The sequence below is a fragment of the Pteronotus mesoamericanus genome, unplaced genomic scaffold (genome assembly GCF_021234165.1).
Source record: "Pteronotus mesoamericanus isolate MK-2021 breed Mesoamerican mustached bat unplaced genomic scaffold, CSHL_Meso_final contig_25, whole genome shotgun sequence".
Taxonomy (NCBI): Eukaryota; Metazoa; Chordata; class Mammalia; order Chiroptera; family Mormoopidae; genus Pteronotus; species Pteronotus mesoamericanus.
In genome coordinates this window covers 18,228,032-18,353,106 of record NW_026555105.1, presented here as the reverse complement: position 1 = coordinate 18,353,106, position 125,075 = coordinate 18,228,032, and the positions used below count along the sequence as shown (strand labels likewise).

Sequence of the window (125,075 nt, the reverse complement as noted above, 5' to 3'; positions counted from 1 at the left end):
AGGCTGGGGAGCTTTGAGGGGGTGCCACGTGGCCAGGTGTTAACTTGTTTGTTGTTGGAAAACAAATGTGTGATTCATCTGCCAAGGGTATGAGGGGGTTAATCCAGCCTTCCTGGCCCTTCCTAACCTTGGTCTTGTTCTCTCTGGCAGGCTGAGGTGGAGGAGACACTGAAGCGACTTCAGAGCCAGAAAGGAGTGCAGGGAATCATCGTGGTGAACACGGAAGGTACACCCTCCCTCTGACCATGGCTTGTACTCAGGCAGGCCCCAGGAAACAGCCCAAACACAGCATAACACTTGCTGTTTACTAAGCCCCTTCATGCACATGAATTTTCACTCTTTTTTAAACACCTGCATTGTACTAGCACTGTTATTAGAATTCTGATTTCAAAAAAAGGGAAAAAGTCACTCAATCCCACTGCCCTGACAGATCATACTTTTAAGTATGCCATGTTTTGTCAGCCCTTGTTCAGGTGCATTTTTCTCTGTGCCATAGTTATAGTTATTTCTCTCTCTTTTTTCTTTTTTAAGGGAGTTTGAGTTTTAATTTTTTTATATATTTTTTAAAAATTTTGTTTATTTTTAGTGAGAGGGAGAGAGACAACAGTGTGAGAGAGATACATCAACCGGTTGCCTCTTGCATACCCTCATCTGGGGCCGTGGCCTGCAACTCAGGCATGTGCCCTGACTGGGAATCGAACCAGCGACTTTTAGGTTCACAGATCAGCCCTCAGTCCACTGAGCCACAGCAGCCAAGGCTGTTAGTTGTTACTCTTTTGCATGTTTATTCATGAGGTTTGTTTGTTTCGCTTCATGGCTTACATAAGATTTTTTACATTGCCAGTACAATGTTTATTAACTATCCCTCGTTTCTGTTGTTTCTACTTTTTTGTACCTGTAGTTTCTCTCTTCAATACCTAGAAGAGTACAGATAGTGATTTTCCCAAACTGCTATAGACATGGTGAGGAGGGAGACTAATATCTCTCACCTACCTGTTCTCTGCCAGGCCACAGACTGGTGCCTTACAAACATCCTGTTTCATTTATTCTTTAAAGCAGCCCTTTCTCCATTTTGCAGTGGAGAAAATGAGTCTAGAAGTTCCGCTGACTAGCCTGCCATTACAAAGCAAGATTTCTTTGCAAGTGCGCCTGAGGCACTTGTGCCCTTTCTCTCACACTGCTGTGGGGGACCGGGGAGGGGCTGCGGGCCTGGCCCAGAGTCACCCAGCCGGGTTGCCCCAGTTCTCTAGTTCAGTGTCTTCATTCATTTCCGATGTATTCGAGGCTCCTCGGGAGCCCCTGGATATGCATTGTCATTCTGGGCCTTGTTTTGGAAAAGCCGAATTCTCAACAGTGCGTACTTTAGTAAAGCCGAATGAACGTCACCAAAGGTGACAATGTGGAGGTGGCATGTCCTCAGTTAGAATGTTGGTTTCCAAGTCATTAGGCCCTGGCCAGCCTAGAGTTAGGCAGAAGATGCTCCCTGGCTTTGCCGAACTCTAATTAGACCATGTAGCCATTTCATTTAAAGGAGGCAACAGGTTGGGAGCATTCGGGACACTGAGAGACAGCAGCAGGCCCCAAGTTAGGTCTGCCACGGGGCAGCCGGCGGCCCCGGGCCTTCCCCTTCTCCTCCTCAGACTTCAGCTGCCCCAAGTGTGGTGGTTGGTCCAAGACCCAAAAGACTGTGTGTATGACTCAGAGAGACTGTCTTCTGGGACTGGTCCTTTTTGACCCCAGATGGGAACAAACAGCCTCAGGAGCTGACTCCCCAGCTGGTACCCCTAGACCTTCACTAGTATTTGCAAACCATAAGCCTTCATTCTTGCATTAAAACTGCCCAACAGTTTAGCATTTTTATTGGAAAAATATAGCCCCAGTTGCTTACCTTTTGGATACCAATGAGCATTTTTTTGTATACAAATACGGCAGTGTTGCACAGTGGCTGAGAGTATGGGCTGTGGAAGGAGATGGCCTGGGTATTTGTTTTTTTGTTTTCCCTCAGGAAACAAGTTATAGAGGCAAAAGGAGGGCCCTTGGAACTTAGGAGAAAGAGAGGCAAGGAAAATGCACCTGAAATCTTGGACAAGTCACTTAACCTCTGTTTCAGTGTCTCATCAGTAAAATATAATCATACTGTGCTCCTCTAAGGGAACCTCTTAGAATAGTGTCTTGATATATATAGTAAATGCCATTTAAATGTTAGAATTATTGTGTGTGTTTATTTTTGTGCCCCTTCATAGAATTTACTCTTCAATCTCATTTACATTTCACACAGTGATGCTGCAAGACAGAGTGTTTGCCCATTTTAAAAAGAATTTTTTAAATGTGTTTATTGCTTTTAGAGAGACAGGAAGGGAGAGCGAGAGAGAGACATCAGTGTGAGAAGGAAACATCAATTGGTTGCCTCCTGTATGTACCCTGACCAGGGCTTAAACCCGCAGCCTTTTGGTCTATGGGATGATGCGCCAACCAACTGAGCCACACCTGCTAGGGCTGTTTGCCCATCAGAACCCTGAGGCTAAGAGAGGCAAGGTGACCTTCCAGAGGTCACCCAGCTATGGCTGGGGTTGGCCAGAATGCAATGCTCAGGGGGCCTTTAAACCGTCTGGAAACTTCCAGTGAAGGATGATTCAACTCAGCTGCCTCGTCATGTGGTCTGCCTTCCCTGGCCACCCCAGCCCGGTGTGATTGCTCTTGCCCCTCAATTCACGACACACCTTGTCCTAAAACTTAACCAACAACCCGCCACTGCATTTTGACATCTCTGTTTTAGCCAAACGCAAATGACATTTCATAATAAAAGTGTGAGTTTAAGCCAACTTAGCAAGAATTTAAGGAACATTCTGGTCCATTTGTACTTCCCCAGCCCCTCTGCTATCCTCTGCTGCTACCCACACGGGGCAAAATAAAAAACTCAAATGTGTAAGTTCCACAGGGGCAGGTCCCCAGCACCTGGAACGGTGCTGATCCAGTTTGTGTTTAATAAATACCTGTTAAATTTTGTTAATTTTTTTATTATTGATTGATGGAGGTGGGTTTGGTAGAAGGACCTGGCTGTACAGCCTGAGAGATCCAAGTCCCAGGTTGGAAATTGTGCCTCCCCGCTGACCAGCCAATTCTGCAGGCTTCACAGTCCCCGTTTGTGAAGGCAGTGGCTTGTGGGTAGACGGCCTGGTCATTGGGACATCTCCGAAGTGTCCCAGCTTGGGCACCCAGGGATCTCTTATTTGAAATTCTCCCCAGTTATTAATGGTCCCTGCCCTACCGCCACCCTCATGTTTTTCTTTTTTTGTTTTTTGTTAAATTTTTATTTGTTGATTTCAGAGAGAGGAGGGAAGGAAGAGAGAAAAACATCGATTTGTTGTTCCACGTATTTGGCAGTCATTGATTGATTCTTGTATGTACCTTCGTGTATGGGGACAACGCTGAACCAATGGAGCTACCCAGCCAAGGCCTTCTTTTGTTTTTAAAGTGAGCCAACAAGTGGTTAGATTCTTGTCTCCTTTACGCACCCTTTCACTCGATAGGAATGTAATCAAACTCATGCCTAAACGACTGAAAGTAGCCCTTGTGACTTCTCATTTATCAGCAGCAATAAATGCTTAACGCAGTCTCTCTAAGGACACTGGTGAACAAATCGGACCTGGCCCTGGCTGGGGAACAAACATAATGATCACTTCCATAAAGGTGTGACGTCAAACTCAAGTAACTGCAAAGGAAAATTGCACGGTGCTGTGATGGCACAAGGGGGCGTTGACCGCATCTAGTGTTGGGGGGAGCCGCCAAAATGGAGACCCGAGGGACCAGTGGGAGAGCAGGAGAAGAAAGGGAAGTTCCAGGCAGAGGAACCTGAGAGTAGGTGCTTGTGTATAAAAGAGAAGGTCAAGAGGTTTGATCACCTGAACTTTGCCAGGCCTTGAGGCTGCCTCTCACGTTACCTGGGCCATGGGATTTACTGTGTGGGTGATGATGATAACCACCACCACCTCCTGCGTGCGTACTCTTGCTAAGTATTCTTTTTTTGTAAAATATGTTTATTGATTTTAGAGAGAGAGGGAGAGAGAGAGAAACATTGATTGGTTGCCTCGCATACATGCCCCAACAGTGATCAAACCCCAAACCTAAGTATGTGCCCTGACTGGAGAGCGAACCCTCAGCCTTTTCAGTCTGTGGGACAACGCTCCAGCCAACTGAGCCACACCAGCAAGGGCCTTGCAGAACATTCTTAAATCATACTTAATCCTCACAGCAGCACTTTGAAGCACAGGCACTTTACAGATGAGGAAATTTAGGCTTAGAGAAGTTTAATCATTTGTCTAAGGCCACATAGCCATGAAGGGGCAGAGCAGGAGTATAAGTTCAAGTCATCAGCTTTCAGAGTTCCTACTCAGTCACCACCCCAGCTGCTCATACTGCCATCCTCAGAAAGGTTCCACTGTTGAGCAAGGCCCTGCTGGGCACATTGTTGCCAGCTAGGACCCAACAGCACCCCCTGATGACCTAGTTGTCTTGTTTCTTAAAGGCAAGTGATCATTACAGCCTGTTCTCATGGCTTCAATTGGGTCAAAAGAGCCTCTGACTCAGCTGCTTCTCTTGCCACTGTGTCCTCTTCTGCCTACTCTCTTGTTCCTGTGCCCTCAAAAGACAAGATTGGGCTAGTTTCTTGCCACTCAAGGGTAGGCCTGAGGGTGACTGCTGTTGGCTGGTCCTTAGGCTGGTCAGTTGGAGACCAGATCAACAGGGCCTGGGTCCTGAATCCAGCCACTTACGTGTGAGGAACCACTTGCGCCTCATTCATCACAGTACCTGTCAGCTGTGGGCACCTGGGGCCCCATTCATGGAGCCTTCTGTTGGCATGTGACCGTGATGCACAGGCACCTGACGCGCCACTTGTGGCCTGAGGTTGCTCAGGCTGAACCCCTCCTTCACCTTCATGGCAGTAGGCACCGTCCAGTGAAGGAGATGTCCATCGCAAAAAACAGTCTTCGAAACAGAAAAGGCTTGATGCACAGTGGTGTTTATCACACAGTAATTAAGTAAACAAGGCAGCCTTAGCCCTGGCTGGCGTGGCTCATCTGGTCGGAGTGCTGTCCCGTACACCGAAGGGTTGCGGTGAATTCCCAGTCGGGGAGCGTACGGGAGGCCACAACAAATCGATGTTTCTCTCCTTCCCTTCCTCCCTCCCCCTCTGACTTCCGTCCTCTCTCAAAATCAATGGACATGCCCTCGGGTGAGGATTTTAAAAATAAATAAATACAAATTAAAGAATAAGTGTTGTTAATCCAACAGTGGAGGCACGATGAACTCAGCGGAATGGCCGCTCTGGGCTTTTTGGAAACAGCAGCAATGCCGTTCGCAAGGGTGTGTGCGGACGGAGAAATGGGCTTTAATTAAACGGTGTGTTCACTGCTGGGCCCTGAGGCGCCCTTGGTGGGAACAGGAGCAACACACCAGTGATGGTTATGTCTTGGCACAAGCTGAGCTTTTTTCTTCTTCCTGCTCTTCAGTGTTTACACATTTGTAAAAGTTGTCCTCCTTGTCCAGATTCTTAAGTGTTCTGAGTGATAGTCTCTCCTTTCATTGCCAGACATTAGTCAAGATGGCTCAGCCTTGTGAAGGGAGCCCAGCTGCGGGGCCAGCGGGCCTGCGCTGCATCCAGGCTCCGCTGCTCATCTGCTCTGTGACCCTGAGCAGGCCACCTTATTGCCTGGAGTTTCTGTTGCCTCATTGGCAAGTGAAGATGGTGACGCCACCCTCGGAGTAGTCCTGGGGCCTGGCAGTGACATACTTGAAGTGCTCAGCACTGTGCCTGCCAAGCTCTCAGGGAGCAGCGGCATTGATTGTTAACTGCCAGGCCGGTACTGCAGGGTCAGGGGGGTGGGGCTGGGAGCTGGACAGAAAGGGCCTCAGTGTCCTGCTCAGCCCTCCTGCTCTCCCTTCAGGGATCCCCATTAAGAGCACCATGGACAATCCCACCACCACACAGTACGCCAGCCTCATGCACAACTTCGTCCTGAAGGCCCGGAGCACCGTGCGTGAGATTGACCCCCAGAATGACCTCACCTTCCTTCGAATTCGCTCTAAGAAAAATGAAATTATGGTTGCACCAGGTAAGAGGTCTTCCACACCCTCCTAGGGTTAGACTGTCACAGCGCACGCTCTGTAGCATGTCGGAAAGGCGTAGCGCATTGGTGTCTCCTCGGGTTCCATAGGAAGGCCAGAAGCGTGGAAGGCACAGAGCTGATTGCCTCACTGCCTGCCCAGTCTGGCTGGCACCCCAATAAAGACTCACGAACAGTGACTGTGAGTCAGACCCTTTCCTGGGTTCTAGCCCATAGAGGGGAATCTTCATCTCATGGCGGGGGAGACAGACACGAAAGCATGACCTAGTGTAACCCTCGCCTTGATGTGGGGACATTCAAGGAGCACTTGGGAACATAGAGGAGGGTGCGGTTAGCCCTGCTTGGGGCGGTCGGCAGAGGCTTCCCAGAAGAGGGGGCGTTTCAGCTGAGGCACATCATCTTGAGGGCACAGGAGAGAGTGTAAGCACGGTGGAGGGGCAAGAAAGCTAAGTTTGAAGGAAAGAGATTCAGTGAATGTAAACCAAAGCAGGAGGCAAAAACACCATGTAGTTATTTTGTCTGAAAAAATGTTCAGTTACCCGCTTCTAAAGTACAGCGCTGTCTCTCTGGGTCCCAGAGCCGCCTTCTCCAGCACTGGAACTGACTGCTGCTTTTGTTCCACGTGAAGTGCTCGACTTGCACTTCGGGCCTGTGTGATACCACACCCCGTCTTTAGGGCTTAGGGTCATTCTCAGGGTGCTGAGAGGCTCGACCTGGGAGGAGCCCACAAGGACTGGGACCGCAGGAGGCAACAGCAGGACCCCCTGCCCCGCCTCACCGCACTCGGCGTTCACAGGCTGGGGCGGTGGGCAGCTTCTCCAGGGCGGCTCTCGCGTGGCCGCTTCTCGCCCTCCCTCTCTCCCTTTGGGCTGAGCCAGGTAGTTGAGGGCGCATGACGAGGCAGGTGGGCTGCATGCGGCTCCTCCAGGGCATCCGGATGTGTGCCCGAAGGAGTCGGGGGGCGAGGCCTTTGGTCCAGTTAAGAAAAGGCCTCAAACACCAAACTCGGCTGTGCGGACTTGACCCAGTGAGCAGAGGTTCTCCCGGAAGGAGGAGCGAGTAGGCTAGGGACCCTGAACGCCCCTGGGCTCGGCAACACAGATGGCAGGGGCGCTGGCTGCAGAATTCTAGGGTGATTTGGTGGGGAAGAAAGGCACCCATACCCCCAGCCGCAGAGCAGTATCAGTTCTCTTCCCAGGCCCGTTCCAGCCCAGTCTGGCAGCCTGGAAGGATGTGAAGGAGGGAACTGTAGAGCTGGTCACAGGCCCACAGTCTCCCTGGGAGACTCCTTAGAGGGGTGGGGACAGAGTAGGTCAGTCCCAGAAAAGAACATGGGGTTACTTCAGAGTCATTTATTCCAAAAGCATGCTGTACACTGCTTATCAATTTAATCACTGTCCGATGGTGTCTCCGATTCTGTCAGGGAAAACAGATTGTAGCAGGCAGAGTTCGTTCTCCCAGCTGTAGCTTTTAATGAATGTGACCTTAAGCAAGTAATGACACACCTCTGAGCCTCTATTTTCCCATCTGTAAAGTGTCACAGAGAGGCTGCCCCGCTCTGGTTCTCTGAGACACCCCGTCTGGTTGAGTGCATTGCCATGGGGTGGAGCAGAAACGCTCGGAAGCAGATTTGACCTCAAATCCCTCCCAAGACTTTATGCTGTGACTACAGACCCCTCCACTTCCCTGAAAGTTAGTCTGGGAACAGTCTCTCTATTGGCTGCACCTCAGCGCAGTCCACGTGGGCACCGTCAGTGAGGGGCAAGGACAGATGATGCAAGTCTACACATCAGACAGACTCTCCACAGCCAGTGTCTCTTGACCTAGCGGGGGTGTCCAACCTTTTGGCATCTCTGGGCCACACGTTAAATACATTGTGACACATAAAAAAAATCTCAGTGCTTTAAGTAAATTGACAGTTTTGTGTTGGGCTGTATTCACAGCCATCCTGGGCTGCATGCAGCCTATGGGCCACAGGTCGGACACCCCCGAAAGCTCCCAAGCATGTGACCCACAACTGCAGGTTGTCTGTGAAGTTGTCTGTGAGCTCCTGGCCGTGTGCGTCCAGCTCAGCAGCAAAGGCATCTCCAACTTGCCCTTGAGGACCCACAGGCTCAGAGCTCTTGGGTGTGGTTGGTGCTTGAGTCCAGTTAAAGGTTCTCCTTTGGGTGCAGAGCCTTGTCAGTGGAGGCGAGGATGAAGTGACCAGACCCTGGCTCTGGTGACAGCAGCCCGCAGGGAGGGTGTGTGTGCTCGCTCACGCTCTGTCTCACACTCACATCCTCATGGGGCCCACACCCCCGTCTTACTTAGCTCGCGGGGTGTGACTGCCAGGCTGCCTTAAATACGACGAGTGATCGCTCGAACGCCCTCACCCCTTCTCCAGCCACCCTGCCGCCTGCAGGGGGCTCTCCCTGGGCCCTCACGCAGGCCGCCCTGCTGGTGGCAGACTTGGCTCACCGGCCTGTTTATCTGCGTTTTTAAGTCTTGTCTCCCCCACTCGACAGTTCCAAGAAGACAAAAATTTGTAAACACATAGAAAGCATTTAACAAATATTTGTTGAGTAAATAAACGAAAGACTTCCTAACCCTCCCTCTGTTGCTGACTCCCCACTGCAGGAGTTGGAGGTGGGGTCAGCAGTGGAGATGGGGATCAGGGAGCCCCGTGGGACGTGTTTAAGACGAAACCCAGTGATTTGACATCTTGATACACCCACTCTGGTAATGGGAAGAAAAGTAACACTGTGTCAGGATCCACGGAGCAGGGCCCCCAAGGCCTCAGGGCTGGATTGCCTCACAGTTTCCATAGGGGACCCATCCCCCCGGGGGCAGGCCTCCCCCCAGCCTGCAGAACAGGCCTTGCTGCCTCTCCTGTGTCCGGGGGGCCCTCCTGGGGCTATGATTTGCCCCCCCAGGTTGGGGGAGCAGCCTGGGGCGGCCCTTCCCTGGAAGGAGGTCCATGTCCCTCTCTTCCCACCCAATCTTCCTCATTGATCAAACTGAAAAGACCGAAAATAGAAGCAGGCGGCTTCAGACAGTTTGGTTCTCCATATCGGAGTATGGGTGACATTTCACCCCGCCCTGGCCCTGGGTGGCCCTTATGAAAAGATGTTTTAAGACAGACTTTTTTTTGTTTTCTCTTATTGCTCTCACTATATAAAGCTAAGTTGCTGTCATAATCAAGCTTTAAAACTGTCCCCGCAGAGCACCTGGAGTGATATTGAATTTAAAACTTGGTTATTTGGAAGAAAAGACACTAGTATTGCTAATTATGTCTGCTTTTGTCGATGGTTTTAATTTTTATTTTTATTAGGAAGTGGTTTTTTTTTGTTGTTGTTGTTGTTGTTGTTGTTTTTACTTACTTACACAGATTGCTTAGCCATGAAACTCTTAGTCATATAGGAGCTGCTGCTTCCCAGTCCCATTGCAGCCATCATGGGGAAGGCAAGCCTTAGGTTTAAATCAGCATACACAAAGCAGGTGTGGCCGAGGTCCGACCGTTTCTCCCTTATTCAGCAGGCTGTCCGCTGCATTTTTGCCTTGGCTTGAGCAAGTCATTTAACTCTGGCCTCAGTGTCCTCATTTGTAGAATGAGAAAACACAGGTACCTGCCTCACACAGTAATTCGAGGATTCGTTGAGGTGCCGTGTGAGAAATGGTTGGCCTGGGGCGCGCCCCATGGAAGCCTTGATGCCTGCGATTTGGTGCTGAAGTGGGGCAAAGTTGAAACACTCTGCTTCTCCAGTTTCCTCCTCTACAAAAGGAGGGGTGGTCAGGCTCGGCCCTGAGGTCTTGGACCTGCGATATTTCGTGATGGGCATTCCTCCTCGCTGGCCTGGATCCCCAGAGCTGGAGTCCAGGTACCTCTGGCTTGCTTTGATCTGGTGCCTTTGAAATGTCCTCATCAAGCTCTGTGACAGAACTGACGTTAACCCAGGAGCAGGGGGGTTGAGATTGGAATTTCATCTTTGACACTAACTAGCTGAGTGACCTTAAACTATTGGTTCTCCCAGAACCTGCAGCATGAGCATCACCTAGGAACCTGTTAAAAATACAGATTCTCGGGCTCTGCCCCAAACCTGCAGACTCCGAAGAGCTGGGAGCGGGCCCAGCCCTCCAGGTTATTCCGTTTCCAGGGCCACTGCCACAGGCAGTTTATTTAAATTCTCTGAACCTGAGTTTCCCTACCCAGAAAACAGGGATGACGTTTTCTATCTCCATCTCAGTGCTGGGAAGATTAGAAAAGAGGTTTTGCTGCCCTGTGGCTCTTGAAAAGGCCACCATGGGAGACCTGCAGGTTGACCTTCTCTTTTCTCAGCCACTGGAAGGAGCCGGGCGCTGATACTTTGTATTCACCCCTCCTGTTTTATGGTTGGTGGTTCAATGATTTATTTTTTCCTAGTGTGTTTTTCTCCTGTTTTACATTTAATGATTTTTTTCCCCATTTTTCTCTTTTGCAGATAAAGACTATTTCCTGATTGTGATTCAGAATCCAACTGAATAAGCCACGCTCTTGTCTCCACACATCATTCCTTAACTTAACGCCGCTCCCCCCACCCCAAGAATAATAGTGTTAATCATGTCAACTGACTGGCAGGTAGAAATCACCGTAGAGCCCGTGCAGACCAGTCGAGTGCCCGAGGTGGGCTGCAGCCCCGCCCCGCCCCGCCAGCCACCCCCTGCTGGCCCGCCGCCCCTGCGCTTCCACGAGGGCCCTCTTTCCTCCAGTCCTGGTTTTGGAGCAAGAGCTTGTGAGAGGCCCACACCCTGCTTCCTTCTGACCTTCGGTTCACTTTCTTGCCCTTGGAAAAGGTGGTTTTTCTTTAACTAAAAATAACTGAAACGTGCCCTGCTGTGCATCTTTATAAAGTCAAGGTTGGAAAGGCCTCTCGCCCGAATCACCATGTGGTCTGAAGGCTGGGCCGGCGCCGCCTCCAGCCCCCACCGCAGGTCGTGTTAGTGGCGAGAGGCCTGCTCCTCAATGCGCCTGTGGCCATGCTTGCGCTGAGCCTGGTTCTTAGTTGGTATCCCTGTTTCTCGGTCTCTTATCCCCAGCCATCCGTTTTATCACCCCTCCTGCCAATGTTGTGAAAGATATTTTCTATTACACTGCCCGGGGAAAGGAAAGAAGTAACGCTGTTGAGTACCCAGAATGTACCTGCTGTGTTATGTACCGTGGCTCATACCATCCTCATGGTACCCTACAGACAAGGTGTCAAAGCCATCTTAAAAATGACGAAATTGGGGTCTAGAGAATGACTTGCGTGAGGTCATCTAACACCTGGGAGCACAGGTCTTCGACTTCAAAGCTTGTGCTCTTTCTATATTGCCTTCCCAGGAAATCCTGGATGGTCTCATTCACCTGAGGGAGCTCATCCTGGGTGAACATCCACCTTCCCTTAGAATCGTGCGTGGGGGTCCCAGGAGGCGCCTGCTACTCTGGGAGGCTAGAGGTCACCCATCACTTGGTAGCACTCTGGGATTTTCCTCCAGAAATCGTGCATTTATTTTTTTTATTAGGTTTTTCTTTCTGTCTTTTGTTTCTTGTTACAGAGGGAAAAGATACCTTGAAATCCCTCTTCACTGTCCTCGCCCCATAAGGAACCTCGTCTACAGTGTGAGTTCTGTCTAGCAAAATACTTTTCTAAATTTTCCAATGAAGTTTCCTGAAACAGCATCAGAGAAGAAAACATGTACCCTTAGGAGTCTAGGGGTGTATTGGGTTGGCCAAAAAATGTATGGTTTTTTCCATAAAATAAAAGACACATTTTCATTTTCACCAATAACTGGACTGATTTGGGATTTGAGTATGTCGGCTGTCTCCCGCTATTGGCGTCCAGTGGGCAGAGGCCAGCGGTGCTGCTAAACGTCTTCCAATGCATAGGACAGCCCCCCAGCAAAGAATTATCTGGCCGAAATATCAACAGTACCAAGAGTCGCACGCCACTTTTGACACATTCAGTCAGTCACAGCACCTTCTCCATACACTGCACAAATCTTGTTTTGCGTTTCAGTTGTGTTTTTACCTTTCTTGAAGTAATAAAACAATACACCAAAAATGTTGCATATTCTCTCTCATCTTCAATGTTAAAATGGCTGCATAAAAACTCATCAGTTTTGATGTCCTTTTTTTAAATGCACACTGATATGACAGCTGTCACAATACAATCTAACAAAGTCATTTTGAATGAAGTTAAAGACAGCACTACTAGAGCCATCGTACAGAAAAAACCTAAATGAACTTTTTGGCCAACCCAATAGTTTGTAAGGGCTTGGCTCATTTCTTCCAAATCTATTGTGAAAGGTCATAGGAGTGTTCCATTGCATAATCCGTGTTGGTCTTAATACATTTCAAATAATTTTCCCAAATCTTAAGCAGAACATTCCCCAGGAAGCCACTGCAGTCGTGCCTTGTCCCTGTGAGCTCAGGAAGCACACCCTGAAGAGGGTGATTGCGGGGCTGGAGCAAAATGACCCTCAATCCATCGGTATCTCAGATTCAGTTTTAAAAGTGAGGCACGGTGACCAGTATCTTGTTTGTTCTCAGAGGCTGTGGGTGTTTGGGATCCAAGTCTGAGGTTCCCCCGTAGTCCTGCCTTGAGTTTCTCCAAGAATAATAATGAGGGAAGAAGATCAGATTAACAGATTAGCCCTGCTGGGTGAGGAAGTTAAGTCTGGAGGAGGGAAGGGCCTCTGTCCCTCTGGGAAGAGGTCTGGCTGCTGAACTTGGGTCTGGGGACCCGGCCCTCCTCCTTCCCTTAGTCCCTCCCTCTTACTTGCCTTAAAGTCCCCATCCTAAAACTCCCCAGAGGTCCTGAGGAAAGTTTAGGCTCAGTCTAGCTTTAGGGGAAAACAACTCCTGAACATGAAGATGCCGTGTTGGGAATGGGATTTCCCATGTGGGAAGCCAGTGTGGATGCATTCCAGTTTGTCACGCAGCCTAAGAGTGGCATAGCACGTGTGGACGTCCCAGTGCTTCTGTACTGAAGGGCAGCAAGTATATGGGCCTGCAGTACCCACTAACGCACACTGGCGTCTGTCCTAGGCACGGAGCGACAGGCACGGCTTCTGCATTTCAGAGGTCTGTTTTCCTGTAACAAGGTGTCCCTGCTCAAGGCATTATGAAAAATTTCAGAGTTGAAATATATATTCCCCATTTTACTCTACAATTCACATACCACATAATTCCATCCCATTTTTTTGGTGTATTTCAAAGGACAGTTTCACACAGTACACCTAAACATTCACTGTCCATATTATTAATTGGTTTGCCCTTTTTGGTAGGTGGGCGAGATTTACATACAGTGAAATGTACACATTGGTATACCACTTAAGTGACAAATGTGTACACCTGCCAACCTAACCTCCCTCTTCAAGATTACATCACCCGGCCCATACCCACACCTGCTCGGATTCCCATCAGCTATGAACTTCTCACCCTCCAAGGTACAGCCCTCGGCTGGGGCCCCAGTACAGAGGCCGGCCGTTCAGAGCAGTCGGTGCCTGTCAGGGAAAATGCAGCAGCTGCCACCTGCTCATTCATCGTTCCCGCTACATCAGCACTCACCAGTGTTCCTTGGGATTCTGATGTTCCTCTGTGAGTTGGTATCACCTTTTCTCAAAAAAAAAACAAAAACAAAAACAAAAAAAACACAAGTTTTTAAACACTCCAGGATGCCCTGACCTGTGTGGCATAGCTGGTTGTGCATAGGCCTGCAAAGCAAAAAGGTCACCAGTTCGATCCTGGTCAGGGCGCATGCCTGGGTTTCGGGTTCGTCCCCTCTAGGGGTATGTGTGAGAGACAACTGATGGTAAGTTTGATTATTTGCAGCAAATAGAAAATAAGTTACCAAACATCAAATTCTCACACAATTCAATGTCAGTGAACTTCAGCTGATCTATCATACTCAATTAAGAAGGAAAATAACATTCAAAGCACTAGCCCTATTGTTATGTTAAACTCAGTTGGATCAAAGACTAATTTTATCTTGGTCTACACTGTCTACATTTATTCCCTGGACTCGTTCTTGCCCCGTCCCTGGATGGAATGTGGGGAAGGCCTCCCTCATCACTTTCAGGTACTGAAGGCCCTCCCTTGGGTAGATGATGTGTCCAGTCCTGTGTAACAATAAAACCTTTCAACTGCCTTTGGAGACAGAGGCCACCCCCTCCCCAGCTTGGGCCCGCTGCCAGCCTTGCCCCCTACAGGGGGTGGGGCGGGGCCGGGGTGTGAGGGGAGGAAGCAGCAAGTGCTTGGCCTTGTTTCTCCACCTTGTACTATCATCTCTTGTCTGCTGTAGCTAAGACAAGAGAGCGATGGGGAGAGGAAAGTTAGTACTTGAACAATATTGTTGTGAACTGGCTTCTGGCTCTCCGTGCCTGCTGTGTTTCAAGCCGAAATGTGCTTCTGGTACATCGCCCATGAGTTTGTGAAGATCTGCTCCTTGCCCCACACTCCATCCACTTCTCTTGGCCTCCTGCCTGCCATTCCCTCACTTTGGATGATACACGCTCTTTGGCTGGCTCCTTAGAACTTTTTTTTTGTCCCCTAGTTTTTGGGTTCTCCCTCTCTGACTCAAGGTGAAGCACCGGCCTCCACGGGTGGCGGGGGTTACAGGTACTTCACCTGCTTCTAAAAATTGTTCTCTAAGTTCCAGCTCTTCCACAGGCTAAGGGTCAGGCAGCTCCTGTAAGGTAGTTGGGCCACCCTGTTAGCCCTGCGTTCGCCCTGCTGCTTTCCTTGATGCACAGCAACTATTGTCTTGGGGGTCACAGCAGAAACTGAAATGAAAATAATTACACTTGAACTTCCTAGTTCACAAGAAATACGCTGTTAAAAACTGCCTAAACGGTGAGATGAAATAAGGAATTTCAAAACAAATTTTTAACTTTCTGAGTTTTAAATCTTTTTGACATGCAAGACTACTGTTTTACTGGTTTTCAGATATGTTTAGGGAAAACTTGAACAAAAGTAGATCGCCTGTCAGTTGTTCTTATTTTACAATCTTCCTTTACAAAGCAGTGTTTTATTTATTCCTTCAACAAGTATTTAGTGAACGCCTGCTTTGTACCAGGCCTCAGTCTAAACATAAAGGAGATGATGACAATCGCCTGTGTCTAGTGGAGATGGGACAGCCAATTAAAAAACAAACAAAACAAAACAATAACTATGCCTGGGACCCACCCTAGATCAATTAAATCATATTCCCTGAGAGTAATCCTTGGACATCATTAGTTTGTAAAAGCTACCCAGGTTTTTATGTCATGCACGCAGAGTTGAGAACCACTCTCATAGCACCTTATATGCCATGGTTAAATGTGCAAGAGCTATAACAAATATCCAGTGATAAGGAAGAACTCTTGAAAGATTAAAAATATGAAGGGTTCCCTGGCTAGTGTGGCTCAGTGGACTTGAGCACTGGCCTGTGGACCAAAAGGCACAAAAAAGTTGCTGATTCAGTCTCCAGTCAGGCCACATGCCTGGGTTGTGGGCCAGGTCCCTAGGTGGAGGCGAGTGAGAGGCAACCCATTGATGTATCTCTTGCACATCGCTCTTTCCCTCTTTTTTCCCCTCCCTTCCCCTCTCTCTAAAAGTAAAATAAATAGAATCTTTTTTAAAATATGAAGGGAATAAATTCAACAGAAGAGTTGCAAGTTGAAATTGAGAAAATCTCACAAAAAAAGTGGGAAAAAGAAAATGGAAGAAAACATGTAAGAAAATGAAAAGGATCAGTTAGAATATTCAGTATCTAACAGGAGTCCTAGGAAGAGAAAACAGGGTAGAACATTATCAGCAAGAGACTGTAGGAAAAAATATTCCCTGGACTGAAATGGGAAGATCTGAGTATCCAAAACAATTAATTTTAACCCATGCCGAGCCCCATCACCATGAAATTTCAGAACACTGGACAGACAATCCAGAGACAGAGAGAAGAAAAGTAGTACAAAGGATTAGACATTTCAAAAGCGATGAGCATCCCAAACAGCATCACTAGGTATGAAGTGAGTAAATCAATGCCCTCAAAACTCTGATTTTGAAAAATTTATTTATAACCTAGAATTTTATACCCAGCCAAACTATTAAGTGTAAGAGTAAGGTAAATATTTTCAGACATAAGGTCATCTGTATTTATCTGCGATGCACCATTTTTCAGAAAGGTACTAAACACTGTACATCAAAGTGCGGGAGCAAAGCAATGAAAGTAGGACCTGGGACCCAGACAATTTGAGATTCCCAACGAAAAAGACGAAAAGAGTAACGGTGGTGGTGAAGGGCACTGGGCAGTAACACGGGGAGAGTCCTGAATGGTTATGAGAAAACCATTCCTTGGTTTTCTTCCAAGGAGAAAACAAAACCAACAGATGATCTGTTATATTTGGATGGATTTAGAAGAGATTTTTAGTTCTGCAAGGGATTTACAGATAATTAATTCAGTATTGGGGCATGGAAAACAAAATAAGAAATGGCAAATTAAGCGAACACTCTAGGGGGAAAAAGTACAATAAAAAGCAAATCCTGGGCACATGTGGCTCAGCTGTGAATAGTAGTTGTGAAAATATTAACACTCCAAACCCATAACTGCTGGGGGAGGAGAAGGGTGAGGAGGTGCCACAGTTAAATCCCCTTCCATGGTAAGAGCTAAAGAAATAGGAGGAACACCATGGTGCTTAGAAACATGAACGTAAATATCAGAAGGAACAGCTGTATTTAAATTGCTATTTGACTTTTTCACACTAAGTATTATTTGGGTAAAAATTAAATTTTAAAAGTTTGAAATAACCCATGCTTATAAATCTAGGTGCTTCCAGCCTTGTTTCAATGAACTGAAGAATGAGAATTTTCTAAACTCCAGGGACTGTGGAGGGGTAGATCAGAGGGAACCCACTGCAGACATAAAATATCTTTGAAATCTCATCCAATATTTAAAATTGTACACATATTTTGCATTCTGGTGGCTCTGTGGAGAATGCAGGGCCCAAGCAGAATCAGAGCCCAGCCAGCCCGGTGAGCCCTGATGGTGGCCGGGGCCGCAGGGGTCACTTGGGGCTATTGTGAGGGCGATGGCAGGATCCCCAAGGAGAGCATCAAGACGTGCCAGTGCGCTTTGGACATGGGAGCGATGAAATGAGACCTCAAGGGGCTCCCAGGTGCTGGCTCGAGCAACCAGGCGCTACCACTTCCTGAGACGGAGCTGACAGGGGAGCAAGTGTAGAGGGGATCAACAATTTGGAAGTGACCTGCCTCATCTGACCCTATTAGACATCAACGTGTCTAATGAGATGTGAAAGACTTGAATATCAATTCTGCCAGTCTGTGCTGGACATACAGATTGGGAGCCAGAGCCTATGGTTAAAGCCAAGGGGGCTTAAATGAATTTACAAGAGTGAAAGAGGGAGCGAGGGGAGAGGAAAGGTATGGCGGCCTCACTGGGGACACGTGGACTGTGGAGGGGGGTCAATGGTCTGCTGGAGGAGCAGGAGCCAGCCAATGAGGACGGAGGCCAGGAGAGTCAACCGAAACAGAAGCTCCTGTTTTTCTGCCGTGTATAATGTGCACCCATGTCTTTGTGCACAGTATACATGGGATTATTATACCCATGGTCAGTAGTCATTGTACCCATGTACAATGCACATCCTTATTTTTCCCTCAGAAATTTGGGCAAAAAACTTGCATTATACACAGCAAAATATGGTATTTCAAGTAGGATTCAGTTGAGCTGCACAAAACCCAAAACAACTGTGGCTTAAACAAGATAAATTTATCTAGTCAGCAGTCCAGGGTCGGAATGGTGGCTCCACAAAGTCGTCAGAGACCCAGGCTCCTGCCATCTGTAGTTCCACCATCTCTCGTGTACAGCCCTTGTCATTGCCATTCAAGGTAGCCGCTGAGCCGCAGCTCTCGCACTCAAGTTCAGGTACCCTTTCCCTTTAAGGAAATTTCCCAGAAGCCTCATAGAGCACTTTACTTTTTTTTATTTTTAAAGAGAAGTCTCAGTCTTTCTTGGCTGAGCAGGCTACTTGAGGGGGTGCAGCAGGAGGAGCCAGTGGCCCAGAAGCCAGGCCACAGTGCTTCACAGGCTCGTAGGTGATGAAGAACTCGCCCAGGTAGCGACCGCGCATCTCGGCCTTGATTTCCTCTGGTTGAAGGTCTTGCTGTCATAAATGCCCAGGTTCCCCAACACAAGTTTTATTGACCAAAGTTTCATCATCTTGTCCCTCTTAACTGCCGTGGAAGCTGTGAGACCAAGCTGGGTGCACGGCCACCTGAAGAGATCCAGGTTCTGTTCCAAGGGGGACTGGGACAGTATTTGCTGGGGTACCAGGCAGTCTCTGCCATAGAAACCAAGAGCAGAAAGAACTTCAAGGGGAAAGCGGTGTTGGGAAGGGAGCAGAGAAGCGGGGCTGGGGCGGAGAGGGGTGCGAGTTCCCAGAACATGTTTGCTTGCTGCTGGGAGATGCTGAGGGGCCTCTTGGAGGGGCAGAGCCTTGAGACAGTGAGGAAGAGTGGCACCGGGCACAGGGAAAGGGCTGGCCTGAGGCTGCAACGGCTGAGCGAGGACAGGACGAGGGCACTGAGGACAGGCAAGGCCCCAGGTGCTGGGGCTCTGAGGGAGGACTCGAACTTCCTAGGGCGGGCGGTGGAGGGCTGGTCAGGGCCCAGCTGGGCCGTGTTTTAGTCAGCACGTTTGCATCATTGATTGCAGCCACAGGTGCCGCTGTGTAGCAAGCTCGCAGCTGGCTTTAACCCGGACTGGGATTTTGTCAGACTGATTCAGCTCTTAGAAGAATGAGGGCATTAAGCACTCTTGGAAGTAATTAAGGTGATGGGCTGTGGAATTTGTGCTGGGCCAGGCGGAAGTGGAGACAGGTAAGGGAGCGACTGACAGAGAGTGGGGGCAGAAGTCTTGTCTTGCTCGAAGGGTGGTGATCAGGGGACCACTGGCCTTGTGTTTGCAGAAGTGCATTTGTGAGGTGTGCTCACCCTAGGCTGGGACTAGGGAAGTGTGAAGACGAGGTCATGTGGAGCAGGGTCGGGGGAGAGCCTCCCCGGAGGCGGGGATCAGGGAATCGCTGTGCTGTTGGAGGCACTGATGGGTGTGAACGTGGACATGACCCAGGACAACAGGAGCGGGATGGGGACAGCGTAGGGCCACGCGAGGAGGAGGATGCTGAGCTGCAGCCGGAGGCTGGAAAGGCCAGGAGGAGGTGACTTCTCCAGGTGACTGGCCAGGTCTGAGGGTCGGTGTCTGGGGAGGGCATGGGCAAGGACATAGGAGGAAGGAAAGAGGGAGGTAACCCTGCCCATCACTCAGGGAGGTGGGTCGAGAAATGAGAACGCCCGTTGGCCAGAGAGAGAGGAGGGGGCTGAGGGAGTGAGACCCAAAGGAAGGACCGGCCAGGGCCCAGGCCACATGTGGGAGGTGGGGTTGATGGGCATGGCCTCCACCTCCCAGTGAAGCCAGAGAGCTTCAGGAGCCGGGGGGCACCCCATGCTAGTGGCTGGGCACCCCTGGGTGGGCTCCAGTCCCTCCCATCTCAGGAACGTTCCTCTTCGAGTTCACAAACAGGAACAACTAATCCTTACTCCAAGATGGTAACCCTGACTCAGACCTTGTTTCTCCTGGGCCCCCCTAATGTGTGGCTCACTGTACAAGTTCATTTCCGTAAATAAGGTACCACAGCACCGTGGGTCATCTGATTCCAGGCCCTCTTCCCCAGGACTCTGTGCCCTCCTGGTCACTCACTAATCCTCAACCTCAGAGGTAGGTTCTGTTACTGTCTCCATTTTACAGATGAAAACAAGGTTCCAGGGAGAAAGAATTTGTTCAAAATTACCCAGTAAGGGTGAAGCTACTTTAGACCCAGGTCTGCCTGCCATTGTGCAAAGGAGCAGAGGCCCAGGAAAGGAACTTGCCATGGTCACACAGTAACTGGTGGCCACTCAGGCCAGGGGTTGCTCCACCCTCTCGGGAGAGGCCAGCCGAGGCCAGCTGTCTTCCTTTTCTCAGGCCCATGGGTCCCGGTCAGAAGCCGCAGAACAGCAAGAGTGGGAGGACGGGGGGGGGGGGGGGGAGAGCTGGATGGTGGGAGAGACACTGCCCTGAACAGGCACTTAACCCCAACCATCCCGAACAGTCCGCCGCCAGTGCCTGGCCCACACTCAGTCCCTGCACATGAGCTAGAGAGGAGATAGGCCCTCAGATGCGCAGTGACCCAGAGAGATGGCATGTGGGGGCCAGAGGAGAGGGGCTCATCCAACAGGTAATTGCTGAGCACCTGCTGTGTCTATACTTAGTCTAGGTGCTGGGCTAAAGCAGGAACCAAACACAGAGAACCCTGCCCTTAAGGGGCTTGCATGTTAATGGGAGGGAGAAATAAAGTAAAGATTTTAAATTATATAGCTCATTAAATTTAAACGCACACTGAGAGGCCACTACACACCTACCAGAATAGCTAACATTAAAACAACTGGCCAAACCAAATGTTGGCAAGGATGCTAAGCAGCTCAATCTCCCATATATTGTTGGTAGAAATCTAAAATGGAGCCACCACTTTGAAAAACAGCTGCTAATTTCTTTTTTAAAAAATTTATTTTTAGATTGGGGGGAAGAGAGAGAGAGGGAGAGAAACCTCGATTTGTTGTTCCATTGACTTATGCATTCATTGGTTGACTCTTGTATGTGCCCTGACTGAGGACTGAACCTCTGCCTTGGCGTATAGGGACAATGCTCTAACCACATGAGCTACCTGGCCAGGGCAGAGCTGGTAATTTCTTATACAACTAAACACACACCTACTCCATGACCTAGCAATGCCACTCCTAAATATTTGTCCAAGGGAAACAAAATGAATATGTCCACACAAAGACTGTTACAGGGATGTTCACAGCAGCTTTATTCACAATCGTCAAAAACTGGAAACAGTCCAGATGTCCATCAATAGAAGAATGGATAACCAAACAATGGTATATCCATCAGTGGGACCTACACCCTGTAAAGGAATGGTCTACTAATGTCTGCAACGACATGGGTGAACCTCAAAAACTTTATGTTGAGATAAAGAAGCCAGACACAAAAGAATATGTGGGGTCTGGCATAAATAACACCTGTTTTTATTACAAAAACTTTTATTACAAAATCATCAGCATGTAATTCTGTACATAACAATATCACATAAGCACACCGTATGACATTTTAGGTGAAGTTTTCAAACTAAAACCATAAATTATTACACCCATATTATTACCCTACCAGCCACACTGAAGCAGGCATTGCTTCTGCTGAGCCCTGTATATTGTATAATTTCATTTTTACGAAGTTCTGGGCCTGGTTAGACTAATTTATAGTAAACTCAGGGTGGTTGTTGCCTGTAGCTGTGGGGGTTAGGTGGACTGAAGCAGGAGGGAACTTTCTGAAGAGGTGATGGTCATGTTCTGTATATGGTGGGAGTCTGGACTGCACAGATCAAAACTCAAATCAACCGCACACTTAACAGTCTGTGTGTGTAATTGTATGTAAATTTAATCTTTCCAAAGGGGAAAATAAAAAACAAATACTGATATGAATGTGAAGGATTTAGGGATAAAGCAAACTGATATCCACAACTTACTGTTTTTTTCCCTCTTAAAAAAATTAAGATATATAACATATAACATTGTATTAGTTTCAGGTGTACAATATAGTGGTTCACTGTATATACTGCAGTAAATCTAGTTAACATCCATCACCACACAGTTACAAAATTTTTTTCTTGTGATGAGAACTTTAAGATCTATTCTTTTAGTAACTTTCAAATATATACTATAATATTTAGTTTCTTTTTTTACTTTTTTACTCACTACAATATTTCTAACCATAGTCAGCATGCTGTCTGTACTTTTGTTTATCCCATGACTTTTTATTTTATAGCAGGAATTTTGTACCTTTTGACTCCCTTCACGCATCCACCCCCCACCCCCACCGATCTCCCACAACCTTTGGGGTCTATGAGGTTGGGTTTATTTATTTTAGATCCTACATAGAAGTAAAATTATAATCTATTCATGTTGTTGCAAATGGCAAGATTTCCTTCACTTTTATGGCTGAATTTATAGTTACATATAATTTTATATATATATATATATATTTTCACATTTCCGTATTCATTCATCTATCTATGGACACTAAGTTTGTTTCCATATCTTGCCTAAAGTGAATATGCAGTGAGCATGGGAGTGCACATATTTTTTTGAGACAGTGATTTCATTTCTTTTGGACAAATAGCCAGAAGTGGAATTGATGAATCATATGGTAGTGCTATTTTTAATTTCTGTTTTTAACTATTTTATATATTTTATTTAAATTTTATTGACTTGAGAGAGAGAGAAGCATTGATTTGTTCCACTTAATTATGCACTCATTGGTCGATTCTTGTATGTGCCCTGACCAAGGGTAGAACCCACAACCTTGGCGTACTAGGACAACACTCTAGCCAACTGGACTACCTGGTCAGGGCTATTTTTAATTTTTTTGAAGAACCTCCATACCGTTCTCCACAGTGGAAATTTATATTCCCACCCACAGTGCACAAGTGTTCCCTTTTCTCCATATCCCCCCATCAACACTTGTCATTTGACATCTTGTCAGTAAGTCCTTCTAATTGGATGTAAGGTGATATCTCATGGTTTTGATTTGCATTTCTCTGATGATTAGTGATGTTAAACACCTTCTCATGTCCCTGTTGGCCATCTGTATCTCTTTGGAAAAATGTTCAGGTCCTCTGCCCATTTTTAAAATTAGATTGTTTAGGTTTTTTGCTATTAAGTTGTATGAGTTCTTCATATATTTTTTATATTAACCCTTTATCAGATATATGACTTGCAAATATTTTCTATTCAGTATGTTGTCTTTTTATTTTGTTGGTTTCTTTTGCTGTGCAGAAGTGTTTTTAGTTTGATGTAGTCCCACTTGTTTTTTTTTCTTTTGTTGCCTTTGTTTTGTTGTCAAATCATACCCAAAAAATCATACTAAGACTGATGTCGAGGAGCTTAGCACCCATGTTTTCCTCTAAGAGCTTTATGGTTTCAGGTCTTACATATAAGTCTTTAATCTATTTTGAGTTGATTTTTGTGTATGGTGTAAAGTAGTGGTCCAGTTTCATTCTTTTGCATATGGCTGTCCAGTTTTCCCATCATTTACTGAAGAAACTGTCCTTTCCCCATTGTGTATTTTTGGCTCCTTTGCTGTAAATTAATTGAACATATAAGCATAGGTTTATTTCCAGGCTCTATCCTGTTGCATTGATCTATATGTGTGTTTTTTATGCCAATACCATACTCTTTTGATCATTATAACTTTGTAATATAGTTTGAAATCAAGGAGCCTGATGCCTCCAGCTTTGGCTATTTGGAGTCTTTTGTGGTTCCACACAAATGTTAGATGTGTTGGTTCTATTTATGCAAAAAACACCATTGGAATTTTAATAGGGGTTGCATTGAACCTGTTGATTGCTTTGGGTAGTTGTACATTATAGCAATATTCTTCCATGAGCACAAATATTCTTGCTATTTGTATCTTCTTTAATTTTTTTCATTAACATCTTACAGTTTTCAGTCTACAGATTTTCCCCTACTTTGTTAAGTTTATTTCTAGGTATTTTATCCTTTCAATGCAATTTTAAATAGAATTTTTTTAACTTCTTTCTGGTAGTTTGTTATTAGTATATAGAAAGGTAATCGATTTTTGTGTCCTGCAGCTTTACTGAATTTGTTTATTAGTTCTAACAGTTTTTTGGTGGAGTCTTTGTTTTCTACATATAGTAACATATTACCAGCAAATTGTGACAGTTTTACTTCTTCCTTTTTGATTTGGATGCCTTTTATTTCTTTTTTTTTGTTTGTTTAATTGCTCTGATTAGGACTTCCAATCCTATGTTGAATAAAAGTGGTGAGTGTGAGCATCCTTGTCTTTTTCCTGATCTGAGAGAAAAAGCTTTCAGTGTTTCACTGTTAATTATGACATTAGTTATGGGCTTATCATGTATGGTCTTTATTATATTGAGGTATGTTCCCTCTATATTCATTTTGTTGAGAGTTTTTATCATAATAGATGTTGGATGGCAACTTACTCTGAAATGCATCAAAAAAATATGTGGATGGATGGATGGACAGATAGATGAATGGACAGATAGTGATAGAGCAAATGGAGCAAGATTAAGTGTAGAATGTAACTGGTGAGTATATTGGTAGCTGAACAACTATTTCAATTGTTCTGTGTGCTTGAAAATTTTCAAAATAAAATGCTTAGAAAAAATATTTAGCCTATTAGTAGGTGATAACTGCTCTGGCAAAAAGTTAAGCAAGATATTGCGAGAAGAACCAGGAGTGACTGGGGTGAGGGCTGCAATATTAAATAAGATCATTCAGGAAGGCCTCCCTGAGGACACCCTGGAAATTAGAGTGTGAGCCACACAGAGATCTTGGGGAAGAATATTCCAGGCAATGGGAACGGTAAGTACAGGAAGGTCCTGAGAACAAGTAGGTTCCTGAAGTAGTGAGGAGGCCAGTGTAGCTGAAGTCAAAGGGTGAGGGTGAGTGTTGAGGTCCGAGGAGCAGCAGGGAGGCAGATCCCATAAGCTTCATGGGCCACTGTTTAGCTTTGACTTTTGCTCTGATGGGTGCGATGCAGGAACAGCATGATCCAACAGGATCGTTCTCGTCAGCATAGCGAAACCAGACTGAAGAAGGCAAGGCCAGACAAGGAGACCAGGAAGGAGGTGATGGTAGTAGTCTGGCAAGAGATGATGGTGGCTTTGGCCTGAGTGGCAATGGTGGAAGGAGGGAGACTTTGGAGATATCTTCAATGTAGAATCAATAGGATTTCGGCATGGATTGGGTGTGTATGTTGGGGGGAAGGCAGGGAAGTGAGGGAAAGAAAAGAGTCAAAGATGATGGATGGAACAGCGAAGATTATAAGTGGAGCACACGCTAGGGGAAGGTCATACATTCATTTGTGGGGGACAGGGCGGAGGGTAGGGCAGGGGGTAGGGCAGGGGGTGTCACATTTCTGATGTTTGCTAGACTTTCAACTAGAGACAAGTAGGCCAGGTCTTCAGACTCAGAGGAGATGGGCGAGAGGAGGAAGCAATGATGTGAGAAACCAGAGGACTGGAGGAGGGAGTGTTAGCCCTGCCCACTGGTCAGGTAAGAGGAAGTGAGCATAGACCTTGAGATTTGGGGGATAGGCCTCTCCCCCACTGTAGTCTCAATCCAGGGCTTAGTCTGACAAGAGAGGTGTAACTGCTTCCCGTAGGCAATGGCCAACCTAGTTCTTTCCTTCGTTCTTATTGGCTGTGATTACACTCAGTCTCCTACAAGTTCGGGTCTGTGAGATGTGTCCACTTTGACACACAGAGCTCTAAATCAAGAGTCAGCAAACTAAGGTCCACAGGCCAAATCTGTTTTAGCAAACAGTTTTGTTGGGCTACACCTATGCCCATTCTAGTTGTCTAAGGGTGCTTCCATGCTCCAACAGAACTGAATGGTTGCCAGAGACCACACAGCCTGCAAAGCCAGAAATATTTACTTCCTGGCCTTTTAAAGGGGAAGTGTGCTGACTCTCCTCCCTCTTTCACGATAACAGTATTCTGTTATAGGAATACTCGATATTAAATTGGGCATTTAGGTACCCCAATTTTTTGCTATTCTGAAAATGCTCCAATAAATATACTTAACTGTGTTTTCTTGGGTTCATGTGCACACCAAAGTGGAATTCCTGGTTGATAAGATACAGGCATCTTCAGTGTTAGATTTTGCCAGATTGCTCTCCAATGTGCCTGAAGTGATTTACACTCCCATTGGCAGTGTAAAAAGTTTCCATATTCCTCTAAAACTTGTTATTGTGTTGTCAGACTTTATTAGATATTTTTTATTGTTTGTAGATTCCTTTCTTTATTCCAGCTGTGAATGATAGTTTTCGCTTCTATCCTTTCCTTCTCTCAGGTGCTCTGGCTGGGACCTCCATACAATGTTGCATTTTTGTTCAGTGAAAGAATTTAAAATTCTGTTCCTGGCTTAACATTTTACCATATACTATGGTGTTTTACCATTAAGGATAATGTTTCCTGCAAGGTTTTTTTTCTTTTTGAGGTGGGGGGAGGTGGAGAACTCAGAAAACCATTTGGACTAGTTGGTTTTTTGAAGTATATGGCTACTCATTTTGTCTATTTCTCTCTCTCTCTCTCTCTCTCTTGCCTATTTCTTTTTAAATTAGCCTTGGCAAATTATCTTTTGCTAGTAAATTGTCCATTTCAACTAAATTTTAAATTTACTGGCATAGAATTTATAATTTTATTTTGCCATTTCTGATATATCTGTAGTTATATCCCTTTTACAACTAATGTTTATTTCATTGGTCTAGCTTTGTTTTGTGGTCAATATTAGTGTCTTTGTTTTTATATTTCATCAATTTCTGCTCTTCATTATTACCTTTCTTCACTTTTTTATTTGTTACACTGCTATTCCTTCTAAAAATTCTTTGACACTGCTCATATATTTTCCATATTTTTTCCTACCTAATAGGGCTAACAATTTTCTATGTGTAGCTTTAGTCGCCCCCTTCCCCACCCTGAGTTTTTATATGTATTATTTTTGGTTTGACCCACTGTTTTCATTTCTATATCATTTCATCTTTGAGCAATAAGATTTTTAGAAGAATATTTAAGTGTCCAAACATTTGGAGATTACTTGGCTTGTGTCTATAGTCAGGGGATATGGTATGAAACTGACTAATTGGTATCTGTTGAGATGTATCTTGTTGTATCTAGTTGTTAGGTTGTTTTTTGATAAATGTTTCTTGTGTGCTTGAAAGTAATATACTGGGTTCAGTGTTCTATCAGGGCCCATTGATTAGGATAATATTTTTTTAAATATTTTTTTAGATTTTATTTATTTTTAGGGAGAAGGGAAGGGAGGAAGAGAGGAAAAGAAACATCAATTAGTTTCTTCTCTCATGCCCCCAAACAGGGACCTGGCCCACAACCTAGGCATGTGCCATGACTGGGAATGGAACCAGCGACCTTCTGTTTGTAGGCGGGTACTCAGTCTGCTGAGCCACACTAACCAGGGCTGATTAGGATTATTAATAGTATTAAAATCTCCTATATATTTTTGGCTGTTTGCTCTATCAGTTACTACTGAAAGAGGTCTTAAATCTTCTACCATACTGGAGAATTTGTCAGTCTTTCCTTGTATTCTCACTTTTGCTTTATTTCCAACATTTTTTTTAACATCTAACATGCAAGTTGAAACTGTTACATCTTTCTTCAAAACTGTTCTCTTAATCATTTTGTGGTGATCCTCTATATCCCTAAAAATGACTTTTGCCTTCAAACCCATTTTGTCTGATTTTCCTAAAGATTTATATCTTTTGGTTAGTTTTGCTCAAGTATACCTTTTTTCCCCCATATTTTTACTTTTGGTGTCCTAAGATCTTAAATGTCCTCTTTTAAATAGCACAGAGCTGCATTATTTTTGGCCAATATGATCATCTCTTTTATTTTTAAGATGACTTATAGAAAGAGGGGAAAGGAAGGAGAAAGAAACATCAACGTGTGGTTGCCTCTTGCACACCCCCAACTGGGCACGTGGCCTACAACCCAGGCATGTGCCCTGACTGGTAATCGAACCCACAACATTTTGGTTTGCAGGCTGGCACTCAATCCACTGAGCCTTACCAGCCAGGGCTGATCATCTCTGTTTTAATAGACAAAAGTAAAACATTTCCTACCTCTGGTTTGGCACCATTTATATACCATTTGATTTACTTCATTTTTCTTCTTCTGCCTTCCATTTTAATATTTTTTACTTTTTCTCTTTTCTACATTAGAAGTCATACTTTCTATTTCTATTCCTTTAGTGGTTCCTCTTACTGTCTGAAAAACATACTTGACTGTACAAAGCTGGACAATTATCATTAGCTTTATCCTCCTCCTCCTGTCAAAAAAAATCAAGTTTCTCAGAACACCTGAACTGATTACCCTCTCCAGCCTTACCTGCTGGTGTGTCCCATGCTCCTTGTTTTGCACTCCACGAGTTAATCATCACTATTCCTATTCCAATTAAGTGCTTGTTTAGATGACTTACATGTTTGTCAGTTTAGTTGCTTACCATTTTCCCATCTAATTTCTTGTCTTTAGAGTTCTGCAAATTCACTACAAAGTGCCTAGATGCTGACTTTATTTTTATTTGTCCTGCTCTGGGTTTTATGTGAGGATCCTGGTCTTTAATCGATTTTGGAAACTCTTCTTAAGGAACTGACGCTACCATATTCTTTCCTCTCCTTCTGAAATTGATTAGGCATAGGAGTTTTTCTCACTATACCATTCCAGTCACTTCCTCTTTTACATTTCTTCACCTTGTTTCTCTAGTTAATTATTTCTGGTTATTCTCTAATTCAGAAATTCTCGTCTGCTGTACCCAATCTGCTTTCTTGCCTCAGTCTTTGAGAATTGATTATCAATAGCTCTATTTTTCAACTTTTGGAATTTCTTTAAAAACCTGTGTTCCTTTTTAGTGACTTGCTCTTTAATGTTTCAGTCTCACCCACCTCACCTTTCTCCATAAGCCGCGAGGGGGACTTTTTGGTTCACTGCTGTCATCCTCAGCGCCTCGTTCAGTCCCTGTAATGAACAGACTGTGCCGTGTCAGTGACAGCAGGGACAGAGGATGCTGAGCCATGTCCAGAGCTGCGAGTTCTCTTCCGCAACGGCCTCTGAGCTTTCCAGTCCCCTGCACTGCCTGTGCTCGGGGGAGAGGGGCCTTCATAGGCCATGACGTCACGCCACTGTGACGTGCCCTGGGAGCCACCGCCCCTTCCCGGAGCCGGTCGCGAATCCAGGCTGTGAGCCCTGACGTCACGGTCCAGGCGGGCGGGTTTTGCGTCGGCCCAATGGGAGCCGCGCGCTGGCCTCCCCTTTAAGGACTGTTGTGACCTGACGTCACCCGGGCGAGTTACCTCCCGGAGCCTCCGCCGCTGGGCTCAGCGTGAGCCCCAGAGCCCTTGAGCGCGCGGCGCGGACCGCTTGGCGTCCCTGTGCCGCAGCCACAACCCCGCCCCGGAGCTCCGGCCTGTGTGCCCCGCCGGGCCCGCGAGATGCCCTCCGACCGGCCTTTCAAGCAGCGGCGGAGCTTCGGTGAGGCCCAGCGGGCAGTCTGCGAGTGTGTGTCGGGGTTAGGGTTGGGGGCGGGGAGGGGGGGCGCAACCGACCTACTGCCGCAGGTGACGTCAGTCCTGTGACGTCAGGTTTCAGCTTGACCCTGGGCTGGGAGGCAGGTTCAGGCCTGGGGCCGGACCTCCCAACCCTGTCTTGTGTCCAGGCCTGCCTGACGGCCCCGGGGGCGGGGGCTTTGGGGAGGTGGGGCCATGCCGCCCGTCGGAGACAGGCGGGGCAAACCGCGAGGAGGACCCCGGCCTAGCCTCACCGCCGACCTCCCCCCGCAGCCGACCGCTGTAAGGAGGTGCAGCAGATCCGCGAACAGCACCCGAGCAAGATCCCGGTGAGTCCCACTGTCCCCCTGCTATACCCGCCCGGCCCAGGCTCCGCCCCAGCTCACATGTCCCCGCCCTACCCTGTTCCCAGGTGATCATCGAGCGCTACAAGGGGGAAAAGCAGTTGCCAGTCCTGGACAAGACCAAATTCCTGGTCCCGGACCATGTCAACATGAGCGAGCTGGTCAAGATAATCCGGTGCGTGGGCAGCCGCTTCCAGAGGGGAACTTGGGTCCTGCTGTGGTTGGGCAGCAGGCCAGGTCCTTTTGAGAATACGTGTCGGGTCGGGGGGGGGGGGGGGGGGCGTAGGATGGGGGCATAGGGTCCCTATTCTGGGGAAGGTCAAGGTCAGGGCTGTGGTCCGGTCAGAGATGAGCCTTTGGAAGGCTGGGGTGGATGTGAAGCAGGGGCAGGACATTTTTGGGAGTCTGAGCCACCCTGCCCGCCCAGCTGCGAGGCCCCTCACTGCGGGCCTGCCCTCCTGTCCACCTCAGGCGCCGTCTGCAGCTGAACCCCACGCAGGCCTTCTTCCTGCTGGTGAACCAGCACAGCATGGTGAGCGTGTCCACGCCCATCGCGGACATCTATGAGCAGGAGAAAGATGACGATGGCTTCCTCTACATGGTCTACGCCTCCCAGGAAACCTTCGGCTTCTGAGCCAGCAGTAGGGGGGCGGGGGTGGTGGTTGGCCTGGGAGTGGGGACCCTGTCAGGCTCTGCCCAGGGAGTTCTTGGCTCCTGAACTGCGTTGCCCCAGCTTCCGGGGGACTGGGCAGAGATGCTACCCCTTAGTCCTGGGGCACCAACCACTCTGACTCTGCCCTGGGTAGATCCTGGACCTGTCACGTTAGGGCTGCCCCGCTGGGTGCTGGCAGGCTGGGCGCAGGGGGGTGGGAACAGCCCCTAGCACCCCTGCTCTGTCTGGTTTATCTTTTTTATTTTAGGCCCCTGCCCGTCTGCCCCTCCCCCACCTGAGGCGCTGCTTCCTGCCTGGACCCACCCACCCCTGAAGGACTGGCCCCTGGCTCACCTGGTCTTGACATGGTGTATGGATCTGTGGTCATTGTCCCTCTGCAGAATAAAGATTGCTCAGGCCTGCCTGGCCCTTTGCCTCCAGCTGCTTGGGGAGTGGGGTGGGCTGCTGGTGGGGCTGTCAGACACCACGCCCTGCTCACCAGTACACATACTTCTGTTCTGTGGACTTAGGGTTCATGCTGGAAACCCACACCCATGTGTAGTGGATCATGTCAGTATTAGGGGCCCACACCTTCCAGGAATTTAATGTGAGCCCAGCATAGACTTCATACCAAAAAAATTTATTAAGTCACCACAATCTAACAAACCCTGCTCACCTGCTTATTCCCCCTTTCCTGCCTGGGAAAGGGCTCCTTTGTGTGCAGAGCCAAAAACTGGGGGTCCAAGTGGAGGTGCTCCTGGCAGTGGCCCACAGGCCTTTCTGCCAGCCTTGGCTCGCCTCTGGTGCCAAGATCGTGACCCGGGACTTGAACCTCATCTGCCGGAGGACTTGCCTGCTGGCAATTCTGGAGGGCTTGGCCTAGCCTCTGGCCTGTCCACCCCCTGAAGTCTGTGCAGCCCTGTGCCCGGCCAGGCCTACTTGAGCACGAGCATGGCCTCCGTGCCATCTTTGGCTGTCAAGTAGAGACCATGAGTGAGGTAGTACTCCCGCCGCAGGAAGGCGTAGAAGTAATCGGAGATCAACAGGATCTGGGGGGGGCAGAGGGAGAGAGTGTGAGAAGCTTTGAGGTACCTCCCCCTGAACCCTGGGTCCCTGGAGAGCTAGGCAGGTATGGGGGATACTCTACCCAGGGACCTACACTTGACCCTGCAAGGTCTCAGTGGCACCTTAGAAGTACCCATATGACCCTCCCTCCATCATGGTCTGCACCGCCTCCTCATGCCCTAGTCTCTGAACGCCAGACTGGTACTTCTGCAACAGAAGCCCCTCCACCTCATATCGTGGGTGCCCACAGGCCTCCTGGGTGCACCCCAGCCACACTCCCTGTCAAATTGGCTTCTCCCACTGGGAAGTCAGGCCCCGCTTCCCAGCCCAGGTTCTTCCAGGTTCTCAGTCCACAGAATCACCAGATACGTCTCCCATATACAGAGCCAGTAAGTCCCATCAGTTCTACATCGTAAACTCTCAAATCCACCCGTTTCTACCCATCTTAATAGCTAACACCCTGCACAAAGGCACTGTCATCTCAGCAGCAGTCTCCTCTCTGGGCTCCTTAAAGTCGAACATCCCCCTCCCCCAGTCCATTTTCCACAGCTGCCATAGTGCTTTTCAAAACAAACCCGGTCATGTTAAAATCCTCTAAAGGCTTCCTGTGGCTCACAGGGTGAAGACCAAGCTCCCTGGGGCTCCAAGACCTTGCACCTGTTCCCTGCTCATGGACCTGCGTCACCCTCTCCCCTGTTCCACCTCACTCTGCTCTGCCCACACTGGCATCTTCCCTCCCACTGTAGGATCTTTGCTGTTTCCTTGGCCTGGAATGTTCTCTCTCCTTTCACCTAGTCAACACCTGCTTGTCCTTTGGATCTCAGGAAGGACCTTCTTCAGGAAAGCCCTCCCACACCCCCCAGACTGGGTCTTGGCCCCATTCACTGCTACTCAGTAGCACAGACTCATCCAAGCTGCAGTTTTGCATCCATTTCCGTGACTGCCTGACAACAGTGCTCCTTCCTCCCCTGCACTGGGCAGGGTCCCTGAAGCGGTTCTGCCACCATGGTATTGTGTGCTGGCTCAGTCTGCCCCATATGGACCACAGACTCAAAAGAGCCCTAGAAGCGCAGCCCACTACCCGCTCAGAGGCCCAGAGCAGAATATGGATTTGCCAAGGTGCCCTACATGCGTCACCTACAGTCTTGCCATCCGTTTGTCCCAAGAGCTCCAATGCCTGGAGCAGGAGGGGCAGGGCCCAGCACCACGTGAGGATGAGGGGAGCGGGTCTCATCGCTGAGACACCACCAGCTCCGAGGCACTGAGAGGCCTCTCAGACGTCAGCACCAACCAGCTCTGGGCACACAGATAGAGGGGCAGGAACCTAGAGCAGGGGGAGTACCTGGCTACTTTCTTGGACCAGGTCAGAGACTGAGCTGAGCCAGTGATCTCAGCCTCCGACCCTGAGACCCCAGTCCTGGGCAGCCTCTTTCACACTGTGGGGCTGGAATGAGGACACAGAGTGGCCCGGAGGAGCAGCTCAGGTTCAACACCAATGATGGCTTCAGGACAAGGACACCACTAGAGCCCATCTGGAAGAATGATGGCAACTAAGGCACAAAGGGTTCAATGGCTGGTCTAAGGCTCTACAGGGAGAGCTGGACTCATGGTCATAACCGTGCAAGGCCATGCACTATGGCTCAGTCTGCCAGAGGGCAGAGAACTCATCTGTGGGTATCACAGAGCAGACAGAGCCCAGGGAGCCCCCAGCGCCTTGCCCCACAGCTGTCCGTTAGGGGCAGTTATCACAGCAAAAGATGACCTCACACCCAGCAGCCCCTTTCTTACTCAGGCCCCAGGTTCCCGGTCTGCAGAACTGGGGGAGCCTGGAGCTGTGGTTGAGCTGGCAGTGTCTGATCCCTAAGCCGGGTCAGGTGAGGGGCAAGTGCAAAATCGCAATTCACAAAAGAAAATGAGTCAACTCCAATGTCACATACTAGGCAGTTGAACCATATGAAATCGTCACTTTTTGTAGATCAGGAACAGTTGAATATTATCAGTTTCCTATAATTCAATCAAATGTAAAAGGGAAAAGAACCAAGAAACACAAAGAGAGTAAGCATGTTATTCAGAAGTACCAGAACAAATTAAGTAACTAAGACCTTAGGGAGTTATTCTTTTTCCTTATAAGCCTTAACTAAAACAAAAATCCAGTTAATAACATTCAGCCAATACAAGATTGAATAATACATAGATGGAGGAAATTCCTTTTGATATCCTTAAAGAATTTAAAATAGTGTATGTAGATACTCCCCCCTCCAGGAGGTAGAGCTTAATTCTTGCCCACTTCCCAACCCCTGCCCCCAAGGGTGGGTTATGCTTGGTGACTCACCACCAAAGAACGGAGCAGGGAAAGAGAAAATGGCAACCTCACCCTGGAGAAGCCTGGAAACAGTCATGGACTTACCGGCCGAGTGTGCCAGAAACTCCAACCTGGTCTCATGACAAGAAAAGCATCAGGCAAACCCTGAGGGGGGCACTCGGCAGGCTACCTGGCCAGCGCTCCTAAGACTGTGCAGGTCAGGAGAAATAAGGAAGGTGAGCAGAGGACATGGGGGTGACCTGAGAACTAAATGTAAAGTGTTGCCTTTGGACCCTGAAAAGACAGGACAGGAAAAACTGGTAAAACCCACATCAAGTCTAGAGATTACTTAATAAGAATGGCACAGGGTCAGTTTCTTGGTTTCAACAAATGTGTCATGGTGATATAAGATATTAACAATGTGGGGAACTCTGGTGGTGTGGAGCATATGAGAACCCTGTACAATCTAAGATTATCCCAAAATTTAAAGTTATTAAAAAAATGCACTATTGTTATGCGCAACAAGATAGATGAGCCACATTTTTGCTGAGTGAAAGGTGGCTTTGGAAAATGTACATATAAGATCTGTGTTTTTCACTGTATGTAAATTTCAGATAAGAAAAATGTGAACAGGTGCTGAGCTCTGGCTAATGATATACACGCTGAAACACTTAGCAGGAAATGTACTGATGCCTGCATTTCACTTTGAAATGCATTTTAAAGAGAGAGAGAGAGACTGAGGGCTAGATCATTACCAATCACACACGTAGAGGAAAGTGTTAATGATCAAGTCCAGCTGTAGGTATATGGGTGTTCAATATTCAGTCTTTCCACTTTGCTGCATATGAGCATCTTCATGACGAAGTGTCAGAGGAGAGTGGCATGGAGGGAAAGAGCCCTGTGTGCTGGCCTTGCCTGTCTGGAGCAGAAGTTCCCTAGTCCTGAATGGCTGTCCTGCTCCTGCCCCCGGGGGGATGGGGTGCTTCTCGTGGACACCAGGCTGGCACGGAGGCTTGGCTCTTTCAGAGGGAAGCCCCCAGCTGGTCACAGGCTGGCTGAGACAACTTCATCTGACCTTGAAGTTTTGCATTTGGGCTGAGTGAAGGGATTTCCCAGAGGCTCCAGGATTCAGCTGACACAGCAGCTGCAGGCGCAGGACCCTTTGCCCACAGGACCCTTTGCCCGGTCCGGGCAGGGGAAGTTGGGAAGTCAGTGGCTGTGTGACCATGTGCAGGTCACTCCCCCTTCCTTGAGCTGCCTTTTCCTCATCTGTTAAATAACTGAAAAACTCTGGTTATTACCCGCAGTGGTGGCTCCCCTCCTCCTTGCTCTGTCCCTCTGTGCTTTCAGAGACCTGCAGAGCAGCCGCTCTCTAAAGCTGCCCTCACGGACTATGGCTGAGCTCCCTCGTGCCTTCAACCACCAAGTCCTGCCAATTCCCTTCCTCAGACTGCCACTCAGCCCCTCCTCTCCCTTCCACCGCCTCCCTCATCCTCCCGGCCCCTGGGGGAATCTTTAATACACACGTGCACTCACGCATACACATGCGCATGTGCACACACACGGGTGGGCGCACACACCCTTCACTTGCCTGCTCAGAAGCCAAAGCTTCCTACGTATCCCTTGAGAGGCACCATCTCTATCTCATGCCCTCAGAGTCTTCTCTGACCCCACAATCAGTTCTGTGACCCCTGAACCGAACTCATTTCCTGTTGACCTCTCCACCAAATGGGATGCCATCTGCTCCAGCTCTGGGGGCCCACACCTGCCTCAGGGCTGGAGCCCCGGGAGTAGTGTGCTGATCCCCATCCCCTCGGCAGTGCCCAAGTGAGGGCTCAGTCAAACCGCATTCTCTTGATGGCAGCCACGAGGGCTCCAGGACTGTCCTTGGGGCTATAATCAAGATTTAATGGGGCAGCTGATAAATGGGTGGTCAGGGACGGAGAAGGGTAGATCAGAAGTGGAATGAAACAGTCAGAACATGGTCTGTTACAGGGTGGGAGAGAGGAGAGACCAGGGAACCAACTCATCCCGCGTATCTGCCATGGGTCAGGCCCTTTGTTGAGCAATGCATCACTGACTCTCCACGGCACTCTGGGCCAGGGCTTACGGGCCCCGCTTAGAGATGAGCAAACTTAGAGGTTAAGGCCCATGCCAGGGTCAATTGGGAATAAGTGAAGTGCTTAGGCTGCAGCGCCCATCCCGCCCGTCTGAGACTCAAACCCTGGTCCTTCCCATCAACCCACAGCCCCTCGGTCTGGGTTGCGGTGGCGGGGGGGGGGCGGGGGGGCCGAGCCCTGCGATGGGCCCATGCTGATGCTTCACATCCATGGACACCCTCGCGGAGGCCATGCTCCCATGCCCAGCTGTCACTTAGCCAAGGAGATAGAGTTTTTTTGAAAAGGGACAAGTGCCAGAGACATCTGAGCCAGTGGAGGCCTTTCACAGGACCTGCAGGGCTCAGGAGAGGAGCCTCAGCCAACACTGGCCCCTGGGAGGCAGGTGCTGTCACCCCAGACATGTCCCAGTTCCCCAGGTCTCTCGCTCCTGTGGGAGATGCTGACACTCGGGGGACTCACGTGGCCCACACCTGGGGGAACTCACATGGCTATCACTGTCGGCGATCAAAAGCCAGAACCCTCTGCCCACACCGCCTGGGGATCTAGGAGACTGGGACCAAGAGAGGCTGACCCAACTTGTGGGTGCGACCCGACAACGCACAGGCCTGACTGACACGGGTGGGAGGAGGTTGGGGAGAAACAGTTCCGCCTTCCAGCTCTAAAGATGCAAAATAAGAGAGAAATCATTAGACCTCAGTGCTGAGGTCTGGAAGGTCACAAAGCAAGATCAAAACCAGCTGTGATGCAATCTTTTTTATTTTTATTTTTAAATAAAAATGTATTTGAGTCAGAGAGGATACTCCTGTAAGCAAGATTTCAACAGACTGAGAAAACTGCTTCCTATGGCAATCATTTTCAATGTGGCACTTTTCAGTGGACAAAAGCTTTCCCCGCCCAGCTCTACACTGGCAGAGTCCTCACAACTACCTTTCTAGGCCAAGGAAACTGAGGCTACCTCCCCTTCCTGCCAGGTTTAAACAGCCTCCTCCCTGTGCTCAGATTCCAGCTCACACCCCTCACCTCTCTTCCCTTCCTGGTAAAGTGAGGTTTTCAGAGCGTGAATCTCACCACAGATGCCCTCAGCTGAAAACCAAAAGCTCAGCCTGAACCTCAGCATAATGGGGCTCATGCAGGTCCCGTGGCTCTGACCACTGCTGTCCTGAAATGGCCTCATTCCTATCAGGTCGCACTCGCCAGCCCTACGAAACTACCTTCTACCCTGCCTGGCTCGCTCCTTCACCCCAACTCCCACCCCGCACACCCTAGTGGGTCTCAGCACTAGAACCCGCAGGGCTCCATGTCGACGCAGCCTCCCCCCAGAAGCTTCCTTAACTGCCACAGCCCTGAGCTCCCAGGCTGTGTTTGTCCTGTTCATAGCACCACCCGCTGCCCTAGCCCTGCCTATTTCCTTTCCTTTCTCTCCCACGGACCGTGGGCTCCTAGACACAGGGCTCTGTCTTATTCACCCCTAGTAGAGTGCCTGGCACACAGCAGGCGCCTAATTAATATTTGCAAATAGATAAATTCAGTCCAAGGAGTTCTGTGACCTGTCTGAGGCCAGCAAGCCAGGCTGGCTGGGTCTGGGTGTCGCTGTGCATTTCGGGCCCCCTAAGCCCAGGCCTTCCTGCTGGCCACGCCCCCTGCATTGAACCCAGGCTTTTCCTGTCACTCTGGCTGGCTGCCGGGGGAGGATAGGAAGCCTGGGACAGACAGGCTCAGGATACTGAGCACTGAGCTAAAGGTCTGACCATGGGAGGGGAAAACAAATGAACCAGGGCCTTCACAAATGCCACCGAAAGAGGCAATCAAAGTAAACACGTATATCCAATGGACAAAGGCTCCAACCTGCGTCACAGGCCCTCACGTCAGGAGGAGCAAACCTTCCCGCACGCCCACCACCCACCAGGATCTTGCAGCCAAGGCCACACATAACCCATAGGAATAACCCTAGAATGGGCCCCCATCTGTCCACAAGTCGGGGCTACACACCACCCAGCTACTGCTGGTCTGCCCCATATGTCTCCTAACATTGCCTCCCTGGTGCCAGTCCCCAGAATGACACACCAGGCCAGCTAAGAGGCAATTCCAGGGTATAGCGCTGTGGTTTCACTTGTCCTGGAATAAATGAGCTCAGAACAGGGCCAACGTGCCAGAGGGTTGGTGCCTGGACCCCAGGGCTCTAGGCTTCCCAGGAGACAGAAAGTAGAATGACCAAAGCAGGGCCAGCCCAGGACCTAAAGGGTCTGGAGCAGAGTGGTGTCCAGGTGGCCTCCCATGGCGAGGAGGCAGTGGCTCATGGCTGCGGACCTTGCTGGGAAGGGGGCAGGCAGGGTGAGACAGAGCTGGAGTGGGGCTCCAGGACCAGCTGCAGAGGGAGGAGGGGAAGAGGGTGCTGGCTCTGACCCCATGGGAATCCGGCAGAACCAGCCACAGGCCCAGCCTGGACCAAAATGGAAACTGCAACTGGGAGGTTAGGGGGTATAAGATTGAGTGAGATCACCGGTCATAAAATATGGTTTGTGACACCAGAGGACTCCATTTATTCATCAATAAACAGTCACTGAATATTCTTTGGTGCTGGGGATACGGTGGTGAAGAAGAAAGACCACAGGGCTGCCCCAGTGGAACCCAGTCTACTGACAGGACATGATACACAACAGCGTGACTCAATGCACCCCTTTGGACTTCGTGACTGCCAAGCCTCGGCTTCCTCGTTTGTGTCATGAGGGGATAAAAATAGTGCCTCCCTCAAAGGTGAATTAAGTGAATTCTTTATCATAACAAAAATCAAGGAAAACAACTTAAAGCGCCGTCAGCAGGTGAATCAAGTGTGGTGAGTCCACATGTGTGAAACATAAAAAGGAACTTCTTCTCTTAAGTATGAATAAGGAAGATCATCAAGGTGTTTTAGGAAAAAAAGTCATACTTCCATTGTGATGCCAACATTAAAACACCCATACAAATAAAATTCCTTCTCCATGAGCACATGAGTAGACGTAAATGCACAGGGAAATGTCCAGAAGCCACACAAACCCATGATCCAGAAGATTAAAGAGATCATATGAGCCCCGCCCCTAACAAGCTCTCTTTAAACATGAGCCACTATTATAATTTGGGGGGAAATTCCTATGTTCCCTCTTTTTAAGTTGAATTAGAGTGAATGGGACATCTCATCTTACTCTTTTTTAAAACCTAAAATTTATTTTTTAATGATAATTTTATTTTTTAAAAGATTTTTATTTTTAGAGAGGGGAGGGAGAAAGAGAGGGAGAGAAATGTTGATGTGAGAAAGAAACATCGACTGGCTGCCTCTTGTACATGCCCAACCGAGGATCTGGCCCACAACCCAGGCATGTGCCCTGACCAGGAATTGAACTGGTGACCTTTCAGTGCACAGGCTGATATTCAATCCACTGAGCCACACCAGCTGGGGCTATTTATTTATTGTGTGTGTGTGTGTGTGTGTGTGTGTGTGTGTTTGTGAGAGAGAGAGAGAGAGAGAGAGAGAGAGAAGCATGGATTTGTCATCTCACTTATTCATGCATTCATTGGTTATGCTTCTTGCATGTGCCCTGACCAGGGATCAAACCCACAACCTTGGTGTATCAGGACGATGCTCTAACCAACTGAGCTACTTGTCCTGGGCTTTAGCTAAATTTAAATGCATTCCGGGTGATGTCCAGCCAAGATGGAAGTGTAGGTAGATATACTTTGCTTCCTCACACAACCAAAAGGATAACAACCAATTTAAAAACAAAAATCAGAACCGCCAGAAAATGAAACTGTAGGAAGTCTAACAACCAAGGAGTTAAAGAAGGAATATTCATCCAGACTGGTGTGCTGAGACAAAGAATATGGCCCAAGTGAAAGAACAGATCAAAATTCCAAAACAAAAACTAAGCAATGAAGAGATAGCCAACCTATCAGATGAAGAGTTCAAAATACTGGTAATCAGAATGCTCACAGAAATGATTGAGTATGGCCACAAAATACAGATAAAGTGAAGGCTATGTGAAGAGAAATAAAGAAAAATATACAGGGAACCAACAGTGAAGGGGAGGAAACTGGGACTCAAATCAACAACTTGGAACAGAAGGAAGAAATAAACATTCAACTGGAACAGAATGAAGAAATAAGAATTCAAAAAAATGAGGAGAGGCTTAGGAACTTCTGGGGCAACTTTAAACATCCCAATATTCAAATCATAGGGGCGCCAGAAGGAGAAGAGGAAGAACAAGAAATTGAGAACATTTGAAAAAATAATGAGGAAAACTTCCCTAATCTGGCAAAGGAAACAGACTTCCAGAAAGTCCAGGAAGCTCACAGAGTCCCAAAGAAATTGTACCCAAGGAGGAACACACCAAGACACATCATAATTAAATTACCAAGATTAAAGATACGGAGAGAATCTTAAAAGCAACAAGAGTAAAGCAGAGAGTTACCTGCAAAGGAGTTCCCATAAGACTATACGCTGATCTCTCAAAAGAAACCGTGCAGGCAAGAAGAGGCTGGAAAGAAGTATTCAAAGTCCTGAAAGGCAAGGACCTACATCCAAGGTTACTCTATCCAGCAAAGCTATCATTCAGAATGAAAGGGCAGATAAAATGCTCCCCAGACAAGGTCAAGTTAAAGGAGTTCATCATCACCAAGGCCTTATTATATGAAATGTTAAAGGGACTTATCTAAGAAAAAGATAAAAACTATGAATAGTAAAATGACAACAAACTGACAACTATCAACAACTATACCTAAAAAACAAAAGCAAAAACAAACTAAGCAAATAACTAAAACAGGAACAGAGTCACAGAAATGGAATTCAGAGGGGAGGGGGCAGGGGGAGAATGGGGAAAAGGTACAGGGAATAAGAAGCATAATTGGTAGGTACAAAACAGACAGGGGGAGGTTAAGAATAGTATAGGAAATGGGGAAGCCAAAGAATTTATATGTACAACCCATGGACATGAACTAAGGGGGAGGAGAACGCTGGTGTGAGAGGGGGTGCAGGGCGGAGGGGGATAAAGGGAGTAAAAATGGGACAACTGTAATAGCATAATCAATAAAGTATGCTTAAAAAATGCATTTGTTTGTTTATATGTCATCCCTGATGGCCATTCTTCTCTGTTCTCCTTCCCTTGGTTTCTGGGTCTGAATGGTTTCCTAAGAATTTGTTGTGGGTATCTGAAAAGCACATATGTGCTATTTCCCATGTCAACATATGAAGAATGGCAACAATACCCACACATTACATGTCTAAGTTTTTCAACACCCTGAGACGCGAGAGAAAATTGCCACCCAGAGAAATTTAATCGTTTGCCGAAGGTCTCACAGTAAGAAAGTGGAGGGGGACCTCAATCAACCAATCTATCTCAGTCCCTACACATATATATACACACATACATAAACAAACACACCCTTGTGGATAGTCTGCTGTTGTAATTTCCTGGTGACTGACTCTGAGGCACAATTATAATTAGCAAATGATCCATGCCACATGCTGAAAAATACTTACTGGCCTCAGTGGAAAGGACAGGGCCTAAGACACTAGTGGCTTACATACTGGTATAACTAATATTCTACCAATAATTTGTTGTATTATAGGGTATAGCACTGACCAACTCAAATAGAGCAGGACTTCAAATCTCTAGGCTAAGATGTTCTCCATATTCAGCTCCTGACTCAGCAATGATGGACCTGGCTCTGGTCACCTGCTGAAAACTCATACTCATCTGGTTCCCAGGACTTCTCTGATCTGTCTTGCCCAGGGAGGGAAGAATAAGGACCAGGTGACTCAGGGGGAGAATGGGACTAGGTGTCCCAGCTAGAAGAACTGAGAGGAGCTCACTGTGGGACTGAGGACACGTCCTTGAATGCCATACATTTCAATGGAAGCACTGACTATGGGCTGGATAGAAGCGGAGGCTGGCTTAGGCTACAGAGCACATGCTGGGGTTTCACTGGCCAGAGATCAGGTTCTGGCAGGAGCTGGAGAAGGGTTGGGGCCAGAACGGCCACAGGCTGACCTTAGCCATTGGGGTGACTTGGCTTCTACTCTGCCCACCTCCTAGACCATCTCCCCTGCCCCTCTCACTCTCCAAGTCTGAAAGGTCCAGTTCCTACTCCTCATTCCTTGCAGCTCCCCTTGACTACTCACCAAAGGAAAGGTGATCTGTTCCCTCTAGATTCCTCTGGTGCTTACTCTCTGCACATTTGGCCAGTAATCACATGGTGTTCCCCCTGGCTATCTTTGGTTCATTCATTCATTCAACAAATATTTGCTAAACAACTGCTCTGTGCCAAGCACTGGTAGCGGGGGATCCTTCAGTGGATAGGACAGGCAGATCTCTGCCTTTATGAAGCTCACAGGCTAGTTGGGGAGGCAGAGAAAGAAGAATAAATAATATAAAATTATAGACTGGGTAAGAGCTATGAAGGAAAAAACAAGGGGCTAAGAAAGAGACAGTGGAGCAGGGGCACCTCAAGAAAAGCCTCTTTGAGGAGGTAGCATTTAACATGTACTTAAATTCTAAATGTCTCCTGTTGGTACCCTCTGGCTCCCAGCAGGTGCGAGGGCAGGGGTAAGTATAACCCTCACGATGAAGGCTGCTCTTCCACCTCAGCTAATGCTTCCAGACAGTGATATGACTTGAGGGCCTGCCTTGGTGAACCAGGGCCCCCACCTGACAGGACCCTTTAGTGACCTGGAGGGGGTAGCCACAAAGCCCAAAGCCAGCAGTCCCAGAAATCACTGACCCCACAGAGCTGTCTGGCTTAGAGCCACACAACCCAAATCGATAGGAGGCCGATGACACAGTTGTGCTGGATGCCGGGACAAACCACAACTTACAGGCACTTGGACCACTGTTGAGAAACCTGGAGGGTTGGTCTGACCTGTCTGGTGGGCAAACTGGCAATATCTGCACCAATGTACAATGCATATGCCCTTTGCCCCAGAAAATACCCCCACCAGGAATCTATCCTAAGAAAATACTGGCATGTGTACACAAGAGTATGTGGAGGGATATGCAAGGCCTTTCCATTTATAGCAAAACCACCAGAAGCAACTTCAATGCCCATCAGTAGAGGGTCTACGTTGTCAGACACATCATGTACATCCTAACCATGGGATATTGGAGCAATTTAAAAAATGACCTCGAGATGAGAACATTAAGTGAAAAACAGCAGTGTGAGATGTCATGTCTTTATACAAACAGGAAAGCTCTTTGTGCACGCATATGGAGGGTGTAAATGCAGAGGGTGTCTGCGGACACGCACCAGGCTGACCACAGTGATCGCATCTGCACTGGGTGGGAAGGGAGGGGGCCCAAGCAGATCTTTACTTTTCACCCCGTATGTTTTTATTTTGTTTGACTTCTTTCCCCCAGCAATAATAAATTCATATAGTACTTGTATGATTAAAAATACATTTTAAAAATAAAATAAAAAACAGTAAAGGCAATGCCAAGAGTTCAGTGTGGTTTTTCTCTATAGCTCAGTCATTAACACACTCCCATCTACCTGGCCTTTTGTTCGCACTCCCAGCCCCACCCTTCTTTCCCAAAAATTCAGCTTCTCTTGCCTCGGATGGCACCTGACCACTTGCCAAGATCTCCCATGCCATTTACAGAGACCCTTGTTTCATAAAGGTGCCAAAGGCAGCTACATAAAAAAGCTGTTATCTGGCAAGTTCTGCAGATGCTTCATAATCACTGCAACCACACTCCTGACCCACACTCGACATTCATGACCTGACAACACGCTGTAGGCTATTTCAGTGGCTCTTGCCAAGCTCCCCCACATCCCAGGGCAGGCCCAATGCCCTCGCATGCCAGTCATCACTTTCAAAGAACAAGTGAGGGGATTTCAGCAAGACAGAAGAGCCACACAGCCTTCTGGATTCCTTCAAGGTACGAAGTTGAATCCTGCAGGGCAAAGGAGGAGGTGCTGAGCATCCACCATCAGTAACTACTGTGTGACAGGCAGAATAGACCATCTGGCCTGGTCCCACTCGGGCAACAGGGCCCTCCGTCTCTCTTCCTGCTCTTTACAAATAAAGATAAATAGCTGGGCTGGACATTAATTGTCCAGAAATGTCCATGCAGGAAATACCAGGCCCATCACTCACAATCACTCACAGCAAAAGCCCTAACTCCCTTCTTTCCCAGCAGCTAACCTTGGAGACAAGACTCTCCCCGGGGATTACTCAGTGCCATCATTCGTCTCTCCAGCTAGCTCTGCTTCCCTTCCAGCCCATTACGCACAGGAAATGCCTGGCTGTGCCAAGCGCAACTGACATGGTAAATGGTACAACTGATTCTCATAGGAACCTCCACAGGGAGGACAGAGCTGACCTGAGAACAGAGAGGAGCAGAAAAGGTTCCTTTGGAGAGGTTTGCTAGACCACCTGCAACAGAATCTCTGGGAGGGCTTATTAAAAATACAAATTTCTGACCCTGTTTTCCACATCTCCTGAGTCAACATCTGTGGAAGTAAGGTTAGCAAATCTGCTTTTTAATTTTATTTTTTGACAATCAAAGTTAGGCAATGGTAATAGTCATAGAATAATTATAGTATTTAAAACAAGGAATCTGCATTTTTAGCAAACTCCGCCCAGTGATTCTGATGCTGAAAACCAGGGCTCTACCGCACCACAGGGAGGCTTTCCCTGGGCCAGAGAGGGCTGGGGCTCCTTGCTGGCACCTCTCATTCAGTGACCCCCGCCCCCAGCCTCTTCTCCCACTGCTCCCAGCCTTGCAATCTGCACTCCAGATTTACCCAGTAGCTAGACCCAACCACTTCTCAGCTCCCTGCCCGCTCCTGCCTTCCCCAGAGTCCGAAAAGCCTCTCCTCCCCCTGCCTCTGCCCTCCGAACCCTCGCACAGTGCACTCGCTCTGGGTGCCACGCAGCCCAGGCACTGTTACAGAAAGAGGGTGGCCTCAGAAACCAAGCCTTTCCTGAATTTTGTTCCAGGCTCTTCCAATGGCAAAGAGGCAACCTCTGTGAGCCTGGGTTCCCGTTTGTAAAACAGCTGGTAACACCATCTCACAGGCTTGCTGTGAAAATTCAATGAGGCAATGGCTCCGCACGGAGCCCAGCAAATGTCAGCCAGACTCAGTACCTCCCCGCCACTCCTTATCTTTTCTACCAGACCAGGAGCTACCTGAGGGGTGGAGATGTCCCCTTGTTCACACCCAAACTCCTAGTTTGCAGAACCCAGGGCCTAGGTCAAAATGAATCCCTGTCCCCACACTGCCCGTAACTCTTACCTGACCGACGTTGAAGGTCAGTGTGATGGCATAAAAGAAATTGGAGTTGGCACTTCCTGCATAAATCCAGAGGTGCCACAGGACAGGGAAGAGCAGGGAGCAGACGATAATGATACAGCCGAGGACAAAGATATTTCGCAAGACTGCAAAGACAGATGGTCACAGTTAGCCCAATGCTGATTCTTTGTGATGGTCCCGCAGGACAGAGAGACCCAGGGAGAGCCTAGTATAGCTCAAAGGCAGAACACCCCCACCCTCCTTACTCAGAGGCTCCCGGGCGCCACCAGGGTGCCAACCTAAGACCCTCGAGTCAATGGCTTCCTGTACCCAAAGCTGGTGGGAGGTCCTTGATTTGAATTCTACCTCCCACTGTGGGCTGGCTGGCTAGTTAGCGATGCCACTAATGCCTCTGGCACTGGGCAGCAAGACACTGCCCTCTGTCCCTCCCCCTCCCTAAGCAGAGTGCTGACCACACGGGATCACAGATGGAAAGGGCAGCACAAACTCATGAAAATTAGAGCCCCCCCGTGAGTCTCTGGGGTGCTACAGCCCCGAGTCTTAGAAACACGTTTTCCATTCTCCTTAGTTCATGTCTTAGGTGTCCCGTCTTGCTCTTCAATGTCCCTTACTCTCCCTTAGAGGATTTAAAAATCTCTTTTTGACACTCTCCCTCCCTAACATCACCCCCGCCCCACTAGCCCCCCAGGGGATGCAGAATCCCACGAGGCAGGTAGGCAGGGGAAGGCTGCATGGCAGGGGGGCCCAGACTCAGCCTCAGAGAGACTTTTCTTCAAGTTCCTGCTCTGCCAGCAAGTTTCTGAGTCTCAGCTTCCCCATTCCTAAAACAGGACTAAAATGCCAATTTCGTAAGAGTGTTACATGAATTAAACAAGAAAGCCTGTGAAAAACCTGGTGCAGACGGACTACTGTGTTTTCTATTTCTGCTACACCACAAATTTGGGGACTTAAACAATGTAACTTATTATCTTACAGTTCTGGAGGCCAGAAGTCCAAAATGGGTCTCAGAGGCCAAAATCAAGCTACCCTCCAGGCTGCATTCCCTCCGGAGGCTCAGGGGAAAGCCGGCGACAGGCAGAGGCCGCCCATGCTCTCTGCTCCTGTCTCCCGTCCATCTTCAAGCGGCGATGTCGGGTTAACTCCTTTTCACATTACAGCACTCTTAACTCTTTAACCTCCCTCACGACTTTTTAAAAAAATAAACTTTAGTGTTTAGAGCAGTTGTAGGTTTGCAGCAAAACCGAGAAGAAGGTACAGACATCTCCCACATACCTCTGCTCCCACCTCTTTAAAGGGCCTTTGTGATTACACCGTGCCCACCTGGATACTCCAGAGTAATCTCCCCATCTGAAGGTCCTTTGCCACACACCGTGATATAACCACGGGTCTGGGGGGTTTGTGACGCGAACAGCATTGTGGGAGGGAGAAGGGGGAATTACTCTGCCCACTACACTCTGCTTTTTTTCCCCCCTTCTCATTCAATAGGGGATATCTGATAGTAGGATTACTATTTTTATTTCTTCTTTTACACTTGATTGTATTTTAAGTAAACTAATGAATATGTGTTTTTAAAAATGTTTTCTTTCTTTTTTTTTTTTTTTCAATTTTAGAGAGAGGGAAAGAGAGGGAGAGAGAGAGGGAAAGATCAGTGAGAGAGAGACGCATTGATCGGGTTGCCTCTTGCATGCACCCTGACCAGGGATCACACCTGCAACCCAGAATCAAACCCGTGACCTTTTGGTTTATGGGAGGATGCGCCAACCATCTGAGCCACACTGGCCAGGGCCTGATAAATATTATTTAAAAAAATAACTTTAAAAATAAACAGCACTAGGTCTGGTTAACAGTAGACATTTAATGAATAGTTCCCTTCCCCAATGTGATCATGACCTTCAAGAAATCCCTTCTCCTAACTCAAAAGTTTGGGAGATTGAAGAGATAGGGAAACTCTTGCTCCTGAAGGCTGCTGATATCAGCTGTACGAAGATCTGGTTGAAATGCTGGGGGCTTCATGTATTGGAAGGGAGACTGGATTACACACACGATTCTCAATTTTGGTTGCAAAATAAAAGCATATGGAGAAGCCCACCCAGACTAAGTGAATCAGAGTCTCTAGGGGCGGGGGACCAGAAATCCACATTAGTTTCTAAAAGCTTCCCCAGTGATTCTAGTATGAAGCCAAGACGGTGAACCACTAGATTACAGCTGCAGACCCTTTCCAAATAGGAGGCCCAGAGCAGTCTGCAACAGATTTCACCATGTCACGGGGAGAATGATCAGGGCAGGCCGTTCAGAGTGCTTGTTAAAGCCAAATGTTTTCAATTTAAGGTTCATTCTTTATTGAGAAATGACAGGTGTTTTTTTGTTGCTGGTTGTTACTGTTGCTAAAAAGTCCTTTCTTTTATGAAATGGAGAAGAATGGCTGGTAGTTGACTGTTTTAATGTCTTCAGCAAAATAAAAACTTGGCAACTCTGTCATCAGAGTTTCCTGAAATTGTAGTGTCTGTGAAACCTCACAATTTAGAAACCCTGGCCTGGAGGGCTTCCAGAGTCCTCTTTTCTGATCTGACTTTTCTATAATTTGGGTTTTCAAAGCTAAGAGGTTAAAGCCCTGACCCAAGCTCTCCTGAGATCCCTCTTTTCTTACTCTTTCTCCCGGAAACAGGAAGTCTGGGAAAAGGGGTGTGTGCACTGAGAATTATTATTGTTGTTGTTATTATTAAGCAATGTTACAGCCTCAAGAAGTAACAAATCTATCACTCCTCCACTCCAACATCACTATTTACATTTCTCAGTGGCTCTTTCTTATCCTCTGGAGATTATTTTTCTGAAAAAAATATACACTATTCCTAAAATAAAACTTCTGTGGCCTGACAACCCCGTTGGGTCTTTATTCCATGCCTCTAGGCCTCTCTGTATTTCAGACCAGGTGACAAGAAGGAGAGCGCACAGAGGCTGAGAGAGGCTCACATGCAGCTCCTGGGTGCAATAGCGAAGACCTGCAAAGATACATTCCCATGTGCCTGGAGGAAATGTCACCAGCGTCCAGCTGGCTTCTGGCCTGTGGTGACCTTTGCAGGACTGGGGAGCTGCTACTCACTCTTGCTGGCTGACAGGCTAAAGTATTAAAGCTGTATGCCAGGGCAGATGGAGCTAGGGACCCGCGGCACAGGACAGCTTGTTCCAGGCACCAGGAGGTGTCAGAGATGTCAGAGATGACCAGGGCCTAATGAGACGAAAGGGCTTACCCTTCATCAGACTTGCTAGGCCAGATGGAGTCAGATTCCCTGGTTTGTGCACTGGGTGACTTATCCAATCTCTGGCTTACTATTGATAAACTGAAACTTCAGGCGAGTCACTTTCCTTCTCTAAGCCTCAGGCACTCGGAAATAAAATTCCACCTGAAGAACCCAGTCTCACGTGAGAGGCACAGAGGTGATCTAGGGACTTCCAAGGTCACAGTGTCACTCCTTTTCTTAAAGTAGGTGCTAGGTACATGGGAGTTTATTGTATTGCTATTCTATACAATTTATATACATATTTTATCAATGTTCTTTTATCTTTGTATAATAGTTAATACAAACAAAATAAAACACACAAAATCCAGCCCTTTGGTAACTGGCTCTTTGAGCTGGACCACTGCAGACGGGCGCCGGCTCTGCCAGCAGGCTGCTCCCTAACACCGCGATCGTGTGCCTGTGTGACTCATCCTGGCCCCGGCACCACAGAGTCCTGGTGTCTGGGGCCTACACGCAGGAGGAGCCCACGTGCCTCTTCTCCTCACTGAGCAGGATAGGAAAACAAAAAGGTGAATGTGTGAGTGGGCTTGTTAGCGATGGCAACTAATGTTGAAACTGAATTTTTAACCACTTTAAAAGTCTGAATATATTCATCTGAGGCTGAAAGACTTCTCGAAGCCTCCACACATAAGTCCTCAGGACCAGGCTGAAGACACTCCTCACTGGATGTTGTGACTTGCAGTTGTCATGCCCCAAACAGACACTCCAAGCAGGAGTGTCCTCGCTGCAGGAGCTCGGCGCTGAAGGACAGCAGCCAAAGCTCTCTGCAGGAGCTCCTGACAAGCTGAAGTCACCCAGGCCGCCAGCAACAGCGTCTATTAGATCATCCAGGTTTCCGGAAAATCCATCCTTATTTTTTTATGCTTCATCATCCCAGAGGGCATAAAATAGCTTATTTCAAGTTTTGAAAAATATGTTTATTCCAATGCCTCTTAATGACTCTGACTACCAAGCCTGAAGCTCTGATCATGGAACTATGCAGGAGACCCCACCATGACCCCTGCATATTTATTACTTCTGATAATAACTACAATGTTATTTATATTTATACTTTTTCAAACTTAAAATGCTCATGAAAGAGATTCTACCCATTTGCCACATGAAAAGAATGGGAGACTCAGAAAGGTGAAATGATTTGTCTAAAAACACATAGCTAGTAATGGGAAAGCCAGGATTCAGACTCAAGTCAGTCTGGCTGCCGACTGTGTTGAGCAACATGGGTTGAAATATATTACCTGAGAGAGACAGATGTTCTGTGGGGGGTAGACAGCCAAGAAAAAACTACTCTACTTCTAAGAAAAGAGGATCAATGTCCCCAAGAGCTACCCTGTCACAAACTGTAGTATGTTCACATGTTGGGTGGCCTCGTGATTTGTCATTAGCCACTCTCTGCCAAGGGGCCCCAAGCTGTCCCTGAGCCCGCTGTAGGGTGATTCTTATTTGTGCAATGAGGACACCATAGGCAGAAGATGCCACTTCCTCCTCCCAGTCAGGCACAACCAGTCATCGCCCCACCAGGCCATCGCCTGCAAAAGCAGGCCTGCTTGGCTTGCCCACTCAGCTGTTTACCTTGTTTACAGGCCCATTCTGACAGGTAGGTTTCTTCCTGGCAGCGGGTCAGTTTCACTTCCTGGTTGACACCCAGACAGCCCCAAAACAATAATAAAGGCTCACTTCCTCTGAAGTCTGCCCTCCTGAACTCACTGTTGATACCTTGCTATACACCTACTGTAGGCAAGGAAAATCCAACAGCTCCCTTTCCATTCTGGTTTAAAGAGTCAAGTGGTGTTGGGCCACTAACGCTGCCTCTTTATTAGAGAGGTTTCAAAAACTCATCCACAAAAATTTGCTGAGTTGTTCTGTGTGTCAGGTTTGATCCTGGGTGCTGGGGACACAGAGACACGTGAGTCATGAGCTACCTAAGGGAGCCCACAAACACTGAAAAGAACCCACACAGAGGGCTGAGAGCCCAACTGAGGGAAACACGGTGGACCTAGGAAGCACAAGTAGATCACTGCTATCATCTGCTGAGGAGGGGATGGCCAGGGCTCAAAGGGGTCCTCAAATGGCAGGAAATCTAGTACTGCCCATCTGTTTTTTATCGCCCTTTGGGTGCAGCTCTGGAAAATCATTCAAAGCCCTAGGTCTAGCATTGCATTGTCCAATACAACAGCCTTCACCATGTGCAGCTTCTTAAATTTAAATTAATCTGAATTAAAAATTCAGTTTCTTAGTCGCACCAGTGGCTACTCTATTGGACTGTGCAGATATAGGGCATTTCATCATCACAGAAAATCGTATTGGACAGCGTTGGCTAGGGACTCACAGATCTGGATTCCAGTGCTAGCCTTTCCACTAACCAGACATGCGACCTTGAACAAGTGGCTCTACCCTTCTGTACCTCTGTTTTCTCATCTGCAAAATGGAGCTACTTTCCTCAAAGGCTGATGTGAAGATAAAATGAGCTCATGCATGTAATGCTCTTAGAAGCATAGTGACCAGGTGGGTACCCAGTAAGTACTCTGTAAATGGTGGTTATTTTTTTAAAATTTTCATCACTAGTCCATAGCACCTAGGAGGCAGCTATTGTGCCTCATGCCACTGCCTCTCTCCTGGTGCTGCTAGCCCAGCAGATGCCCATCAAATGTCTATCGATTCCTTTTTCCCTGGCTGCTTCATCCAGTGTGCAGGCTGACACAAATCTGTAACCAAGGGATTAGAGGCAGGAATACTTACATCTGTAGAGATGGTTCCACACAGGGAAGAAGGCCATGTAAAGGGCCACGTCCCCCACAGTCGGGTAGGACTTGAAGATGGAGATGATGGCAATCTGGATGAACATGAAGAAGATAGGGTGCTCCCTGGGGCAGGGCAGGACAGACAAACAGACACACAGAAATCAGTCAGGAACCAGGCCTACCCCTGAGACTCCTGACTATCTCTCAAACCCAAAAATACTCTCCAGGGAACTTTAGGCAAGGGCTGGCTCTGCCACTCTTGAGACACTGGGGCCAGGCCCAGTAGCAGAGCCAAAACTGTGGGGACCCAGAGATGCCCAGAGGTGGCGAGGAGGGCCCAGTAAACACTAGAGTAACAGCCCACAGAACCGTTTCCCATCAACCTCCCCACAACCAGCTCCGGGCCTTCCCCCAGGAGCTACCAAGGGAAAAAACAAATGAAGTCAGCGGCTCTTTATTACTGGGCTTCAATGAGTGCTTGGCAGAGTGTAATTAGGCAGCCACCCTGGCCAGAGGCCCCTCTGACAACTGGACTCATGGCAGGAAATGCTTCCTTGCTGATGCTTTTTTCTCTGACAATCAGGTCAGTGGGTCTACAGGACCTTGACTATGATATGCTCTCTTCCAGAAAGAGAACTGAGGACCGTGCTTTCAGCTCTTAAGGGCTGGAAGTAGGGTTCTCATTACCTTAAATCAGTAACAAAATGGTTACCATATCCCGACCCCTTGCTCTGCTAAGTTCTATGCCAGGCCCTTTCCTTGCAACATTGCACATGGTCCTCACCACACCTCAGCTGCGCGTCGAGGTAGGCAATGCTGCCACCTGCACTGTGCAGATGAGGAAATCAGATTCAGAGAAGGTGAGTGGGTTAGTAAGCGAGGGAGTGGTTTGTCTCCAGAGCTCCTAAGCACGACCAGCACTGCTCTTCCCACTACCTGTACAATGACAGCTCTGATGGCAGGGGAAGGGGAGGCGAGGACAGGCTCAGTCTCCAGTGCTTCTCCAAGACCTGACTACATGCAAAAGGGAAGCCAACAGAGGCCAGATCTGCGCCTTTGTCTTCTACATTTAAATGACATGCACGTGGCCTATATCTGCACAGTTCCTGGACACCAGATTACAGAGGTTTTCTTCAGAGGTTAATGGCATTCTTGTCCTGTCTTGTCAGGATGACTCAATGGGTGTAAACCTGAGACAGGACAAACATATAGACACCAAACAGTCCAGTCTTTCTACAGAGCAAATGCCTCAGAAACTCTGCTTGGCAAAGTTACATAGTCCTGCAGCTTCTATGAAGGGTTCAGCTAGCTCAACAAGCATCTTTCTAAAGACACTCCAAATCACTTGCTTTGGGCTTTCTAGGTAGCTGGTAACAGCTGAACATTTCTATGAAAAGGCAAGTGAAAGTGTGGTGCCAAAATGCTTAGAGACCAGAATCTCCTGCAACATTACCTGGGACAGGTGGCCTGAAGGGCCCTGTTCCCACAAAGCTGGCACTGGAAGCAACACTGCAGAGAGCTTCATGTCCAGGCACAGGGGCACTGCAGAGGGGGAGGTCATGAATCTTCATATCCCCTGTCCCCACAACTCTGAGGCCTGGTAGTGGTTGTGAGGTGTGTGTGTATATGTGTCACATGATGGTGGTGCTGTTGTCTACCCAGGAACCATCTGTGGCCTTTTTTATGCAGACAATGAACACTGCCAGAGAGCTAACTACACAGTGAGGAAAGGTGTTCCAGGCTCCCTGCTTCTCTCAACCCTGTGGCCAGAGCTGACAAGAACAAGGGCAGGGAATGTGGACCACAGACAGCTGGAGAGCCTGCCTGGGTAAGGCTGCCAGAATTCTGGAGACTGCCAGGCCAAGGAAGGATGGTTTTCTGGCAGATGCTGGGCCAAGGCTGTCATGAAAAGGAAGCATCAGCTCTGAGCTTTTCCAGAATGGGAACCATGTGCACTGGTTCACTGGCCATGAAAAACAGCAGAAAGATTAGAGAACTCAGCCTCTTGAAATCTAAGTCAAACTCTCTCCCTGCTTCCCTGGACCATCCCGGCATATCTGTACCAGTTTTCCCTTCTGTGAAACCAGGATAATAGAACCATTTCTGGGGCTATTGCAAGTGAACTCTCTTTGGAGATCATGGGGCTTAGGTACATGGGCCTGAGCAAAGATTCTAGAACCAAAACACCTGAGTCTGAATCCCAGCTCCACTCCTCACTAGCTGTTTGACTCTGGGAAAATCATTCTACTTCTCTGAATGTCAATTTTCTTAACTATAAAATGGGAGTGATAATAAAATAACGCTATGTCCAAGAGTTGCTGGAAGGGTTAGGTATGAATACATTTCAGAAAGGCTAGAAAGGTGCCTGGGATGGAGCTGGGCTCAACATACGTTGGCTCTCTCATACTGCAGAAGAGAGCTCCACAGACAAACCTTTTGAGAGAAATTGGTCAGAAGGTTAAACAGAGGTGCAGGTGGCCAGCCTCCCACTGACACATCCTGAGTCCCATTGGGCAAACTGTTACTGGGCCGCTGATACAGGATACCCAACAAGATTCACGTTTTCCAAATACCCCCTCAACCCAAACCTCTGCTCTTATCTAAAACAGTGAGTGGACTCAGCAGCAGTGTGGGCTCAAGTACCTCAGAGTATGCCTAGGACAAATATTAGGGTGCTCCCTGCAGCCCACAATCACGTCAGACTCTCTTGCTGGCTATGGCTACTGGCACCCATGGCAATCGAGGGCAGGGTTCCCTGGGCAAAGAGGCATAAACCTGACAGCAGATGCTCTTAGTCTGAAGGGCGTCTGCAAGGCTACAAATGGTTCTGTTAACAAAGAAGCAGCAGGTCCAACTACTTACTTCAGCTTTATGGCTAAGGGGATGGTGTAGAAGAAGACGTTGATCTGAAACACACACACAAAGAAGAGGCTAAAGTGCTCAAACATCTCTGCAAAGAAGTACCAAAAAAGACCAATGTTTGGAGTGAGATCTGGAACAGAAAGTCTGGAGTGAAAAAAACAAGGGGAGAGAAAAAAGAGAGCAAAGTTATAAATGGTGTGCTTTGACTTGGGTTTCTTCTCAAGACATTGATCAGTACTGGGCAGTCGAGGATGACTGTCCCTACAGAGATCAGGATGTGAGGGACTCTCTAGGCATACTGGATATAGATAATTAACAAAAACTAGGGGCAGCGAATGATAGCCTATAATAAATATTAGCTGAGCCAAACCCCAGCATGAATCAAAGTTCTGAAATAAGGCAGTGATTCATGCTAGAAATCAAAAGACCAGCCCCTATTAAACTGCCAAGACATATATGTTTAAAATTAGAAGATACTCAGTACTGTAACAAAAGAAGAATGGGTTTTACGTAAACAGTATCTATTTTGGGCATTCCAAAGGCTTGCCTAGAGAAACGAGCTCCAACAAGCTGCTCCTCCTTGTTCCTGCTCAGCATCCCCACAGCAGGAGCCACAGAATAAGCACCTGCTACTGCAGGGGGACTTCTAGGGGCTGGAGGAACCACCAGCAGGTTCTAGTGAGGATCCCAGACCTCAAAGGACACGTAAGGGTTTAACCGGAAAACTTTTTGTCAAGTTACATCAGATAAAAATGGGCTAAAATTTGGGTTCTTCTAAAAATTTATTGGAAAAAATACAGAGTTAAAACTGATGTCAATTCTCAATTCCAAAAAGGGAACAAATGGAGCATGAAGAGGGACAAACAGGCAATGGCTCATTGTCCGATTTCACTAACACAGGGTTCCACGCAGGGCAAGTCTTTGCCTTCTGCTGTGACTACATTGCCTTGTCTGTGAAATGAGGTAAAGAACACAATCTGTGGCCCAGAGGAATACTAGGAAACGCTTTTCATTCCTACCCAAGGCCATTACAGATTCCCTATTCAAGGGAGATCATGAAGAGCTGGAAGTTACTAAGTCATTGTTATACCCAGGCAGGAGTTAAGACAAATTAGGAGCCCAGAATCCCAAAGGGGAGCCTGCCACTACAGATCCCTTCCCCACCCTGGCAGGTTTAAGTGTCTGTCACCTTGCTGGGCTGTGAGTTCCTCAGAGCTTGAGCAGTGACTACCCACTCCAGCATGCCATAGAGAGAGCATTTAGAAACGTCTCCAGAATTCATAATGCAAACCCATTTTGATTTTCTCTAAACAGAAAGACACATGGAAGATGCCTTTATTTTAAAGAGACCCTCTTGCAGTAGAGAAATATATCCATTCCTGTTTGGGATTGAACCAAAACCTTCTAGGCAGAAGCTGGTAGTTGTTTTGGATGTTCCTAGAGGGTGCTCTTTACTCTCACTAGATCAAATATATGCTCTAGACCAGTGGCTCTCAAAGGGTGTTTCCTGGACCAGCAGATCAGCATCACCTGAAAACTTGTTAGAAATGCAAGTTCTGGCTCCCTACCTCACATTTACTTTATCAAAACCTCTAGAGGTAGGGCCCAGCAAGGTGGGGTTTAACAAGCCCTGAAGGTAATTCTGAGGCACACTGAAGTTTGAAGACCACTGTGCCTAGATGTTCTCTGTGGTCGCTCTCACTCTGATTCTAGGTGGAGCTGCAAAAACCAAATTAGCTTCCAGAGTTTTCTAATGAGGTCATTACTTACATGAAGCCGTAGACTGCAGGGATGAAATCCCAGGAGCTGAGAAGGAAGAAGGAGAGGCAAATGATTACCACAAGGCTTCCCACATACATCATGGCGTACTCCCAAGAGAAGATCCAGAAGGCTTTGCTCTTCACTTTCACAGGTATGTACTGCCGCTAGGAGAGAAGGCAAAACAGTGCATTTAGGAAGGTCAAGATTAGAGAGGAGCTACCAGCTTAAATAACAAGATCCCTCGTGCAAAACACAGGAAATAAAAAAGCTGAAAATCAAAGGATTGACAAGATATATTAGGTGAACACTACTAAAAGAAAACTAGTTTGGTTATACTGTTACTAGATAAAATAAACTATAATGTAAAAAGTATTACAGAGATAAAGATGTTCAACAGTGATAAAAGGTTCAAGCCATTAGGAAGATATAATAGTTCTGAATTTATATGAACCTAATAACACAGTCTCAAAATATATAAAACAGACATGTACAGATCTACAAAGGAAAAACAGACAAATCCATCATCAGTGGATAATTGAATAGATCAAATAGACAAAAATCAGTAATCAAGGAGCACATACGAATAGCACACTTAATAAATATGGTCTCATATTATAAACCATAATACTTATACAGAACAGTATACCTAATAACTGGAGAATTCATGTTCATTTTAAGCATTTGGGGGCATATATAAAAATTTACCACATACTTAAATCAGGCCATAAAACAACTGTAAACAAATTTCAAGGAATCTATGTCATACAGACACAATTCTGTGATGATAATGCAATTAATCAAAAGCATTAATAAAGCCCTGGCTGGTGTGGCTCAGGGCATTGAGCACTGGCCTGTGAAGCAAAGGTTGCCGGTTCCATTCCGAGTCAAGGGCACATTCCTGGGTTGCAGGCCAGGTCCCCAGTTGGGGGCGCGAGAGAGGCAACCACACATTGATGTTTCTCTCTCTTTCTCCCTCCCTTCCCCTTTCTCTAAAAATAAATAAATAAAATCTTTTACAAAGAAAGCATTAATAAAAATATAACCTAAAAATACTTTAGAAAAATTCTAACCCCTTTTCCCAATAACTCAGTGGTCAAATAAAGGATAACAGAAAATTGTGATGTTAGAAATGGTTATAGAAATACCACATATCCTATTTGTGTAATATAGATAAAAGAGTACTCTGAGAATCTAAGAGCATAAATAGACAAATATTTTAGTGGAATAGAATAGAAAGTCTAGCATTAGATCAAAATATAGAAATTTAGTACATGACAAAGGTGGTATATCATTGGAGTAGAGACAGACTTTTTCATGAATGGTGCCAGGACAACTTAGGTAACCACTTGGAAAAAGAAAAAATTAGACCTATAGCTCACACTATTGTTGCAATAAACTCCAAATGAATTAGGAATATAAATTTTTTTAATGAAACTATGAAATACCAGGAAAAACATGGTAAATTTGTCTTTATGATGTAGGGGAAAGTTCAAAATCCAGAGGCAATAAAAAAATGATTAAATTTGATTACATAAAAGTGTAAAGTTCTGCACAACAAAATCACCATAAAAAAATGAGAATACATGTCCATATAAAAGCTGATACATGAATGTTCATAGCAACATTATTCGTAATAGCCTAAAATTAGAAATAACCCAAATGTCTATCAACTGGTGAATGAATAAATAAAATATAGCCTACTATACAATGCAATAGTATATGGCAATAAAAAGGAATGAAGTACTAATAATACATGCTACAACAGAGATGAACCTTGAAAACATCACGCTAAGTAAAAGAAAAAAACACGTATTTTATGATCCCACTTATATGAACTGGGCAGGCAGGATGGGAAAATCTATAAAGACAGAAAGCAGAATAGGGCTGGAGGTGAGAGGGAAAAACATTGGGGAAAAACAGAGTGATTGCTCATGGGCATGAAGTTTCTTTTTGGGTGATAAAAACGTTGTAGAATTGATTGTGGTGATGTCTGCACAACCCTGTGAATACACAAAAAATAATTAAACTGTACACTCTATGTAAATTGTATGGTATGTAAATTATAAACGCTGTTAAAAGAAAAACAGTATAAACAAAGTCAAAAGACTGAAAAACTGGAGGAAAATATTTACAAAGGGTTAGTACTCTTACTAAAATATTTACAAAGGGTTAGTACTCTTACTATATCAAGGATTCTTAAAAATTGAGAGAAAAAGGACCTAAATCCAATAGAAAAAAATGAAGGGGGAAAATGAATGGACAATCCACAAACACACAAAAACCGTTCAAACGCATTCTTATTTAGAGAAATGCCACTTAAGACAACACTGAGATATTTCTCAAGATCATACTGGCACAATTTTTATATGGGATAATACATTCTGTTTGTGGGAAAACAGGTACTTGCCTATGTTACTGGTGGGAATAGAAAGTTTGTACAATCCAGCTGGAGGGAAATGTGAAAAGACTCAACAAAACTACATATGTACTTATCTTTGGATCTGGTAATTCTACTTCTAGAAATCTACCTTGAAGATATGCCTCCAACAATATGAAAGTACACATCCATAAGGTTACTCATTACAGCATTGATTGCAATTGCAAAATATTCGAAACAATCTAAATTCCCATACACTGGAGAGAAGTTAACACAATAGAGTACTATGCAGCTGTAAAAAAAGAAAAATGAGGAATATCTCTATGTTTCAAAAATTTCCAGGAAATAATGTTAAGTGAAAAAAGCAAAGCACTAAAGAGTATCTAGAGTATGCTATCATTCATATAAGAAATAAGGGGTGTAAGAAAACATACATGTATCTGTTCATTTGTGCAAAAGCAATACAGAAAAGATAATCCACTACAGAGAACTAAACTAAAGAGAATCATTACTTTGGGTGACAGGGAAATTAGAAAGCAAAGAACAAGATAGTATGGATGAGGAAAAATAATTCTCTGAATATATCTTTTTGTATAGCTGACTCTTAAAAATCACAGTAATATTTCAGTCCCTTCATATACCCCAAAATAAACAATAAAAAAATCAACCATGCTGTATAGGAAATCCAAAATGAATATAAACAGTAATAAATTAACCTAACTATATCACAAATTAATAACACAACCACATTGAAAGGTCACATGGGGTAGAAAAGAACTAAACTAAGTGATTATGAGAAATAGTAACTGCACAGAATACTGTAAGGCTAAAGACAAAAAGAGCTATATATAAGTGTTATAACAAGTCAGTAAGTGTGTTCCTGCAGGGGTATTCTCACAGCAACTCTAGAACTACTTTACATGCATACTAGAATTGAACAAATGAGAAAACAGACCACAGACAATGAAAGTTAGGTTTCTCACTGCTAAGAGAAAGAAGTTACAAGTAAGAAAAAGGGAGAGACTAAAGTAAACCCTGTAGTGTTGTACGGGAATCACAGGTATCCGTATAAACAGAAAGGTAAAGAGTTATGGATGTGTGTGTGTGTGTGTGTTGGTTAGTATACATACATTATTTCATAGCTGTCTGCTAGGAGCAATGATTCTCTAATAACAATAAGCACACCTAAACCTTTGGTTTCTAAATAGCATTCTCCAATAAGAGGAATCAAGAGTCCTTGAAGTTGTATTGATTTCAGGACTGAGGCAAGCAAAATACAAGATGAGCCTGGAACATCTTTTGGTATTGGAAAAAGGAAAGGAAAAGCTCAAAAATAGAGGGGACTTCTTAAAAGAACAGGAGCAAATCTGAAGGAGCTCTTAATGGTCAAAGACAGAAAAATTGGGCAATAAGCTAATGATAGCCAATTTTTTTGAAGTGAAATTAATATAATATGAATTATAAATTCATATTATATATAAATGTATATAAATATATAATTATATATAAATATATATTATTATGTGAATTATAAATACATTTAACCATTTTAAAGTGTGCAATTCAGTCGCCATTTTGGTTATGTATAAACTCATAGGTTCTTTAACAATTGCTTCGAAAGAGGTTTGAGGTGGGTGAGGGTGAGCTCTTCCTCTACAATCTCGCCAAAGAAAGCAAGTTCCAGAGCAGATTCAGGTATACTCTGCAACATTAATTAAACAAAAATTCATTAGCAAGCAGACACAAAACAGTTCACACAAACTATCCTAGAAGGTCAAGTAAGTCCCAGCTCTCTCCCCTTTTAACTGTTTAATTGTCACTTGCAAGAAAGATTCACTCAAAGCAGAAGTGACAATATCCCAGAGGCAGAGGTTCTGTTGCCCTTGGAGTCATATCAGAAATTCTCCTTAACTGAAGGCTAAACAACGGATAGATTAGGAATTAGGGCTCAAGCACCATCTCCAAGGAAAGAAGTTACAGGCCTTCCTAGATTTTTATTCCATCTTCATGTAAGTAGAGAAAGTGTCCACTTCTTTTGAATACTTTGATTTCACCAATGAGAGCCTACTTCTAAAATTCATTTTGCTAATTAATAAGACACTTATCTCATCAATAAAAATCCAATCGGTTTCTGGCAGTGACATGTTAATTAGCAAAGGTGTAGCTTAACCTATAGAGAGTGAAGCACTGAGGGTAGCTACCTGTGGAGCGTGGCCTTTCTGATACAAGTTAGATGACCACAGTAGAAGGAGATGATGCTCCATTAAAGCAACTCATTGCCATGTAAGTTGAAGCAACTAACTGGCACATATATACTACCAGATGGTCTATGAATAAGTATATAAAAGTTATAGACATCATAACTCCATGGTAAAGACTTTAAGGAGGATGGGAAGCCAGCCACGAGATTTAAACTAGAGATAACATTAGTGTTAACAGATATGAGGGGTGGGGGACCTGATCAAATCTCTCTAAGCTTGCATACTTCTAATAGCGCTGCTCTTACCCCTCTAACATGTGGCTATTTAAATTTGAATTAACGGCCCTGACCCTGTAACTCGGTTGTACAGCATCATCAGGATATGGAAAATAATTCTACAAAGAGGAGGCATGCATAGATAAATTCAAAGAGGAAGGCACTTAGGTTCTGAGCTTCTTCTCAAAGTTCTACCTGCGTTTGGTCATCTATTTTGATCTTTCCTTCTTCCTGAAAAATAAACTGCCATCTAGCATAGAAGGAAGGGAGAAAGGGAAGAAGGAAACCACAGTCCAGGGGAGAAAAAACAAAACCTTGAAAGTAAAGTTTTGTTTTGTTTTGTCCTTCCTCTATACTAATGGTATTTAAAAAGAAATAGGGTAAGAGGTGAGAAAGACAGCCATCAAGAATGAATCAGATAGACTGTTCAAAGCAGCTCTCTGAGGAGAATCCTAAGCACACACCCAGGAAACATAGGTTGCACTCTTCACAAATCCCATTAGCAACCCCCAAGTTTTGGTTTGCTACTGTGTTCTCAGGGCTTATTGGACCTACAGTATTACTGTTGATGTTTGAGTGGAACTGATTTTTTTCCTGGCAAATCTGTGATTATAAAATGGGCACTAAATTTTAGGTACAATTTTTGTGGGGTTTTTTTTGTTTATTTTTAAAGATTTTATTATTTAGTTTTAGAGAGCAGGGGAAGGAGGGAGAAAGGGAGGGAGAGAAATATTGATGTGAGAGAAAAACATTGATTGGTCGCCTCTTGTATGTACCCCAACTGGGGACTGAACCAGCAACACACACAAATTCCCCGATGGGGAATTGAACCAGCAGTCCTTTGCCTTGTGGGACGACACCCAACCAACTGAGCCACATTGGTCAGGACTAATTTTTGTTTTTAAGACTTGGTCTTTGGAATCAGGTTTTGCCTTGGGAAATAAAGCCCTAAAAATATAAAATAACCAATATTTACTAAGTCTACTTACAGAAATTGAACCTGCACTTAATCTTTCAGGACTACTTTTGTAGCATAAAGTTGAGGTATACCTGAAATTCTTAAAAGAGAAACTCAAGCCCTGGCCAGGTGGCTCAGTTGGTTGGAGCATCATCCCATACACCAAAAGGTTGTGGGTTCAATTCCCAGTCAAGGCACATACCTAGGTTGTAGGTTTGATCCCTAGTTGGGGCATATACAGGAAGCAACCAATTGATGTCTCTCTCACATCAATGTTCTCTCTCTCTCTCTCTCTCTCTCTCTCTTCCTTCCTCTCTTTCTGTAAAATCAATAAACATATCCTTGGATGAGGATTAAAAAATATTTAAAAAGAAAAGAAATGAAACTCAAGGAATCCTTTGATGGCTTGTTATTTATAAACCCTAGAACCAAACTTAATCTACAAGTCCAGATTGCAAATTTCCCAATGAACAGATGAGGATTCATTTTACCCACCTCTTTTGCTCAAAAGCAAATGCTGACTTAAAATGAAAAGTATGTAAGAAGAAAGGTCGAAAGAATGGTGCTTAAACATTCTGATCAATTTTTAAACCTTCTTATTGTAAAATAAAACACAGAAAACAACATAAAACAAATATATAGCTTAGTGAGTGATTATAAGGCAAACATCCTTACAACCCACTACCCAGGTCAAGAGAAGGACATTTCCAGCAACTCCCTAAGTCTCTCTTGTGTCTTGTCCCAACCACAATCCCTTTTTCCCTTCAAAGTAACCACATATATCCTGGCTTTTATAGTAACAAGCATCATCACTTCCTTGCATTTCTTGATGGTTTTCCATCTAAATATGCATCCCTTTACACTATAGTTTAGTGTTGGCCATTTCTTAAAAATTTGATTCAACTTTTATTTAGAGAGGGGGGAAGAGAGGGATTCAGAGAGGGAGAAAAACATCTTAGGTGAGAGAAACATCGATTGGTCGCCTCTTGCATGCCCCCAACAAGGGACCTGGCCTGCAATCCAGGCATATACCCTGACTGGGAATCGAACCTTTCAGTTCACAGGCCAGAGCTCAATACACTGAGCCACATTAGCCAGGGCTTACTCAACTTTTAAATCTCTTTTAATTTACAGGTCCTCCTCTCCCCTCACTCCCATCCATGTCTTTTTTTTTCTTTTCTTTTCTTCCTTACAATTCATTTGTTGAAGAACCTGGGGCATTTAACCTATTGAACATCCTACAAGCAGGTTTTTGCTAATTACACACTTTGTGTTAAGTATTTCTTACAAATGGCAGCTGGTTCCAGAGGCTTGATCAATTTTGGATTTAATCCCTTTGGCAAAACTTTGGCAGCAGTGTGTTATTTCATCAGGAGGCAGGATTTCTGTTTATTTTTTTATCCTCACCTAAAGACATTTTTTTCATTACTTTTAGAGAGAGAGGGTTTAGAGAAAAGGGAAGAGACAGAGAAAGAGAGGGAGAGAAACATTAATGTGAGAAAGAAACATTGATTGGTTGCCTTTTGCACACGCCCCAACCAGGGATTGAACCTGCAACCTATGCATGTGCTCTGACTCTGAATCCAACCTGTGACTTTTTGATCTGTGGGAGGATACCCAACCAACTGGGCCACCGTGGCCAGGGCAATTTTTGTTTGTTTTTTTGATGTTAGTAGCTATTAATGCTCAATGCCTAGATTAACTGGGGTTGCAAAATTATACTATCCTATCATTTTGTTTCCATTTATAAGCTGGAATAATTTCATAAAGAGACATTTCCTGTCACGTACTATATGGTTACCTAGCAGTACAGAAAATGGAAAATAAATGCTTGATTTTTTTCCCTTTTATCTATCTGGAATTCAAGATAATAAATTGGTTCCCTGTCAATTCTCTTAATCTGACTAATTAGGTTTTCTTTTAAATATCATTATGAATACCTGGACTTATATATATTCATAGGTTTTGATCCATTTCAATTCTTTTCCTAATGCTCAAATTTGCCCACCTTTGGTCAATGGAAGCCTCTCCAAGTTGGAGCCTGAGTCCTTTTGCGATGGCCCCAGTAGCCAGCCTTTTATTGCTTCCATGTTATGTGGTATGTCAATGTTCCAGGATCATCCTGCACATTACCTACCCTACACCTACAATTAGCCATTTCTCTCAGAAGCCTTGGTTTCTTTTAATGTGTAAACCGTATTTTAGGATCATGATCTGGGCCCCAAGAATACTCATTGACACTGGGTTGGTCACTGTTTCCAGACCTTGTAGTAGACATAAACATAGTGTGTGTGTTGTGTGTGTGTGTGTCTCTCTCTCTCTCTCTCTCTCTCTCAGGGACCAGGGAGGTGACCAATGAATAGAGATGAAGCATAGGGACTGTGGTAAAATTAAGAGAGTATGCTTTTTCTAAAGGAAACAGATTTTCAAATTTTTCAAAAGAGGCTAAAAATATAAATATTTAACATAAAATTTTAAAACATTGACAATTAATTAAAAAAATAAAACATTATGGTTAAATAAAACATATTCATAGGCCAGATGTGGTCCACAGACTATGTGTACTCTCGACCTGAAAAATTTAACCAGTAGTTATATTCCCAAAGTCACATTGTTGCTGATGTATAAAAATATTTAGGGAAGTAAGAGGATTTTCAGTTTGTTTCAGGAAAAAACAAACTATAATAAGGAAGGGAGAAATGTACAATTATCTCTCTTCTCCCCAACTCTCTAAATCACTAGGGAGAAAAGCTTTTTCTATACAGAAATTATTTTCTTTCTAGAACAATGTTGTAAAAAGAAAAAAAGTCAGTTATCAGAATAAACTCAAAGAAACTCTTGAAATAAGGTCTTGACTACAACAAAAAACTCTTCCAAAACACTAATTCAAAAAGATATAGGCACCCCTCTGTTCATTGCAGCATTATACACAACAGCCAAGATATGGAAGCAACTCAAGTACCTATCAATAGATACATGGACTAAAAAAGTTGTGGTACATGTATATAGTGGAATATTACTTGGCCATAAAAAAAGAATGAAATCTTACCATTTGTGACGGCATGGGTGGACCTAGAGGGTATTATGAAATAAGTCAGAGAAAGAAAGACAAGTACTATATGATGCATAGAAACAAAACAAAACAAAAACAGACTCATAGATATGGAGGACAAACTGATAGTTGCCAGAAGGGAGGGGGTTGGGGAGCTGGGTGAAAAAGATGAAGGGATTAAGAAGTACAAATTGGCAGTTACAAAATTGTCATGGGGATGTAATGTACACCATAGGGAATTTGGTCAATAATATTGTAATAACTATGTACGGTGTCAGGTAGGTATTTGAAATATCAGTATGTGTGGTGGCGGAAATCACACTGTAAATTATATGATTGTTTAATTACTATGCTGTACAGCTGAAATTAATATAAAATAACATTGAATGTCAACTGTAATTGAAAAACAAAATAAAAAAAAGAGGAAAAAAAGAAACTTTCTTCTTTGTTGTTTTTTTAAAGAAAGAAACTCATCCTGGCTGGCAAGGTTCAGTTGGTTGGGTATCGTCCCACAAACCAAAGGGTCACAGGGTCAATTCCAGGTCAGGGTGCATGCCTAGGTTTCAGGTTTGGTTCTTGGTCAGGGCATGTACAGAAGACAACCAATCAATGTTTCTTTCCCTCTCTTTCTCCCTCCCTGTCCCTCTTTATAAAGTCAATAAACATGTCTTCATATAATCTATTAAAAAAAAACCCTCAAAATTTTTTATACCTAAACTCTTGGAATCCACGGATGAGACCCAGGATAAGACTCATTGCAAATGCATGATCATGCCCTTAAGCTCATTTTTATTTGTTCTAAAAAGAAAGGAAGCTACAGCATTGCCACATCTGCTTCAATCCCCTTTGGGAAGTAGCAGAGACAGCAGAAAGCTACTGGGGAAAGAGAAAATAAGATGTGAAAGTTTTAAATAGCCCCAGAGAATGTCTAGGGTTTGTGCCCCATTATCAAGAAAGGCCTGGTTGGGTTTGGCTCCCTTGGTAGTACCATGTAACCTACCCCAGACTCCAGAAAGTATACAAATCACAGGATTAATCTTTCCAGTTCAAAGACAAGAGAAGGTTAGATTGGATTAAAGCAAAAACCGTAATAGCACTCACAAAGTATTTTCCCCTGGTTTCTGTTACTTTCTTTCAAAGAAAATAAGAACCACAAGCCATCTAAGGGCGTCCAAGGCTTTTGGAATCCCAAGCAAAAGGAAGGAGGGAACTAGAAACTTCCCTGACTGCACCATGGGCCTCCTTTTGCCAGCCTCACAGCTTGGTATCAAGGTCCTGTTTTATTTTATTCTGCATGCTTTCAGATCATAACATTTTAGGTTTATCTCTCATTTGGAAACTAGGCCCTAAGCCAAGGTCAGAGAAAGTGTAAAGTAGGGGGAGGAGACCAGTGGACTCAAACTGCCATTCTCACAGGTGACTGACTCACTGGATAGTCATATGCTGCAGCCCTGCCTTTGATCCTGAACTTTCCTGTGTCTCTTTTCTCACAAAGAGAAAAACAGCTTTGCCTCTACCACTGGTTGGACATTAGCTTGTCCATCATCGACCCTCTAAAAATTCCACGAGCAGAATGGAGGCAGGCTTGTAGTGGCAAAGAAGTACATACAAACTAACTTTTACAGTTCTTTTGACTATAGAAAATGAAATATTTTCTTTTCCCCTATCACCCCTTATACCTTCAAACTGGTGACCCTGTCCTTTCTATAAACACTAATAGCCATAACTAGTATCTACTGTATTCTTATCATACTTTGTTCTAAATATTTGACAGGTATTACCCCTCTGTGGTAGCTACTATTATATTATCCCCATTTTATAGATGAGGAAACAGAGGCATAGAGAAGTGGTCACTTGCCCAGAATCACAAAGCTATTAAGTATTCAAGCCAAGAAAACTTCAGAGCCTGTAATTCTATTTCCCTCCTTTTCACTATAAAATTTTCACACACAGAAATGTTATAAGAATATACTAATCAACCATTTATCTGTCCCCTAGATTAAATATTAACACCTTGCCACATTTTTATCTGTGTGTATACATTTTTCAGTGTATAAATTTTCTACACATCATGACACCTCTCCCCAAAACACTTCTGTACGTAGCTCCTAAAAATAAGGACATTCTCCTATCTACCACAATACTATTATCACATCCAAGAAATTATCAATTCCCTATCATCATCTAATATCTAATGTATCTTCCACATATTCTAAATGTCCCCCAAACATATTTTAGAACTGTTTTTCTCAAATCAAAATCCAACCAATATTCCTGCATTCCACTTGGTTATAATGTCTCCTTAGTCTTGAACAGTACTTTCACCTTTGTCTTTTTCATGACAATGACTTTTTTTTAAATCCTCACCAGAGGATATTTTAAAATTGATTTTAGACAGAGAGGAAGGGAGAGAGAAACATTGATTGGTGCCTCCCGTACATGCCTGACCGGGAATCGAACTCGTAACCTTTTGGTGTACAATGCTCCAACCAACTGAGCCACCCGGCCAGGAACTATAGTTCCTTTTTAAAAGGCAGAGAACTACTTGGTTCTTTCCTTCTAATTATTAACTTTCAGAATAAGAAATAGGTAAAACAGCCACATCTAATGATGATGTATACTTTTTTCTCTCCTCACCCCTTTTCTGAGCATAACTATGGACACACGGATTTTTATTTATTAAGTGTTTTACAATTACTTGATGCTCAGAATATTCTAAGTATAGAGCCAGGAGCACCTCTGAGCTGGTTCCACTGTTCTTTTGACATAGGACCATTAGTCTTTGAGGAGCTATTTTGCTTTTCATCTTAACAAGATACACCGGTCAAGCCTGCGCATTTATGTGCTATACTACACAACCATTCCTCGAGGGAAGCATAAGCCTAGGGAGGGCTTGAAAAAACTGTGAGAGAAATATAGTGATAAGAGCAGGTGTGTGCCCTGGTTGGTCTGACTCAGTGGATGAGTGCCGGTCTGTGAGCCAAAGGGTCACCAGTTTGATTCTCAGCCAGGGCACATGCCTGGTTTGCAGAACAAGTCCCTAATGGGGGGTCACATGAGAGGCAACCACACATTGATGTTTCTCTCCCTCTCTTTCTCCCTCCCTTCCTCTCTCTCTAGAAATAAATAAATAAAATAAAATAAAAGAGCAGGTATGCTCTTTTGGTTATCAAATCCATTTTAATTTGTGGCTTAAGAATATGAGGTCCAGCTACCCATGCTTAGCTCAGACTCCCTGACAAGAGGCCATTGAGCCTATGGCCTAAACATGGTGATTCACAGGGAACTCACCTCCCTTGAGACATCCCATGCTGTCACAGAACTGCTGCTTTATACTGAGTTGCTTATAGCTCCCACCCATTACTTCTGGCTTCTCTCCCAGGAGCCTAGGGATCTCTGTGAAACTCAGGCCTAAAGGGTCCACTTAATGGTGACTGAGGAATTCAGCCCTAAAGGACAATCCTCTTTTGTTCCCTCTCTCATATTTAAACAGGTGGGTTTATTTCCTGGATGTGATGGACTGATTTTCCAAATGCCATGCTATGACTCACAAAGCCCGATTGCCTTTTAGGTCACTTTATACACTTACATAAAAACATGTAGCCCTGGCTGGGTGGCTCCGTTGACTGGAAATCGTCCCGTACACCAAAAAGGCTGCGGGATCCATCCCTATGCAGGGCACATGCTTGGGTTGCAGGTTCGGTCCCTGGTCAGGGTATGTACGGGAGGCAACCAATAGATGTTTGTCTCCTCTCTTTCTTTCCCTTCCTCTCTCTCTCGATCAATAAAAAACATACCCAGGTGAGGATTAAAAAAAGTTAAAATAAAAACATGTAAATATAGTATGAGCTGGGATTTTAATTTCTACATAAATGGGATCCTTAAGTTTATCCCAAACTCTTCCTAGTCCTGCTCCTCACATATAGATGGCTGCCAAGCACAGCTAATTCCACCTTCTGGAATTTTGTATCCAGTCACTCATCTCTTCATTTCCCCTAACACGAGTTTGGGGCCCCAATCGACCCCTCTGACTTGATCCAATATGACGATCTAAACCTTCCCAAACTCAGCTCCTCCTCACGCCAACCTACCACAAAGACTGCTACCACAAAGAGCACAGTCTTCCTGCAGCACTCCCCAGTTCAGCAAGCTTCAGCTGCTTTATAACTGCAGAGGTTCGCACAGTGTCTATCACACTGAAGGTGCTCAGTAAATATTGGTAGAAGGAGGGACTGAAGAAAGTAATTGGCTGAGATGCTAGATTTCACTGATCACTGCTGTCAGGAGGAAATTTCCTTGAGTTTTAAACAAAAGGTATTTTACATAAAGCTTTAAAAAGCCAATTTCTAAATATTTACACAAAACCAGCTTAATAAACATTAAAAAATTTTTAGTCAGTACCTGTGTATGAATAAGTATATTTTTACCAGTATTGATTTAATAAATAGTTGCACAAAAATTCTGGCTGCATGCATTCCCATTAGTGCTCAGATTTTCTAAAGAATAAATTGCAGGGGAAAAAAAGAAAGAGACAGAAAGAAAGTAGAGAGAAAGGAAGAAAATACAAACAGCACATTGTTATGTGGAAAAATGCTTGGATTTAAAAAGAATCTAGAAAGAAAACCAAAGCAAAATAACTTCACAGTAGGGTGCCATATCTATTAAACTAGCAATCGTAAGTCAAATTTAAAAAGCCAATGGCATCCTGGGAAGAAGTGGTTCACTTCACTTTAGATACTTATGGTGGTGCTGCACACTGGTTCTGGGTTTCTGGTAAACAATCCAGTCTTGCATAATAAGAACTATAAAACTTCTCACATCTTTGGGTCCAATGATTCAACTCAAGGAACATATCTTAAGGAAATAAGTTAAAGAAAAAGAAATCTCTATACTATTTATATTAGTGACAACTAGGGCACACTTCAAAACCCCCAAAGAGGAGACAGATCAAGCTAACCATGTATGACCAGATACATCAACACTTAAAATGATAACTATATGGCCTATTTATACTTAAGAAGAATGGCTCTGAAATTAGACATTTCTTGGTTTGAATATTGACACTGGCCCCTCTATGCTTTCAAAAAATGTTTCTCTTCTGAGAATGTATTTAGATGAGCCAGACTCACAAGCAATTCCTTGCTCTTGAGGAGATGTGTATTCTTGTTTAAATAGAAAAGAGAAATGATTAGCCCTGGCTGGTGTGGCTCAGTGGACTGAGCACTGGCCTGCAAACCAAAAGAATGGCAGTTCAATTCCCAGTCAGGGCACATGCCTGGGTTACTGGCCAGGTGTATCTCTCACACATTGATATATCTCTCCCTCTTTCACCCTCCCTTCCCCTCTAAGAGTAAATAAATACAATCTTTAAAAAAAAAGAAAGAAAAGAGAACTGCCTCTTGCATCAGACTGCCTCAGTTTACCTCTCAGCACGGTCACATGCTGGCCATGTGACCTTAGACAAGTGACTAAACTGCTCAACATTCCAGTTGCAATTCATGTGCCCAACATGGCTAATATTAGACCAATACGTATCTAATAATATGACCTATCCCATAAAGTTCTTAAGAGGTTGAAATGATGCCTGTAGACTGCTTAGTGTAGTGCCTGACTGTAGTAAGCTCTCAGGAAATGTTAACAATTTGTATTCATCCATTAAAATGTATTGATCACCACCATGGTCCAAGGATTGTATCACACGTACTCACTACATTTAATCCCTACAAGAACCTTACAGGGTGAGTGTTGTTATACAGAAAAATTAAATAAATGAGCTCATAGAGGGATCCATGTGTATTAGGTGAGAAAAGGGAAATGCAAGATGGTTGGTAGATCCCAAGTACAGTATATAAAATGAAATGCACTTACACATTTGTCATGATATGCAGAATTAGAGTTTAGTAATGATTAGGTCCACTTTGTTTAAAGTTAGTCAAGTTTATTTGTATTTTTAAGTAGAAGCAAGTAACTGTGAATTGGGGACCCAGTCCCACTGCTTTCATTGAGCCATGCTCTTCTTTCCCTCAAGCAGAGACTAGGCCATGTATTAAATATCACTGAGTCCTGGCTTCTGACCAGCAAGTGCTTACCTGGAGGAGATAAAGGAGTCCTGGGACAAACAAGGTGAGTGGGTACAGAGATTGGTATGTTGCTAAGGCAAGAAAAATAGCACTGAGGAAGGCACTACCTGTAAAAAGAAATAAATGTGTGGCATAAACTTTCCATAACTTTTCAAATAATCACCTGCCAAATATCTCCTGATATACAAGGTGCTATGCAAACTCACACAGAGAGCCTCTTGGCTTGAATTCCAATGAGAGGAAAACAAGGAAGTCAAAACCATTTACCTTTAGTAACCTGAGATACCACAGGAATATTTCTTGTAACATGTTCAGACCCAGGAAGATTTTACAAAACTTCAGCCCAAAGGTGAATAAAGGGATCAAGTCTATTAACATTCATGTCCTATTTAAGTTACCAATTGATTAAGCCTACATCCCATCACTATTTTTATTTTTATTTTTTATTTTGAGAGTATGTTTGTTAAAGCTGGAGACAGTGAAACTAAGGAAGGGTTTAGGGTAGAGAAGCAACAGGGGAAAGCCTAGGTGGTGCTGCTTTCGCTCCCTAGAAATGTCATAGGAAAGAAGTGAGCCAGCCATGTGGGGTTGCATGGACTCATTGAGAAGTAAAAGTCATGGTGACAGGAAGCGGGTCAAGGTGGGGCTACTTTTAGCTCACTGAAAATTCAGAGAAAAGGGCCTTGGAGACAGGTTCCGGGAGTTAGTCTGAGATGAGCTGCCGCTGCCCACTGTTCCCCTACTTGCAAGTCTTGGGGGCACCCTTAGAGTTTAGGAGAGAGAGAGCAAAAGTACATGCCCAAGAAAAGGAGGGGTGGAGGCAGGCTCCAAGGAAAGCACATCCCCATCACTATTCTTATAACACCCTTCCTTATGTACTCTCTTTAGGATATGTGTTTATTATTTTTGTCAAATCTTATTAACTTTATTAATAATGTTCTCATTTTGTACATAAAATGGGCGACTATGGAATCATTAAACAAGATGTTATTAAAAATTTGCAATGACATGGAAAAATGTTTATAATCCTATTAAGTGAAGATTATAAAGGAGATATATACTATGATTTATTTTAAAAATATGCACAATTTTATTAACCAATGTCACCCCAATAAACTCAATAAAAATAAAAATTAAAGAAATACACATATAAACACATTTTTTAAAAAGTCTAGGCCACAAAGTTTACAGTGGTTTTCTCTGTGTTGTAGAATTATGGATGATTTTTCATACCTTTGCTTCTCTGTATTTTCTAAACTTTCTATAATGAACGTGCTTTTTTTTTGTCATAAGGGAAAAATTGATTTTTTTTCTAAAAAACCAATAGCTATTCCCTTTCAGATGGTTTAAGACAACAGAGTACCCTAAAGCCAAGGCTAGAGAGGCCTAGTTTACAACAGAAGTTTCAAAGTAGCCTAGAAATCAGTAAAGTGTAATTGATGGTCCAAGGCTAGTGTCCTATAATGACGATGGTCCATAAAATGACAGTATCCACGGTCACTCTTAATAGTGTGGGGTCAACTGTTCACTGAAAATAACAGACATCCTCTCAATGGTGCTTCCTAAAAGAAGGAACTAGTTACCCCGCTCAGTCCAAGTAGTCCCACCCTCTCCCAACCCAGCTCCAGAGACACACAGACTGATTTTTTTTGGCCACCAGAGTAGTATATGTACTTGAAACATCTAAGAGCCTTGGAAGAGCGAGGGTTATAAATGTGATTAGTTCATGGGAAAAGGGGTGGAAAGAAAAGAACTTTGAGTGTCTCATCCCTTAAACTAAGGAAACTCACCAGCTAGGAACAATTCCTGGTTGAAAGGAAGTGGAAGGAAGACAGAGAAAGGAGGAAGCTGGAAATAGAAGACAAAGGGCAGAATTCTATGGGAGTGGGGGACTGTCCTGCCACGTTAATTAGTGCCGGGCATGATGTCCTATATCCAGGGTATTTGTAAATATAACTGAACAAGGACAGAATCTTGCCCAGCAAACCTTTGCCACGAGCAGGGGCCCCAGACAGCTGTTCAGCCACAGACACCTAGAACTAGATCCAGGTCAACTCTGAGATAGGAAGATGGCAGCAGTGGCGTTCTAGAGCCCAACAACTAGGAAAGGTTCAGGATCCCTTGACTTGGCCAACAGTCTGAATGACATTTTTGTGGGAAACTGGCTAAAAGTAGGAAATAAACTGGAAAAAAAACTTTTTAATTAAACATGTTTTCTACAGAAATTGGGAGAGAAGCAGCTCATGTGTCTGTTACCACTGGAGGGAAGCTAATAGTCCAACTGCATCCATTCTAGCAAATGTGGTGAAAACAAACACATGACTTTCACCTCTCTCTCCTAGAAGACACCAGAGTGAAATAAATACAGCCACCTCCTGTCCTGACTGCCTGTAATCAGTAATGACTTGTTTGGGGCAGCTGACTATTTATAAGGCTCGGGAGTAAAGAAAGGGCTCATAGCCTAAAAGAGAATAGACTGGTGAGTTTTAGAATATATGCTCCCAAGATCAGGAAGAAGCACCCTTCCTTCCTTGAATAAATCATAAGTAAAGAAAAATCTGTTCCTTCTGATATTCTCTCGGCCAGTAAGTGACATCAACATCCGCCAGACACCCTTGCTATTCCCCACCCCTCCAGGCCTACAACCCTTCCATCAGCCATCATGCCCTGTGGATCCACCTCTGGAACGTCCACCACTGCAGTTCTTGCTCTCACCATCTCTTGCCGGTTCGTCAGCAGCCTCTTCTCTCCTCCAAGGTCTCCCCAACCTCCCATCTAGTTCATTCTCCACAGAGGCACAGAAGGATTCTTCCAAAACACAGTTTAAATTGTGACAAGCCCTCTATAAAAACTACTGATGGTTCCATTTCATTTGTTGGATTAAGTCCAAACACTAACAACAAGACCAAAACCCTTCACTTTGAGTTTATTTTTTCAGTTTCATCTCTCACCACTCTCCTACACATACCCTGTCCTCCAGCTCAGCTGGACCACACCTCAATTTCTAAAAAATCATGCCCTTTCTTTCTTCCTTCTGTGTCTGTTCTCAGGCTATTCCTTCTACTAGGATGTCCTTTCCTGCCCTTGTTCTAGTAGAGACCTATTCTTAAGACGCCAGTTGAAATGTTACTTCTCCTACGAGGCCTAAGCAGAGATGATAATGGTGATTAAAGCTAACATTTATTGATCACTTACTAGGTGCCAGGTACCTATCCTCTATATCCAGAACAGTGCCCGACTCCAATAACAACAACAACAAACCCCTGATTAAATATCACAACAACCTTGTGAAAGCTCTATTTTTCTACCCATTTTTATTCTACCCATTTTATAGTTGAAGAAACCAAGGTACAGAACCAAAAAGGATAAGTCACGTATCACTTTAAGTAATGGAATCACTCAAATAATTCCAGTGCCCATTCTCTTAATTCATTCAATATTCTTATTCAATACTGATATTATCTTATAATAATTTGCTGATGTTCATCTCTTTCCCCATTTGTCTGTGAGTTTCACAACAGCAAAAAACCTCTTTTAGCTTTGACTTTCCAGCACCTAGCACAGTGCCTGGCACATGTGATGAATGAATGAATGATTATGATCCTATGATACAAATGATATCCTTTTTAAAAATGCAAGCATATTAAAGGAAACCAATGTTCTTTTTTAAAAATGAAATAAAATTGACATATAATATATTAGTTTTGGGTATACAACATAATATTTAATATTTGTATTTGCTAAATGATCACTACAATAAGTCTAGCTGAAACCAACGTTCTCGAGGAAGGTAAACTCATGGGGAATGAAACATGGTCACAAAATAAATCTGACTCTTGAATAAAGCAGACTGCAGGATGGCAGTTGCTGTGGCCAGGGGCCAGGCACAGAGAATGCTCTTGGTGGTGAGAACTGTTAGATGGCTGAGACCCGCTGTCTGGGGATAGAAATGTGGTACTGCAACTGTCAGGAGCGTGTGGGATGCTGGGCGGGTGTGGATGGGGCGCATGAACAGTCTGAGCAAAAGTGAGCCCTGGCTGGTGTTGCTCAGTGGAATGAGTGCCAACCTGAAAACCAGAAGGTCACTGGTTTGATTCCCAGTCAGGGCACATGCCTGGGTTGCGGGCCGGGCCCTCAGCTGGAGACCTGCAAAAGGCAACTGATCGATGTAGCTCTCGCACATCGATGTTTCTCCCCCTCTCTTTTTCCCACCCTTTCTCCCTCTCTTCTCATCTCTCTAAAAATGAGTAAATAAAATCTTTTTTTAAAAAGTGAGGGGGAGTATGGAGGCACACAAGAGACTCATACAGGGGGACTACGTTTTGAAAAAAGCTAGAAAGAATGAGAAAAATGGGTTAGGAAGGCAGAAGGAGGGTGATAGGTGCTTGAAGTAAAAGCTGACTTCAAATATTTTAGACAAACTGTGCAATAGACAAACATTTCTGAGGTGCCCATTCTATGCCAAGCCTATGCTGGGTGCCAGGGAGACTGGTGACTCAGACATGCTCTGCCCTCAGGGGGCTCCCACTAAACAATGACAACTATGGGAGGAAAGGATGAAGGAAGTGTACCTGGCCCACTGGGGAAAGCTGACACCTGGGTTTTGAAAAACAAATAGGTGAAGCCACAGTCCAAGGGAACAGCATTTGCACAGGCAGGAGGGCAAAAAAGAGAATGGTGTGCTGGGGATGGAAGGGCGGGGACTGTAATTAGCTCAACATGGCAAAAACAGGGTATGAACTAGGAGGAGTACCTGGAAAAGTGGGCAAAAGGGACTCTTGTGGATGTTGATAACATTCTGTTTCTTAATCTGAATGTTAGTTATATGTCATTTTGTGAATATTCATTTAACGGTACACGAATGAACTGTACTTTTCTGTATACTTTCTGTATAAGGCTGGGCACAAAAAACCCAGAATTTATTTATAAAAAATTGTTTATTTATTCTTACATGTTTAAATTTCAGTCACCTTCAAAGTACTCTCCATCTGATGCAATACAGCTATCCAGACTTTTCCACTGCTCTAAACAGTTTTTGAACTCATTGATTTTGATGCCTTTTAGTACTTCTATCATTTTTTGTTTTGCCTCTTCCACACTGGCAAAAGCTTCCCTTTGAGGATATTGTTTTCATCAGAGAAACAAAAAAAAGTTGCTCAGGGCAAGATAGAGTGAGTAGGAAGTGTGGGGTATGGGGGGCATGCTGTTTTTGGTCAAAAACTGCTGAACACTCAGTACAGTGTGGGTAGGTGCGCTAGTAAATCACCCATCATGAAATGGGCAAAGGCACTGAAAAGAATCTTCAAAAAAAATTTGCTGAAGCAGAACGCAACCTCTCACAACACCAGCTGGCACACTGATACTGATGGGCTCCTAGAACACTCACCTACTAGGGGAAGCCTGTACTACAAGGGGCCCGCCCTCCAAATGATAATTCTGGGTTTTGCGGGGGTTCCTCCTTATATATGTTTTATGTCAATAAAAAGTTAATATCTGAACAATCTCATTATATCACATCTGTCAGAATTGCTATGACCAATAAATCAACAAACAAGGGCTGGTAAGTATGTGGAGAAAAGGGAACCCTAGTGCACTATTGGTGGGAATGGGGATTGCTGCAGTCACTGTAGAAAGCACTATGGAGTTACCTCAAAAAATTAAAAATGGAACTGCCTTATGATCCAGTGATTCTACTTTGGGGAATATATCTGAAGAAACATGGAACACTAATTTAAAAGAACATATGCACCCTTATGTTCACTGCAGAGTTATCTACAATAGCCAAGATTTGGGAGCAGCCCAAATGTCCATTAGTAGATCAGTGGATAAAAAGCTGTGGTACATTTACACAATGAAATATTACTCAGCCATTAAAAAAGGAAATTTTACCCTTTTGTGACAGCATGGATGGACTTGGAGAGCATTATGCTAAGGGAAATAAGCCTGTCGAGAGAGATAAATACCATATGATTTCACTCATGTGTGGAATCTAATGAACAAAATAAACTAACATGCAAAACAGACAGACTCATGGAGAGCAGACTCACAGCTGTTGGGGTGGGGTGGCTGGGTGGGTGGTGGGTGGAGGGATTGAGCAAAAAAGAAAAATGAAATCACAAACATGAATAACAGCATGGTGACTATGGGGGTGGGGTGAGAGAGGGTATGGGGGGTTAAATGTTGACAGATGGGGGCTTGACTTGGGGTGGTGAACACACAATATAGTGTACAGATGATGTGTTGTAGAACTGTGCACCTGAAACCTGTATAATTTTGTTAACTGGTGTCAGAAAAAATAAAAATAAAAAATCTCAGCAAGCAGGTAGGTAGGGGTCAGATCATGGAGAGCTTAGTTTGCATAATAATCATAAAAACATCTACCTTCAGGTTAAGTCAGGGAATCTGAAAAAATGCCTGAAATGGCAACCTCATCTGGGCAGGAGCTAGGGCATCCTACCTATTTAACCAGGAGGAACTGTGCCAAGGGAACTGTGAGTTTGACCATCCCCCCCACACCCCAAAAAATCAACCATGTACCTGCTAATACAGCCCAGATACCTAGACACTAAATCTTCTGTACAAGCCCTAGTCTTTGGCCTTACCATAAGAATAAACTAAATCAGTCAAATGTACATGCACACTGGCTATAGTATCAGGGAATTTCATTATCCATTTAATCTAGCTTTGAATATGTTTCACAACTCCTTTTTTGTGTCAGGGTGGAGGCCAAAACAAGCCTCGGCAAGACCTGGGGTAATGCTCTGCTTCCAAGGACTGCACCTTGAAGTGATATGGGCCAGGGTGGGTGGCAGAGCCATAGGATAGAGCAGGAAAGTAGGCCAGGTGGAGCTCTGGGGCCTGGCTCAGTATATGGACTTCAAGTGGAGTGAGCAGAGACTGGGTCACAGACAGTAATCTGTCACAGGATAGGCAGTGGGATAGACTGGAATTTGATCAAAAGGGCTAAGGTCCCACAGGACACTCAGAAGAGGAAGTTCCACCAGGGCCTGAGCAACATGCAAGATTGCAGGAAAGGAGGAGGAGATGATGGGGTTGGCCCAATGTACGCCATTCCTTGCCAGTGTGCTCTTTTAACAGGGCAGGCTCTCTCAGAGTAGTCCATTCATATCAATGAAGATTATAATTTATCCAGCACATAATCTGTTCCAGTCAGGACTGTAAGTACTTGACATTTAGTCCTTCCAAGGACTCCATGAAGTGGGTACTATTACTGCCGCCATTTTACAGGAAAGGAAACTGAAGAACAGGGAGTTTACATGCTCAGGGTCACAACTCGAGTGAATAATATTAATAGGGTTTAAACCCAGTCTCATTTCAGACCCTACATTCTTAAACTGCATCATTATGCTACCTTCTTTTTTTTTTTTTTAAAGATTTTATTTATTTATTTTTAGAGAGAAAGAAGGGGAAAGAGAGTGAGAGAAACATGGATTGGCTGCCTCTTGCACATGCCCCGACCAGAGACAGAACCCACAACCCACACATGTGCCCTGACTAGGAACTGAACTGGTGACCTTTCATTTTGCGGGATCATGCCCAACCAAATGAGCCATACAGGTCAGGGCACTATGCTACCTTCTTGATCTCAATCTTGCTGTACCATAAAAATCATAATAAACACAGGAACTATTTTTGAGCAGGTTCTGCTAAGGAAGCATATTCAGCATTTTAGAATTGTCACTTATTCTTCTACTAATCCAGGAGGCAGGTATCTCTGTGATCAAACTGAGGCTCTTAAGGTGTGATTTGCCTGAGGCTAAAGAGCGGTAACTAAAAAGAGCAGGTTTTGAAGCTGGCTTAATGTAACAAAACTACCCCAGGCTACTTCATCCTTGGGTCCTTGGCTCCTCTGTGTCTCTTCAGTGGAAGGGCATTACCCTAGAGCAGCAATTTTCAACCCGAGTGCCATAGAATTTTTCAAACATACAATACCTGATTATTTAGTCAGGGGCACTGACCCCTTTTCCCTTAAACTATCAAATACAAAAATGACAAGTCAACACAACTATAGCTGTCAGGTGTGAATGTCCTGTCTTGAACCATACGCACACACATGCACGCACCATATAACAGAGTTGCATCTTATTAGTCATGTCACATAATTACGTTGCATCTGATCGGTTAATTCTCGGTACCAGAAATCCTCACATACAAATATAGGCACCTGATTTTTTAAAAAGTCATTTTGGAAACCCTAACTGGTGTGGCTCAGTTGTTTGGGTGTCATTCCGCAAAGCAAACGGTCACCGATTTGATTCCTGGTCATGGCACATGGCTGGGTTGCGGATTCCATCCTGGTCAGGGTCGCATGAGAGGCAACCCACTGATGTTTCTCTCTCACTTCGATGTTTCTGTTTCTTTCTCCCTCCCTTCCTCTCTCTCTAAAAATAAATAAACAAAATCTTAAAGAATAAAAAAGTCACCTCAGGGAAAAAAGGGTAGGTAATTATTAATATTTTTTGCAAATCAATTAAAATTATACCTATTTTTTGTCAGATTGACAAAAATATATTTTTTGGTGTGCCACAAAATTTTATGCATGGAAAGCATAAATTTTATGCATATCATTCATTTATGCATGTCATGAGGTGAAAAAGCCTAAAAATCTCTGCCCTAGAGGAACCGTAGATGGAAATGATGGATGGGATCCTCAGGTCTCAGGACCATCACTCTGCCATTGTTCTTTCAGGGCTGGGCTCCAGGAAGAAAACCTCTCATTTTAACCTCCTCCCAGTGCTCCCCAGGAGGCTCAGGGATACTATCAGTCCTGAGGGATCTTTTAAAAAGGACACTGGCCCTGGCTGAGTAGCTCAGTTGATTGGAGCATCGTCAATACTCCAAGGTTGTGGGTTTGATCCCTCATAAGGGCACTTGCAAGAGACAACCAATGAATACATAAATAAGTAGAACCAACAAATTGATATCTCACTTTCCTTCTCTCTTTCTCCCTCCACCCTTCCTCTTTCTTCCTGAGATCAATAAAAAAGAAAAATAAAAAGGAGGATATTATTTATTTTCTAAAAATTTTATTTATTTTTAGAGATAGAGTAAGAGAGGGAGAAAGAGAGAGACAGAATCATTGATGTGAGAAAGAAACACTAATCGGTTGCCTCTCATACATACTCCGACTGGGGACTGAACCTGGAACCTAGACATGTGCCCCAACCAGGAGTCAACCAGTGACCTTTCACTCTGTGGAACGACGCCCAACCAACTTAGCCATACTGATCAGGGCAAGGAGGATATTATTAAAAGTAACAACCAGCTCCACCATTTACTGACCACTGACTTATGTCCCCACATCATGCTAAGTGTTTTACATGCGTTTACATTCTCATTCATTCACATTCTCATTCATTCTTTACATTCAACTTCCACGTTATATAGATAAGGAAATGGAGGCCAAAAGTTAAGTGACTGGCTCAAGGTGATGTAGCCAGGAACGATGAAGCTGGGATTGGCCGCTTGACCTATCACACATTGGAGCAGCCTGAGCTCTTAATCATGCTAGACTGCCTCTGACACTACTGATCCTTTTTTTTCCTTGGGAAGCAAGTCCTGTCACACAGGCCTCTTTTAGTGCAATAAGAAAGGCTAGAAGGGTCCTTAGTGACAAACCTCAAATTTCTAGTCTGGAACATTTCACTGTTTACAAATACCAACAGTGAACAGAAGGAGTAGCTATTAACATCTGTCGGTTTTCCTTTTTAAAGCCTAATGAAGACTACTTCACAGGGATGGAGTATTTTCATTAGATCACTGAGAGGCAGAGTAACCTAGACCAAAGCCCCAACCTTTGAGATGAAACCCAAGCTGCTCTACTAAACTAGCATGAACCCTGCCCACAGACCTGTGTTTCTCAGCCAACACCCCAACAAGGACATCACAATATAATGGCCTGGGCCTTAGAAGGAGTCAAGAAGACAGAGCAAATGAGGCCCCTCTGTGGGGTGCCTGTTCCATGGCAGTACGGGGAAAGAGCTGTGGAGTACCACCACTGTCCCTGTCTTCTTAGCAATCAAGTTAATTTATTTTTAATTATGTGCTCACTGAAGAAATTTTGAGAAAAAACAGATATAAAAAAAAATAAAAACCACCCATGAAGTCATTGTACAGAAACAAGTTACTCTTTCAGAATCTATTTTCTATCTATTTTTGTTGTACTTTAACATAGATGATATATTTTATTAAAATACACAATTTGTATTCTGCTTTAAAAAATAAATGTATTCTCATGTAATTTGTAATTTATTTTTAAACATCATGTGCACAGGCACATTGTATTTTATTCAATTATATGAATGAACCATGTTTTACTTAGCCATTCCTCTATTTTGAAGTATTTTCCAATTTTTCCAGTCATCATAAATAATTCTGTAATTTATGACTTCTTATCATAAAGCTTTGTTTATATTTCTGCATTCCTATAGAATAGATTCTTCAAAAGTTTAATTAATAAATCAGAAGTACAAACATTAAAGACTATTGCCAAACTGCTTCCCACGAGGACTAAACAAGTTTCTGTCACCTTGCCTTGTTGGAGAATGCCTATTTGATAGCACCTTTGCCAGCTCTGAAAATTACTTTCTAAAGTCTTTGCCAACTTGAAAAGGGGAAAAAAGCCACTTCTTTGTTATTTCAATTTGCTTTTCTTTATTAATTATCTATGGAATTGAATTTTTTTCATATTTATTAATCATTTATACTCCTTCTGTGAATTCTCCCAACTGTTTTCTCTTTTAAATAGTGAATTATTCCTTTATTAATTTTAAGTATGTGGTACAAATGTTAAACGTAAAACTATAACCTGCACATTTTATCAGTTAACTAACCTCCTATATATATATATATCGTTAGTAGGGATTACTACCAATATACTTAGAGTTAAGAGTAGTTCAGAGACCTAATTGAAATGGAATTCTCCAAATATTTTAACAGATTAGAAACGTTATTTGTGATGGTCTCTACAGCTGCCAACAATGGAAAATAATAAATGTCCAGCAAAATGGGAAGGCCTGGGACCCCATGACAAAAATACCTGAGGAACAGTGTGGAGGTAGAGAGCAGTGATAAAAGAATTGTACTTCTCATTTTATATCTTTGAATATCTTTTATTCTTTTTTAAAAAATGGTTTACGCAATTACAGTTGTTCCCGCTTTTTCTCCCTTTCCCCACCCCCATCCTGCCCCACCTTTTCCCCTAAATCAATCCCCCTATCATGGTCCATGTCAAGGGGTTATGCATAGATGTTCTTTGGTTAATCCCTTCATCATTTTTCATCCAGTCCCCGCATTCACGTCTGGCTTCTGTCAGCCTGTTCTTATATGTTTATGCTTCTGTTTCTAATTTTGTTCATTAGTTTATTATGTTCATTAGATTCCACATATAAGTGAGATCATGTGGCATATGTCTTTCACTGACTTGAATGTCTTTTATTCTTACCAAGTACTTGAACTACTCCTAAAATTTCTAAAAATTAAATTTAGATAGAAAGTAATGACAAATATGTGACCAATGTCACATGATTCATATGAAGTGATAAAAGTAAAACAAAATTGTGTGTATAACATTACGAAAATGTCTATAAATTCATTAGATGGGGATATGGAGTGACACGATAAAAAAAAAATTTTTCTTTGCTGGATCAAAACCAATATGACTCCAAAAAAGATGCATATAACACTTATAGATGGTTATTCCCTTGAAACAGAGCCTTTCCATTGACTTATAAGGTAATATAAAGGATGTTTTTTAAATGGTAAAATTTATATTTTTGTGAGATTCCTATAAAATGCAACTTCAGAGGGCATGTCTTTAGTTTTTCTATCTTTGTGTTCGGTTATTTTAAAGGTGACAGTGCCAAAGGCTAGAGCTCAGTCCCTTCTGCCAGGCTACAGCATATAATCCTTATTTTAATGGGCACCAGAACCCTTGATAAATGAGTCTACCTAAGTTTGGTGCTCTCAAAACAGGGACTGAGGTACTGAGTATTCAAACAGTAAAGAGTCTTCACTATTTTAGAGTTGTTTCTGAAAAAGACCACAATCTTCAGAAGAAGACAAGTCAGGTTATGCAATATCTAGTCATTTTAAGTAACCTGATAAGTTAAAAGTAAGCAGCCTACAGAAAGACGACCCGCGACCACAACCACAACCACAGCCACTCCAAGAGAAATAATATCCTGTAAAGACCTAAGTCATTCCCATATGCTACCCTAGAAAAGGTAAGTGAAAGCATCTATATAAAACTTTTGAGTTTTTATTTCTTGAGTATGCAAACTATTTAACAACAATGTATGGAAATAAGGACTCTCACACATTTCTTATGGGAGTATAAACTGGTAAAACTCTTAAAGGCAATTTCAGAAATCCTAAAGAAGGTACATACTCAGTGACACAATAGTTCTATTTCTAGGACTTTACTGTAATAAAATAACTGAGCTCTGTCTACGTGGCTCAGTTGGTTGGAGCATCATCTTGTACACCAAATGGTTGCAGGTTCCATCCCTGGTCAGGACACATTCTTAGGTTGTAGGAATCAACCCCCAGTTAGGGCATGTATGGGAGGCAACAGATAGATGTTTCGCTCTGACATCGATGTTTCTCTCTCTCCTCCTCTCTCCCTTCCCTCCTTCTTCTCTCTCTAAAAATCAATAAACATATCCTCAGGTAAGGATTAAAAAAAGTAAAGAAAAGAAAATAACTGAACATGGATGTGAAAATTACTGCACATTGGAAATTAATGTGTAGTATTATTTAAATAGCTGAAAACTGGAACATGAGCTAAAAATTTAATTAGAAGTTGGTTAAAGAATTTCTACACATTCATCCATATAACTGAATAGTGTGTAGCCATTAAAACTGACAGAGTAGGTGTTTATTGACATATGTGGTAGATTACATTTCTGGCCCTGATTCTCCACCCCTCCCTATGTCCAGGCCCTTTGCCATACAACTTTGCAGTGCCCTTCCATGTGGGCAGGATGGAAGTCTCCACCCCTGGGCTCAGACATGTGTTATGTTTTGATCAATGGGATGTTAACACATATGATACAACCAGAAACTTAAAAAGTACATGCTTGATTGGGCTTGCTCACAGTTGTGCCTCGGCTATCATTATGACAAGAACATATCTAAATCAGTCCTTTGTCCAGGAGGACAACAGACACATAGAGAAGAGTTCAGTCTAGATAACCAAGTACAGGTAGCCAATGATGTATAAATGAGCCCTGATGAAACCAACAAACTGCCTAGCCATATCCAACCTAGATTAGCTGACCCGAGGTGACTTACAAGTGAATAGGCTAATGTTTTTATTGTTTTAAGCCACTGAGTTTTGAAGTGGTTTGTTAAATAACATTTTTGTGGTGATAGTTAATAGATACAATGTTTAAAAGTCTGAAAAAAAATGGGGGGGTGTGGAATCTGGAGATGCACACTGCCAAACCTAATAGACTTCTAGTTAAAAATGGTAGATTGATCACGTATATCATCTTTCTTTCCAAAAACCTTACTAAAATGGCAATAAAGGAATAAAACTAGTTTTAAACCACAAAGAACAGGAGAGGAGATTATAGCAAAATGAAATTTCATACAATAGTTGAAACATAAAGCAAATAGAAGAGGGATAAATGACTGAGCAATATGGAAGAAGTCACAGCTCAGGGGCCTACACAGAGGAATATCAATAAAAATTAGGCCAACTCACCCCATAGAATTTCTGAGAAATTCAGCACCTTGAAGGCACCAGATACTATGGAACGAGGAAGTAAGGTACAGCAATGAAAATCAAGCTAGAAGTTTGTATACAGACCAGGCAGAACCCCAGGTCTCATCTCAACTATGTGCAGCCAGGTAACTACCTCTATATATTCCATCCTTCTAACTTTCTACCCTATCTCCAGAGACTATAGTACTGGAGAATTAAGAGACACAGGTCTAGGGTATACTCAGCACAGTATAGCACCTTTACTGAGGAGAAGTGTGGGCTAAAGAGCACTGAGATTACATAAAGCCTCTACATTGTGATCAGCCACCTTCCCTATCCTTGCTCTCACCATCTCAGCAGTTGGTCACGAGAACCCCCAATCCTATGGCAACTCCAACACTGTTTCCCTTATGCAGGAAACTGAAGAGCTCCTCTCTAGAAACAATAAATAGTTTCAAAGAAAAGGAAAACCTAATAATGATGACATTTAGAGATACTTCCAACAAAAAAGGTCAGCCCAATGCCCCTTCTCCCTATAGTGAGAATGAGCCATTAAAGTCCTGCCCATGCAGAGTCTCAAATCAATATGTTAGTGCCTCATTCTTAAACCGAAACAGACAACCACGGATCACCAAAAATAAGAGAAAATCCTCCTATATGAAAAATAGAACCCAGAAGAAATAGGAAAACAGAGTGGTGGGGGGATGACCAGGAAGACAAAAAGACTATGCTTGGAACAGGTGAGAACTAGGAAAAACAAAACAGAGAGATAAGGAAGATTATGGTGGTCATAAAAATAATAGCCTGCTTTAAAAAAAAAAAAAAATTGGAGGTAAAAGTAACAATAGACTGCTTCAAAAAGAAAAAAAAACACAATTGGAAACAAAGAAAAAACTTCAAAATATAATAGAAAAATAACAAATTCAACAGAAGAGTTGGAAGATAAAAACAAAGAAATAACCCAGAAAAAGTAAGAGGAAGTAAAAAAGGTGGAACTATCAATAGAAAATAAAATATGCAGATTAAATCAATTAAGAAAGTCTAATACCTAATAGTCATGCCAAACAAAGGAGACAGAGAAAACAGGGAGAATTTTAAAAACAGTATAGGAATACCTAGAACTAAAGGACACTAGTCTCTACATTGACAGGACCTACCAAGTGCCCAGCATAATGAATGAAGAAATACCTATGTCAAGAGATAGCATCATGAAATTTCAAAACACCAAGGATAAAAAGAAGTTCCTAAGTCTTTCAGGGGGGGAAAAAAATTGGGTTACATATAATCATCTGATCAATATAAACTGATGAATAATAACCAGGAGGCTAGGAGATAGTAAAGCAATGCCTTCAAAATTCTGAAGGGAAAGTTTTTCTAACCTACAATTTTATACTCTGCCTCAACTATTAATTTGGTACTGGCTTAGAACAAAGACATTTTTCAGACATAAAATAACTGAAAATATATATTTAACACACCTTTTCTTAGAAAAACTGCTAGAGGAACTATTTCAGCAAAACTAAAGGGAAAAATCAATAAAGAGAAGAAATCCAGGAAAAAAGGGATACAATGGAGGAGAATGACAAAGCTAAGTTCCACTAGGTCGCCTTTGCATCAGGCCCAGATAACAACCAGGACAGACTGGGGCAGTGTGGAGGATACATGAGAAAGGTCTCCAGAAAAATAATAGAACCAATAAACTATTTGAGGTGTTTAAGTATTTTTTAAAAATAAGGCCCTGACTGGGAAGCTCAGTTGGTTAGAGAATCATCCTGATACGCAAAGGTTGCAGGTTTGGTTCCTGGTCAGGACATGTGCAAGAGTCAACCAATGAGTACATAGATAGGTGGAACAACGAATCAATGTTTCTCTTTCTTTCTCCCTCTTCCTCTCTCTCTCAATAAATAAAAAATATAGCCCTGGCTGGTGTGGTTCAGTGGACTGAGTGCTGGCCTGTGAACCAAAGGGTTGGCAGTTCAATTCCCAGTCATGGCACATGCCTGGTTTGCGGGCCAGGTCCCCAGTGAAGGGCGCACAAGAGGCAATCACACATTTATGTTTCTCTCCCTCTCTTTCTCTCTCTCTTCCTCTCTCTCTCTAAAAATAAGTTTAAAAATTTAAAAAATATATAATATAGTTAGGCACTTGACAGATCTAGCAAAGCTGCTGGGGGGGAAAACAGTGATTGGTACAAAAAAACTAAGCAAGAATAACAAGCAAGAAAAGAAGAAAAAAGAGAGAGAGAGAATTATTGATGCCAGGAAAACTAATTCAAGAGGAAAAAAAGTCATCTTAGGTACTCTTTTGCCCCGCAGTAAATAATACATACAGTGTCATAAAGGAGAGGTACTGACTACTGATTTAATCAAAACTGTGGCATAACTCATTGAAGAGAATGAGGTTAAGTGGAGACATTGGTATAAAAAAGCTAATCTTTATTTCCCATGAGAATGGAATAATGTCAAAAATTTATATTTCACTAAATAGCAATATGAAGATTTTTTTTTAATTGTTCAAATACATCTGTGTTCATTTTCCCTGCTATCACTTTCCCCTGCCCCACCCACCCCGCCTCCCACCGTCAATCCTCTCCCACGCTGGCTTTGTCCATGGGTCCTTGAAGTCTTATTTAGAAATATGGAAGTAGCCCTGGCCAGGTAGCTCAGCTGGTTAGAGCATTGTCCTGATATGCCAAAGATTACAGGTTCAATCCCTGGTTAGGGCACATACAGGGATCAACTAATGAATGCATAAATAAGTAGAACGACAAATTGATGTTTCTCGTTCTTTCTCTCTAAAATCAATAAATAAAAAATTTTAAAAATATGGAAGTAAATACTAGCGAAAGTCCAAAGTAGATGGTTTGAAGTTGAACAACAGGTGAGAAGAGAAAGGAGAGAGGCTATCTCATTATAAGCCTTTAAAAAAATTTTTAATAATATTAACAGTAACTCTCTTAATAGTAGAATTTCAAGATGTTTTCATTTTTTTCTCTTGGCTTATCTAAATTTTCTATAATCATCTTGTATTATTTGTGCAATGTTTTTGGTACTTTTTTTAAAATTGAATTTATTGGGGTGACATTTGTTAATAAAACCATATAGGTTTCAAGTGTACAACACTATAACATATCATCCGCAAACTGCATCGTGCTCACCACTCAAAGTCTCTTTCTGCCAACATGTATCCACCCTTTAACCTTTCCTGCCTACACCACTCCCTTCCTTCTGGCAATCTCCATACTGTTGTCTGTGTTTTGTTTTGTTTGCTTAATCCCTTCACCCTTTTTCACCCAGTTCCTCAACATACCTCCTCTCTGACGGCTGTCTGTTTTAGGTATCTATGGGTCTGTTCCTATTTTGTTAGTTTATTTTGTTCTTTAGATTCCATAGTGAAATCATGGTATTTGTCTCTGACTGGCTTATTTTGCTTAGCATAATACTCTCCAGGTCCATCCATGCTGTCACAAAAGGTAAGATTTCCTTCTTTTCTTATGGTCAAGTAATATTCCATGTGTAGATGTACCACAGATTTTTTTATCCACTCATATCTGAATAATTTTTTTAAAAGGTTCTCAAGAGTTATGGATTATTTTTTTAAAAATAGAGCACCGGTGTTAAAGAACACTATGATAAATCAGGGCTTTATACTTTCTTGGGGGGGGGTCTTACCTTTTATCGTGGCCAAAATGAAGAAAGCAACTACGGTGTTGTTGATGGCACAGGTGGACTTGGCAACACAAGATAAGACCGTGTAGGGATTTAAGAGATAGCTGGGGAAAAGCACACATATTTGGTATTAGTAATCCTGGTCAAAGGGCCAGGGAGTCTTGGCCACTATAGCCAGAAAGTTAATAAGATTTACTAAAAGCATACTCAAAGGAAGGCAGTGCTTAGAAATGAGTTCTCCTAAGTAAAAGAGAATGGAGAGGGATTGCGGCCAGTAGGTAAAAGGCACTGAACATTTACTCCCTATTTGCTTCTATATAGTCTATAGAAAACCCTCTTATTTAATCATTACAGAGATTCTGTAAACTAGCAATAACATTATTCCCATTTTGCAGATGAAGAAGCTGGGACTCAGTGCTTAATCGACTTGCCCAAGGTTTCACAATCTAATAAATACATTCAAAATTAGGTTTTTCCAGCTTGAAAGGCTATGTTCTTTCTACTACTTCAGACTTAAAATGAAAAAAATTATACCAATTTCCCCACAACCATATATCTTAGGAATAGTTATACCCAGAAAAGAACATTTTATTCAGTCAGGTTCCTAAACTGTGACACAGGCTACCCCCATTCAAGAGCTTAGATTTATCCCTCTTGGTAGCCGAGCAGTATCCACCCAGCCAGACCCCAAGGACAGGGTAAGTTATCTGCTGACTTCAACAAGCTAGTTGCCAAAGAACTTCACAGGACTTCTTGAACTTCCACTGGGAAGGGATTAAGGTGAAACATCCAGTCTTTTCCTGAGGTAGAAAAGAATGGACTGAGAAAATGAATTGGAAATGTGGTGAGTAGGGAAATCTTATATACTCAAATGGATTATTGTTTTTTATTTATTTCTATCTTGCTTCTACAGAAGATCAGAGGCAGCTCAAATAAGAACAGATAATTAAAAAAAAAACAACAGTAAAATAAAGATAGAAGTAAAGAATCAAGACCAGGGAAAACATAAATAAAAGGAGAAAGTAAAGGCCAGGGAAAGAAGACCCAATGGGTCCTCTACAAGCACTGTAATAATCAGCTTCAAATCTGGCTCTGCGTTTCCTGGCAGACAAAGTGAAAAGAGAGACAGTTACATAATTCTGATTATCAGATAGGAAGAAACATAACAGTGTCTCAGGGAGATTATAATTATTATTTAAAAATAAAGACCTTAAATCCAATACCTCCCAGGGCTGTAAGATAAGCAGTTCTAAAGACAAAGGCCTAGAAATTGTTGGTGTTTTTTGTTTTTTTTCAGCAATTACAGATAGGCTTATTACACGACCTTTAAGAAATGGCTGCTGCTATTACAAAACTATCCTCAGGGGACATATTGGTCCATAAGGGATTCATAATGCTGCTAAACCTCTGGTTCTATTAAGTAGTTCCCACCAATATTTCTGAAATTCATAGATGTGAACTGATACCTCAAAATTGGTGGCATGGGGAGCCATTTCTAAATAGGTGATGTTCAAGAAGCAGCTACAGAGCCAGCTATTTCGAATACTGTGCAGGAGACTCACACACAAGGCAGAGGGTTGAATAAACTGTCCTCATAAGACCCCTTCTAATTCTATAGTTCTAAGGTCATGTTTTTTGATGAAATAAGGTGGAAACTTGTCTACCTTATTTACTGTGTATCCCTAAAACTAGTATATTATTAATATTCATTATTATTACTATTAGTTGTCTATTATATCTCAGGAACATGAATGGAAATAACCTGAAGGAATTAAACTTACTGGCAGCACTGAGTACTCCTAGAGAATTCTTTCGCAGAGCCTCAATAAGTTTCACTCTTCCATTTTGGTTACCCATCTGGGCATCTGGGACGGGTCTTTTTAGAACATTACTTCTGTTTTCTGAGCTACAAATTGGGGACTAAATTGTACATAAAGGATAGAAACTACTCAAAATAACAACCACCTAAAGATTGGAATTATTCAATCTATGTATCACAACTGAAGACCCCTTTCTATTTTTTATTTTTTTAAAGAAACAAACAGTGGTTATAAGTAGGCTGGAGCCCAGATCAGCATCAAGTAAAAAAGCATTTGTGAAGGGTTGATTGTGCATGTCCCTGTGTGAGGCTTTGTCCCAACAGAGACAGAATGGCTCTGTCTCTTTTGTTGGCCAGAACCCCAGTTGTGCAACAGAACTACAGCAAATACTTGATGACTAAGACTGCAAACCTCCAAAAATACAACAAACAACATGAGAAAGCCTCATCAGATTTTCCTCGCATTTCCTGGCACTGAGCCTTGTTCTGTCAGAATACTTACAACAGGGCCACTTTCAGAGGGATGTAACGCATTTCCATAGGCGTTCGGATGAGTTCGGCCACATCTGGGGCATATTGGTCTAGTTCAAGGAGGAGTTTCTGCTTTTTAAACTGGGGAAAAAGACAAAGCACATGAAACAAATTACTTCCTCTTGTTTTTAGGATGAAGACAAAAGTCTTTCCGTGACCCACTTTGGCTTTCTTTTGAAATATGGCTCTTGAAACTCTTTTTTTAACTTAAGAAATTTTGCATTATTAAGTACCTAAGACTCATAAAAAATAAATAAAGAATAATACTTCCCCATGGAAGGCCTACTCTCAACTAGAAAGTAAAATTACACATTATAGACATTGCCTCTTTCTATAGCACTGTTTTATCTTCTTTCCCTCTTATCCTCACCCACGGTTATATTTACCTTGAATCCCTCCCAGAGAGGAAAGTGGAGAGGGGGAAGGAAGGGGGGAGGGAGAGAGAGAAAGCAAGCGAGAGAGAAACATCAATCAGTTGTCTCCTGTACATGCCCCAACCAGGGATCAAACCCCACAACCTAGGTATATGACCTGACCAGGGATCGAACTTGCCTGCAACCCTCTGGCATAGGGACAATGTTCCACCAGGCCAGGTACAGTTATAACTTTTTTAGTTATTTATGTGACTGATTAATATGTGTTTCCCCTACTAGACTATGAGTTCCATGAGGGCAGGGACCATGTTTATTGCCAATTCCTGGCAGAGTGAGCAAACCAATTCCTGTTGAATGGCTACTTGCATGAGCAGGTGGCAAAGCAAAATTCTTAGCCATTTTGAAGAGTTATTATAAGTGGCTTAAGGACTCTAGAGTCCCATCAGCTAAGTAGAACATTTTCATGCAAAGTGAAATGAACCCCTGAATATCACAGTACCCTGAGTTTTCTTCTGAGCGCTCCTGTTTCAAGTTTTTGACTTACACAGAGGAAGCGGGGAATGGCCATGATGAAGAGGAGACAGGCTGGGTTCGGCTGGGCAGCTGGATAGGTAAGAGGCAATGAGGTGGGGGTGGAAAGCTCTCACCCTTCCCTGGTGTGTCCCAACAAGTTCATGGGTATATTCCAGAATGAAAAAAACGTTAGGCAATCCTATAAGTAAATATGGGTCAGACTATAGATAGAAAAAGCATGTGAACCCAAAATGCATAGTAGCTCTGCTGATTTAATGATTGGAGAATCTCATTTAGACAGTACAAAATCAATGCCTCAACTATCATAAAACAGAGTCATCCAGAGGAGCCATAGTAGCTAGCACTTAACTGTGTCTGAGTGAAGATTTAATGATGAAAAAAACAGATGACAACAGAATATATACTGCATTGTACCACTCATATAAAGTTAAAAGTATGCAAAATAAAACTATATGTTTTTTGGGGTATTTACAAGGCGATGTGTAGGAATGATAAACACTAAAGTAAGAACCGTGGTAACTGGTGAAAGGGGGAGTAAGGAAGATAAAAGTATAGAAAAAGGCAATTCTATGTGTAATTTTTTTTTAAGTTGAAGTAGGTCCATGGCATGTATTATTCTTTATTTATTTTTTATGAGTCTTAGGTACTTAATAATGCAAAATTTCTTAAGTTAAAAAAAGAGTTTCAAGAGCCATATTTCAAAAGAAAGCCAAAGGGGTCATCCCAGGAATACAAGTAACCTCAGGTTTCTTCCAGAATTTAACTTACGGGTATAATGAGAAAACCTGAACAAACTTCAAAAACCTCCCTTTGATTATCTCTGATAGTCCAAGTTAAGTGGTGGGAATTATCATCAGTAAGATTTATGCTGCCATTCACAGCTAGGGCTGTTTAATTAAAAGGGCAAAATATAAATTAAGGTGCTTTTACCAGAGAAAAGGTGGCTGGCTCAGCAAACAAAAGGACAGCTGCAGCAACAGTGGCCGAAGGGCAGAGGCCCCCACTAGCTAAGGATTCTGGAGTTCCATTGCACAAAGAAGGCCACCCAAAGGGAGGGAGAGCCACAAAGAAGGCTGTTCACAGGACACAGGGGGTTCATATAGGAGCAGCCCGAGAGACGGGGGAATGCAGACCCATTCCACAGGCTGGTAGCCAGCCAGCAGGACTACACAGAGATGGAGGCACCTAATCAGGGATAAGTAGACCCTGAGTAAAGGTGACAAAGTGCCAACAGTAAAAGAAAAGTACTTCCTTGTAACCCCAATCTTCTAAAATACTTTAAAATAGAAAGATTTTATGATAGGAGAGTCTCCAGGAAAGAAGAGCAGCCAGGCCAGCAGTCCCTAGATTCTTTGCTACCTCTCTTTTTGTCTCCCCCAAATGGAGCACAGCTACCATTATGGCCAGAGCCTATTGGCTCAAAATTGACTCAGCACCCCTAAGCATAGGCAAAATTTCTTTCTCCACAGCATGCAGTTGGAGACAGAAAGTGGCTAAAAATCTAAAGAAAATTAAACACAGACACACACACACCCCAAGAAAATATTAGAAATATAAAAATAAATGAGATCAAGGAGTGAGTGCAATTTAAAACCCAAAGGTAAATATTTCTAGATATATTCAGCCTTGACAATGATGAGATTTAAAGCTATCACAGGAGAGGTTAAAAGTGACCTAAAGGGTAATTACCCAAATCTGTTACCTTTGTGATCATTGATCAGCTTATACACAGATGCTTGTACTATTTCAGTAGAAATTTTTTAATTAAAAAAAAAAAATCTCTAGGTGGAGTCTTCCTTTCTTTTTTTCCTTATCTACTCCCCCTTTTCTTTTCCTTGTAAGATTTAATTTTGCAAGGACATAATTCCCCTCCGTCAAATGAGGAGCTTCTCTCTAATTATCAAAGCTGTGCTTGCACCCCTTTGCATCCCCAAAACCTATAGTGAGGGTAGGGTGGGGGGTGAATACTCCACCCCCACTGCATCTCCAACTGTTAGCCTCAGCATGTGCCAAATTCAAGAGTCTATCCTCCAAATTCACAACTTTCTAATCACATTAAGGTTTTTATCATTCTTTACCAAACCAACTGCAGCTTTTTCACATGAATTCTGAGTTCCACATAGGAAGCACATCTCAGCAAAAGACAACTAGACTAATGCAATCAAGTAAGGTAGATGTAAAATGCCATGAGAATCAACTAGTCACAACCAATAAGCATTCACATTCCACAGTTTAACAGCCAGAGATGGGGAGGGGATGGAGACACCCATCTCTGCATCATAGTTTTCTGGGAGGCATTTTGGGTATAGACACAGCTACATTACCAGCGGTAAAAAAAAAGAAAAAAAATTCTCAGACTCCAGCAAAACTAAAATGCTTCCAGGCTATGTAATATGGGCCCATTTTGAAAAAGTGAGAAAGATTTGAAGGAAGACATGCACTGATATTCTACCCAAACCAACAACAGTTTATTGACATCATCAAAATCTGCAATTCAGAGTGAGTTAATTTTTTAAAAATTGATTTCAGAGAGAGAGAAAGGAGGAGAAAGAGAGAGAGAGAGAAACATCGCTTATTTATACATTCATTGGTTGATTGTTGTATGTGCCCTGATGGGATTCGAACCCGCATCCTTGGCTTGGCATATTGGGGCGATGTTCTAACCAACTGAGCTACCCAGCCAGGGCCTAGAATGACTTAATTTTTGACACAGTGTAAGTGAAACTCTTATTCTAGCCAAGAAACCAAATGTTCCAATAGGCTGAATTCTGAGGATGGTGAAACAAAACTATTTCAAATTTTAACTCAGTGTCAGTGATAGCAAATGGTCTCAGTGTGCTAAAAAATCAAGGTATTGACAACAGCTCATTTGATTTTCTGTCTCCATCTTTAAATCATGCAAATAATAAAATGAAAATTTCTCTATGTGTTCATATCAACTCAGAAATAACTAAAATGAATTAAAATTATTTGTGCTCTTAATTAAAGGATGTCTCTTCAATGTCTCTCCTGCTGACACCAAAGTCTGAGTGTGCTAAGAAACTAACTGAAACCTAGCTACATTACTTCCCCATAAGCTTCTCCTCCACATTAAAAACTGTTTTAATTAGAATATGTGTGGTGTTTTTATGAAAGTTGAACAGAAACAAAAGGAATACGCATGATGAGCAGCATCTGTAGTCAACTTTCATTAAAACACATCTCAATTTTACGTTTTGGTTGAAAACGTAAAATTGTGTTTTGTTTTATTTTTTTATATCCTCACCTGATGATGAGTTTATTGATTTTAGAGAGAGAGGAAGGGGGAGAGAGAAAGATCGATTAGTTGCCTCCCATATGCCTTGACCAGGGATCGAACCTGCAACCTTTTGATGTATGGGACAATGCTCCAACCAACTGAACCACCTAGCCAGGGCTGATTGTGTTCTTAAATGAAAGCTACCAACTGCACCTTAGATATTCACATATATCCCATATATACCACATATAGACATATGCATACATATATATGCACAAACACACACACAGGGGGACACAGACATTTCCTATACAGAAAAGTTGAAAAAAAAGTTCAATGAAAACACCTAGATCCACCAATTGTTAACATTTTGTCACATTTCCTTTATCTCTCTCTACAAACACAAACACGCACAAATTTTTTTCTGAACCATTTGGAAATTGTGGATATCATGACCCTTTACCTTTAAATATTTGAGCTCGTAACCTCAAAGAAAAAAAGATTATGGTTTACATAGACAATTTATCTTGGAGAGGAGAATAACCGCTGCTAATTTATCTCTGAATTCCTCTGCTTATGAATCTCATACTCAGTTATGTCATCTCTGGCCTTCCAGGGAATCCTGTTAAAGCTTTTCACCTAAGCTCCTATAATTTTCTCCTCCACTTTTTTCAAATATAATTGATATATAACATTGTGTAAGTTCAAGGTGTACAATGCAATGATTTGATAGATATACATATCCAGGGTGGGCAAAAATAGGTTTACAGTTGTGAATATATAAAACAGAGTTTATTCCTTTTAAAAAATATATATTTTTTGCCCTGGCTGGTATGATTCAGTGGATTGAGTGCTGGCCTGAAAACCAAAGGGTCGCCGGTTCAATTCCCAGTCTAGGGCAAATGCCTGGGTTGCAGGCCAGGTCCCCAGCAGGGAGTGCACAAGAGGCAACCACACATTAATGTTTCTTCCCCCCTCTTCCCCTCTCTAAAAATAAATAAAATCTTTAAAAAATAAAAAAATATTTTATTGATTATGCTATTATAGTTGTCCCAATTTTTCCCCCTTTGCCCCTCTCCACTCAGGAAAACCATTCCCTCCAGCAATCCCCGCCCCTTAGTTCATGTCCATAGGTCATGCATGTAAGTTGTTTAGCTACTCCATTTCCGACACTGTTCTTAACATCCTCCTGTCTATTCTGTATCTATCAGTTTGTACTTCTTAATCACTGCACCTTTCCCTGTTTTTCCCCTTCCCTCTCCCAACTGATAACCCTCCAAATAATCTCCGTATGTATGATTCTGTGTCTGTTCTGCTTGTTTGCTTAGTTTGTTTTTTAGATTCAATTGTTGATAATTGTGAATTTATTGCCATTTTAATGTTCATTGTTTTGATCTTCTTCTTTTTCTTAAATAAGTCCCTTTAACATTTCATATAATAATGACTTGGAAGTGATGAACTCCTTTAGCTTTACCTTTACTGGGAAGCACTTTATCTGCCCTGGATAGAGTAATCTAGGTTGTAGGTCCTTGCTTTTTATCACTTTGAATACTTCTTGCCAGTCCCTTCTAGCTTGCAAAATTTCTTTTGAGAAACCAGCTGACAGTCTTATGGGAACTCCTTTGTAGATCACTCTCTGCTTTCTCTTGATGCCTGTAAGATTCTCTCTTGATCTTTAACCTTTGACATTTTAATTATGGTGTGTCTTGGCGTGGCCTTCTTTGTGTCCATCTTGTTTGGGACTTGCTGTGCTTCTTGGACATGTATGTCTATTTCCTTCACCAAATTAGGGAAGTTTTCTTTCATTATTTGTTCAAATAAATTTTCAATTTCTTGCTCTTTCTCTTCTTCCAGCACTCCTATGATTCAAATGTTGATACATTTGAAGATGTCCCAGAGGCTGCTTAGCCTATCCTTGTTTTTTTGGATTCTTTTTTATTTCTTGTTTTTCTGACTGAATGTTTTCTTCTTCCTTACATTCCAAATCATTGATGTGATTCTGGGTTTCATCCATTCACTCTGCTGTTGGTTCCTTGTAAATTTTTCTTAATTTCTCTTAGTGTAACCTTCATTTCTGCCTGGGTCTTTTTTATGCTGTTCAAATACCAAATGAGTTTCTTGAGCATTCTGATAACCAATGTTTTGAACTTTCCATCTGTTAGATTACTTATCTTCATTTTGTTTAGTTCTTTTTCTGGAGTTTTGTTCTGTGCTTTTATTTGGCCCATATTTCTTTATCTCATTTTGGCAGCCCCCCTCTGTTTGTTTCTATGTACTAGGTAGAGCTGCTTTGACTCCCTGTCTTAGTAGCGTGGCCTACTGTAGAAAAGCGCACTTTCCTTACCTGTAGAAAAGGTAACCTGGATGGTCCCGGCCTGGGTGGGGCAACCCATATGAACCAGATCAATGGAGTCTCAAATATGGTGTCACTGCTCTGTGATTCAGTGTGAGTGAGGGCTCAGAAAGGAAACAATACTGCTGCCTGGCCTCTGGAGTTTTTTCTGGGAGGAAGCTGTCCCCCATTACTCACCCTAATGCCAGACATTTCAATTTCTCCCCATATGCCACTGGTGACCTTCTAGCTGCTGCCCCAGTGCTGGAGCCAAGAAGGGGTGAGTCTGCATAAGTCCTAAGTCTGTCACAGGCCCTTAACAGGAGATTCCAGAGAATCCCAGTTTCTTCCGCCACCCCACCTCCCACTGATTTTTATAGCCAAAAGTTATGTGGATTTATCTTCCTGACACTGGAACCCTGGGCTTGGTGGTCTGGTGTAGGGCTGGGATCCCTCACTCCTGAGGTATTCCCTCCCGATTTTTATCCACGACATATGAGTGTGGGTCTGCCCATCCTGCGTCTCTGCCTCTCTGCACCTCTCCATGCATCTCTGCCCCTCCTACCTGTCTGGATGAATGTGACTTCTTCAATTCCTTGGTTGTCGGACTTCCATACATCTCAATTTTCTGATGATTCTGGGTAACAGCTGTTTTGTAGTCTAGGTGTAATTTTGCTGTGCTTGTGCAAGAAGTTGAGCTGTGTTTACCTATGTCTCCATCTTGACTGGAAATCTCTGTTCTTGTATTATTATTTATTAACTATTGTATTATTTTCCATAAGAACAACTGTAAACCTACTTTTGCCCCCTCCTGTATATTGCAAAATGATTATCACAATAAGGTTAACACATCCACCACCTCATGTAATTCATGTTCCTTTTTGATGTGGTAAAAGCATTTAAGATCTACTCTCTTAGCAACTTTGAAGTATACGATACAGTATCATTAGCTAGTATCTCTATACTATACGTATATTAGATTCCCTAGAAGTTACTCATTTTATAACTAAAAGTTTGTACCCTCTGACCAACATTCCCCCTTTCCCCATCCCCGGCCAACTACCAATCTACTGTTTCTATGAGTTTGACTTTTTTAGGTTCTGCATATAAGTGAAATCATACAGCATTTGCCTTTATCTGACTTATTTCACATAGCATCCACGCTGTCACAAATGATCCATTAGTTGAAAATGTATACTTCCTGCTTTCAGTGATAATAAGTCTCTAAAATGTGGTTCTTCATCCTTTAGGGAAGGAATTAAGGACTCTTTGAGCACTGATAACTGCTATGGACTCTCCACATAAAAAAAAGACATATGCACATACATATACAATTTTTCGTACTATCTCAAGGTACCATACCTTTTCATTTACCTAATATTGGACCCCAAGTAAAGAATCCTCTCAAGTCTACATATTTTAACAGTCTCTTTTTGATGTCTAAAATTCTAGAATTCACCAGCTTTATGTGTTACTGATGACCAATGCCACAGAAAGGCAGACTGCTATTTCTGGTTCTATTACTTAGTAACAGATGTGAAAATGAACCACAAACAGACAACACCAATGGGATGCAGCCTTCTCTCACCCGAGTCTAAATCTTCTCAGTGGCTTCCAGCCAATCAAGGAGGACTGCAGCCAATTTTTTAAAATAACTACATGGATAGTACATACACATGGTTAATGTTAACTCTCTCAGGACCAAGAAAAATAAAAATGGTCCCAGTATACAATTCCCCTTGGCTATTACATATCGATTAATACTACAGTTTACATCAACATTTTCAATTGGTGTTTAGTATCTATCAAGTTTTCCAATTAAGACTGCTCTCTGAAGGGAAACAAACTACACTGGGAATCCAATTTTACCTCAGATAGGCATAACAGTGAGTTAAAAGCTGTATTACCTTTCCTCCATTTAAAAAAAAACAATTGGTGAAAGGAATGGAAGATTTTTAAGGGTCCTCATTAATATAATTGTAGTGCAATTCTATTTGCTGAAAAAAGTCTGAACTGGCACAGGTGAATGAATATTAATCTACAAAGACTAAGCAAACCTTAATCTTGTTTGTTTTGTTTGTTTGGGTTTGGCCAGTCCAGGGCTGGCTGAACAAGCCAGAAGCTTCACTCCTACTTCTTAGCATTTTAAAACAGTTGGATCCTTAAGTACATGCATGACCTTTGATTCTTTATAATAAGAGACCAGCAGGTTACCAAACTCACCAGTTTTTTCCCACCCACTGACTACTCACCACAACTTTATTGAAGTCCTGGATTGCAAAATACAGGGCAATGGCAGTGAGTGCATCAGTTATCTGTCAAGAGAAAGAGAAATAACAGGAAATGAACCCAATTAGTGTAGGAGTAATGGAATGCTACCAGGGCCTGAAGTTTCTGGATGGTGGTGAACTATCCAGGACTGACCTCTTACAGTCAGGCAGAACCTCAGCCCTCAATTTCACTACCCAAAGACAAAGCCTCTTCAGGGAAGAATGACTGGAAAACCTGCTCAGTAACTGCAAGTTACTAAGTTTTCTGTAAAGTGGGAATAATACCCATTGCTTTGTAGGCCTGATGTATGTGAAGTGCCTAGCACATAGTAAGTCCTCAATAAACAGTAGGCATTATAATTAAGGAAGACCCCAGCAGACCTTCTACTTTACCCAGATTTTCAACCCTAGATTAGACAAATGTTTCAAATTACTATGCTCTCAAAACATAGCCCTGTTGTCTCAAATTCCTGTCTCTGAAAGTCTCATTAAGCCTATGTTGTTGCAGAATCTCATGGCAGAATGCTTTAGGAAACTGAGGATGCCCTCAACACTAGCACCACAATTAAAGCCAATCATAAAGTCTTGGAGCTAGAAAACTCAAGGCTATATTAAATTTTAAAAGTGTAAGAAATTAGAATTGGTCAGATGTCATAAACTCCTCTTCATACTTCCATAATACAGTTGACCCTTGAATAGTCTGGGTTTGAGCTATGCAGGTCAACTTTACGCAGATATTTCAGTAAATACCTGTACTGTTATCCATCCAGGGTTGGGAGTGCAAGCATGTGGAGGGCCAACTGCATGCATTGATCTATGCCATTTTATATAGGGGACTTGGGCATCCAAGGATTTTTGGTACCTATGGAGAGGGCAGGTAAGAGGCATCCTGAAACCAATGCCCCTAGATACCAAGGACAACTTAAGTTTTGGGGGAGTAAAAAGTTATACCATATGCAAATCTTCAACCATGTGGGTCGGGGGGGCGGCAAAGTTGGCACCCCTAACCCCCGGCGTTGTTCAAGGATCAATTGTACAGTTACGGTTCTATGAATTCAAATCAAAAATAAGAAACTTCTGAATTTCTAAAATAGAATTTTTTCTTAAAAACAAGAAGATTAAAGACAGTTAAATTTAAAATGTATACATATTGATTTTATGTGGAAGTTTGCTTACCATAAATACTAATTCAGCATAGTCAATCAGGAAATGAAAGAGGTATATTATTAATGGAGTCTGTAGGAGAAAAACAAACAGGCAAATTAAGTTAAATCTTACTATTATCAGTCTCCATAGTAAGGGGTGGGGTTAGAAGCTATCCTGTCAGCAAAAATTTCTTTCTTTCCTAGAATACTGTTCTATACCAATTGGCCAGCATACATGAGGTAGAATAATTTTCTATCACTGGATCATTTTGTGCCACTGGGAGTATCTGCTGAATTGAATAAAGAGAAAAACAAAATCCAACGTGTTAAATATCTGTTTAAGAGCTGTTAACACACTGAAGGTATAAGGTGAACTTCAGTTCTAAGACATATATAATAATAGCCAAGGGGAAATACATAGTGGATCAAAATTGTTGGACTTATAAAATAAATTGGGAAGTGTTTCTTCCTTTCTTCTGTTATTTGAGATGTTTTATATGATTGGTGTTATTTCCTTCCAAAGAGCTGGGAAAATTCATTCAACCTGGGTTTTCTTTGAGAGAAGATTTTAAATTGCATATTTTATTTGTTTGTTTGTTTTAGAGAGAGAGAAACATCAATTTGTTGTTCCATTTCTTTATGCATCATTGGTTGCTTCTTGTATGTGACCTTTTGGGAGATCGAACCCACAACCTTGGTGTACTGGGGGTTGCTCTATCCACCTGAGCTACCTGGCCATGACCCAGATTTCTTATACAGATAAAACACTATTCAAATAGTGTTAGGTTAGGTAAGTTGTGGTTTTCTAGGAATCTGTTCACTTCATCTAAATTTTCATATTTCATGGCAATAACGTTCATAATTTTTCAGTTTCTGTAAGAACTATAGTGATGTTGCTTTTCATTCCCAATATTGGTAATTTGTACCTTCTCTTTTTCACCTTAAATTTTGCCAAAGATTTCCTAACTTTATTAGTCTTTCAAAGAACCAATTTTGGGTTTGCTGATTATTATACTTTGGTTTCTATTTCATCAATTTCTGAACTTTACAGTATAACATACAATTTTTCCTTAAACCTATTCTGGGATAATTGTTTCTCCTTTTTCTATTGACACCTAGATCATTTTCAGACTTTCTTCTTTCCTAATATATTCATTTAAGGGAATACATTTTCCTTATAAATAATAGATAAATGATTATGGCTTTAGCTGCATCACACAAATTTTGATATGTTGTTTTTTAAAAATCATTCTGTTCAAAGTTTTCTAATTTCACTGACATTTCTTTTTTAATTGAGACTATTTTTTTAAATTGATTTTAGAGAGAGAGAGGAAAGAAAGAGAGGGCAATATCAATTTGTTGTTCCACTTATTTATCCATTCATTGGTTAAGTGACTACATTTAACCTGAGGACATGCTTATTGATTTTAGAGGAAGAGGAAGGAAAGGTGAGAGAGAGGGAGAGAAACATCAATGAGAGAGAGAAACATAGATCAGTTGCCTCTCATACATGCCCACAACCTAAACAACAGACTGAACCCACAACGTAGGCATGTGCCCTAGTCAGAAATGAAACCCATGACCTTTCAGTCTACTGAATGAAGCTCCAACCAACTAAGCCACACCGGTCAGGGCTCACCTATTATATTGTTAATTTGCTATGATGTTTTCCCGTTCTAGAATTTCCATTTGATTCATTTTTATGTATTACAGCTCCCTGATGAAATTCTGTCTTGTCATCTCTTTTTTGAACTTATAATCATTGGTCACAGTCATTTTTTAAAATCCAAATGTGATAATTCAATATCTATTATCACCTATGAATCTGTTTTTATTGCCCATTTTTTCTGTCATTTATTATGTTTGATAATTTTTGACTCAACGATAGACATCTGTATAAAAAACTGCAGAGATTCTGGATGAGGCTATTTTCCTCCAAAAAGGATTTCTCTAAGCTCTGGTGAGCTATTAGAATAGAATTATATCATATTAATTTAATTAGAGGTTTCGCTAAATTGAAGCTGGATTCAGTCTTTGTAAGACTAGCCTATAAGGTAGTCTACCCTTCTTCCTCAAGTGTAGTCCTTCAGAGGTTCCAAATGACAGCTAAGTTCTCTATCAGAGCCATGCCACTTTGGTTAGCCACACACTCAAATTTATAATCCCCCAGCACAGCACTATGAGATTGCCAATAGTTCCTTAACCTTTTACCAGCCAATTCCATTCTGTTTTTCTGCCTCTCAGCCAGTGCCTCTTTCACACTGCTAAATGCATAAAAAAGAAAGCAGCTCAGAATGTCAGTCTCACTTTTTGTACTTTCTTCTCCGGGACCTCAGCATTCAAATGGATGTTTTTAGTATTCATCCTGTTTTCTAATTGTTCTAGGGAGGAGGGTTGGTCTGCTACTACAAGCCAGTTCACGGATCCACCAGAACCACAGGAAAGCACATGACTTGGTATTTTGTGAGCCCATGTTGGTAACTCAGGAGTGCCTCTTCCCAACACCAACCACACGCAAAACTGTGCTCTATATTGTAAAGCTCATTGACAAGCTTTTTAGTGAGAACAAGCTAGTGTGTTAGAAAAAACAAGGCTTTGGAGTCAGACTCAGATTTAAAACTAGGTTCCACCTGTGTTTTCCCCGCTGAGCCTTAGTTTCCTCGACTATAAAACAAGAATAGTGACCTATTTCACAGGGTTCTTGGGAAGATTAAGTGGTAATGTGCACAAAGTACTTAGCATACAGTTAACCTCAACATATTAGCTACCTGAGATCAACTTTTTACCTCTTTTTGAAAACAGGGGCATCAACTTTGCTTTTCAAAGTTCTAAGTGTATTAAGCTTTTACAACTATCTACTAATGGATTCTCTTTTTTTCATTTATCTTTGTTAGTAAAAGGTAGTAACTTGATATTTTTATTACCAATAGCCGCCTTTCACAGTATTTTGATGCTTAAGATAGTTTAGAATGGCTCTAAATCGGTCTCAGAAATATCAGAACAAATAATTTTCTAAAAGCCTATCAGTAAATGGACTGGTTTCCATAATAAACTCATATTTATACAGTAGTTTAACTGCATATAATACTATTATAGGGAAGCCTACCTTGAGTATAATTTGTCTTTATGCTACATCTCCACTTGGGTGACTACTCCCAATCAGAGTAAGGTATATATGAATAAACTCACAATTTAATAATCAGCAATTAGCTAAACATAGAACACAGACACATCTGTTGAAGGCAGTCATAAAAATCTAATCTGTGGTTGCTAAATTCCTTTTTTCTCTCTTATACAGATTTTCCTTCTCCACTTTCACCTATTCTTACCTTTCCCTAGGAACTAGATAATAAAAATCTGTTGAAGATTAAGAAACAATGCAAAAGCAATGATGAACTTTCTTTTCAAAAGTGCTCTTTTCATTTGGCTTGACATAATTTTATTTCTTTATATTTTATTACTTAAAGAAAATAAAACATAGCTAGCTGCAGATTTATGAACACCCATCTTACAGGAAGATTAACCCATAATCAGAAATGAGGAGTGAGGGATTCTAAGTTTAAAGTTCTCCCCACTATTTTTAGGGGGAAGCAACTATGCTTGCCCCTTAATTCAGAGTTCTTGAAGGTTGACAGTCCAAAAGGGGGTATTTTTACAAATATAGAGACTTAACATGGTTCTTGTAGCTGGAAATTACTACCTCATGCCTTTATCCTCTTTTACACACACACACACACACACACAGCACACACACAACCCCCCCACCCCCATAGAAGAGTAAGAATGTGTTCTAGGTTTCCTTGCTGTATCCAAGAAAGCATTTTCCCAGAGAAACAACATTTTAAACTATGGTTAAGTGACTAGACATAGCTCTTCCACTTATTAATTCAACATATTCTTTCTGAAAGGACTATTTCACGTCCTCCCCTCTCCTCAACCCCCACATTTCCTCCCCACTTCTCACTTTCAACCAACAAGCTCATTTCTTACTTCACTAAGAGAAGTAATTAAATGAAAACTACCTTATTTTCCTACTACCTACCTGACCAACTTCCTACATCTATGCCTATACAATATTCTCAGATATTCACAGTGATGAACTTCCTTTTTTCCTACCTAAAGCCAAATCCCCTGCCTATGAACTGGATCTCATTCCTTCTTGCCTCTTCAAAGACACCGCTCATTCAATTATCATCTCTTGTTTTACATCATCAACTTTTCAATCCACGGGATTATTTCCATCAGCAACTAAATATGCAGATCCTCACATTTAAAAAGTATTCACTAGCCCTGGCTGGTGTGGCTCAGTTGGTTGGAGCATCATCCTATAGACTGAAAAGTCATGGGTTCAATTACCAGTCAAGGCACAGGCATGGGCTGCAGGATCAATCCCTGGTTGGTGCTTGCAGGAGGCAGCCTATCAAAGTCTCTCTCACTTTGATGTTTCCTCCCCCGACCCTTCCCTCTCTCTAAAATCAATAAGCATCTCCTCAGATGAGGATTAAAAAAAAAGTCTTCACTAGACATCTCCCTCTAGCTATCATACCATTTCTCTGCCCTCCTTGAGACCAAAACTCCTCACAAAGGTTGTTCATGCCTCTGTGTACTTCAATCAGCCTCTTGTCCTTATAGTCCACTGAAAATACTGTTGCAAAAATCTTCAAAGATGTCAATTTTGGCAAATCAATCACCAATCTTCAGTCCAAATTTCCACACTTTGCAATAGCACCTTGCAATAGCATTGGACGTAATTTTTCACTCCCTTCTTGAAACACCTTTTTCATCTGGCTTCCATGTACTACACTCTTAACTCCTCCTTTTCAGCTTATTTGCTAGGTCCCCTTCCCAACTTCGATGTATGAGAATGCTCTAGGTGTCTGTATTCTCCTTTATGTAAATTTACTTCCTGTGTGTCTTAGTTATCTATTTCTGGGTAACGAATCATCCTAAAACTTAGCTTAAAACAACATACATTTATTATTTCACACACTGTCTGAGAGTCAGAAACCCAGGAGTGGCTTAAGTGGGTGGTTCTGGCATAGAGTCTCTTAGGAAGTTACAGTCTCTAATGGGGTTTGGATATCTGCTTCTAAGCTTACTTATTTGGCTGCTGACAGGAAGGTTCAGTGCCTCTTCACAAAGGCCTCTCCATAAGGTTGGTCATGACATGGCTTCCCCCAGAGCAAGTGATCCAAGAGACAGAAAGTCTAAGATGGAAGTGGCACTGTCTTTTATAGCCTAATCTAGGAAGTGACATATCACCATTGCCACTATATTCTATTTGTCACACAGACCAACTCTGGTACATACAAAAGAGAATTACATGAGTGTGAATACCAGAAGTTAGAAATATTTGGGGGCCATCTTGGAGGCTGGCTATCATACTAGGTGATCGCATCCAGTCTAATGTTTTCAAGTATCATCTGTTTACAGATCTTAATTTTATACCCCTAGCCTGGACCTCTCTTCTTGCATTTCACATTAGTATAGCCAATTGCATTAAGACTGCCATTGGGATAGCTATCCGCGTTTTGTCATGTATAACATGCACTTCTTGGTCCAAATTTTTGAGGGAAAAATAAGGATGCACATTATACATGGGTAGTACTAATTCCATCTCTATATAAATGTTTTTAATTCTTTTATTTATGCTTATGTGTTAAAAGTATAACTCTAGAAAGCAATGATATCTGTATGCAAAATAATACCCTGGAATTCGATAATCAGTTGTTTCTAAATATAAATAAATGAATAATTGAAATAAAAAATTAAAACAAAAGATTTTTTTTACCAGAAAGTTTGGGCCAAAAACATAGGTGCACATTATACATGGCAAAATATGGTAATAGGCACTTCAGACTTAACATGGTGAAATCTGAACTCTTATTTTTCACCCCCTAAAACGTGTTCCTCCCTTAGTATGCTTAATCTCATTAAATACCACCACTATTCACTCAACTGCTTGGGACTAAAACCTGCTATCATTGTATCCTTTAATCCCTTCTTGCCTTCATATCTCACATCAAATCTATTAACAAGTCTACCTCTAAAAAAAGTAAGTAGAATCTAATCACTTTTAAAGAATCTAATCATTTTTCACCATCTTCACTGTTACCACCCTAGTTCTGAGGCATCATCATCCCCCTTAGATGAATGCATAAGCATTCTAATAATTTTTTCCCTGTTTCACCTGTTGCCCCTAGAGTCAATTTCCTTTGCAGTATCTATAATATTTATTAAATCTAAAATAAATATGAGCACTTTTCTCCTAGTTTCAAAGTCTCCAGTGTCTTTCAAATCACAGTGAAAATAAAATCTACTTGCTATTGTGGACCACTGGGGTCGGTGAAGAATCTTTCTTAGGATGGTGGGTGAAAACTTGCTCTAAAAGGCACTGACTGGGTAGTTTTAATCATACCTTAAAATCAAAAGGCCACTGCTAGCTCACTGAACTCCTGGAATGAGATCCTCACCTCCTGATTGACTACTCTACCTGAGAACCCATCTGCTATCGCCTGGGATTACTACAAGGCCATGTGGTGAAGACCAGCTTGGCACATGGCTTTGAGAAACTTAATGTCCTGAAGGTCCCTATGCCAGAGGATAAACTGTCTAGGTGGATGCTAAAGAAAAAAAAAATGTGAAAAGTTGTGCTGAGTCTTTGTCTCTCAAAGACCAAGATTGAGGAATATGAGAAAGAGATAGAGAAGATACAGAACATAATTCCGGCTCTGGCTGGTGTGGCTCAGTGGATTGAGGGCTGGCCTGACAACGGAAAGGTAGCTGGTTCAATTCTCAGTCGGGGCACATGCGTGGGTTGCGGGCCAGGTCCCCAGTAGGGGGCACGTGAGAGGCAACCAATCAATGTATCTCTCACACATTGATGTTTCTCTCCCTCTCTTTCTCCCTCCCTTCCACTCTTTCTAAAAATAAATAAATAAAATCTTTAAAAAAAAGAACGTAATTCCATCTGATCAAATGACCACTGATGATGTGAGCTAAGTGTTCCCAGAAACCAAGTAAGACAAGAGGTATCCCACCTGACCTCACCAGACTATTGAGAATTGATAAACTCGAGTCTGGGAGGAAACTCTGGCTCTCCCATTACAAACTGGGAACAGTAAAAATAATTACACTAGAAAAAGATAGACAATACAAATTCCTAATTATGTCTATAAAAAGTCCTGCAGCCCTGGCTGCATGACTCAGTTGGTTGGAGCACTGTTCCATGCATTATAAAGAAAGGTTGCTGGTTCAATTTCCAGTCAGGACACATACCTATGTTGCGGGTTTGATCCCCATTTGGGGTTCAAAACAACTAATTAATGTTTTTCTCTCATATCGATGTTTCTATCTCCCCCCTCCCTTTCTTCTCTCTCTAAAATCAATGGAAACATGTCCTCGGGTGAGGATTGTTTTTTTTTTAAAGTCCAAAATAATCTGGCCTCTAATTTTTCTCAAAACTTACCTTTATTATTTTTCTCCTTGTTCATTATGCTGTAGCAACATTGGCCATCTTTCTGCAACTCACAAATGTCAAGCTTATTTCCAAATCAGGGCCCTCATATAGCTTGCTAGCTTCATTTAGGTGTCTTACTCAAATTATACTTCCTCAGAGAGCCTTCCCTGAAGACACTATCTATAATAGTGGCACATATGACCATCACTCCTTATCCCTTTACCCAGCTTTAATTTTCTACATGTGCTTACCACTTAACTGAAATCTCATTTTTAAACTTTAGCTTTATTGAAGAAAGTTAGTATAAAATAAACTGTACATATTAAAGTATACAATTTGATCAATTTTGACCTATGTATACATCCATGAAGCCATCACCACAGTCAAGATAGTGAATATATCCACCATTCCTAAAAGTTTATCAATTTTACTGTTCACCCCAAAGAACCAACTTTCAGTTATTTTCTATTGCTTCTGTTTTTTATTTCATTTTTTTCTACTCAGATCTTTATTATTTCTTTTATTCTGCTTTGAATTTATCTTGTTTTTCTAGTTTCTTAAGGTAGAGCTGAGGAGATTGATTTGAGACCTTTCTTTTCTCATATAGGCATTGAGCACTATAAATTTCCCCCTAACAACAGCTTCAGTGACATCCCACATATTTTGATAGGTTGTATTTTTCATTTTCATTCAGTTCAAAATACTTTCTAACTTCCTTTCTGATTTATTCTATAATTCATGGGTTATTTAGTGATACGTTACTTAGTTTTCAAATACTTGGGAATTTTCCAGATATCTTTCCGATGTCAATTTTTTATTTAGTTCCATTGTGGTCAGAGGATATACTTTGTATGACTTCAATCCTTTTAAATTTAATTGAGTCTTGTTTCATGGCTCAGAATATGATCTATCTTGCAAAGGTTCCATATACACTTAAAAAGATTATGTGCTTTGTTGTTGTTGAATGGAATGTTCTATAAATGTCAATGAAATCAAGTTGGCTGATAGTGTTGTTCAAGTCTTTTTTACCTTTGTTGATTTTTCAGTCTACTTGTTCTATTAATCATTGAGAGAGGGGTATTGAAATCTCCACCTATAATTGTGGATTTGCCTATTTCTCCTTGCAGCTCTATCAGTCTTTATGTATTTCAAAATTCAGCTACTAGGTACATAAACATTTAAATTGCTGTTTACATGATGAATGACATCTTTTTTTTAATCCTCACCTGAAGATGTGTTTATTAATTTGAGAGAGAGAGCACATGCAAAAGAGAGAAGGAGAGAGAAACACTGATGTGATATTTATCTATCAGCTGCCTTCTGACAGGGGACCTAACCTGCAACCTTTCCATGTATGAGACAATGTTCCAATCAACTGAGCCACCCGGGCAAGGCAATGAATTGACATTTTATTGTGATGAAATGACCTTTCTTGTCCCTGGTGATATTCTTTGCTCTGAAATATTTCTTTTGCACAAACTCACTATCTGTTTCTCACATAAATGTAAGTGCCCAGAGGCCAGGGACTATATCTTGTTCTGTATGTATCCCTAGCACGTTGCAGCATAGCTGGCATTTGGTGCATACTTAATAAGGAATGAAAGAAGGGAGGGAAGGATTGGAATACACATGCAGGTATAGAGCTACACAGTAGTATTAAAAAAATAAGTGATGAAAAGGTGCCAGTACTTGTTCTGAGGAACATATAATGGGTGAAACAAGGACAGAGGCAATTTCAAGAGTGTGATAATGAGCCATGAAAAGGATAAGCACAAGATACTCTGCAAAATACAGAAGGAGCATTGAACCTCATCTAAGGTGATGAATGATGGCTTCCTGGAGGGTTAAAATCCAAGCCAATATCAGAATAGAGAACCAACCACAAAAAAAGGGGAGGATGGCCATCCATAAGGAGACAACAGCATGAACAAAGACACGTAGGTAATACAGAACATGTGCTGAAGCTTAATGAAAGTATGTCAGGGCTCTCTCAGGGGATTTCTATCCTGTCTAAAAATCGTACTGCCCTAAGCCTATAGCACACTGAGCCCTCGTGGCTTGTGGGCTACTCTTTGTTATGCCCAGACAACCTGTTCCCAGTAACTGGATTGTGTGCTTATTAAGAATCTCTTAAATTATTGCTAAGCTATTTCTGCTAGTAATTCTTGATACTGTGATTTGATTAGATAGTAATACAAAGATACTGGAATATGAATGCAAAAGACAATTGTTAACTCCATGAGTACCAAGTTAAGTGCTTTAGAAAAACTAGATTGAAGAACAACATCAAAAAAATTGGTCTCAAAGTAGGTATGAGGGAGATAACTATAAAAATTGATGGTTAAATTGCCAAATTAGAAAACTACTACTTTAAAATGATATGGTCAGTAGGAATAGGGAGAGAAGAGAGGAAGGAAATGTGGTAGATGTGGTGAGTAGGGCCCACAGGGCATTATGTCCCATGAGGTGTTTGGATTTAATCCTGAGGTCAGTGGTGAGGCCCAAAGGTACTAAGCAGAATACTAACAAAATCAGATTCACATTTCAGAAAGATGGCTCTGACTGCAGAACAGAGTAAAGGTGCAAAGCAATGCAGAGAGACTTGTCAGGAAGCTGTTGGAGTAACACAGGCAAGAAATAATGGTAAACTAAGAGTGATTTTACGATTCTTAAGAACTAATTTTATGGGTAAATAGGCTTTTGTGGGCTTTCTAAGAAACCAGCTTTTATAGGAAAGCGTGTTCCAAAGAATCAATTACATGTCAATTAGCATACAACCCATTCATACACTGGGAACTGTTTACAATTTACTTGCCATTAAAAATGGTAAATTCGCCCTGGCTGGTGTGGCTCAGTGGACTGGGCACTGGCCTGTGGACCGAAAGGTCACTAGTTCAATTCCCAGTCAGGGCACATGTCTGGGTTGTGGGCCAGGTCCCCAGCTGGGGGCATGAGAGAGGCAACCAATCACTGTTTCTCTCACACATCATGTTTCTCTCCCTCTTTCTCCCTCCTTTACTTTCTCTGTAAAAGTAAATACATAAAATCTTTAACAACAACAACAACAACAAAAAACAATGGTAAATTCTACAAAGTCTCATCTGCTTCGGAAAAAACAATCTTAATCTGGATCATTTCCACTGCAATTGTGAGAGCTTCTTATGTGAGGGACATCTAAAAAAGGGCTATTTCTAAATATTATTTCCAAAAATAGATCTTTTTAGTCCAGACCAGTGTGGTTCAGTTGGTTGGGCGTCATCCGGCATAGTGAAAGGTTGCCGGTTAGACTCCTGGTCAGGACACAGCCCTAGGATGTAGGGTCAGTCCCCGATTGGGGTGCATATGAGAGACAATCAATCAGTGTTTCTATCTCACATCGATGTTTCTCTTCCCCTCCCTTTCTCCCTCCCTTTCCCTCTCTCTCGCTCTCAAAAAAAAAAAAAAAAAAATCTTTTTAAATGTTTGTACTAACTACAGGTTAGGCTTTGGTGTCTGTGACTGTAAATTACTCTTAGTACCCAGAAAAGAAAACAAGAACACTTACTTCATGAAATACTGCTCCTGAATATGGAGACACTCCCAAGTCCAGCAGTGAGAGACCTTCAACCACTGAAAAGTAAGACATCCAAGTTAACTCTTACTTCAAAGACAAATGCAGATGGCCATAAACCAGTGTCAGATACTCCCAGGACAAAGAATGGCCTTACAGTTGATCTATACCTCCTTTACCTCCTTCCCAGAAGTTGGGTTTAAGTCTTGCTTTGAACATTTCTGATAATGGGGAACTTTCTTCCATAGAATATCCCTTTCCCTTGTGGCAAACCACTCATTATGAGAATGTTTTATATTGAACTATAAGTTTCCTTTGATCTCCTTATAACTCCCACCTACTCTAAAAAGTGTTTCATTTTATATATTCTGCTCCAATCCGAAATACAGTAAGATAACAAATTAAAAGCTCGTAAGAAATGTTCATAGGTGGGGAAATTAATAATCACTCTCATATATGCTTTGAGAGACATTTGTATTAACTTTTCTTTAGGGCAGTATGTGCTTTTTAAGTGTGTGCTTTTTGACCCAGAAATGATTGTTCTTAAAGTAATCTATCTTAGGGAAGTAACTGGACAAGTGCCCAAAGAAGTATATTCATTATCATGCTCAAGAATAGTGAAAAATTAAAAATAATCCCAGTGTCCATTAATGAAGATTTATTTAAATGAATTATGATGTGTTTGTGTGTGTGTGTATATATAGAGGTTGACAGATACACTTTACAGTTAAAAATACTATAATATAATTTGAACAAATAAATAGAGAAGAGAAAGCTCTTCCTTTCAGACAATTGTATGTATCAAATGCAGAAATATGGAAACAGAAAACCACTATCTGGCAGACCCTACAGCAATAATTGCAAAATGCAAGTATCATCAATGAATACTAAAATTAGTGGGTAAAAATATAATGAGAAACAGAGTATTTACAAGGGGAAAAATGATAATTTTATGTGAATAAACCTGACATTCACTACCTTAATCAAGAGACTGAAGTTTACATTATCAGTAATACAGGGTGGGGCAAAAGTAGGTTTACAGTTGTTTGTATGGAAAATAATAAAATAATTAATGAATAATAACACAAAAATAAACTCTGTATTTCAGGTACTCATGACTTTAAACCTACTTTGCCCTACCCTGTGTGTTGACCAGTTAACATTGTCAAATGTCGAATACCTCCTGATATGATTCACTGAGATGGGCATAAAACACTTCTGTGGTCCTTATGCCAAAAATATGGTATCCTTGCTAAAAACACACAATTCCAATCTAACCATAAGAAAACATTAGACAAATCCACATTGACAGTCAAACTAATTGGCTAGTACTCATTAAAAATGTTAAGTCTGAAGAAGTATCCCAGATTGGAAGAGACTAAGGATACGTAAGAACTAAATGCAATGTGGATCACAGAATAGACCTTGGATGAGAAAAAGGGCATCAGTGAAATGATTCTTATAATTCCAGTAAGATCTACAGATTAGTTCATAGTATTGTATCAATGTTAATTTTCTAGTTTAGGTCACTGTACAATGGTTATGTAGGATGCTATCCTATACCCAGAAGAAGAAGGATGAGAGTAAACAGGAACTTTATGTATATTATTATAACATTTTTAAAAATCTAAAGTTATTTCAAATTAAGAGTTGAAATAAAAAAGTATATTATATATATTTACTGAAGGAAAGATGTCCATGAAATAATCTTCAAGAAAAGCAGGTTATATAACATAGCATGTAAAATATGACAGAATTTTATTTTAAATATTTATAAGCATTCATTTAATTAAGCATATGTATTTAATGATAAATGCCTCAAAATAAACATAAAACACAAACATTAAATAAAATAAACAAAGAAAGTTAACAATTACTACCCCTGGGTGATAAGAGTATAAATGTTTACTTTGTTTTTTCTTTATTTTCTGAATCTTTAGCAATGCACATGCATTATTTTATAATTATTAAAAAGAAACAAGGTTGTGGGGCTGGGTGAAAAAGTTGAAGGGATTAAGTACACACACAACTTAGAGACACAGACAACAGAATGGTGAGTACCAGACGGAAATGGGGACGTGGGGTAAGATGAGGGTAAAGGGGGAATAAATGGTGATTGTAGGAGACTTGACTTGGAGTGGTGAACACACAATATGATATACAGATGACATATTATAGAACTGTACAACTGAAATCTATGTAATTTTATTAACCAAAGTCTACCCAATAAATTAAATAAAAAGTAAAAAATAAAAAATAATTTTAAAAGAAAGTAAGTAAAGAAGGATAAGAAAAAACAAACTGGAGCCACAAAAACCTATAAAGTGTGTACCAGCTTATATATGCATATAATATTTCACAAGTATACATGAGAAATTGATACACATGAGAAACTGTTCCCTTCAAGGAACAGAATTGGGTGGTTATAGGAAAGTGGTGGAAAGGTGCCTTTTAATCGATATAGCCTTTTGCACCTTTGATACTGAACCATGTGATTGAATTATCTATTCAAACATAAAAAAATAAAACAAGTTATAAAGCCTGTTTAAAAAAAGCTATATATTGTTCATGAGTGGCCATAAATATGGATACTTTATAGACCATACCCCCACAGCCCCTGGCAGAAGGAAACTAATCAGTTACACAATTCATGGTGGCTATAAAATAAAGCAAAGCCCATGGCTCAAACAAATTCTAACTGGTCCTTATATATACTAGGACTAGAAAGAAACTTCCTTTAAGGAGCCACATAAAGAGGCTGTGTAACACAACTATTAAACCCTTCACTAACAGCTTTACTACAGACTCAAAGAAATGATTCATCAGGCCACTTTACAAGGCAACTCTCAATCTAAGTCAATGGCATCCTATCAGTGTAGTAAAAGCATCTCTACAGAGAAACAGTAACATGCTGTCAAGGAACATCAATCTCCACTGGTTTAATCCAGAGGGGGAGATTCTTGATTATGTAGCTAGAGAAAGAGACTGCACAACTTTCACACAACAGTCTAAAATGTAATTTTTCTCTGATATATTTTGGCTAGATATCGTACACCAGTGAAATTGCTAATGTGTTCTTTGGCAAGTGCCTGGAATGTGGCTCTGCTAACTTGATTATTAAATATGAGCTCATATTACTTAATAGATAATTGAGCTAAAGAGTTAACCTCACATAAAAACATTTAAAAAAACCCACATACCACCTTTTACTGCTATGATCTACAACATCAAAATGTGTAGGAAGAACATAAACTCACAATATTTTTACTTAAATGCATTTAGTTTTATAATAAACTTGGTAAAATGACTTTATTTTTCACATTTTGATGTACGTGATTGAAACTTTTGGCATGGTCAGTAGTGTGTTTGGGAACATCTGAGCTATAGACTATCAAAATTCTCTAGAATGTAATAGTGACTCTATTCCATGTGTAAAAGAATAATCAGGACCCCAAGTTCTATTATATATAACAATGTTTCAATAATATTTTGCTGGAAACATTTTAAAGTAGGCTTCACAAAATGCCTATTTGGGTAAAAAAAAAATTTTTTTAACCTTAAAAAAAAAAGAACCCATATCTTTAAGCCATTCTTTTTCCTAGAACACCCGCCCCCCCCTCCCACACACACACACAAATAAAACCCATGAGAAGTATACCAGAACAAATGAATTAACACTTCTGTTTCATGGGATTATTATCCAACAACTAATGTTTTTGAATAGTTGACCATTAAAGTTTATTAATTATGGCCAACTATTCTAAAACGTAAGTTATTTGCTTTAATAAAGTCTCTCAATTCTTAACTATTAAATTCTATGAAGCAAGAATTCTTATTTAGTTAACTTGATGTACTTTTCCTATAGGTAATAATAAAAACCTATCATCTAATATAAGACAAACATTGTCTTTGAGCTTCCCACATCAAGAAGTGTATATGCCCTGGTTGGTGCGGTTCAGTGGACTGAGGGTCTAACTGCAAACTGAAAAGTCACCAGACTGATTCCTGATCAGGGCACGTGCCTGGGTTGCTGGCCAGGTCCCCTGTTGAGGACATACAAAAGGCAGCCCATTGATGTTTCTCTTGCACTTTGATGTTTGTCTCCCTTACATTCTCCCTCCCTTCCCTTCTCTCTAAAAATAAATTTTAAAAAATCTTCAAGAAAAAAAAGACAAAGGCAGTGCTATCCTTACATTTCTAGCCCAAAGGGCCCAAGAAACAGTGTCATTCCAATAGCAATGAACACATCTAACATCCAGATCTTGGTTTCTAAATAACATTCTCCAATAAAAGGAGCCATGGCTCCTTGGAAAAGTGGTCAATTCCAGGTTAGACCAAGGAAAATGTAAGGGAAAAAAAAAAACCAACAAAACGGAGGGAGGTATGTCAAAATGATGAAGGAATCAACCTAAAAGAGGTTCCAATGGCCAAAGATGGAATAATTTGATCAACAAAATAAATAATAGTATGAATTATAATCCAGAAAATAAAATAAATACCCAGGAGTGCATATAGATATCAATAAATAAATTGATGTGGCTCACTGGCTGGTGTGGCTCAGTGGATTGAGTGCCGGACTGCAAAGCAAAGGGTTGGGTTGCCGTCTTGATTCCGAGTCAGGGTACATGCCTGGGGTGTGGGTCAGGTCCCCAGTGGGAGGCACACGAGAGGCAACCACACATTGATGTTTCTCTCCCTCTTTCTCCCTCCCTTCCCCTCTCTCTAAAAATAAATAAATAAAAGTTTTATAAATAAATAAATAAATAAAAACAACTCTTCCTTACAGAAGAATTCCAATTAATAAATGAAGAAAGAATGAGGGGATATAGAAAAGTCACCATTAGAAAACATCACAGCAATGACTGCTACAAGCAAGGTCAACCTATAAATGCAAAAAGTAGTGGGCAAAAACTTAAAAGAGAAACAGTATATTTACAGAGCCCCACAGTATATCCCCAAAATGTTCATTAATTAAAAAGGGAAAACAGTAATTTTACAGTGGAGAAACTGGGCAGATACTACCTTAACAAAGGAATTGTTTAATATCATCAATAATAAGACATTTCAATATGGTATACTCCCTGACCCAATACATGGAGAGGATTATATCACATCGGTGGGATTCTTCCTCAAAATCCATTATCTCAATCTATGAGATAAGCACTAGACACACCTAAATTAAGGGACACTCTACAAAATACCTGACCAGTACACTGTGAAAGTATCAAGGACTCAAAAAACAAGGAAAAACTGAGGAACTGTCACAGATAAGAGAAGAATAAGGACACATAAAGAAATGCAACATAAGATCCTCACTCAGTTCCTAGAATAGAAAAGAAGAGAGGAAAAATGGTAAAATCTGAATAACAACTATAGTTTAGTTAATAGTATTATATCAGTGTTATTCTCTTAGTTTTTATCACTATTACCATGATTATGTGGGATGTTAACATTAGGGGAAGTTGGGTGAAGGATATATGGGATCTGTCTCTATTATCTTTGCAAATATCCTGTAAGTCTAAAAATATTTGAAATAAAAAGCTAAAAGTCAAACAAAAAAGTAGTTGTATCCAGTCTCTGGATCCAACTGCCAATTTGCTGGAAATATAGAAGGCACAAGAACATCTTAAACTGTACCATGAATATACAATCAGGAAAATCCAAACTATGGGAAACTGTACCAGTCAAATGGTCTGTATTCTTCAATAGATAAGGACAGGATGGACAGACACCTTAAAGATTAAGGAAGACTTAAAAGACATATAAAAACAATTTTTTTATGTCAAGACTAAGCTAGTGTCTAAGGATGCTCATTTGGGTAATAAAAAAAAAAAAGCAAAGATGTCATTGCTATAAAAGTCAGAACAATGGTTACTTATGAGGGAGGTGAGGGGGCTGTGATTGAGATGGGGCATACGGAAAGGCCTGCAGAGTGGGTGGCGAAGTTCTGATTCCTAACTTGGATGACGGTCACAAAAGTGTTTGTTTTATACTTCACTATCAATACACTGTTCTGTGCAGTTTACTAATTCTGTATATTATTTAACAATAAAAGGTTTGTGTTTTTTTTTTAAGTAGTGTTATCAGAAGTGTTCCTCCAGACCCGGACTCTGACAGCTGCACTGGAGGTGGGTTTCTAAATAAGCACTAAGAGCTTGGACTCTACTCTGTACTCAAGAAGCTAAACCCATATTAATTCCTAATCCTTACATCAAAGGCTGAGGAAATACCAAAATACGACACAAGGTTCCAAGATTTCTACACCAGATAGTATAGAATGAACTCTGGTGGAACAGCCATGCCTACAGATTGCTACTATTCACATAAAACATTATTTTCTATGCGACATTGGGCAAGTGACAATCTCTCTGTGCTTCAATTTTCTCATCTATAAAATAGGGCTTACAATAATATTCACATTATAGGGCTATTGTAGAGATTAAATCTGTTTTTTTAACATACTTAAAGTGCCTAGAATAGTGCCTGGCATGTAGAAAGCATTACATCAATGTTAGGTACTTTGTAAACCAGGAAACTTGTGTAAATTTTAGTTTAGCTGCATAAATTTTAGTTGGACTATTAAATAAACTGGTGGATCTGTAGAAGTAAGTGATATAGAAAAGATCTCTTTGCTATTATAATTGGTATCTGTTATTTCCACTTGCCCAGCATCAATTTTCCCCTCTTCTGGTAATAGCACCTAGTTTTCTACAGGATACCCACCTCTTCCACAATTTAGGAGGTTGCCCCTCTTCAAAGAAGTCGTGTAGATATATGACCCAGACTGACCACAATAGCTGGGTTAAGAATTGGCATATTATCCAAATAAGTTCAACGTGACTCAGTTCTAACACTTTTGTTGTTCTCATTGAAGAAAAAGTACCCTCTTTCCATTGGATATGACACTGTGATGATATAAAAGTCAAAGGCTATTAGTGGCCAATCTTGCCAATACCTGGGGCAGAGCCCTCCTGAATGCACTCAATGCTGAGATGAAACAATATTAGTCCTGATGAGATCAATGAACTCCAGGCCCAGCTAGGCCTGAAGTCAGGATCCACCCTTGGACTGTTCCATTATGTAGGCCAGCAAATTTCAGCCTTTCATCTCATGGCACATGTAAACTAATTACTAAAATCCTTTAGCACATCAAAAATGTATTTTTTGCCAATCAGATAAAAAAATAGGTGTAATTTTGATTCATTCACGCTGGATGGTTATTGGCATCCAGTTGTGTTGGCTGTTGTCATTTTTTTATTTGACAATATAAGGAATAAGAGGTCAGTGTCTCTGACTAAACAGTCAGATATTGCATGTTTTAAAAGTTAGTGCAGCATACAGGTTGAAAATCGCTGATAAAGACCAATAAGTTTATTTTTTTTATTGTAATTTGGACAATTTGAGTTGGGATTCGGTCATCTGCACATGAAAGAACTGACAACACACCAATTTAAAACCCTTCAGATATTTGAAGACAAGAACCATCCCCGCCAAGTATATAACTTCTCACTTATGCCCATTAAAAATCAGCCAAAGATTACAGACAATAAAAATCTAGTTGGATTCAAGGCCTTTCACCCAAAAAACTGGTCACTCAAAAACTCAAAAAGTCATGTGAAACCAGAAAGCCTCCTACTTCAAAGTATTATTGGGTTGGCCAAAAAGTTCATTTATTTTTTTCTGTAGGATGGCTCTAGTAGTGCTTACATGTCTAACTTCATTCAAAAGAATTTTGTCATATTGTATTTTAACAGCTGTCATATCAAAGTGCATTAAAAAATGTATCAAAATTCGTGTAGCTATTTTAATATTGAAGATGGAAGAAAGTAAGCAACATTTTTTGCATATTTTGCTTCATTATTTCAAGAAAGGTAAATATGCAAGTGAAACAAAAAAAACCTTTGTGCAGTGTATAGAGAAGGTGCTGTGACTCACTGAACGTATCGAAAGTGGTCTGTGAAGTTTCTTGGTACTATTGACATTTTGGTGAAATAATTCTTTCCTATGGGGCTGTCTTAGGCATTGGAAGATGTTTAGCAGCATCCCTGGCCTCTACTCACCAGAAACCAATAGTGGGAAACAGCCAACACTCAAAATATCCAAGTCAATAAAGTTATTGGTGAAAATGAAAAATGTGTCTTTTATTTTATGGAAAAAACTAAACGGACTTTTGGCTAACCCAATAAAATGCCTGCCTTTTAGGGCTTAATACAATCACCTAATTTTTAAAATATTCCATTTTAAAGTATACTCTGAAGACAGATGATACTTAATAGATGTAAATCCCTGTCGTCATCCCCCCCCCCCCTGCAAAATAAAACAATTTTCCTGACTTAAGAGTAATCAGATCCAGATGGGTGATTACCAAATCTCTTTCTCTAGCTCTGATTGGTCCCAAAATTTAGACCTAAACCTTTCATGTCATATTATCAACTTATGTACACATCAAACACTGCTACCCTTTCTGACTCACCTATTTCAGTCAGTTTCACCACTGTTCTCATTATTTAAACTAAAAACCTTAGAATTAGTCATTTTGAGTTTCATTATTGTGCTAAGAGGTTCAACATGGATCGTCTTATTTCATGGAGTACATATTATAACTTCCTATTTTACAAATGAGAAAGCTGACGTTAGAGATCACACAGATACTAAGTGGCAGAGGCAGAGAAAGACTCAAACCCTTTTTAAGATCCCAGACCCAGTGCTCTTAATCACCATACTACATTGCCTCATCTTGGATCCTTCACCCTCCCAATTCTATAATCAACCAGATATTACAGTTTATTTTCTTCAATATTTATTCAATAAATAACTCTGCAATTACTCTATGTCAGACACAAAGAATTCAGGAATGAATAAAACAGTTCTGACCTTCAAGGAGCTCATAGAACAGTGGAGAAACCAAATATAACAAATAATTATGATATAAAATTAGAAATGCTCTTAACAGAGGTATGCATAAAGTGCTAAGACAGCAAAGGAAGGAGGACCTAATACTGCCTTGGGTCTTCTGGTATCCAGAAAAGAGGAGGAACCAAGTTGCTTCAACAAAACAATTCAGCTCAATAAAGAATTATATGCTAATATTACACGCAAAGATATCAAGTCTAAGCTCTTACCATCACACGTATGAATTACTATGACCTTTATTACCATTTGTCAACTGGGAAATCTGGACACATTATTTAACTTGTCTAAATCTTAGTTTCCTCAACTGTAAAATGGGGAAAATAACATCCAACACAGAGATTAATTGGAGGATAAAATGAAACTCATCATAGTCTCTGATATATAGTATTTTTAAAAATCTTAGCTCTAATTATTCATAAAACACGCATTCATTATGCCATTTCCCATTCCAAAATGACTATGGGATAACATCAAAACCATAGAATTTAGTTTATGCACAGGAAAGGGATCTCTGGGGTGCTGGTAATGTTGTTGTTTTTAATCCTCACCTGAGGATTTTTTTTTAAATTGATTTTACATAGAGAGGGGGGCAGAGAGAGGAAACATCCATGTGAAAGAGAAACATCAATTGGTTGCCTCCCGCGCGCGCCGGGAGCGGGGATGGAACCTAGGTATGTGCCCTAACGCAGAATAGAAGCAGCCTTTTGGTGTATGAAAAACGTTCCAAGCAAATAGCCACCCAGCCAGGGAAGGCAACGTTCTGTCTCTTGATCTGGATGCTGCCTACATGAGTGTATACAGTTTGTACAAAATTCATTAAGCTCTGCATTTACTATATGGGCACTGTATATACATATTGTACTTAAGTCAAAAAAAAAAAGTTAAAAAAAAAAATCTTCAGACTCTGGCCCTAACCGAGCGCCCACCCCATTTCTCTCTTGTTTTGGACATTTCCCATCTTTTAACATCTCTTGATCCTGTTTACCCTTCTGCTGCCTGGAACTCCCCTTTCTCTAATCTCCCTTTCCAAACTTCATGTTCTTCAAGAGTTAGTTCAAATTCCTCATCCTTAGGAAACTAGAAAAGGAGAAGGCACTTTTTTCAGGGTCAGAACTCCAAGGAAGGAACTGGATGGACACTGAAAGTACACTTTTCATGGTTGTAACTGTTTCTCCCACTGGAAGGATCTGTGGATCCTTCAGCCCAAATTCTGTCTCATTGCAGGCGCTAGTACAGAACAATGTTTAATGAAGGTCTTAAATAAGAACAGTAGAAAAACCTGCACTGCAAGTCCCAGACTGAGTATAGGCGTCTAAGCACCTCACTTAGGCTTCTTGCTTAGGCAAGACTGGTCCCCTCACCTGGGACCCCCTCATACTCCATCCCATACCCCGGGGAGCAGCACTTGGGATCCTGCGTTAAATTCCACGCCCCTCACAATTCCCACTCCACCCTGCATGCCCTTCACGTATCCCGACCCTTCCTCAGATCATGCCCCTGGCTCAGGACGCGAGCGGGACACACCCCCTCCGATACCCATCCCTCACGTAATGCGGCTTTCAGGGCCCAAACCTCACCACCAAGTCCCACGCACCCTCCCCTCAGCAGCCGCGTCCTTAGGCCCCGCCCCCCGCCCCCTGAGGACTCCAAGTGGGTCAGAATCTTGAGCTTGCGGCCGCTGCCCAGCCTCTCATTCACAGAGGCCAGACGAGCACAGGCGGGACTTGAACGTCTACTCGAGCCGGTGGCCTCACCTCTCTTCCAAGAGCTCAGCGGGGACACCACCTCCACCCGCTCGGAGATGAACTCGGCCAGACTGGAGCGGAACAAGGCCGCCCGCACTGTCACGGCCACCACCAGCACAAGGGCCAAGGGAGCCGCCATGATAGCTGGGGCGGGCGCTCCGGCAGGGAGGGAAGGGCGAGGCGGAAGAGCCTCGTGACCTGTGCGCCACCTCTGTAGTTCTGCGACCCAGCTCGCCCGGCTGCTGCCGTCGGAGCTGCCAAACAGAGGAATACCACTCCCAGGAAGCCTTGCGGCCACGCAGGGCGGGACGACGGAAAGCGGGACAACTCAAACTTGTAGCAAAAGGTTGGGCGACGTTTCCTTTGATAGTAAATTGTAAAAGCACTCAGGGGTGGAAGTGCTGTTGAAAGCGAATAAGAGAAGGCCTTATCTTCCTAGGATTGTGAACCTGTTTTAGAGATGTTGGTTTCACTCTTGTGTGTATGATTTTTTTTTTTAAGATTTCATTTATTTTTAGTGAGAGGGAAAGGGAGGAAGAAAGAAGGAGAGAAACATCCATCGGGCTCCCTCCCATTCTAGCCCTGCTGGGAGGGATCGAACTGCAATGGAGGCAGGCACCAGGACCAGAATCCAACCGGCGACCTTTCTTTTGCAGATCATGCCCAACCAAATGAACTTCATCGGTCAAAGCTTGTGTGTGTTTTTCGTGTTTAAGTGTTTACCTTTTTATGAAAAATCTTCACCTGAGGACATGCTTATTGATTTGAGAGAGAGAGAAAGGGAGAAAGAGAGATCTGGTTTGCGTGGCACAGGGAAGCTGAACCACAACCTGGGCACTACCCTGACGGGAAATCGAACTTGGGACCTTTCCGTGTCCCGCACAAGGTTCCAACCAACTGAGCCACACTGCACAGGGCTACCTTTTGTTTTTAAAGAATATTAAACATGTATTTATGTATTTACAATTGTGTATTGAATACCAACTATTGCCAGGCACTACATTGGATTCTGAGGATACATTTCGGAGTAGTAAACAGGTTTGTTAGCCCTGGGGCCTTGAACAAGTTGTTAAACCATTCTGTGCCTCAGATCTCTCACCCGAAAAATATATTGGTTGTTGACTCCTACCAGCCTGCTAGAAACAACTGAGGAATTCTTTAAAAATTTGTCAGTCACTCCCTGGCTGGCGTGGTTCAGTGGTTTGAGTGACGACCTCTGAAACGAAAGATGGCCTGATCTGTTCCTGGTCAGGGCACATTCCTGGGTTGCCCGCCAGGCCCCGATTGGAGAAAGGCAACGGGATATCGCTCACACATTGTTGCTTCTCTCTCTTTCTCCCTCCCTTCCTCTCTCTCTAAAAATAAATAAATTAAATATTTTAAATAAACAAAGAAAGGAAGATATTCTGTCCCAAGGTTCTATACTAGGTGCTGGGGAATATTGCAGTAATGAAGTTATACCCCTGCTTTTATGGAACTTAGAAAGTAGTTGCAGAGATGTCATAGTCTTAAGAATAAGACAAGTAATAAAATCACAAACCATGATGAGAGAAGAAAGAAGGGGAGCAGGATGCGAGCAGAATGCAAAAATCTGCCCTGGAGCTGACAGCTTTCTTGACCAGTCGGAGGAGCAGGTCTGCATTGAAAGAGGGGATCATGAAGGAATAGAGAAGTACTCTCATCTTTTGAGCCCTGCTCTGCCAAGCATTGTGCCATACTTTTAACACATATTAGCTCATTTAGTCTGTACAACCTTGCTGACATTTGGGTTTTTTTTTTTTTCTTTTTTGTAACCCAAGTATCTGTGTGAAGCTTTGACTGCCAGAAGCATCGACTTCAAAGACAGCTATCTCGAGTCAACATTGCCAGCACACAGCTAAAGAACCAGACCGCCTCCCTTCACTGAGGCCCCTTTGCTTCAGAGATATTGGTTGCTTTTAATAACTTATCATTTGGGCTACCTGTTGTTTTTTTCTCTTTTCCGGGGCTTTAAATTCCTGCTTTTTAAATTCACCAATAAAGTGTGAGCCCATGAAACCCTAAGGCACCATCCTCGACCCCCCTCCCCACAAAAAAGCACCCCAGGCCTGTGAACTTGCTCTCTCTCTCCCACCCTCCTTAATCTTACTGTGCTGTCCCAAGGTGTGCTATGTAATTTTCAGGTTTGGCAGGTCTTGTAAGTAATAAACCTTATCTCTTCAAAGTTTCGTGATGATTACTGCTAAAGGGCATCTTGAAATCATAGTAAGAGCCTTAAGGGCTGGTTCAGCTACAACTTTGTAATTGATAGGCTGAGTGAGACCAGTACAAAACAAGTGTTGGTATTTTCTTTTACATAAAAGGAGGAGACCTGTATTATATCATTTTAGAGTAAACTATATTACATCATGAAAAGTGGAGGAGATTATAACACATAGTGAAGACTGTACAAGATTATGTAATGTAAAATGCTTAGCATATAGCAAATACTCAATATACATTGTTAGCTGTTTTATTATCATTTGCATCATCCTAACAAATGACTTACAGTTCTTCTTAGGGTTAGGATTGTCTTTGGGAAAAACAGTGATTAGCCATTATAGGTAGAAGATTCAACCCAAAACAGTGGTTCTTAAACACGAGTGTGCATGTATCCTAGATCTAAATATAAGAACTAAAACTATAAGACTTGCAGAAGAAAACAGAACTAAAACTCCATGACCTCGAGTTAGGCAATGTTTTCTTAGTTATAACACCAAAAGCACAGGCAGGAAAAGAAGAAATAAATTGGACTTCATCAAAATTAAAAACTTTTGTACGCCAAAAAATACCATCAAGAAATGGAGAGAGCCCTGGATGGTGTGGCTCAGTGGACTGAGCACTGGCCTGCGAACCAAAAGGTCACCGGTTCAATTCCTGGTCAAGGCACATCCCTGGGTTGTGGGCCAGGTCCCTGGTTGGGGGCATGTGAGAGACAACTGATCAATGTATCCCTCACACATGATGTTTCTCTCCCTCTCTTTCTCCTTCTTTCTCCATCCCTTCCCATCTCTCCAAAAATAAATAAAATCTTTAAAAAAATAAGATAGCTC

At 42.4% G+C, this 125,075-nt stretch overlaps 3 protein-coding genes and 1 pseudogene across 4 annotated transcripts in view; 3 read left to right on the top strand and 1 right to left on the bottom strand.

The window, feature by feature from the left end:
• Positions 1–12,198, top strand: part of DYNLRB1 (dynein light chain roadblock-type 1) — a 20,479-nt gene extending 8,281 nt beyond the window's left edge. Inside the window, exons 2-4 of the mRNA XM_054573865.1 lie at positions 151–226; positions 5,946–6,113; positions 10,586–12,198. Coding sequence (XP_054429840.1) covers positions 151–226; positions 5,946–6,113; positions 10,586–10,629 — 288 coding nt within the window. The 3' untranslated portion in view covers positions 10,630–12,198. The remainder of the gene's footprint in view (positions 1–150; positions 227–5,945; positions 6,114–10,585) is intronic.
• A 16,879-nt stretch (positions 12,199–29,077) lies between these two features.
• MAP1LC3A (microtubule associated protein 1 light chain 3 alpha) lies at positions 29,078–30,747 on the top strand. 2 transcript variants are annotated; one of them, XM_054573864.1, is made up of 5 exons: positions 29,078–29,294; positions 29,603–29,658; positions 29,742–29,848; positions 30,145–30,314; positions 30,594–30,747. In XM_054573864.1, exons 1-4 carry the CDS (start codon positions 29,255–29,257, stop codon positions 30,305–30,307), a joined length of 366 nt encoding a protein of 121 aa, XP_054429839.1. In that variant the 5' UTR covers positions 29,078–29,254; the 3' UTR covers positions 30,308–30,314; positions 30,594–30,747. The 2 variants fall into 2 exon arrangements, with proteins under 2 accessions (XP_054429839.1, XP_054429838.1); XM_054573863.1 differs by having other exon boundaries at positions 30,145–30,747.
• Positions 30,748–30,978: 231 nt separating this feature from the next.
• Positions 30,979–122,164, bottom strand: PIGU (phosphatidylinositol glycan anchor biosynthesis class U). Its single transcript, XM_054573860.1, has 12 exons — positions 122,014–122,164; positions 111,341–111,405; positions 100,369–100,428; positions 99,175–99,237; positions 90,416–90,525; positions 88,098–88,198; positions 70,707–70,804; positions 55,764–55,918; positions 53,994–54,137; positions 51,130–51,254; positions 45,077–45,219; positions 30,979–31,374 (listed from the first exon to the last, which is right to left on the bottom strand). The coding sequence occupies exons 1-12, from the start codon at positions 122,141–122,143 to the stop codon at positions 31,261–31,263; spliced, it is 1,308 nt and encodes a 435-aa protein (XP_054429835.1). The 5' UTR covers positions 122,144–122,164; the 3' UTR covers positions 30,979–31,260.
• Positions 106,713–107,405, top strand: LOC129070562 (ATP synthase subunit d, mitochondrial-like; annotated as a pseudogene).
• Positions 122,165–125,075: the final 2,911 nt, after the last annotated feature.

Excerpts from the sequence above, each read along its gene's own strand:
- MAP1LC3A (XM_054573864.1), top strand. The coding sequence starts at position 29,255 with ATGCCCTCCGACCGGCCTTTCAAGCAGCGGCGGAGCTTCG. Across the intron at positions 29,295-29,602 it reads CAAGCAGCGGCGGAGCTTCG|CCGACCGCTGTAAGGAGGTG; the intron begins GTGAGGCCCAGC and ends CTCCCCCCGCAG. Across the intron at positions 29,659-29,741 it reads AGCACCCGAGCAAGATCCCG|GTGATCATCGAGCGCTACAA; the intron begins GTGAGTCCCACT and ends CCCTGTTCCCAG.
- PIGU (XM_054573860.1), bottom strand. The coding sequence starts at position 122,143 with ATGGCGGCTCCCTTGGCCCTTGTGCTGGTGGTGGCCGTGACAGTGCGG. Across the intron at positions 90,526-99,174 it reads AGGACTTCAATAAAGTTGTG|TTTAAAAAGCAGAAACTCCT; the intron begins GTGAGTAGTCAG and ends CTTTTTCCCCAG. Across the intron at positions 51,255-53,993 it reads CCCTTAGCCATAAAGCTGAA|GGAGCACCCTATCTTCTTCA; the intron begins GTAAGTAGTTGG and ends GCCCTGCCCCAG.